Here is a 143,252-nt window from a genome sequence, read left to right as displayed (position 1 = left end):
TAAAATGTTAGCTTTGTTTGTAGTTGCTGTTTCCCAACCCCCCCGCCCAACACCAAACTGGTCTGTCTCTTAGGAATTAAAATATTACCAGTAAATACTAGCAAACATATCAGTAAATATGCCAGTAAACAGTAACACAAAGAAATGAAACATGCTCTTTGTAACTTGTGAGTATCTTCCTATCTTCTCCGCAACATACTGGAAGAACAGGGAAACAGGAACCGATCAATTCAAATGCCTGCAAGTATCTTTCGAATCAAGAAGTATATTCTAGAAGCCTGGTTTTCCACTGCGATGCTCTTTGCCACTCTCTTCTTTTCAAACTTCTTAATAAGCCCTTACACATCACTCCTTGATTCTTACTAGTTCCTCGGTGACTTCCCCTGGAGAGTAAACAGACTTGATCAGACAGAACTGGATAAAGCATGGTCTCTTCACATTACACACTTTGCCTTTAAGAAAAGCATTTCAGACACAGATTTTCTCAGAAGTGGGAAATAGTCTATTATTGTTTAATAAAACAACTTAGTTTAAATATTATCATAGAAATCTTTTGAAAGATAATGATCTTCAAAAATCATTTAGATTTTTTTTGTAGCATGCATTGCTACAAGAGTGCATGCCATTGTGAGCACCTCATCTGGTTCGCCCAGAACTGTCCTGATTTCAAAACAAAAAGTCCCAAGTTCCCTCAGGTCCGAACAATCGGAGACAATCAGTTACCCTACTACAAGTCATCTTTGAATGAAAATATCAGAAAAGTCAGACAGCTCCATTTAATTAAATTAGAAAGCCTTTTTAGTATTAAATAAAACAGCCGGTGGGAATGCCGCGGGGAGCTCAGCCTGGTGCTTGGTGACAACCTCGAGCCGTGGGCCGGGCTGCGGGTGGGAGGATGCTCGGGAGGGAGGGGATAGATGTATACCTGTGGCTGACTCGTGTTGACACGCAGGGCAGAACGCAACACAACATGGCAGAGCAATTATCCTCCAGTTAAAAATAAGTCAGTTTTTAAAAAGCCTTTTTGAATGTCCTGCTGTGTATAGGGCAGGGGGCTGAATCAGTCAAGGTTCGGTCAGAGTCCAGGCCAGAGACAGATGGCACAGCCAAGTGGGGTAATTTGAGAAGAATTTCATTAAAAAAAAAAAAAAAAAAGCAAAAACGACAAAAACCCTCCGGCAGAGCTGTGGGCGGAGCCAGGGAAACAGAGGATGCGTCTGGTATCCGGGCGGGCGGGAGCCACTAGCACCTGGAGAGGCAGGGGCGGGGATGGTCTGCAGAACCCGGAGACCCCTGGGGTCCCGTCCCCCTGCAGGCCGGGGCTCCCCGCCTCCCTGCCTCCCTGCGCCCACCCTGGGCAGGGCTTGGCCGGCAGGATCAGTGCCTCCCACTGGCTGGACCCCCTGGACGGCGGAGGAAGGGGTCCCGCGGACGGCAGTCCTCCACCCTCCGCGTCCAGGCCGCCGGGCAAAGTGGACAGTAAGCCTGGAGGGGCCCAGAGAGACGTGATTTTAAAACCGGGAGAAACTTTGGCGCATCCTTTTGTTGCTGTTGCTGAGTTCCTAAGTGGTGTTTGAGTCCCCGCGACCCCTGGACGGCAGTACGCCGGGCTTCCCTGACCTCCACCATCTCCCGGAGTGTGCTCACACTCGTGTGCGCTGAGTCGGTGACCATCACCGAGGAGCCATCCGCAGAGATGTGCGATGGGCTGCGGCAAACACGGCACCCTGACGCACACTCGGCCTGGGCCGCAGCAGAAGCGTCCGTGTTCACAGAGAGGAAAGCTCAGCGCTCCTCCCACGCTCAGCAGGAGGACCCCCCTGCCCGTAGTAGGGGGCTTCCCGGGGGCAGCCTTCTGCAGCCCAGCTGCTGTGGGGAGCGTGGATTGAGACACAACATTGGCGACAGCAAGCAGGTCGTCCCTCTTCACGCAATCTAACCCAGTGCTCTCTGCTTTTCAAAGCCCAGTTTTGTTGTTTTTCCCTCTTTGCCTCTCTCCATCCATCCTTATCCCTCAGCACTGCCAAAAGAAATTAAGATTTTCAAGTACCTCCTTTTGATACTGCATTTAATGGAAGCTCTGACTGGTCACGGATTCTCCTTCTTGAATTTTCACTGACAAACTGCTTCCAGCTGCCCTCTGGGGTGGGACGCCACCACAATAAAATGCAGTGTTAGCTGGGGATTTCAGCTGCCACCTGGGGGCTAGAGGTTCTCAATGGACGCTATTTAGCAAGGCCGGTGGTGAAATGGTGACGAATGGTATGTTGGCTTTTTTTTTTCTCGAGTCTGTGGTTTAGGACTGGTTGGTTTCAATCTTACTGGCTCTTTTTTTTTTCTTCTGTGTTACCAATCTTTTCCACATTTAAAATCCGTTACTGCCTCTCCTACAGGGATATGGCAGCAAGCTTGGTGCTGTCGACAGAAGCCATTTGTTGGTGAGAAGGTTCATGTGTTTAGACTCCGGGCAAGTACTGATTTTTAGAGTCAATCCACGCTACGGAATTTATGTTTATTTTCTTAAGTTTTTTTTTTTCCAACTCACAAAATAATTTTCCTTCAAATTGTTATCACTCCACTGACATGAAATGACCTAGACGGTTGCTGCGTTTATCTCTGCTCACAGCTGGTCAAATTAGGCTCTTGGCGTCTGATGAGCCAGAGACGGTCCGCATCTGAGCCCCTTTTATTCTGCAAATATCCCCGCCGGTTTCCCTGGCTGGTGAGCCGTGGCTTCAGGCTCTGCCTCCTAGCCGTCACCCTCCTCCTCCCCACCCAGAGCCACTTCTTTCATTTAATTTTTTTTCACACTTAAGCAATTCTTCATTAATACTGTAATTTCATATGTCAGCCTTGATGAAAATCCTCCAAACTGTCCCCATATGTCATTCAATGTTTTTCGTTACTGTTGTTTTTTAATCGGAGCGTAGTTGACTTGGGATGTTGTGTTAGTTCAGGTGTATAGCGCAGTGATTCAGTCATACACATTTCCTGGCCTCCCGCCTTGGCCAGAGCTCTGGAGGCTCCCTGGCACAGCCTTCCGCCTGCATCCTTCCTGGTTCTAGAATACTTCTAACCTGTGCTGATCACTGGCTGAGCTACAAAATGGAAAAAGGAGGGGAGCTGGGCAGAGAGGCCATTGAACTAAACTGTCTAAAGGTCGTGAGAAAGGATGGTCTCCCCTCCACGCCTGATGAGGGGCCCCGGACTCCTGCTTATTAAAGGAGAAGGAGATCAGAATCACTGGCGTTCCGGCGAGGCTGGCAGAAGACATCTGGTGCTGGGGTAGCTTTCTGCTTCTAGCAGCAGAGAAAGCTGAGACCATGGTTCCTTCAAAGAGACGTCATGGGCTCAGGGCCCCTCCTGTGCAGGTCATATCCTGCCCACCCCAGCCCATCAAGGGCAGGTGCCATTTGAAGTGGAGAAACCATTTTTCTACAGCCCAGAGCCACTTGGGGTATCATCAACAGGCAACTTAAACTATTTGCACCACGTCCATATTTCCAGACCATATATCCTCTTGTGCATCTAAAACCAAGACAGTGGCGATCACATTGCACTATATAAATGTATCAAAGCAACATGAGATACTCCTTGCACATGTGCGTGCATGCTCAGTCGTATCCAACGCTGTGACCCTGACCGTAACGCACCAGGCTCCTCTGTCCAAGGGAGTTTCCAGCCAAGAATAACGTCGTAGCTTTCCGTTTCCTCCTCCAGGGGTTCTTCCCGACCCAGGGATGGAACCCGCGTCTCTTGCTTTGGTAGGCGGATTCTTCACCACTGAGCCACCTGGGAAGCCCGTGATACACCTTAAACTTACACAATGTTGTAAGTCACATAGGTTCCAATTTAAAAATAAAAATAAAGCCCAGAGAGAGTAGGGTTGCCTCTAGGCTGTTCACTCTTTCAGAGGAGGGAATGGTTGTCACACCGAGACTGGTCTGACACAAGTGCTCTCTGACGTGTGTGCAGAGGGCTCGGTCCTTACAATGAGTGACCCCATCACTTTTAGACTGTAAGGGTCACAGGCTAGAGGCGGTGATGTAGCTGACCTGAAACATCCAAAGATCCCAAAGCTGCTTCTCTATTCCAAAGGCATCGGGTGACTGTCTTCCAGCAGGTGTATTTTTCTGATGATGTTTGATTGAGTCATTTTAGAGTAAACCTCGGGAGTCTGGGAAATGGTCAAGGTGACTTCTGGGTGGCAGAGGGAACCCAGCCTGAGATGATTAAAAGTGTCTGATCATGGAAACCTGCTTTTGTGTTTTTCTGAGGCTCTGTGACCGGATAATGTAACGTGTATGGTCCCAAGTGAGAGAAGGGAGGGCTTGGGGAGACAGAGCTTCGTGGTTTCAGTAGTGGCACCAAATGTCTTCCCGCTCAGCAAGTCAGCTTTGAGGTTCTCTTCATGAACTAAGCGGATGGAACTCACAGGGGCTGAAAGTGATGAGTCAGGGACACGGATAGCATTGGTTCCCTAGACACCGGCGAATCAGCCATCCTGCGTCTACACCACGTCTGTCCTGAGAGGGAGGGACAAAAAGACACAGGTTTTCTGACCTCAAGGATCTTAGTGTCTTGAGGACCTTGACGGATGGGGATGGAGAGAAGCTGGGAGTGAGGAGCCACTTCGGGAGCCGAACCCTGCAAAACCCAGTGGATGTCTGCACACACCTCCTTTCTGCATCAGCTCTGCAGGTCTGCCCCCAGCCCCCACCAGCCACGAGAGCCCGCGTGGTCCTCTCTGGAAGGACGCTGGAGCTGGGCTCTGTCCCTGCCGCTGCAGTTAAGCCCATCTCTCCCCGGCCCATCCTGGCCGCTTGCCTCCCTGCACAGGTTCACTGCCCTTCCTCCTTTCAGACTGTTTGGCAAATATACTGAAAGGACATTTCCAGAAAATGTGCTGCGGATGCTGGAACGGTGCAGTTACCCGGGACAGAGGCGTTTTCTCCTCACTGTGTGTTCACAGGGTGTGGGCGCGGGCCAAGTGTGACTCTGGTCGTCTGACCAGGACGTTCAGCTGTGAGCACAGCAGAGCTGGTGTCCCGTGTGTCTGGAATGCCACACTTCCAGTTCCACAGTCTGGACGGCGCTTGTCCTCTCCAAAACCACCTCACGCTTTTGGCTTCAGCAAATCCTGCAGTCCCCTAAAGCCCCCAGGTCCCTTGACACGAAGTGCCGCTAAATCACGCATCTCCCATCCTGTCTTCGTCCTTATGAGCAGTTAAGGCATAAATTCTTTCTGCGGAAGTAAAGGGCGCCAGTGCGTTAGACTCGTCTAACCACCAGCATGCCTTCAAGGGAGTCACCGTGGCCTAATTCAAATGGTGAGGATTCCAGGGAGCGGGCCAGGCCTGCCTCTAAGGCGCGCGCTTTGTGAGCAGAATGGGGTTTTGAGATTTCTTGTTTGCTCGTTGGTTGGTTTACTGAAACATAGTTGATTTAATAATATCGTGTTAGTTTCACATATACAGCAAAGTGATCCAGTTATATATTTTGTCTCAGATTCTTTTCCCTTATAGGCTTTTATATAAGATACTGGATATAGTTCCCTGGGCTGTATGGTAAATCCTTCTTGCTTACCTACTGTATAGATAGCAGCGTGTATGTTAACCCCATACTGCTCCTAACTTATCCTTCACCCCACCTGCCGCTCCCTTTTAATAACCACAAGTTTGTTTTTTTATGCCTGTGAGCCTGTTTCTGTTTTGTATGCATGTAGATTCGTTTCTGTTCTTTCAGATTCCATGTATACACCAGTGATAGAATATTTGTCTTTGTGTTACTTCCTTAGTCCCTATTCCCTAGGCCCATCCACGTCGCCACAAGCGGTAACATTCTGCTCTTTTTGATGGCCGAGTAGTACTCCATTGTGCGTCCGCACACCACGCTTTCTCAAGCCAGCCATCTGTTGATGGACACGTACGTTGCTTCTGTGTCTTGGCTACTACAAACAGTGCTGCTATGAACATTAGCAGTGTTAGTCATTCAGTCGTGTCTGACTCTGACCCCGTGGACTGTAGCCCGCCAGGTTCTTCTGTCCATGAATGAAATTCTCCAGGCAAGAATACTGGAGTGAGTTGCCATTTCCTTCTCCAGGGAACATTGGGTTGCTTGTATCTTTTTGAATTAGAGTTTTCCAGATGTATGCCCAGGAGTGGGATTGCTAGATCATACAGTAGCTCTATTTTTAGTTTTTTAAAGATCCTCCATACTGTTTTCCCTAGCAGCTGCACCAATTTGCATTCCCACCAGCAGTGTAGGAGGGTTCCCACAAGGAGAACTTTGACTACAGCTCCTTCTGCCCACCGTCCTTCCATCCCAGATTCACAAAACATTTCTTGGAATATTGCCTCCTGCAAAAGCTAGCATGTAAGAAATTCAGAGTTGTGATAAGCTGTGAAGGGGAGGAAGAGAGATGCTCATGGTTATTTCTATGGGGTATCAAACACAAGGGGACCATATTATTTTATATGCTCTAGTATGCGTGAAGTACTACATGATAAAAATGTTAAACATTTAATAATTTTTCAAGGAATATGTAAGTTTGATTTAAAGTGGAGAGAAAATGCTCAGTACCATTTTGAGTTAAAAGGTAACAGAAAAATGAGGAGAGAGAAAGCGTGAAATAAGCAAAAGGAAGGGGAAAAGATGGAAGACAGAGAAGGAAAATGAAAGAATGAAAGTAAGTGATCAGAAAGACACAGGCTGGGGTTGGATTGGGGGTTGGCAGCTGGGGAACACGGATGGAACAGGAGACAAGGCAGAGAAGGTGTGGAGGACCCGTGACCCTACAGGTGGGGAGACAGGGCCTTGGGGGCGTCCTCACACCCTCCCAAGCCTCGGCAGGTCTTCCTACCCTCCAGTCATCGGCCTCGGCCGTCTAAGAAAGCCACCCTCCTCCATGGTCCAGACCGGGGCCCGTAGCCAGGGGGTCCTGCCAGGCCTGCCTCGCAGCCCTGAAACCCACAACCCAGACTGAGACTCGAACCCACCGTCTTTTTTAAAGGATACTTTTATTATTTACGTATTTATGGCTGTGCTGGATCTTCCTTGCCGAGAGGCCTGCTCTCTAGTTGCAGCAGGCAGGGGCTGCGCTTTGCTGCGGTGCTCAGCCTCCTCATCGTGGTGGCTTCTCCTGCTGCGCAGAGGCTCTAGGGCACGCGGGCTTCCGGAGTTGCAGCAGGGTAGCTGTGGCTCCCGGGCCCCAGAGCACAGGCTCAGTAATTGTGCTGCACGGGCTTGGCTGCTCTTCAGCACCTGGGATCTTCCCGAGTCAGGGATCAAACCCGCGTCTCCTGCGTTAGCAGGCAGATTCTTTACCACTGATCCACAAGGGAAGTCCAGACTCACTGTCTTTCCACCCCCTCTTCCCCCGACTGTCTTTTAATTGATAACTCACGCCTGACCTCAGGATTTAATGAAACTCAGGTTCCTGGTATCTCATTGCAGGAAGAATTCAGTGAGAGGCAGTGACAGGTCGCAGGTGGATTTATTCAGAGAGAAACACTCCACAGACAGAGTGTGGGCCATCTCAGAAGGCGAGGGGCCCTGAAATATGGGGTGGGGGGTGGTTTTCATGGACTGAGTCATTTCTGAGGCTAATGAGTAGGAGAATCATTCCAGCTATTTTGGGGAAGGGGCAGGGATTTCCAGGGCTCAGCCCATTGCCCACTGCTTGTCCTTTTATGGTGGGCCTTGGCACCTGTGGGTGTGTGATTTAGCCCGTGTCCTACAGCGAGTGTATAATGAGGCCCAAGATGCACTGGAAGGTGAGTCTTCTGCCGTGTTGGACCTGCAGAGCAGCCAACAGCCACAGTGGAGGTGTCCTTCTTTTAAACGTTGCGCCCTGCCCCTCTCCTCCTAGTCCGACTCTGGTACAGATTCTGCATAAACAGTGGGTGTCCCCACCTGACCGGTTTGTCCATCCTTCTCTCCCCCAGGGCCTCAGCAGCAGCCGGGCGAGCTCCAGCCCACCAGAGCCCGACAAGCCTGGGAAGGAAGAGCCGCTCCCTCCCAGGGACGCCTGCAAGGTACGTGTGCGGGGCCTGCGTGGGCCTGCGTGGGCCTGCCTCGGTCACTCGGGGACACCTGACTTCAGGGAGAAGGCGCGCTACCCTCTCCCCACCCCCTCGTCCACAGTATGGCAAAATCCCACTGGCGTTAAAGAGTGACATTTTCAAAAAATGAAACTGCAAAAATACACTTGACTCAGAGAGGTAAGTAAAAAATGCTCAGTTCTGTTCAAAGGGGAAAAAAGGAAGAAAGGAATTCACAAGTACAGAATACCAGCACAGACGGGTGGTCTACACTGGCAGGGAGTATGAGAAAAGACGATGTTTTTTTCACCTGCTGCCTTCAAATCTTACTTCCTCGTCTTTTCTTGAACCCTCGGGCTGAGCACACAGCGCCTTAGTCTCTGGTTGTGAAAAAGCAGCCTCATTCTGGTCATTAGATTCTACTTCTGGTTTTTAAAAGTCAGGCCAGGCTAAGCTGAAGGTGAACTTCACGTCCTTTCAAGGAGTTTCCCCTGCGTCCATCTCGGGGACCTGTGGCCCGAGGGTCCTCTGGGGGAGATGGAGGCCGCTTCGGCCTGGCGCTCCTCTCCCCGACCCCTGCTGCTGCTTACCCCACAGGGCTTTGTGGACGGACGAGGCAAAAACGCAAAAACCAAGACAATGTATTAAAAAGCAGAGACATTACTTTGCCAACAAAGGTCCGTCCAGTCAAAGTTATAGTTTTTCCAGCAGTCACGTATGGATGCAAGAGATAGACCGTAAAGAAAGCTGAGCGCCAAAAAACTGATGCTTTTGAATTGTGGTGTTGGAAAAGACTCTTGAGAGTTCCTTGGACTTCAAGGAGATCCAACCAGTCCATCCTAAAGGAAATCAGTCCTGAATGTTCATTGGAGGGACTGATGCTGAAGCTGAAACTCCAGTCTTTTGGCTGCCACCTGATGCAAGAACTGACTCATTGGAAAAGCCCCTGATGCTGGGAAAAATTGAAGGCAGGAGGAGAAGGGGATGACAGAGGATGAGATGGTTGGATGGCATCTCTGACATGATGGACATGAGTTTGAGTAGACTCTGGGAGTTGGTGACGGACAGGGAAGCCTGGCTTGCTGCAGTCCATGGGGTCACAAAGAGTCAGACATGACTGAGCGACTGAACTGAGCTGATTTTTGCCATGCGTGTTCATGGACACCGTGAATTCCACCCACAAATCCCCGAGGACTCTGGATTAAGAACCCCACCCTGGAAGATTCCTTGTTCCAGGAACCCTCCCCCGGCAGCCTTCCTGCCTCTGCTTGTAGGTCAACAGGCTACATGGCCAGTGTGGTGGCCTCTTAGAGAAGCCTGCGGCTCCCTGCAGACTGGAGAAAAATTTGAAACCAATAGCCCTCAGCTTTGGAAACATGCAACTCTGAGACAACAGAAAAAGTGCCCTGAATGACCTGCTGCTGTGAATTCATTTTCTCTCCTACATTCATGAAAATACTCTGGAATCAATACCCAAGAAACTGTTAACATTGATTCGCTCTGAGGAGTGGAGATGGGAGGCTGGAAAGAGGGACGGGGAATTACTATTCTTGCTAAATTCTTTTGTTCTATCTGAAAAATAATAACAATAAAATATATTTTGTTTATATAATGGAAACAAATTTTAAAGAACACCTGAAAAGTTTTTCTGAAGGAAACTAGATGTGATCTTAACTGGTCCAAGGCTAGTGAGGGCTTTCTAAGCACAAAATTAATTTTTAAAAAAATGATGGGGAAGGTAGGTTTGATTATGCAAAACGGTTATGTCAAACATAGTGATATCACAGATGAAGCTAAAAGAGAAAAGTGGCAAACATGAATAAATATTTGCAATAAAAATTACCATAAAGGAACTAAGAGTCTTCTATTATGCAGCAACCTTATAAATCAATGAGAAAAACAATAACATGCTTCGTACAGCTGTTTTGGAGTTTTCAGTACCCCTCTTCCTTGTTTTTGTTCTTGATTCACCGTAACCACCTCCAGAAAACAACTGGGCAGCAAAAGGGAGAAGGAAAATCCTAAATATATAGATGAAATCCCAGGAATCAGTGATGGCTGAGGTCCCATCACTTCACTTTTACTCCCAGTCCAGGTGAGGTTAGGTTACTGACCATTGTTGCTTAAGGCCACATAAGGCTTGGAGGATCCTGCACCAAAGTGGACCAGAGCTTCCAAGACTTCCTTCCCCACTGGAAGAAAAATGAGTTAACCTCAGAATCTCCATTCAAGCATATCCTTAGAGATAAGTGACACCCTCACTAAGGATGCCGGAAATTTTCTTGAAAAATAAAGTATTATGTTCCTTTGCGCGTGGCCTTCTGTAACAGCATCGTGCCACATGGGAAGCAGCATGGACTTTGGAGATCACACAAACGTTTCACTCTCATAATATTAGAAAAAAATAAAAACGAGTAATACCAAGTGTTGGAGAGGATTGTGTGGAAAATAGGTTCTCTGCACTGCTCCTTGGAATATTAACTGATCCAATCACTTTGAGAACAATTTGGCAGCATCTAGTAAGGTTAAAAATAGGCACAGTTTCCGGTCCAATAATTCTATTTCTGAAGACACAATTGCATGTGGGTGCAAAGAGACATACAAAGATGCTTACTGAGGCATTACTTCACAACAGAAATTAACCAGAACCAGCCCACATGTCCACCTGTACAAGGATGGGTAAATAAAATCATAACCCATTTATACAGTAAAGACCACACACAAGTCAAACTAAATTAGCCAAATTTGTATGTCACAACATGCAGAAATCACAAAAAATACATAATTTTGAGTAAAAAAAATGTTACAGATGGTCTCATACAACATACCATTTATGTAAACATTCTTAAAAATACAGAGCAGCCCTAAGTGTTGTTTACAGGAAATCTTTGCAGTACAAGTATAAAAATGAAGGCCTGGATATATACCAAAGTTCAGATGGGAAGGAAATATTAGGAGAATTGCTATTAAATTTTCATATATGTTTTTTGAAGCACGTTAATCATTTTTTATTGAAATATAGTTGATTTACAATATTGTGTTAATTTTAGGTGTACAGCATAGCTATTCAGATATAAATAAATATAGATAGCTATACAGATAGAAATATGTATTGTGTTGCTATTTAGTTACTAAGTCATGACCCACTCTTTGTGACCCCATGGACTCTAGCCCGCCAGGCTCCTCTGTCCATAGGATTTCCCAGGCAAGAATACTGGAGTGGGTGGCCATTTCCTTCTCCAGGGGATCTTCCTGACCCAGGGATCGAACCCACACCTGCTGCTTGGCAGGTGGGTTCTTTCCCATTAAGCCCCCAGGGAAGCCCTGTGGCCTTTATTAGGTGCCTGTAACACTGCGGCTCTGGATACTTTCCACCCAGTACAGGTAACCAAAATGTACCCCTGTCCTGCCTCCTGATGACACCAGCTAGTAGCCCCTCCCCGCCTAGGACATCAGCTGGCAGCAGGCTCTGTTGTCTTCGCGCTAACGACATGAAGTTAGTGTGTTGAGCATCATTATCTGGCCAATGGTTCTCAACTAGGGACACTCTCCACCCCTGGGGGCACCTGGCAATGTCTGGGGACACTCTGGTTGTCACCACTGGGGTGGGGGCATTGTTCCGACGCAGAAGGCTGAGCCAGGGATGCTGCTGAGCATCCCGGGAGGCGCAGGGAAGCCTGCATGGCAGAGACCCGCCTGGTAGAGACTGTCGCGAGGGCGGAGCTTGAGAAGCACCGTGTAAAGCCCATCAAAGGCAGGTATCATTGAATTGAATTTAATAGAGTAAATTTGACTATTTTTCCAATGAGTCCTTCTAAATTACCAGACAATGACAAACCACCCGTTCTCGATAACAGTGGACATTGGGGCCGGATCAGAGAGAGTAGGTGACAGAGCTGCTCCCACTCAAACCCTGAGCCCTGATTCTTCCCTCTGTCTCCACGCCAGGCAGGATGCTGTCTGCCAGACAGGGTGTCCACTCTGTAATCACTCTAATTTGGCAAATCACTGTGGAATCTTTTCTGATCCTGAAAATGTTATCAGGCTTGCATCTTAATTCAGTCTAACCCTGAGAGTTTCCAGAGCTATCAGAAGAAACATATACTTCTTTCCAACCTCCCAAGCAACAGTTCAGCTTATCAGTGGACCAGACCTCCAATCCACATCGCTAATCAATTGCTCCTTATTCTGTAAGTTCAATTGGTCAGATCCCACAGAGACTATCAATCGTGATGAGATTCAGCTTCCTGCATTGGGGGAATTGAAAACCCCCAAATACAGTGGTTTAAATGAGATAGAGTTTTATTTAGTTCTCCGTTCAGTGACATCTAGAGATAGGCAATTCAGGGCTGGTTTGGTAGTGATGCCATCACGCTTCCTCAGCACTCTGCATCCTCAGAATACAAGATGGCTGCTGAAGTTCCTGCCAGAACACCCACGTTCAAATCAGCAGCGTGGAAGAAAACTCCCTTGCCCACTGTTCCCACAGCCTTTGGCCATGCCCTGTAGAAGGTTCTTCCATGTCTGTTTTCCTCCATGGCTGTCTCCGAGCCATGAGCACTGAGGATGTAGTCTTCTTTGAAGCTGTATGGTTTCCACGGCCAACTTCTTGCTTGTGCAGGTGCAGAGACCCAGGGGTCCTTTTGAGAGCTGAACAATCGTAGGCTTTTGCTGGCCAAGCTGAGGGCTTCTGTCCAAATATAGTAAGCCACCAACCCGTTTGCTTCCAGTGGGTTCCAAGTGTGAGTTACCTCAACGTAAAACTGTGTCTAGAAACAGTCTTTAAGCCCAAAGTCACTGATCGTTCATTTTATTTGGAGCTCCTAAGCCCTGCCCAGCCCCTTCCTCTCACGTCATCGTTGTCTGTCCTTGAGACTGTCAGAAACCAAGAAAGAAAGCTGGGTGGGATGCAAGCCCCACCTTCCGTCTGATCTTCTTGGCTGGGCTTGTTCCATTGTCTGGAAGTGAGTCCCAGGGAAGACACCTGAGAAGGGCCGGGGGCCACCTTCTCCTCTCCTGCCAAGGCTGGATGGGCTTGCAGCCACCGACTGCCGCTTCAGTCTGCATCAAGTGGTACTGTCAGCCCTGCATACCCACAGGTTCTGGGTCGTGGATTCAGTCAGTCTCGGAGGGAAAATATTTTTTTTATTGGAGTGTAATTGCTTTATAATGTTGTGTTAGTTGCGGCCGTACAACAAAGTGAATCAGCTATGTGTATAAATGTGCATAAGTGTATCTACATGTACGCCGCCCTCTTGAGCCTCCCTTCCACCCACCCCCATGCCACCCCTCTAGGGCATCACAGCGCTCGGGTGAAAAATTCCAGAAAGTAAAGCAAAACCGTGAGTTTGGCACACTCTGGCAACAATTTGCATAGAATTTACATGGGGCTATATGAGTTGTAATCTACAGTTGATTTGAAGTGCATGGGAGGGTAGGCACAGGTTACATGCAAACACTAGGCCATTTTATAGAAGAAAACTTGGGCATCGGCAGATTTTGGTATCTTTGGGGGGGAGTCCTGGAACCCATCCCCATGAGGAATTGAGGGACAATGTGTTGAATTTTTCACCTCTGTAAGACTCCCAGGTGTAAGACTCGGTCAGTTCTGACCACAGGCAGCAACATCACTTAGCAAAGGCGTTTCCCCACCCGTCTGCGCTGGCGGGAGGGAGAGCTCCAGCCCAAGTTCGTGTCTTGGCTAAAAGTCCCAAGAAGCAACCAGTACAAACCGACACTTCACAGGTGCTCCCAGCCCTGCTGCATGTTCCCCCTCAGCCTGCACGGCCTTTTTGGCTGCTTCAGCAGGCGATGGTCGGATCCAATGTTTTGCTAAGCATCACGGCATCACCAGGGCTTCCCTGGGGGCTCAGACGGTAAAAAATCTGCCTGCAGTGCAGGAGACGCGGGTACAGCCCCTGGGTCGGGAAGAGCCCCCGGAGAGGGAAATGGCAACCCACTCCAGTATTCTCACTTGGGAAACCCCATGGACAGAGGAGCCTGGCGGGCTACAGTCCACGGGGTCGCAGAGAGTCAGACACGACTGAGCAACTAACACTTTCACAGCATCACAGGGGTCACTAACTTCCCAACTAATGAGCTCTGTTTCATGACTATTCAAGTCCTGGCTTTCTCCACAAAGCCAATGCCACTCTTGGATTTTATTATATCACCCAACTCCCAGGGGTCACATTTTCTATTGATTAGGACGAGGTTTAGCTGCGTCAGGGGCTTCCGTTGTGGCTCAGCTGGTAAAGAATCCGCTTGCAATGCGGGAGACCTGGATTCGATCCCTGGGTTGGGAAGATCCCCTGGAGAAGGAAACGGCAACCCACTCCAGTATTCCGACCTGGAGAATTCCAAGGACTTGTATAGTCCATGGGGTCGCAAAGAGTCAGAGACGGCTGAGCAACTTTCACGCTCACTTTAGCTGCATCAAATATGAAGATGCAGAATAATAGAGGTTTAAACATAGAACAAGGTCTGATACCCAAAGATGTGACTAGTCAGGTGATAGAATAGGTAGAATAGATGATAAGAAACACATACATGTTTATTAATTATGGCAGTTCTAGTACTGAGCATTTATGATTAGATGAAAGACCCATGAGTGAGTGTGATAACAGTGCCTTTCCCAAGTTGGAACAGGATTTGAAATGATGTTTCTCACAAGAAGATTTACACAGATGTCATGATTGTATTCATTAAATCCTGACTCAGAAGAATTTTGGAACTAAATTCTTTACATACCTTAGTATATACCATTTTATAGATAAGAAAACTAAGACCCAAACCCAAGGTTACAGCAAATGGCAGACAGAGACCTGAACTCAGATGTCTCAGAAACTAAATTGTTAGTTGCTAACTCTCATCTAAGACTTCCCTCGTGGCTCAGACGGTAAAACATCTGCCTACAATGCGGAAGACCTGGGTTCGATCCCTGGGTCAGGAAGATCCCCTGGAGAAGGAAATGGCAACCCACTCCAGTGCTGTTGCCTGGAAAATCCCATGGACAGAGGAGCCTGGTAGGCTACAGTCCATGGGGTCGCAAAGCATCGAACACGACTGAGTGACCTCACATTCACTCTCATCTGATTCTTTGTGACCCCATGGACTGTAGCCCACCAGGCTCCTCTGTCTGGGAAGAAATTCTCCAGGCAAGAATGCTGGAGTGGGTAGCCACTCCCTTTTCCAGGGGACCTTCCCAACCCATGGATCAAACCCAGGTCTCCGACATTGCAGGCAGATTCTTCACCATCTGAGCCCCCAGGAAAGCCCTTTAAGTACTGTGGTATATTGTTCACAGTGACTGATTTCTGGTTTTGGTTTTTTCCCTTCAAAGGAGTAACTCTATCATGTTAAGTATTCAGTCCTAGATAATCATTCATTACCTGCACAATCAATCTGGTCTTATCAGGAGGAAGTTCACTCCAGCTCTAGATTACTAATCGATATTTTTAAACCACATATTACAGTGTTAATGAGCAGAAGGGGGGTGGAGAGGAAGAAGACGTTCGCTTTTAAGAAAAGAAGTAAAGACCAGGAACAGTGCGAAGCGCTTTCATCCCAGTCTTTTCCTTTCCTTCCCTCGCGCGTTCCTTCCTTTTTTCATCGAGTCGGCGCATCCGCTCTGTATCAGCTCCCAGGAGCATCGCCGGGCTCAAAGCCAGCTCTGGGCTCACGGGTCAGGACGGCGGTGCCGGCGGGCTGAGGTGGGGGCTCCCTGGGCACATACGGGCAGTGCCAACATCCCATCTGGTGGGGAGTAGGGGGAAGGAAGGGCTTCCTTCAGGGCGATGATGCCTAGCAGAGACCTAGAAGGATAAGCACGAGTTAGCCGAGCTCACGCAGTTGGGGGGCCGCTTGTGCAAAGGCCCAGGAGAGAGAGCAAGCGTGGGTTCTGGGTGCTGTTGGCAACGGCTGGGGGCATGGCAGGGGAGTGACGAGGGCCAGCCCGATGGCTGCATTCAGGTCCTGACGGTTCTAGTGAGCCGCTCCCCAGTTTGGAGTTTATCCTGAGGGTGACATGAGAGCGACTCCTCAGACATGGCTGGGAGAGCTCACTGCAGCTCCAGGGCCCCACGACGGTGGCCGGAAAGATGACGTTCAGTGCAGGACCCGGTGAACCGTCTTCCTCGTTAAAGCAGTCTTGAGATGATTTGGCTGGAATGGTACAGTCAATAGGAACGGACAGAACTGGACAGAGTGGGATGCCTGCTTAAGGATGGCAGATGAGGGAGACCCAGACGCCAAGCCCAGGACCCTGGTTTCCGGGTTGGGAAACTCAGTGGCGGGGCGGAGGGAGCCGGGGGAAGGAAGCGGGTGTGGGCCGGGTCCTGGGAGTCTCGAGGTCCCTGGAGGGACCTGGCGTGGGACGGAAGCTGTGCTGCGCTGGGTGTCCAAAGCCACTGGAGCCAGGGAAGGGCTGAGCGTGTCCGCGGGCAGAGGTGGAGCTTCTCCCCCGCGCGGAGTCCCGGGCCCCCTCGCCTGTGCTGGCCCCAGGGGCCGCGTCCTCCCCCAGGGGGCCCCTACGCAGGCTGCTCTCTGGGGGCTTACCCCCTTCTTGGACAGTTGCCCTGATGCCCATGCAGAATTACCTCCTTGCTCTCGCAGTTTCCCTCCTACTCAGATGAATGATTTACTGCTAAAAACCCATAGACATTAACGGATTATGACCTAACACACTTCTGAATGTTGATTGAAGAGAGTCAATAGGATTTAAATCCATCGCAACCTCAGATTTTCCTCTCTTGCTCCTTCCTTCTTTCTCCTTTTCTCCCTTCCTCCCCCACCTCTCTTCCTCCCATCCTCCTTCCTTCCTTCCTTCATGCTGGGCAGGTAATCTGTCCTGAGCGCCCTGCCCCTAAAGACCCCACCCTGGCCACTGTAACGCCCATTTCCCCAAAATTGAGTATGGGGTTTTTCGCTTTTGAAAGCATAGGTCTAAACTGCCTTTCTGTATCCTGATCCTTTTTTGTCTAAAGAATATGTACCCACGCTCGGTACATTTATTTGCAACGTGGAAACCTCAGATCGCGGTGATTCTGGCACAGACGAAACAGGATTGGCCCATGTGTCTGACACAAAGCCCCTGGGTCAGGAACACGGGCAGGGGGTGGCGGAGAAGAAACCACGTGTGTGAGATCCCCCGGATTCATCAGGAGTTCCCACGGCTCTAGGGCGTTTCTCACACTGCATCCTAATTCATTTGCTTACAAGTCTATCTTTTCCCCTTTATCTTAAGTTCTAAGAAGAGAAATACACCTTACCCTTCTTTGGATTCCCTGTCCCTGGGCCTTGACACAGTGCTGTGTATAGCAGTGTTTAATCCGTATCTGTCAGGCCAATGAATGAATGAGTCTGCCGTTCACAGGATGGGGCAGGCAGCTTCCTGACACAAGTCACAGGGGCAGCTTTTCCAAGAGGCGGGAGGTTCCTGCTGCTCCATCTGCCCGAGAAAAAGCGTAAAGCATGTGTATCAATAGCACAGGTGACGTGGCGCAGGTCTACTTTGCGGTGGTGTGTGAGGAAGAATTCTGAGTCCACAGACGTGGAAACTGATAGCGAAAACAGACAAGAGCAAAACTGAGGCCTGATGGCATCGGGAGGAAAGGACGCCAGGAGGACGGACAGACAGGACACGGGACTAGGAAAGGGAAAACTGTGTGGCTGGGCAGAGAGACTGATGGCAAAGAAATTGAGAATAAAAAAAGGAAATATTGATAAACTGTAAACTTGGTAAATCTTGGTAAACTGATGATAGAGTTGAGAAAGATTGAAAAAAGGAAGCGTACAAAAGCTAAGTGACCATCCCAAAGACACTACCATCTTATTCCCCTCTGCTGTTCAAAGCTTTTCTTTTAAAAAATTTTTTATTTACTTATGTACTTATTTATTCTGTCGTATTTACTTTTGGCTGTGCTGGGTCTTCGTTGCTGCATGGGCTTTTCTCTGTTTGCGGCGAGCAGGGCCCACCCCCTGGTTGCCGGGTGCAGGCTTCTCAGGGCGATGCCTTCTCGTGGTGCGGGGCCCCAGCTGTAGGCGCGGGGCCCGGTGGAGGTAGCTGTGGCCTCACTGCCCCGAGGCATGTGGAATCCTCTCGGACCAGGGATAGAACCTGTGTCCCCTGCACTGCAAGGGAACGTAGACCACCAGGGAAATCCTGTTCAAAGCTTTTCCAAAATCCTCCTCCTAGAAATCTTCAGCAGCAGCAAAGAAAGCATCTTAACTCCTGTAAGGGAATTGTAAGAGTAGAAGGAACCCCAACAGTTTTCAAGTGCCTTTATTTCACACACGAGGCAACTGAGGCCCAGGGGACGGAGGGACGTCCGTGTCGGCAAAATCAGGGTCTCTGTGCTTCCAGACCTGTGTTCATTTGCAGTAGATATTCACTTACTGTTCCCATTTCTCCAAACAGAATTGAAAAAAAAATGTTTGTTTTAAAAAATAAGTCAATAAACATCTCTGTCTGGAGGAACAAGAGGCCTCGGAGGCAGAGGCTGTGTTTTGATTGCTGTTGTATTCCTAGGGCCTGGCCCAATGCTTGGCACAGAATGGCTCTCAGTAAGGTTTTGTTTGGATAGATGGATAGATGGGAGGGTGGATGGGTGGGTGGATGAGTGTGGGTTGATGGCAGGGTGAATGGATGGATGAGTGGATGGAAGTGTAGGCGGGTGGATGGAGGGGTGGGTGGATGGATGGACAGACACAAGAACGGACAGCTTGGGCGGGTGGGTGGATGGATGGACAGACACAAGAACGGACAGCTTGGGCGGGTGGGTGGATGGATGGATACATGTGCTCTACCAGGGCTACCAGTATGACCCAGATATTCGTGAACAGGAGTGTTTTCTGACATTAAGCGCTCTCCGACTCCAGCTTGTAATTGCATATGGACCATGCCTTCAGGTTGTTTTGAAGAATGCTCCATACGCATTGAGCAAGTGAGTGAATGTGATTATTGATAACCTAAAGGAGACTACAGTTTCACTGGAAACCTGAGACACGGACACAGCAGAAATAGTCAGCAGTACAGGACAGCAGGGTGCTGCATGTCGGGTGACTCTACCAGCACTACGGGCTATATGGAGAGTGAGTCTCTGGTTTACTTTACTTTTGAAACTGGGATGCTTTTGAGAGTGAAAGGAGTCCTTATTAATAAATAAACCAAGAGAGTAGGAAGCAACTAGACCATATGGTCAAGGCAGATATAAGGGTGTTCGTTTGTGAGAACAGATTCTCCAGGGGGAGCCTCTGGGCATTTGCATCTACCATTCCTACATTTGGAACACCTGCCATCTCATTCCTAATTAGGAAACTACCACTTAATCTGAAATTAATAAGTATGATCGTGCTGTATGTACTCCGTCAGTCACTCGTGTCTGACTCTTCACGATGCTGTGGACTGTAGCCCGCCAGGCTCCTCTGTCCATGGGATTCTCCAGGCAAGAAGGCTGGACTGGGTTGCCATGCCCTCTTCCAAGGGATCTTCCCAGACCAGAGATTGAACCTGAGCCTCCTGCAATGCAGACAGATTCTTTAACTCACCAGGGAAGCCCCTAATAAGTTAATAAGTATTAAATGGGAACGAAAACTGCGTGTGAATGATAAAGACTAGAGGAATAATTTTTAAAAGATTCTGTACATGCCTCAAGTTTGTAGTAATGAGTTGGCTGTCTTAAACACACACAAAATCAGACACGTCTTCCTAGAGTTTTTAATTACAGACATTTGGCTTTGAGCAAAATGCCTCTTTTAATGATCTAATGAAGGTAATCCAGAATTTTTTTTTTAAAAGAGCTGGAAATGTTCCTAATAAGGGAAGGTTTATGCCCTTCCTATATAACATGTAGGGCTTTCCCTGGTGGCTTAGTGATAAAGAATCCACCTTTGATGCAGCAGTCGCGGGTTCAATCCCTGGGTTGGGACAATCCTCTGGAGAAGGAAATGGCAACCCACCCCAGTATTCTTGCCTAGATAATTCCATGGACAGAGGGGCCTGGCAAGCTGCAGTCCACAGGGCCGCAAAAGAGTCAGACACGACTGAAGTGACTAAATAACAGCAACGATATCCAAGGTGTAGTCCATGGACCTCAGTGTCAGCATCACCTGGGGATATGCTAGAAATGCAGGCTCTCAGGCCCCATTCCAGACCTGCAGAGTCAGAATCCGCCTTGAATGAGGTCCATGGGCGGTTTGTAGGCACATCAGTGTTTGGGAAGCACTGTTCTATACCACATTAATTCTGCAAAAAGAATGACGTTTATTTAAACACTTAAATATACTTCTATTTTGCTGCTGCTCTCCTGTATAAAATATATCCAGAGTAAGTTTCCTTTTGCTTGTAAGCCATTTCAGCGTTTAGAACTTTAATGATGATAAGGAGGATGACCATTGTTTACCAAGAGATCCGTCAAAATGGGGCTGAGACACCTGATATTCCCACAAATTGCATTCTCCACTCGGGGGTAAGGATAGAAAATAAACTCAGATTTACGCAGTAAGCAACTCCTTTCTGGCAGAGACCGGCTTTTAGCTCTAGTCAACCAATTTTGGTGTAAAAACTTCTCCCATTGGGAGGAATAACATCAAAATGACAGAAGAAACCTTCCTTGGAAATGCAAACTAATCCAGGAAGTCTCCACATTCATTCATTGTAAATGTTGAACGAAAGGTTTTATTTGGTACGAGTTGAAGGATTGTGAGCGTGCTCTGGGGGTCCCTCGCCCAGCTCTCCTGCCAGCGTTGCTGGCTTGGCCGCCAGGACTTTGCTAATCCCCGGCAAGGCCACAGCTGCACCCCGGCGTGATTCTGCGGCCAGAAAATAGCTTCTCCAGGCCCCAGCCCAGGGTGCTGCGCATGCGACCCTGCAAACCCCTGCAGGACGAAGACAGTCACGTGGGGGGCAATGCGACGGGACGCCAGGCTTCCTGGCAGCCTCTCCCCGGTTACCATCTGCAGCGTGTCCCGGGCTGGGAAGCGTGGGGGGTCCTGAGAATTTCTCTAATGCCCAATGACTGTCCCCCAGGCTGGGCACCAGGAGGGACATGGCCACGTGAGGGCCCGAAGCGCCTCCGAACACAGATCTGCACGGCTCTTGAAAGCTCACAGTCTCTTTCGCCTGCTGGCATGACAACCTGAAACATTCACACGTCCCAACAACAGGCGTTCGTCCAACGAGGGGGAGGAGGAATCAGAGGTCGGGATAATACTCACAAAGCACCTGCGTGCTGCCCTCCTGACAAACGCCCTGGCTCTGCCTCCTAGGGGTGCCTGTTCCAAGAAGCATGGGCAGATGCTGCAAGAATTGAGGCCGTGGTCCCAGAAGGACAGAGAGGCGCGAGGTCTCACGGTGACGATCGTGGAATCGTAGCCCTCAAAGAGACCTTTGTCCCCCTCCCTTTCTCAGCCACTGTCTATCAAATGAGGATTAATCCTGCCCTGGCTCATCTTATGGCAGAAAGGACCAAGTCAGACCAAATGAGAGACTGTCTGAAAACCCTTATGTGTCTGGTTTACATACATGTCAACCAAAAGAATATGTTTTTAAAGATCAGCATTCTTTGAAAAAGCAGGCTCAAGGGAGTCAGCTGGCGACTTGCCCACAGTCACTAGACCATGTGCTGTCCGTTTGCGAGCCAAGCTGGACCAGGTTGCCTTCCCGAGAGACCCCGGTCCCCACCCGTGGTCTGCAGTGGTCCAGGCGCGCCTGCCTGCCCTCCATCGGACAGGACGCTCGTGCTCCAGCCGTGCACTAGAAAATCCAAGCCTGAGCTCTCTACTGGCCAGTCCTCTAGCAAAGAGTGATTTTTTGAAAAATGACGTTTGAGAATTCCCTGAAGGGTATGCAAATTATCCATCCTGCTGCATACCCTCAAATTTAACTTCGGATCAAGTCTGGGCATCTGAGCAGTGTGTGCTTAGATCGGAGGCACTTGCCTCCTTGTAGAACGGACTTGACCAAGCTGTGCGCCCAGAGAGGGGTGCTCTCAGACCCAGCCCAGGAATGTGTCCTCACTTCCAGCCTAGGGGTTTTATTGATAGCCCAACCAGATTCCTCTTCATGAGGACCCACAGGAGAGCTCCCCCTGGGAATGCAGGGGAACCGTGGATTTTCCTAAACAACCTTTTAACCTTTCGCCCAGCAGTGCGCACTCACTTCCTAACTGGGACTTTTCCTCTTTCCTCTTTGCTCTGGCCACTGGGAGACTTGGGCCAAATTTGCTTAGCAAATGGAACATATTACTCTGTAATAATTTTATCCTTGTCGCACGCTGCAATTTTCTGATCCCCTTTTCCCTCTGAAAATTTCTTCTGTCTTTGTATCGCCTGTGTTTTGTAAACCAACTCATTTTTATAAATCAACTGTATCAACTTCACAAATTTCATCTGAATGGAACATAGTCCCTGGCCTCATTTGCTGGCGAAGCCTTTACTCAAAGCCTTTATGCCAAGTACTCGTAGCAGTTGGGCCTTGGCGACCATGCTCAGCTATGATTTTTCTGGGACCTATGGAAATCATAATGCAACTTAAATCCACAAAGTTGACAGATCTTCATTGCAGAAGTTGTGTTTACCTCCGTAAGATCTCTTAAACCTACAGACAGGTACTGAAGGGCAGACAAGGCACTTGGTCTTTGAAGTTTGGTTCCTGAACTCACCCACATGCTAAACAGTAAAATCCCAATCAGATTGTATCATTTGGAATTTGTGAAAATTTGGACCAAGAATGGTTGAAGTTGACTCTTTGTTCTCTGGCTTTATTAAACAAATGAAGAATGTAATTTGTAAGAAGGAGTAAATGAATATTAAAGAGTTATTTCCCAACAATTTTTATTCTTATGTGTATATTAAAATGTCATTAGATTATCTTCATAAACAACACTGCTCTGGCTAGTACTTTAATATGCTGATTACAAAGTCTTCCTCTCTCTTAAATTAATATTTGATTACTCTAATTAGAAAGTCTATCCTTGAAGGTGATAAATATGTACTCTTGAAAAATATCCTAGTAGTGAAATCATTTGTAACGTATATGATCTTTTTTTAAAATTCTATTTGCCATCGTTTTTACTTGCCTCCACTTTTTCCATCTTCCGTTAGATTTGATCTTTGTCCTCTTTTTATTCATCACTGAGTTAGAATTAGTAGTGATAGTCGCTCAATCCTGTCTGACTCTGCAACCCCATGGACTGTAGCCCACCAGGTTCCTCTGACTATGGGATTCTCCAGGCAAGAAACCTGGAGTGGGTTGCCATTTCCTTCTTCACGGGATCTTCCTGACCCAGGGATCGAACCCAGGTATCCTGCATCGCAGGCAAATTTTTAGAAATAATGTATTCTATTTCCACTATATGAGTGGTTATCCCTAAAATTTAACACAAACATTTATTTCACTTTTTAATTTAACTTTTATTTTATATTATAGTTGATTTACAATGTTGTATTAGGTTCAAGTGTACAAGGTGATTCAATTATTCCTCTCTCTTTCCTTCTCTCTCTATATATACACACGCACACACATATACATATATATATATATATCCATTCATCTTCTGATTCTTTTCCCATATATAACACGAATGATCTTGATAGTCATGCCAATTCTTGATATCGCTGAAGAATTTAAGTAATAGCTACCTTTCTGACAACACTTGGAAGCGTTCACTACTTCTTTGTTGAGATCACCCCCCTCTTTTTTTCTGTTGGCTGCATGTGGTCTTACTTGTGGCATGTGACCCCATGTACAGAGGGGGGATCTGGTTCCCCAACCAGGGATTGAACCCCAGGTCCTGCATCGGGAGCGTGGAGTCTTAGCCGCTGGGCCAGCCGGGGATTCCCTCACCCTTGTCCTGAACTCCGAAATACTGCCTCCTGTTTCTCCTCTCTCCCTAGATGGTTAAGCCTCTTTCTTGAGGAAGCTTTCCTCTTCCTCCTCGCAGCTCCCGCTTTGGGTGTCCCCTAAGTTCTGAGTGCAGAACTTCTTCTCCTTTCGTGTTTGCTAAACAACGAATCCTCCTTCAAGCATCAACTATCACTTTGAGCAGACGACTCTCCCGTCTGAACACTCATTTAGTTCCAATCTCTGCTCTCAGATTACCCACTGGATACGTCCACTGACACATCAAATTCATTGTGTCAGCCATTAATAATGAGTGTCGGCGTTATTCATTAGTGCCATAATAAGGCTTGGCAAAAGCAAAAATAAAAGTCATTTTATTGATCATATACACCACAGGCTACCGCTGGTGCTTTGGAATGAAATGTCATTTTTTAACCCTCTGAACCATCCTAGAGGTGGGTTTTACCACCTTCACTTTACCTAGCAGGAAACTGGGAAAGAGGGAGGTTTCAGCAGGTTTTCTCAACATTACAAAAATAAAATGTGAACTCATGTCATGTTAAGCTGCCTCCCCAAATTTATACCTAAAATTAAATTTCTGTGTTTTATCCTAAACTTTTGCTCTGTCCCTATTTTAGCCTATGGTACCATAATTTTAGTAAATATGAAAGCTTAAAATTCTGGGTACTTGATTGGTCCTCCCTCCTCATCACCCTTCATGTTGAATCCATCACCAGGTTCTGTAATTGTGCTTCTTCCTATTTTTCCTTCCTTCCTTCCTCGTGTTCACACACTCACCCATTAGTGTCTCCAGTAAGCTGCTGCCCACTCCCTCTGCCTGACTCCTCTGCACACCCTCCTTCCCCGGATCACCACCGATGAACCTTCCAAGGGCACCACTCGCCCGTCCTTTTATCTGATCAGAAGCCTTCAGCCGACCACACTGCTTCAGGTCCTGAGCCTGACAGGCTAGGCTTCCACGATGGGACCTAAGCTGTTTCTGTGATTTTATCAGCTCCTGCAGCCCAGCACTCCTCTGCTTCCTGGAACGGGCATTTGATTTTCCTTCTGAGCTTTTGTTTATGGTGTTTCCTCACTTGAAATAAATATTCTTATTCCACCTCTTGCCCATGAAAGGCCTAACTCAAGCCTTTGATTTGGTTCTGTGGTTTTTACCTTCCTCTAAAGTTCAACTACTTTATTTATTTATTGTCTGCTCCACCCGGCTTGCAGGATCTCAGTTCCCCAACCAGGGACCAAACCCAGGCCCAGGAGTGGGAGCAGTGAGCGCTAACCACTGGGTCGCCAAGGGAGTCCTGCAACTACTGGGTTTATTATTCGCATTACTCATTCAGCTCAACCACATGTTGCCTTGGTCGTAAGGGGTGTGTGTGTGTGTGTGTGTATGTGTATCTTGCATCCCTGGTCAGATTTTAAATTCCTTAGAGGGCAAGGATTGATCTCAGACATCTTTTATGTCCCTCAGAGGTTTGAAATGAGTTATTATGTAAATCATCTAGGAACAATATAATATTCAAAGGAAGCAAATAAATTTGATAGAGAAAATGAACAGAACATGGATTCTAGAGTTAAGAATACCTGATTTCCAGTCCAGTCAACCATGTGAATTCCCTTTCAGAGTCTTTGAGAGAAAGTGGAGTTGCTTTTGCCAACCTCATGGCTTATGATCTTTTCAGTGAAGGATCATGTGTGTAGGCCAATTCCTGGCATGTGTGTGCTGAAAAATGAAACTGCGATGCCTGTCTGCTGACTGAAGAGACCCTTGGCTTTGTGAGCTCTATGTGAGCGTCAGTGATTGCTTTTGAACACCACTGTAGCCATGATTCATTGACAAGAATAAATGTATAGATTACAGGCTCAGACTTAAGTTTGCTCCCTATTTCTGTATTTAGAATTAGATAATTTTAGAGTTGAAACTGTAGAACGAACACCCCAAAAAACTAACACTCTTCTAGAACTAACAACCAGAAAAGATGTTCCTTTCATTATAGGGGACTGGAATGCAAAGGTAGGAAGTCAAGAAATAACTGAAGTAACAGGCAGGTTTGGCCTTGGAGTACAGAAGGAATCAGGGCAAGGGCTAATAGAGTTCTGCCAAGAAAACGCACTGGTCATAACAAATACCCTCTTCCAACAACACCGGAGAAGACTCTATACGTGGACATCACCAAATGGTCAATACCAAAATCAGATGATTGATTATATTCTTTGCAGCCAAAGATGGAAAAGCTCTATACAGTCAGCAAAAACAAGACTGGGAGCTGACTGTGACTCAGATCATGAACTCCATATTGCCAAATTCAGACTTAAATTGAAGAAAGTAGGGAAAACCACTAGACCATTCAGGTATGACCTAAATCAAATCCCTTATGATTATACTATGGAAGTGACAAGTAGATTCAAGGAATTAGATCTGATAGAGTGCCTGAAGAACTATGGACGGAGGTTTCGTGACATTGTACAGGAGGCAGTGATCAAGACCATCCCCAAGAAAAAGAAATGCAAAAAAAGGCAAAATGGTTGTCTGAGGAGGCCTTACACATAGCTGAGAAAAGAAGAGAACCTAAGTCAAAGGAGAAAAGGAAAGATATATTCATTTTGAAAGCAGAGTTCAAAATTAGAGTTACCAAGGGAACATTTCATGTGAAGATGGGCACAATAAAGGACAGAAATGGTATGGACCTAACAGAAGCAGAAGATGTTAAGAAGAGGTGGCAAGAATACACAGAAGAACTGTACAAAAAATATCTTCATGACCCAGATAACCACGATGGTGTGATCACTCACCTAGAGCCAGACATCCTGGAATGTGAATCCAAGTGGGCCTTAGGAAGCATCACTATGGACAAAGCTATGGAGGTGATGGAATTCCAGTTGAGCTATTTCAAATCCTGAAAGATGATGCTGTGAAAGTGCTGCACTCAATATGCCAGCAAATTTGGAAAACTCAGCAGTGGCCACAGGACTGGAAAAGGTCAGTTTTCATTCCAGTCCCAAAGAAAGGCAATGCCAAAGAATGCTCAAACTACTGCACAATTGCACTCATTTCACACGCTAGTAAAGTAATGCTCAAAAGTCTCCAAGCCAGGCTTCAACAGTACATGAACCATGAACTTCCTGATGTTCAAGCTGGATTTAGAGAAAACAGAGGAACCAGAGATCAGATTTCCAACATCTGTTGGACCATCGAAAAAGCAAGAGAGTTCCAGAAAAACATCTACTTCTACTTTATTGACTACGCCAAAGCCTTTGACTGTGTGGATTACAACAAAGTGTGGAAAATTCTTAAAGAGATGGGAATACCAGGCCACCTGACCTGTCTCCTGAGAAATCTGTATGCAGGTCAGGAAGCAACAGTTAGAACTGGACATGGAACAGACTGGTTCCAAATGGGGAAAGGAATATGTCAAGGCTGCATATTGTCACCCTGCTTATTTAACTTATATGCAGAGTACATCATGCGAAATGCTGGGCTGGATGAAGCACAAGCTGGAATCAAGATTGCCGGGAGAAATATAAGTAACCTCAGATATGCAGATGACACCACCCTTATGGCAGACAGCGAAAAATTAAAGAGCCTCTTGATGAAAGTGAAAGAGGAGAGTGAAAAAGTTGGCTTAAAACTCAACATTTAGAAAACTAAGATCATGGCATCCAGTCCCATCACTTCATGGCAAATAGACGGGGAAACAGTGGAAGCAGTGAAAGACTTTATTTTGGGGGGCTCTAAAATCACTGCAGATGGTGACTGCAGCCATGAAATTAAAAGACGCTTGCTCCTTGGAAGAAAAGTTATGACCAACCTAGACAGCATATTAAAAAGCAGAGATGTTACTTTGCCGACAAAAGTCTATTTAGTCAAAGTTATGGTTTTTCTAGTAGTCATGTGTGAGAGTTGGACTATAAAGAAAGCTGAGTGCCGAAGAATTGATGCTTTTGAACTGTGGTGTTGGAGAAGACTCTTGAGAGTTCCTTGGACTGCAAGGAGATCCAACCAGTCCATCCTAAAGGAAATCAGTCCTGAATGTTCATTGGAAGGACTGATGTTGAAGCTGAAACTCCAATACTTTGGCCACCTGATGTGAAGAGCTGACTCCTTGGAAAAGACCCTGATGCTGGGAAAGACTGAAGGCAGGAGGAGAAGGGATGACAGAGGATGAGACGGTTGGATGGCATCCCTGAGTTTGAGTAGACTCTGGGAGTTGGTGACGGACAGGGAGGCCTGGTGGGCTGCAGTCCATGGGGTCGCAGAGTCAGACACAACTGAGCGAATGACCTGAACTAAGAGTTGAAATGGTCTTCATCTAAATTAATGATTCCCAAACACAACATTGCAAGGAAATGGGAAAACATTTTTATAACAATTTTTTGTAAAACTAAATAATACAATTTACAGAATTACCCAAAGAACTTCCCTGGAGGTCCAGTGGTTAAGACTTTGGACTTAATCGTGCTTCCACTGCAGTGGCGGGGGTGGGGGGTGGTGGCGCAGGTCGACCCCTGGTCAGGAAACTAAGGTCCCGCAGGCCGTGCACCACGACTGGGAAAAAAAAATCCCACAAGGAGCCCAGTACAGCCAAAACTAATTAATTAATTTAAAAAACCCAGATTTACCCTGTACTTTGTAGTTATCACTCTCCTACTTTGTGTAAGTTAAACATAAGTTAAAAGTCTTTTGTTTTATGAAACTATGGTGGTGATACGTGGTGGAGGGTGGCAGTTGTGGGTTTTGCTGTGACTAGTGACTTTTCATATTCAAACAGAGAAGTGGCAAACTGATATTGATTTCCACGGTATATCTGAAAGTGTTACAGGACCATGTTACCCCAAATGCTTGGAAACCCTAACCTAGCCCCAGGTCTTTGTTTCAGAATTGAAAATTATTTGACTTTCAGAAGTTAAATTGCTTGTCCAAGGACACATGACTACTGCACATCCACCATGAGAACTCAGCTCTCTTAGCTCTCACAATATGCCTCCTTCTTTAGGTGCAAAACTATCTTTCTACTGATGGAAAGAGGAACCTATTTTCCATAAAAGTTTTGAAGAAAAAGTGAAAGTGAAGTTGCTCAGTTGTGTCCAACTCTTTGTGACCCCATGGACTGTAGCCTACCAGGTTCCTCTGTCCATAGAATTTTCCAGGCAAGAATATTGTATAAATTTTATTCATTTATAAAAAACATATTAAAATCCTCCCAAATGATGACTTTATCTCTATGGAAAAACTTGATTATAGATCTTTGAAAGATTTTAAATATAGGTTTCCTACATTTAAACATTTCATATTTTCCACTTACTTTCAAATAAATTTGTTTTCATTAAAAATAATATTGTTTGCAAAAAACTCTGGAAAATACAGACATAAAAGCCCTGTAATTCCAGAGAGAATCGTATTGCTACTTTAGTATAGTTCCTGCTAGATATTTTTCTGTGTCCATTTTGCACAGTTGAAGTTATATTGCATATTTCCTCTTTCTTCATTTTACTTATTTAAATTTTTAAGAAGTAGTACATTCACATAATTTAAAGCTCAGTGATGAGTCTTTTCTGACCTCTGCCCCTCTATCATCCAGTTCTCCTCCCTAACAAAAATTAATATTTCCAGTTTTTAAAATTTTTGATATGTGCATCCTTGTAGAGATATTTTATGCATTGTGCTCAGGTTCTTTTGCTTAGTATTAAGACATATGCATTTCCCAATCTTTTGTAAAAATCATTCTTTAGGGGCACGTAATACTTTATTATGTAAATATACCACAATTTATTTAGTCATGGTTACATATTAGACCTTAAAATTATTCTCAGCTTTTTTTTTTCATAACTTTGCATATCCTAGTGCTTAAGCTAAAAGAATGCATTGACCTTTTCCTTTTAGAAATTTTAGGACTTTGGCAATAACTTTCCTTGAACCAATTGAGTTCATTTTACCTCTATTTCCAAAAGTAAATCTATTGCTTCTTCTGCTGAAGTTAGTCAGTCAACCTGGGGTTGAAACAATCTTTTACCCAAATGAACTGGCCTCAGGTGGATACATCACAACCTCTATACTCAAAGAAAAACATCCCCTGTTCAGTGTTCCATGAAAGCTAAGCACCGATAGAAAAAAACTTTCCAGGGTAAGATGGATAAGGTCTGAGGATGTAATGTAAAACATAGTAATCGCAGTTGCTGACTATAGTTGAGCTTCCCAGGTGGTAAAGAACATTCTCCTGGCAATGCAGGAGAAACGAGTTCCATCCCTGGTCAGGAAGACCCTCTGGAGATAGAAACGGCAGCCCACTCCGATATTCTTGCCTGGGAAATCCCATGGACAGAGGAGCCTGGTGGGCTGCAGTCTGTTGGGGTCACAAAGAGTTGGAACGGACTGAGCACACACACACACACATAACAATGTCAGACCAGTTCACATGTTTGTACACTCTTAATACTGAATGCACATAAATTAAGAGTCACTAGGCTTATACATGCCTAATACGTATGATTTATGAACCTCAGATACTGATTAACGGTCACGTGCTTATACTCAAACTGAGACCTCACCAGAACCAATTAATCCTAACGATTTCAACTTCCAGTTAAAAAAGGAATGAGTTCAGGGGCTCTAACATAGAGTAAGGTCACTATATTTAGTAACAGTGTAACATATACCTTAAAGTTGTAAGATTAGATCTTAAATGCTGTAACCACACACACAAAAACGTACCTACGAGAGGTGACAGAGGGGTCAACTAACTTTATAGTGTTAGTCACTTTGCCATATATATATGTATATATAATCATCATGTTGTACACCTTGAGTCTACACAATTTGTTGTTATTCAGTTGCTAAGTCATGTCCGACTCTTTGACCCCTTGGACTGCAGCATACCAGGCTCCTCTTCCTCCACGATCTCCCAGAGTTTGCTCAGATTCATCTTCTTTGAGTTGATGATGCTATCTAATCATCTCATCCTCTGCCCTTCTCCTCCTGCCTTCAATCTCTCCCAGCATCAGGGTCTTTTCCAATGAGTTGACTCTTCATCTCAGGAGGCCAAATTGTTGGAGCTTTAGCTTCAGTCCTTCCAATGAATATTCAGGGTTTATTTCCTTTAGCATTGACTAGTTTGATCTCCTTGCTGTCAAACGGACTCTCAAGAGTCTTCTTCAACACCACAGTCTGAAACACGGTATTATACAACAATAATATCTTAATAATGCTGAGGGGAAAGCTTGAGGGTTTAAAAGATATTTGTTTTATTTATTATTTATTGTTGGCTGTCCCGGGTCTTGGTCGTGACACGTGGGATCTAGTTCCCTAACCAGGGATCAAATCCAGACCCCCAGGGAACTCCACTGGACCACCAGGGGGACATCCCTTGATGATTTAATTATAAAAAAAAACGAAAAAGAAAATTGCCAACCTTGAATTCTATACTAAGTGACATAGTCTTCCATAAACATAAAATAGATATGCTCAGAGAAACAAATATGAGAGAATTCATCAGCAGCAATCTTCAACAAATAAAATATTAGTTATTCTTCAAGCAGAAGAAAAATGATTTCAGACAGTAAATTAGAAATGAGTAAAAAATGAGGGGCAATTAAAAAGGTTAAATATGTTGGGCAAATCTAAATAAATGTTGGCTATATAAAAGAGTAATATTACTATTACACTTATTTAAGAGAAAGATACATATTGTAAGTTCCAGGGTTACCACTATGGAATTTGTAAAAGAACATATGACTTGTGAGGTAAGAAGAAGAAAAAAGATAGAATAATTATTTTTAAAGTTCTCAATCTGAAACACGTCAATGAAGGGGAAATGAAAAGAAACATAGAACAGGAAGGATAAACAAAAACCTACATAATATTGTAGAATCAAAACTACACACATTAGTGATTATCTTAAATGTAAATGGGCTAAACTCCCCAATTAAAAAGACTTAAAGGTTGTCATATGGAATTTAAAGATAAAATTGCTACTTACAAGAGACATACATCTAAAGCATAAGGATACAGAAAGTTTAAAAATGCAAAGATGGAGAAAGATTTATCTACCATAAAACATCAATTTTAAAAAGTTGGTTATAGGTATCTTAATATAAGCCAAAATAGACATAAAGTCAAAAGCATAATTAGTATCTTTATAATAATAAAATGCTTCATTTAGTAGCTAGATATAACAGTTTACACTTGTATGTACCTAATAAATAGCTTCAAAACATGTAAAACAAAAAAGTACTGGGCTAAAAAAACATAAAAACAGATTCATAATCATATTAGGAAATTTTAACACACCTATCCTGATAGATGATTTGAATAACATAAATACTAAACCTGAATATATATTCATATATAAAATTAATTATAACATATATCCAAATTCAAAGGATTGAAATTCTACGGATTATGTTCTTTGACTACAATACCATTGAAACTGGAAATCAAATAGCAATTAAAACCTAGAAAATTTCTATATTTTAAGATTAAAAGCATACTTCTAATAACCCATAAGTCAAAGAAGAAACATAGCGGAAGTAGAAATCAATTTTGAACTTAATGAAAATGTAAAATATCAAGACTTTTGGGATGCAGAGGAATTTATAGGTTTAAAGACATGCATTTAGGAAGACTAAAAGTCAACAAACAAAAGCATTTAAAGAAGTTAGAAAAATAATGGCCAAAAAAAGGAGATGATAATGAAAAGGAGATAATAATGGAAAGAGCATAATGAAATAAAACAGAGAATAGATTCTCTGATATAGAAACAGAGAACGAAGTCCAAAGTTGGTATTTTCAAAAGACTAATAAATTTACACAGCCCTGGCAAGACTAATAAAAGGAGAGAAGTCACACAAAATGTGAAAAATGAAAAATAGACTGACCCTAACCATATTAAAATCTTCTGAACAATTTTATGCCATTAAATTTGAAAATTTCGATAAATAGATAAATTGACATAGGAAGAAATAGAAAACCTGAATATTTCTTCATTAATAAATTTGAATCTATACCATAAAGGCTTTCAACAAGAATGCTCCAGGACAGATGACTTTACAAGCACATGCATACAGATGATAAAAGAAGAAATAATGGCATTTATACAGAAACTAAACACTGGAAAGGAGGAAGTGCATGTCAGCTCCTCTTATGAGATATGTATAACCTTGCTTTCAAAATCTGACAAGAACATATGAAAGGACAATTTCAGGCCAACCTTTCTCATGAACATGGATTCATAATCCACATTATTAGCATAACAAAATTAGCAATTTATAAAAGCATAATGCATCCAATCCAAAGTTTTGGTTTATTCCAGAAAGAGAAAATTGATTTAAAATTAAGAATAATTAGTGCAAGTCAACATGTTTATAAAATGAAGGGATGAAATCATATGATCATTTCAACAGATGATAAAATTCAGCATCCATTCACAATTTTTAAAGTTTAGAAAATTAGTATTAGAAAGGAGTTTCCTTAATCTGATGAAAGATGCCTATAATATTTCTTTAACAAATATCATTCTTAATAGTGAAAACTTTCCCCCAGTTATTAAAATCAAGAAAAGATGTCCACTCCGGCCACTTCTATGCAGTGTTGCACTGGAGGTCCTAAAGGCACTGTTCGTCACCTCAGATCAGGCCGGGCATGCGCTTGGGGTCAGCAAAGCATTCACCAAAATTTATTTGGAAATAATCTGATACCTAGAAAATAAGCGTTAAAGTTAAGGTAATAGGGTGGTCATTCCCGAACTACTTTACCCCAGCCACCTGTCCTTCACAGAGCCAAGCTTTTCGAAAATGTGGATCAGATCTTTGCTCAAGACACCCAGGGCATTTTCATGACCCCCCAGACTTGCCTGACTGCTGATTCCATTCTATGTTCCTCTTCCGGTTCTCTGCATTCCAGCCCAAGGAGCTCTTTTCAGGTTCTCAAAGACCTGCCCCTTCCACATCTTGATCTCTGCACATATTCTTCCCTCAGCCTGGGGCCTTCTCCACCACCTTCTTACCTAGTTCATCCTTTAGATTCTAGCTTCGTTAGCTTTGTTACCACCTAATCAAAACCCAAAAGTCCCAGTAGTAATGCGCGTACCTGGCACCCAGACCTTGCTTGCTATTAATGATTCTTCAGTAAGAGGAACCATGGCTACTTGGAGAAACAGCTGGTTCTAGAACTGGGGCGGAACATATACACGTTGAACCAGGAGCATCTAACGATGTCAGGAAGCAAAGAAGGACACGCGCTCACCCACGCACACACACCCATCCCACAGTGGTCCGGCACAAGAGCCAAAAAGAGCTCCAAGTGGCCCAAGTTGCAACAATCGGAATAACACTACGAGTGAGGATGTGTGTATTACAACGCTGAGTACAAAATAAATACCTGGGAATTCATGATCAAAGAAATGACTGAAGAAATCAGTCAGTGTGGGAGGACTCTGTGCAGAAGAATTCCAGGTAAGTTTTGCAGACATCCTGCCTTCGAGGAGGAGGATGGGTTCTTGCTTCTTGCGTCTGTGTTGCCTGTCATAGCTCCTTCCCAAACGGGCAGATCTGAGAGGGCGGGGTGGGGGAAGTACCTTTCCTGGGGAAGCCTGCCAAGCCCTGTGTTACCCAGATGATCAAGGTCAACATGAGCAGTGAGAAGCTGTGGATAGTCTGTACTTTGGGTATGATGAGAAAGGCATTTTACCTCTGTGGCCTCCTCTTCAAAACACATAACCCAGTCTAATTGTCAGGAAAACATCAGACAAATTTCATTTGAGGGCCATTTTACACACTATCCAACCAAGACTCTTCAAAAATGGCAAGATCATCACAAACAAGGAAAAAAATCTGTGAAACTGTCACAGCCTAAGGGGATACAATCACTAAAATGTATACAGGGACTTGAATGAGATCCTGGAACAGAAAATGGACATTAGGAAAAACTAGGGAAATCGAAATAAAGACCTTAGTTAACAAAAATGTATCAGTGTTGGCTCATTAATTGTGAGAGGTGTGCCATGCTAATATGAGGTAGTAATAATAGGGGAGGAACTTCCCCGGCAGTCCAGTGGTTAAGGCTCCGGGCTCCCAGTGCGTGGGACACAGGTTCAATCTCCAGTTGGGGAACTAAGATCCCGCATGCCACAAGGTGTGGCCAAGAAATAAAATAATAACAGAGGAAATCCTGTGGAGAATATGTGGGAATCACCATACTATCTTTGCAATTTTTCTAAATCTAAATTCATGATAAAACAAAAAAAAACTTTATAAAAAACAGCTGCATGCGTGCTAAGTCGCTACACTCATGCCTGACTCTTTGCGACCCCATGCACTGCAGCCCACCAGGCTCCTTTGTCCATGGGATTCTCCAGGCAAGAATATTGGACAGGGTTGCTGTGCCCACCTCCAGGGGATCTTCCCAACCCAGGAATTGAACCCAGGTCTCTTACGCCTAACGGGTTCCTTGCCACTAGCGCCACCTGGGAAGTCCTAAACAAGTCCTGAATACTAACAAAATATGGTATACTCCCCACCTTCCATAAATTATTCCAGTGTCTTCAAGTATTGGCTAGAATAAGGAAATATTCTCAAGCTGGGGAGTGGGTACACAGGTTTTTTAAAATGATTTTTTAAGTCAGTTCAGTTCAGTCGCTCAGTCGTGTCCGACTCTTTGCGACCCCATGAACCGCAGCACACCAGGCCTCCCTGTCCATCACCAACTCCCAGAGTTTATTCAAACCCATGTCCATTGTGTTGGTGATGCCATTCAACCATCTCATCCTCTGTCGTCCCCTTCTCCTCCCGCCCTCAATCTTTCCCAGCATCAGGGTCTTTTCCAATGAGTCAGCTCTTCGCATTAGGTGGCCAAAAAAGTATTGCAGTTTCAGCTTCAACATCAGTCCCTTCAATGAACACCCAGGACTGATCTCCTTTAGGATGGACTAGTTGAATCTCCTTGCAGTCCAAGGGACTCTCAAGAGTCTTCAACACTACAGTTCAAAAGCATCAGTGCTCAGCTTTCTTTTTTTTTTTTTCTTCAGCTTTCTTTATAGTCCAACTCTCACATCTATACATGACTACTGGAAAAATCATATCCTTGACTAGACAGACCTTTGTTGGCAAAGTAATGTCTCTGCTTTTTAATATGCTGTCTAGGTTGGTCATAACTTTCCTTCCAAGGAGCAAGCGTCTTTTAATTTCATGGCTCCAATCACTATCCGCAGTGATTTTGGAGCCCAGAAAAATAAACTCAGCCACTGTTTCCACCCTTTCCCCATCTATTTGCCATGAAGTGATGGGACCGGATGCCATGATCTTTGTTTTCTGAATGTTGAACTTTAAGCCAATTTTTTCACTCTTCTCTTTCACTTTCATCAAGAGGCTCTTTAGTTCCTCTTCACTTTCTGCCATAAGGGTGGTGTCGTCTGCATATCTGAGGTTCTTGATATTTCTCCCGGCAATCTTGATTCCAGCTTGTGCTTCCTCCAGCCCAGCGTTTCTCATGATGTACTCTGCATATAAGTTAAATAAGCAGGGTGACAATATATAGCCTTGACATGCTCCTTTCCTATTTGGAACCAGTCTGTTGTTCCATGTCCAGTTCTAACTGTTGGTTCCTGACCTGCATACAGATTTCTCAAGAGGCAAGTCAGGTGGCCTGGTATTCCCATCTCTTTAAGAATTTTCCACACTTTGTTGTGATCCACACAGTCAAAGGCTTTGGCATAGTCAATAAAGCAGAAGTAGATGTTTTTCTGGAACTCTCTTGCTTTTTCGATGATCTAGAAGATAATGGCAATTTGATCTCTGGTTCCTCTGCCTTTTCTAAAACCAGCTTGAACATCTGGAAGTTCACGGTTCATATATTGCTGAAGCTTGGCTTGGAGAATTTTGAGCATTACTTTACTAGCATGTGAGATGAGTGCAATTGTGCAGTAGTTTGAGCATTCTTTGGCATTGCCTTTCTTTGGGATTGGAATGAAAACTGACCTTTTCCAGTCCTGTGGCCACTGCTGAGTTTTCAAATTTGCTGAATTAATTGCAGCACTCTCACAACATCATCTTTTAGGATTTGAAATAGCTCAACTGGAATTCCATCGCCTCCATTAGTTTTGTTCGTAGTGATGCTTCCTAAGGCCCACCTGACTTCACATTCCAGGATGTCTGGCTCTAGGTGAGTGGGAGTGATCACACCTTCATGATTATCTGGGTCATGAAGATCTTTTTTGTACAGTTCTTCCGTGTATTCTTGCAGTCTCTTCTTAATATCTTCTGCTTCTGTTAGGGCCATATCATTTCTGACCTTTATTGAGCCTATCTTTGCATGAAATGATCCCTTGGTAACTCTAATTTTCTTGACGAGAGCTCTAGTCTTTCCCATTCTACTGTTTTCCTCTATTTCTTTGCATTGATCACTGAGGAAGGCTTTCTTATCTCTCCTTGCTATTCTTTGGAACTCTGCATTCAAATGGGTATATCTTTCCTTTTCTCTTTTGCCTTTTGCCTCTCCTGTTTTCAGCTATTTGTAAGGCCTCCTCAGACAGCCATTTTGCTTTTTTACATTTCTTTTTCTTGGGGATGGTCTTGTTCCCTGTCTCCTGTACAATGTCAGGAACCTTTGTCCACAGTTCATCAGGCACTCTGTCTATCAGATCTTGTCCCTTACATCTATTTCTCACTTACACTGTGTAGTCATAAGGGATTTGATTTAGGTCATAACTAAATGGTCTAGTGGTTTTCCCCACTTTCTTCAATTTAAGTCTGAATTTGGTAAAAAGGAGTTCATGATCTGAGCCACAGTCAGCTCCCGGTTTTGTTTTTGCTGACTGTATAGTGCTTCTCCATCTTTGGCTGCAAAGGATATAATCAATCTGATTTCAGTGTTGACCACCTGGTGATATCCATGTGTAGAGTCTTCTCTTGTGTTGTTGGAAGAGGGTGTTTGCTATGACCAGTGCGTTAAGTCATTTAGAATGTCTAATATTTCATTTTTAAATGCTAAACTATAAAGCAACTGTGTGCAAGTCAAAATGTTGATTCTTCCCATGATGGCTACTTCGATGTGTTTTTTTGGTGGGTATCAAATTGTATGAAAATAACTTTTCCATGATCCTGCTCTTCTGGTGTCTGAGCATGTCTGGAGTGTCCACGGGGTGAGGGACGCTGTCTTTGGGGAAGCAGTAGAGCAGACTCATGGCTAGCTTATGTGCGCTCACAGTTCCCTGCAGCCTTCCTTGATGTTATAACCATAGTTTTTCCTGACAACTTAATGCTTATCCTTTGCAATAGATGATTAGCTGCTTGAGAGTAGGGATGATTGTGTATACACTGATTAGCAAGGAGCCTGGCACACAACACGTGCTCAGTCGCTCAGTTGTGTCCAACTCTTGGCGACCCCGTGGACTTCGGTCCACCAGGCTCCTCTGTCCATGGGATTCTCCAAGCAAGGAAACTGGAGTGGGTTGCCATTCCCTTCTCCAGGGGCTCTTTCCAACTCAAGGAATGAACTCTGCATTGCAGGCAGATTCTTTCCCATCTGAGCCACCAGGAAGCCCCCTGGCGCACAATAAGTGTTCAATAAATATTTGCTGAATGAATGAATGAAGGAAGGACGGTAACTTGAGGATTCTGAGCTCAGACAGCAGAGTTACCCAGTTGTTGTTATGCTCAGTCGTGTCCGACTCTTTGCGGCCCCATGGACTGTAACCCGCCAGGCTCCTCTGTTCACAGGATTCTCCATTCAAGAACCCTGGAGTTGTCGCCATGTCTTCCTCCAAGGGATCTTCCTGACCCACGGATCGGACCTCAGTCTCTTGGGTCTCCTCCACTGGTAGGCAGATTCTTTACCGCTGCCACACTCTGGGAAGCAGAGTTACCTGGACCTGAGTGTAAATTCTAGTGTCCCCACTTGCCAGGACTGGAGACAACCATTGTGCCTATTCCAAAAGGTGATTTATGGAAACATGTGCTTCCTGAGGCTTCTTTGTAAATGTTAGCTATAATTTTTATTAGGTGCTATTGAATGAAAGAGGTTAATATTTGCAAAGGGCTTGTAACAGTTTCTGGCACAGGGCAAGTCCTTTTTGTTTGTATTTATTCATTTTTTTAATATTGCTGTTTACCAAATTAAACTATATTCACTTTGCACAGTCTGCTAGGGATATTCTTTGGAAATGCTTTAACATTCTTTGGAAAGAGAAGGCCTAAATCCTCATTAGTTCAAAATATATTACTCTAGAATACATGTTAATTCAGAAAGGAGCCTGGTCTGAACACCTTTGTAGCATTTATGGGGAAATAATTTGTTCTGCAAAAAGGGGATCATTAAGAAAATGGTTTTAGAGTACTTTGGCTACACCATTCATATATAATTAACAATCCAACTTTGCAGGGGTTTGTTATTCATCTGCCAAACAGTGGTTTTCAAATTTTTTGGTCCTGATAAAGTGTAAGAAATGTCTTTTACATTATGACCTAATGTTTAATAATATACAGATATATGAATGTGGGAGTATATATACCCATATGTGTGCATATACATATATATAAACATATATGTATTTATCTATATTTTTAAAATATGTGTATATTTAATGGAAACAATAGTCCCCTGGAAGATCCCCTGGAGAAAGAAATGGCAACCCACTCCAGAATTCCTGCCTGGGAAATCCCATGCACAGAGGAGTTGGACATGACTTAGTGATTAAACAACATAGTCCCCTAGTGAAGTATGGATGCACTCTTATTCCTTTTCCAAGTCCATTCCATTCTTTCCATTCCATCTTGTCTCACTTCAAAATGCTAATCAAGATCTACTAAAATAATCTAAAGATCCACTACTGGTTTGACATCTGTAGCTTGATTAAAAAAAAAATAAAAAACCACCACCACCCCAAAGAAAACTGTCCTGAACCAGTTCTTCTCAAACTTCAGTGTGCATCAGAATCGCCTGGAGAACTTGTTAAACAGATTGCTAGGTGCCAGTAGGCAGCTGGTGGTAGAGAATTTGTCCTTCTAGGAAGATTCAAGGTGAATCTGTTGCTACTGGTCAGGAGACCACAATTTGCAAACCTCTGCACCGCAATACTAGTGATTGAGAAAAATCAAGCCCCAGTACATGCTTCTGTTTGCGGGTGTGGTCTGAGCTTTATTTTCAGATTCATTTACTCTTTGCTTCGTTTCAGCCCCCACTTGCTCTGCTCCTTAGCTTATTCTGAGTTCCACGGCTTCTTTTGTACCTGGTGTTACCAGTCAGACTCTATGTACTCATCTCTGCCTACTTGCTCTTACTGATAACGTCTTTCTCTTTAGAAAAGGCCAGAAGGTAATAAGATTACTGGGATGGTCTCCGGTGAATGACAAATATAATGACCCAGCCATCACAATAATTCGGGGAACATTTACATTTGATGCTTTTTTCAGGAATCTAAAATGAATTAGTTACTGCCCTGTAATAAAGTCAACCGAACGTCAAGGCAGTGTCTTGAGGCTGTTTACTCGTTATGAATTTTAGTTCTGTTCTCCTTCTGGAAGGTGGAACAATGTATAAAGTTACAAATGAGAAATTTTATTAGTCTTGATCAATTGCTTCCATCAAAGAAAGATACCAAAGACATATAACAAGGATTCTTCTGGTAGAATCAGCTTTGGCTTAAAGATAGAAAGGAATTGTGGTTAAACACTAAATCTAGTTGAGGAAGAAAATAACCCTTGACTGTAAATTGATGAGGTTTGACCAATGGTGGAACCTCAGCCTAAGAGGAAACTGGTGAAATCAAATGTGAAGTCTCAGAATTACTATCGCTAGGGCAAAGAGATCGAATAGACATAGCATTTGGCCAGGAAACAGCAACGTGGCAGCCGGATTAGGCACTTGTTCCCACACAAAAGAGAAAATAAAACCTGGAACTAAGATGGACGTAGGCAGGGAGAAGATGCTGGTTGAAATGGGGAAACTGACGATTTGGCAGAGAGGGAAACAGCAGCTGAAATCAGGAATCAGAGGTTGCTGGTTGTCTAGAAAAGTAGGGGCCGCTGGTATCCAGTTCAGGCTTTCAGGGGAGACTTCGTTGGCTGTAAATTCAGAGAAGGGCCTAGCACCTGAATTCATTTTATGAGTTTCCTGTGTTTCTCTCTTTTGCTTTGTAAGGCCTGAAATTTTCTTACTTTCTTTTGAGTGATTGAGAGAGGAATTTCCTCAAGTTTTATGGATGAATACTCTATAACAAGAATGACATTTAACTTCTCCTTGGTCTCAGTGTGCACAAACCAACCAACTTAGGTCACTTCTCGATAAAAACTTCAGTTAAATTTTAGGTTTTGGTGGAGGTAGCCAAGATAGATTTTGCTTTGGGGGTGCATAATGAAGGGGATCATTATCGGCCCTTTTCCAAGCCACCCAACCTTAAAATGCCTCCAACTCTGAGAGCAGTGGTTGCTAGAGCTTGGCTTCTTTTGTCTTTCCTGTCCCATCCCCCATCTCCTTTCGGGAGACTTGGGATTCAAATGTAGATGAAATGCAGATTCTTGGGAGAATGGAAGAAGTGATTGGTTGGGATGTCGAGTGGGGAAAGGAAAGAACTTCTAATTTAAGATGTTAGCCATTGTTCTGCCAAGATGCGGAGTGGCTTTAACTCCTGATCTTGAGAGTCCTGAGTGGAGCCGACTGTCGATTACCCATTGTCCGTATAAATTTGGAAAAGGAGTTAGCTGGTATCTGCTGGTCTCCATCACACACTCACCTCAGGTAAGAATTGAAGCTTTGAACCGGTAGATGTGTATTTTAATCACATGTGTCCATCTTCTTCCTTCTCGACGTTTCGGTAATCTTTGAGATTTGTGTATTTCACTAGTACAAACCGTTGTGCCGCATGTATTTTTGGCACAATGCGGATATCTTCCTTGATGTGTTTAAGGGATGTGATTGCACTTTTATTCTCAATTCACCGAGAAAGTACTTTCACAGCACCCACACACGTGGTCATGGTAACTACTGCAAAACTTCACTTTTTGATAAAAGGTGGTATAAATTCAAAGCCATTACATGATCTTGGACATATTTGCTTCTGTTATGAGCACCGCTAAGATGTTTATATTTAAAAAGTGAGGGGAGAGAGTAGAATTTGCTTGAAAGTAAGACAGATTGAACTAAGGAGGTGAAATACATAAAGAAAACCGTATTAAACAAACCAGGGGTGTTTTAGGTGAATGAGGGGAACAAAGTGGACAGCTGGCCTCAATTTCTCAGTCACTAGTTGGGTACTTCAGTACAGGTCTCCTCTGCTTTGTTCTTAAATTAAGATGGAAACCAGCTAATCACGGGAGGAGAGAGAGAGATGAGCTTAGGGGAATGGCTTGGTTACTCCTGGTTTGTTACCGAGGTGACTTCTACCTAGTGGTTACTCTTAATATTTATGCTGGTCACAGCAGCATAAATAACCCAGGTCATCAGGATTGAAGGTCCGTATACATCGGATTTTGGAGTTACTTTTTTTTTTTTTTTAATGCTGTAATCCCCTCTTCCTTCTTAATATTTATGCTGGTCACAGCAGCATAAATAACCCAGGTCATCAGGATTGAAGGTCCGTATACCTCGGATTTTGGAGTTACCTTTTTTTTTTAATGCTGTAATCCCCTCTTCCTTTTTCCCCCCAGTGAGCGAAGTCTCCTTGTGTTAGGGTTGCTGTGTGTCAAATGAACTAGCTCCAAATCTGAGAATAGTAGTTGTGGATGTCTTCACAGCCTCCTGTCTTCCTCCCCTCTCCTCGGTAACAGTGGGGGCTTTATATTTATTTCGGTCTGTGACTGTATAGAGGTTTCTAGTTAAGATGTGTGTGTTCATTTTATACTGAGGGTCCCTCTTTTTTTTTTTTTTTTTTTGGGTCCCTCTTTTTTGTTCGTGTATTTATTGGGCTTGTGTGACTCTGAACCACCTCCCGCAAGTCTTTGAGCACCAGCATAGGTGGGCGACCACCGTTTTGAGACTTGGAGGCTACAGGGTGCTAGTCCTTGCCTTCAAGGAGCTTACAACTATGGTTGATGAATTTGTGTGCCAGAGAGGCGATAAGCAGATGTAGCAAATAATACGTTCAGTGAAAGGCAAAGAGGAGCTCGTGTTTGGGAGGGAGAGAGAATTGCCTGGACGGGTTGAGAAGGTGGGAACTTTGCGATGCTGTTGTCAAGATGTAAGATAATGGAATCAGAATTGTATTAGGTGTCAGGGGTTTGCTGTGGACGCCGGGATTCCAATTCACAGAATAAAAACCCTGCTTTGTAGGTATAGTGTGGGGGCTGGAGAGTCAAACTTGAAGATGCGATCTGTAAGAAGGTCCTAGTCTAGAAACCGGGGTGGGAGGGAAGAGTGGACAAAACAGAGTCCGCAAAGGTGAGCTCCGAGTGGCTGCGGTGACTCATTCGGTCCTGGAAGTCAGGAGGCTTTGCTTTTGGGGTGACGTCGGAGCAGGAGTTCACGGTTGAATGGGGGGGCATTCCAGGCAGAGGGGGTTGCAGGCGGCGTGGAGACAATGGTGATTCGACTTGAAGTGACTTAAGGGCAGGCGCTGCGCTCGTTTGTGGGCGTGGGGACGCTGGAATTCCAATTCACCGGGGTGGGGGGAGCTTCTTTTGTAGGTAGAGGACGGTGTGGCAGGAAGGCCAGCGGGGTCCGTGAGAAGCCTTTTGGTCATTAAACTGCGTACGGGGCACCATCGAATGGGGTTTGAAGAAGGAAACTGGTGGGAGGAGCCTTGTTTTTCGGAGGTCGGTTTCTAGTTCCCTGGAGCCGGGGGCACCGGGATCGGGGCGGCCGGGGAAGATGCCCCGGGGACGGCGAGGGCTGGGTTTGATGGGGCCACGTGAAGCGGCCTGTCCGCAGGGCCCCGCGAGGTCCCCTTCTCCTCGCAAGGAGGCTGCCGGCGGCCGGCTGTTTGGGGCAGTCGAGCCACGCAGCTCCTTCCTCGTTTCGCAGCGATGGGGTGACGTCCAGGGTCCCGGCAGGTGTGCCCAGGGGGCCGGCCTACGACGCCCCTCTCCCGCGGCGAGTGCAGGGGGAGCTTGCCCATCGCCGGTCACCGAGCTGTCCCCGCCCCGCCCAGGAGAACCACGACTGACAGCCCCGTTCCCTGGGAACCCAGACTTTTCCCCGGAGCCCGGCCCCTCCTCCCAGCTCCTGTTCGGGGGAGGCGGGCGCTCAAGAGGAACAGGGAGGCCCGGCGCGGGGGAAGCTGCGGGCCGGGCGCAGGCGGCCGCGCCCTCGCGCCGCCCCGGCCCCCGCCCCCCGGCCTGCCGCCGAGCGGGTGCGCGCTCCGGCTCCGGGACTTGGCAGCGGCCGCGGGGGAGGCGGGCACGTGGCTGGGCGGGGGCTCCACCTGGCCACGCCGCCAGCCCTCGGCGGGCTGGCCCGGCCCGGACGGGCTCCGCGCGCCACTGCCGTCGGGGTGGCGGGCTACGGGCGCCGGGCGGCGAGGCCCCGAGCCCAACCTCTGGCCCGCCGGTGCCCGCCCCCGTGCGCGCCGCCGCCCTCTGCCCCCAACGTCGAGGCGGGCGCGCGGCCCGGTCCGACCTCTGGAGATCCCCGGGGCGAGCAGGCCCCGCCCCTCAGGCCACGCCCGCCATCAGGCCACGCCCCTGCGCCCCGCGGCAACGCCCCCCACGTCGAGGCGGGCGCGCGGCCCGGCCCGACCTCCGGAGGTCCCTGGGGCGAGCTCGCCCCGCCCTCGCCCCGCCCCCGCGCGCCGCGACCACGCCCCCCACGTCGAGGCGGGCGCTCGACCCGGCCAGACCTCCGGAGGGCCCTGGGGCGAGTAGGCCCCGCCCCCGCGCGCCGCGGCCACGCCCCCCACGTCGAGGCGGGCGCGCGGCCCGGCCCGACCTCCGGAGGGCCCTGGGGCGAGCAAGCCCCACCCCCGCCCGCGGCCCCGCCCCCGAGTCAGACCCCGCCCCTTCCTGCCCGCCTTGCCGGCCGCCGGGCCCCAGCGCGGCCCGCCACTCCCCGCGCCGCCCCGGCCGCCGGCCGCCCCGCCCCGTCCCCCCCCGCCCCCCCGCGCGGGCGGCCCGAAAACCCGGAGCGTGGCTCGGCCGAGCCGGGCGGCCGCACTGGGCATGCTCAGTAGCCGGGGCAGGTTTTTCGGCCGCAAGTAGGAAGCTTTCTGCACTACCGCGGAGAGGGGGAGCCGCGGAGCCCGCGCGCCGCCGTGCACCGCCGCCGCGCCCGCCCCAGCCCGGCCCGGCCCCGCGGCGGCGCGATGAGCCCGAGCCCCAGCCGGCCCGCCGCGGAGTGAGCGCGGCGCGGAGGGCGCGTTGCGCAGCTGCTCCTGCGCACCGACCCGGCCGGCGGCCCGCAGCGGCAGGAGTGAGCGCCCACCCGCCCGGCGCCTCGCGGAGCAGGAAGCGCAGGCCACGCAGGGACCCGACTGGAACAAAGTGTGGGCCGCCGGCGGCGCGGCGCCTCGCCGGCCCTGCCCCGCGCCGCGCGCCCCGCCGCCCGCCATGGCCTCCGAGGAGCTGTACGAGGTAGCTCCCCTCCCCCGGCCCCCGCCCCGGTCGCGGGTTGCTGGACGGAAGCGCGCGCGCCCGAGTTTGCGGGCCGGAGCGCGGACGGGGCCGGAGTGCCGGCGGCGGGGCGCGGGGGCGCGGGGCGGAGCGCTGCGGGGCGGGGGGGCTTTCGCCTGCGGGGTTGGGGGGCGGGGGGTGCGGGGACGAGTGCGACTGTCTCCCGACTCTGTCGCCGGCCCGAGCGCTGCCCGACACCGCGCCGAGAGGGCCGAGCGTTGACCGCATGCTCTAATTAGGTTTGGCATTGTGGCCGGAGCCAGGAAATTTAAACCTAACGCGGATCCAACCGTCATTCATTTTTGCGCCGCGGCGGTGCGAGCTTCGAGAAGGGGGCCCCCGTCGGAACCGCGAGTTCTGGGCCACGGGTTTGCCAGCGTCGACTTGGAGCGGTGCGGTTGTCGGCTTGGATCTCCAGGCGTGTCTTGTGCGCCCCGATGTAACTTCTTGACGCGTTGCAAAGTCGACTTCCTGGGGAGTGCCGACGCTTGGAGAGCACTCTGTGCTTTCGGGTGCGTGTTTGTAAATACAGCTTCGTAAGAGACTGCACTTGTGGCTACTCGGTGGGGTCACCTCCGGTGCGTTTAGGGACCTGGGTGTTTAGGGACGTAGGGAAGCGTCTGTAACGCGTAGAGCCCCTCTGGCCCCCCGCGATCCCTTAATAAGAACCGGCCGAGCCTTCCGAGGTGTCCTCTCCTGCCGCTGCGTTACCGCCCTTGGCACAGCGTGCGGCTGTGGGGTGCCATCCGTGGTGGCCTTCTAGCAACTTTTTGTGCGAAAGTTCCCAGGAGGAGGCTGCCTTCCGTAGAATCCGTGGTCTGCCCGACATTGTACGTGGTCAGTGTACCTTAGCTGGCACTGAAGGTGTGCCATTCTGCTCAAGTTCTTTACACATTGGCTGTCCCCTCGTGTATTCAAGATAACTAACTGTCTTGGGTCATTTGGGTGTGCGTGCCTACTCAGTCGTGTCCCACTTTTTGCGACCCCTTGGACAGGAGCCAGACCAGGCTCCTCAGTCCATGGGATTCTCCAGGCCAGAATAGTGGAGTGGGTGGCCATTTCCTCAATCTCCAGGGGACCTTCCCAACCTAGGAACTGAACTAGAGTCTCCTGCACTCCCAGGAGGAGTCTTTACCCCGAGCCACTTGGGAAGCCCCATTTAGGGTACTAAAGGGGAAAAAAGAAAAAAGTCTCCTGTTCTCAAGCTTTCATTCTTTCTAAGAAAGAAAGTGGTGTTTGGGAAAGACCAGGAATTAGAGGCTGAGACATACAGTTGGGAAAGTACATAGCACAAGGACAGGAGGGATTTTGGTTTCTACATTAGACTGTTGGTGAAGATTTTAGGCCTGAGTGTTCACGCTTTCTTCATTTGTGAGGTTATAAATATGCAGTCGGGTCCCTTGTCCCCTTAGTGTTTGGGTGAGGGTAGCACCTTGTACGTGAGTTGTATCTCGTGTCACAAATTATTCTGAAGACAGCACTTTGAGCACTAGTGCATTATGAACCAGGTTTAGTTCTTCGCTTATTCTGTATCTTCAGGTTTTCTGCTCTGGTGGCAGCGTTCATTTATAAGTCACCTTCTGTGCAGAGCTTGCGTTCATAGAGCATGTCGTTGAATGCCTGCCCCGTGGAGGTTCCATGGGGAGCCAGGGAGGGATGGGGATGGGGATGGTTTGTACCTCCCAAGAGCTTCTCTCGGGAGAACGAAGAACATCGCAGAGGAACAACCCACCTGCACAGCGGAGCTGGTCATTCGGAGTTCTGATTTTAGGGAAAAGTGTTGCAGGGGGTCCAGTTGAGGTGACAGTCGATCCTGTGGTCAGCGTCTTTCCAAGTGAGTTTTCTCACTTCTCCTTTACTTGTAGGCAGCACCGTGTCTATATTAGGATTGCAAGTTTATCTGAAAGTCCTGCGTAGCGATTGAGAGCCTGGATTTGGAGTCAGAAAACCTAGTTTTTGACATCACCTTGAGCAAATTAACCTTGAAAGCTCAGTGTCCTCATCTGTAAAATTGGAATCAAAGCTTCCCTCATAGAGATGTGAAGTTTAAATGAAAAAAAAACATGTAAAGCAGACCCACGGTTTCCAGAGAGAGCGCTCAGAAGAAGATGGTTGTTATTGTGTTTTAACTGATCTAAGGTGCCTCTCTGAGGTCTGGTTTTGTTTCCAAAGGTATAGAGTTGTCCTGGTTTAATCAAGGCGATATTCCTTGTGAGGCAGTTGTGTGAAGTAAACACTGCATCTGCCTGGCTGCTTGTCAGGTGGGGAGGGGAATGGAGTGGGAAGCGCCAGGCTACGTTAGTAACCAGTTCCTAGGGCACCAGTTGCCTGGTCTTGTCCAGTTCTGCTTAAATCGAAGTAGAAGTTTCTTGTTTGGGCTCCCCCTCCACAATTCCACAGGGATATGTTGGCAAAGAAGTTCAGAGTCTTGCATTTTGAAGTAACTTGGGGTGGTAAGAACAAGGCCTCTTGAACTTGGGTGAGTTCCTTAACTTTTGTTTTCTCACCTGAAAAGAAATGAGATCTCTGATGCTTAGCACGGTTTCTGGTCTGAAGTGATAGGTCCTTGGTCAGTGGTGAAGGGGTGATGGTAGCTGTGCCTCGGGAATACAAAAGAGAGAGAGCCTAGAAAGATGGAAGCAGCATCAGCCTTTCTGAGCATTGAAGAGCTGTTGTTGGTTGAGGGACAGATCTATTTACCTCCTGCGTCTCCAGCAGCTAGGATCAGGGGAGACAGATTTTTCTACATTTACCCATCCTACGGTGTTTATAGTGTACATAAGAACTTAAGTGTCCTTTAGGTCAGGGATCCACACACTTTCAGAGAAGGCAGTGGTGCCCCCTCCAGTCCTCCTGCCTGGAAAATCCCATGGACGGAGGAGCCTGGTGGGCTGCAGTCCATGGGGTCTCTGAGAGTCGGACACCACTGAGCCACTCACTGTCACTTTTCACTTTAATGTGTTGGAGAAGGAAATGGCAACCCACTCCAGTGTTCTTGCCTGGAGAACCCCAGGGACAGCAGAGCCTGATGGACTGTCGTCTGTGGCTTTGCACAGACTGAAGCGACTTAGCAGCCGCAGCCACACACTTTGCTTCGAGGACCACAGTTGTTAATACTGGAGACCTTGCAGGCCGGGGCTGGTTGTTACCACCGCTCAGCCCTGGTGCTGTTGCTCAGAAGCATCCACAGGCCAGGCTCCAGGAAAGCTTTTCCTGGGTGGTAGAACTCAAATTTCATATAATTTTTACATGTTGTGTAATTGTCTTCCTTTTAAAAAAAAAGAATCACTTGGAAATGTGAAAAAAAATATAATCTTAGCCTATGGATTCTACAAAACAGGCAGTGGGCTCGATCAGTCCTGTGGGTCTTAGTTTGCTGACCTCAGTTTTCGATGGTTAGCTGTTCTGGAGGCGAGGTTTGCACGGGGCTGGGGAGCATGGAGCGTGGGGCGTGGAGCAGTTAAAGGGCTTCTAACCCCAATCCCAGCACTAGGCTTAGAGCCAGAGTGTGGGTTCCAGTCTTCCCTTCTGGGTCAGGAAGGGAAGAGCTGTATATCTTAAGTAGCCGAATCTCCCCCAAATGCCCTCATCTGTGAAATGGGAATGAGACCACGGCTCCCGAGAAGAGTGAAGCCTGAGTCACGGTAGCATCTCAGAGCAGTTGGTAACGCTACTCCATGAAACATCTTTATCTTCTTCCATTCTTTAAAAAAAGAACCATCGCACGCTCAACACCCTGAAAGCAGACTTTCTTTGCTTTGAGATTTCAAAGTGTCAAGTGAATTGATTTTATCACCAAAGAAAACTGTGAACTCGAGGATCTTAATATATCTAGTGGTCAAATAACCATCAGATTGAGTTCTTGTGGGCTGAGCGAAGAATCGAAAACAATGGAAACAGTATTCTTTTATCTTGATCATTCTTTGTCTCATTGGGTGTGGCTTTTTTCCCCCTGAGAACTAGTGTAATAGCTAATTTAAATTTCAGAAAGACTTCAGTTATCTGGTCTTGGCCTTCTGAGAAAACATTTATCCAACACACACGTGTTTCAGGCAGTCAAAAATGGAAGTAAACTTTTAAGAATGAAATTACATCTGCTTATAAAACATATTTTCAGGTTAATTAGTTTGGAATGATAATCAGGATTTGGGGGAGAGTTTAAAGTGATTGGAGTCTTTCTCCTCCCTTTGGGAGAAGATTGTAACCTCTCTCCTGTGCATTGCAAGACTTTTCCATACATGGACTAGAAGCACAGTTATCAATCAGATTGTCTGTGTAGGTCGGATGGAAGTCACAAACGTCAAGAGACCTTCCATGAATGTTGGTCAAGATGAGCCAGCATCTGTAGTGTGTGGTTTGTTGACTCTTATGATTGAGATCCCCTGAAATAAGGAGAGAACCTAGAGCCTGTTTTGCACAGTGAAGTAAGTTAGAGAAAAACAGGTGTCATATATTAAACATACATACACGAAGTTTAGGGAAACGGTACTGAGGGGGCTCTCTGCAGGGCAGAGCAGAGACGCAGACAGAACACACTTGTGGACACAGTGGGGGCAAGAGGGGGTGGGATGAACTGAGAGTAGCTTGGAAACATACACACCACCGTATGTAAAACAGCTCGTGGGAATTTGCTCTGCAACACGGGGAACTCGGCCCTTGGTCCGTGTCAGCCTAGAGAGGTGGGATGGCGTGAGGGGTGGGATGGGGTTAGAGGTGGGAGAGAAGGGACATGCTGCATCACGTTGTTGTAGGGCAGAAGCCAGCATGACATTGTAAATCAATTATCCTCCAACTGAAAAACAATAAAATAGAGTTATTTGCTGGAATTGATTGTGTGATAGTCGAGTCACGTGTGTGTTTTGAAAATTAATGCAGTCTGTTAAACGTGAATTGGCTGAGGGTATTTCTGCATTTACCTGGTCAGGAGGATGGAGACATCTATGCGTTTCCTTTGAATTTGCTTCCAGCTCCTGTGTACTTAAATTTTTCTGTTCTTGCTGTGATACCAAAGATGTCTCGTGCTCTATGATGATTTTAACCCCCAAACATATTTTCATGATATGTAGGAAATGCTTCATGAAGTTTTAAGTGTCTGAGCTACATAAAGCCGGGTCTGAGTTGAGTTTTTGTAAGGGGTCTTCATTTGTATATTGCATGTGTGTAGGCACACAGCATTGTTGTGGGTCCTATTAAAATGCAGATTCTGGGTCCCAAACCCTAGGTTTGTAATTTGCTGCGTTTGGATGGAGACCAGAATCGCTGCTTTACACACCTTGTTTCTTAAGGGTGGATTTGGGAACTTCCGGACTGCACCGGCCTGTTTTGACAACACGGAGGGGTCGGGATATGCCTTTGCATATCCAGGCTCTTTGACTGTTGCTGCCCCTGGTTAACCGAGTCATTCCTGGAAGAGAGCATTAAAAACACTCAGTCGTGAGGTTAAGGACTGTTTCTGGAAGGTCTTGTTTTTCTGTCTTTGTCATTTGGTGTACTTGTCCACCAGGTTGTAAGATTGGTGTGGACTGTCTTTAAGGATTCTTTTCTGGTCATTATTTCCCACAGTTCAGATTTTGCAGTAGTTACACTGATTGTTGGATTATGTTTAAGGATAGAGTGAATTAAAGGAGTGACTTAGCTCCGGATTCTTCCTCCCCAGACTTGATGCCCAGCCCCTCATTGGCATATATGGTTTTAAGTCTGGGATGGGGAGAACGTCTAACTTTACTGTTTCCCACACAGACTTAGCTCTCTCCAGCTTTTTAAGCTGGTCAAGGCCTGGGAGGACCCATGTCTTTTGCTTTGGTGTGAAAATTTGTTCAAGTCCTAAGTGTTTTTCTGGGGAAGAGGATCAGCAACTTTTTTCTGTTTCTCAGAGGGATCTCGGACTCCCCAAAAAGAGTCAAACTTGTTCTTGAGACCTTTGAGCCAAAACTGGGGTTTCACACCACTTACTGACCACTTTGACATCATTTGTTTTGCCTGACTCTGCTCTGCTTCAGCCAGAGCCTGTGGTGCAGCGACGCTCAGACCTCATGACCAGGTGTGAGGTTGCATACTGTTGGTAGTCTGTACGTGACTCTTCTTGGGATTTCCACGAGGCCTGCGGTTGGTATCTTAGCTCCACTTCTGATGGTGCACGGCCTCAGGTGCTGTAGCGCTGATCCAGCCCGGCACTCATGCTGTTCCCTGCAGTGCTCAGCGCCCTGTGTGCACAGAACCTCGCCGGGCAGAGCCTTGCTGCGCCGTGCAGACAGCGTTTCTTTAGCTTCACCCGAATCTTTGCCAGTTTCTCTGATTATCAGTCTTATCTCAGGACATTCACTTGGGTTTTTTTTTTTTTTCCTGCCCCCTTTCTCAAGTATATCCTTCAGAGATTTCTCAAGTGAGGGGTTGTTGGTGGGAAAGTCTCTGGTTTTCTGATTACCTGGAAACGTCTTTATTTTGCCCTCATTTTTATTCAGAAAAAAAATGAGCTCCTTGAGTATTCCTTAAGCATCTTGAAGCTGTTACTCCCGTGTCCTCTGGCTTCCGCGTTACTGTTGAGGAGGTGGTCGTCGGTCTGGAGGAGGTCTGCTTTCTGCCTCTGGTGGCCCCGGGGTCCTCTGCTTGTCTTTGGTGTTCTCTCGTCTTAATGGTGTATCTCTCTGTAACTTCATGGGCGGTCTTGATGGATTTCTGCCTTGCCGGTTCTGAAAGACGGTTGGCCATCTTATCATCTGATCCCACTGGGCTTCTAAAGTCCCCCCAGAATCCCAAGGGGGCACTCACTGGCTCTCTCCATGTCTTACTCTCTTGTAGGCATCTCCTTGCTTCTGTTTTGTTTGCATTCTGGGTATGTCCTTGGATCTCACTTCTGGTTCACTAATGAGCTGTGTCTAATCACCCATTAACTCATCCACCGAGTCTTTCATTTTAGCGGTTGTAGTTTTTGGTTCTAAATATTCTGGTCCTCCCCTTCCCCATCAGTCTGGCTGGCTTTCTTCCTCTTTGGGGTTTGTCTGCTTTTATGACTGACTTACTCATTACGGTTGGGTTGGCTTAGAGGAAGTTCCTGGGGCTCATGGATATTTTCCTTGCTTACCGCAAGCCCAGTGAGGTGTTAAGAGTTGTATTTTATTGATGATCTAGTTATTTTGCAGTGAGAGGTCCTTTCTGAAACTTGTTTGCTTTTTTTTTTTCTTTTTGCCAGACTCTGAAGAAATGGTTCTGATTTGGAATTTGTGGTATCACAAGTAGGGATCAAGAACTAGAGCCAACACTTAAGGTTTACTTAAAGATAGAATGCAAAGAAAGTGTGAGCTGGATTTCAAGGGTAACTCTTTATGCAAATGGACGAAAGAGTTACAGCATGGTGCCTCTGAAACAGAATGTGCAGCACCTTCGCTCTGCCTTCCCACTGCCACGTGCGATTCTCGTCTGACTTCCCTTTGCCTGAGGTCAGCCCGTGGACTTGGCCGGAGCCGGTGAAGATGCAGCGGTTGGCCTGCTGGGTCCACCTCTGCCCCCGTCCCTCCCCTCCCTCTGCCAGTACAGCGTGGCTTCACCTGCTGGGCAGCCCCAGCGCCCGTCCTCCTTCAGAACCTTATCAGAGGTCACCGTCAGCAGGAAACCTCCCTCCCCTTCAGACGCTGTGTGACTCATCTCGTTTTTGTTTTGCACTACTAATAATTTGTATTGTTTAAGCATTGCTTATAAGTAAGTAATGAGTAAGTAAAGTAAGTAAAGTAGGCATTACTTCCCTGGTGGCTCAGACGGTAAAGAAGCCACCTGCCAACGCAGGAGACGTTGGTTCGATCCCTGGGTCAGGAAGATCCCCTGGAGAAGAGGAGTGGCAGCCCACTCTAGTGTTCTTGCTTGGAAAATGCCATGTAGTCCAAGGAGCCCGGCGGGCTACAGTCCATGGGGTCTCACAGAGTCAGACACGATTTAGCAGCTAACAACACCGACAGTGCATTACTTTCTCTAGGTATTAAGTATGATGAATATTTTCTCTTGGAAAGATTGGCTATTTGGGGGGTTTATTTTAGTGCCTCATCTGAGGGTGTGAATGTGGCGAGTCGTTAATAATTGCTGACTTTGAGCTGAAATACAAAAGTTATAGTGACTGGAGTTGCATTATTTGAAATTATACCATATATGTGAGAACTGTGCCTTTAGGTATCTTGTTTGAAAAGCCATATGGTGTTTTGGAGGAAAGTTATTTCTAAACTTGATACAAATAATTTCAAGGAGAAGTGTGTTCCTGGAAGGAGCATTTATGTTTACCCCTTGGGTGGAAAGTGTGTGGGTGGGAGGGTGGGGTCTAAGCGACGGTGTTCTCTAGTTGGAGAAGTTAGCAGGTGTATTTGGAACGTCTCTGCCACCCGAGGCTTTCCGGAGGCTGTAGTTTGCAGCCTGTGTTGGTTGACACCCCCGCTGCCCCTCCCCAGGTTGGTTGCAGGTCAGAGGACCTTTGGTTACAGCGGTAACGTTTTTCATCAGTAGATGACTTGGGAGTTCAGAGCCGCGCCGATGAGGTCGGATTGTCTTAGCATGTAGCTGACCCGGAAGCCTCAGCTGCTCAGAAAACCAGGAACCAAGGCAGAAGACTGCTCCTGACTGTAACAGGTTGTCACGCCCCAGACGCACCGAACGCCCCGGGTCTGTCTTGGAGGCCGGTCGCCTGTATTTTCGGCACGACGCGCTTGGACTCCCCGGCTTCCTTAGCGAGTGAGGAGCAGAGAGCTGGAAGGGAGGGAGCCACTGAGGGCAGGCCAGCCGACCTGAGGACGTGTGCTCCCGAGACAGGCTGCAGAGGGACGCTGGCGGTGGCATCCGCGTCCGCAGATCACAGGGACCCCTGAGCCCCTCCAGCTGCTGAAGAGCCTGTTTACCGAGAGAAAAGCCCTGGGTTGAAAAGAGCGATCAAAAATGACTTGTAAGAAGTTTGGGGGTGTAAGCGACAGAGCTCAGTTTAATCCTGTGGTTCCTTCTCCAAACTGTCCCACTCAGAGGAGAGAGAGCGAACCTCGTCGTCAGGCGGGGAGGGAAGGGGGTTGCAGGCCCCACCTGGCTTTGAATCCTCTCACCCTCTGGAAACTTCTGTGGAGCCAACAGTGTGTTGCACGGAATGATCTTTGGCTTGACAAGAAGTGCTTTAAGAGTAATTGCCAGTTAATGCTGCTCCATAAATCTTTGGGCCGGGTTGATGCTCCAGGAAGACGAACCAGGTGACTTTGTTCAGCTCCTCACCACCCCTGCGCCCCGGGGTAACGGCAGGGACCAGCCCCGTCCCCTTCCATAACGGCGCTGGGTGGCGGAAGGATTAGCTGATTTTGGTGAAATGTGAATGAGAATATTTGAACTGAATTACCGATAAACATTTTAAGAAATCTTGTTTCAGCCCTTCTTTTTACCCTTGACGTTTGAAAGACATTTAGCTTCTATCTGAGGTCGTCTGGATGTTGAAGGAAGGAGCAGGGACTGCTTCTGCCTCCCCTGCTTCTCCGAGGGGCGGGGTGCTGGGCCTGGCCTGCCTGCCGCACGCCTCCCGACCCGGGCTGGCCAGAGCCCCCAGGAAACGTCCTGTGTCCGGGCTCCATCCTTCTTCCCTCCACCCCGCATCTCCCGTCCCTCCAGCCTGATGTCCGTCCTCCGCAAAGAGCCCTTGAAGGCTCCTGACCCAGACAAGCTCTGGCTTGTTGCTCTGCAAGTGGGCGTCCGGCTGCCCCCGTGGCGCACCTCACTTCTCATCCGTGCGGTTCAGAGGGAGCCCCCGACCTCCCTGACGCCTCGGAGTCCCGAGGAGGCGGCCCTGGCTCTCCGGTCCCCCCGCCCCCGGACTTGGTCCTCTGACCTCCCTCCTCTGGTGAGTGTGCCTTTGCACTCAGAGCAACAGGTGAGTGACTGTCGTGCGATCACTTAAGGCAGGAGCGGCGTGTGCGGTGGGGGGGCGCTGCCTCGAGCAGGACTCGTGCCTCCCCTCTCGGTGTATACAGGTGTGTGCAGGTGGTGGGCGTGCAGACACGCCTCACCCGACCCCGCTGGCCTCCGCTCATCAGTGAGAAGGTGGCGTCCCGGCCGCTGTGTGCAGGTGTGTACACACACGCCTCACCCGACCCCGCTGGCCTCCGCTCATCAGTGAGCTTTCTGAGAAAGTAGAATTCCCGGCTGGGGGAAATGCCGGGGCGACCAGCGCCCCCTTTCTCGCCGGCCCGGCTGTATGTGACCTGAGGGGCCTCCCCCAAAGGCTCCTCTGAGTCCGCCCGGGGACAGGAGCCCCGGAGAGTGACCCTGAAGCGCCCGCCGCCCGAGGAGAAAGGGGCTTGGGCGCCTCGTGTGGGGGCAGGTGGGGCTCCGGGGCCGGGCGCACTGCGGGCTGGTGGCCCCCGGGGGCGAGGGGTGCCGCAGGGCCTGTCCTGAAGCGGAGCTCTCGCCTCATCCCTCTGTCTCCCCGGGTCAGGGGATGGGAGCCGAGCTCGTCTCCGCCTCCCGCTGCTCTGCTGCGCTCTCCCCCGCCTGCCGCGTCAGGCGATGCGGTGTTGAACTGTTCACAGAAGTTTAGTGAGAAAACCAAGCGAACAGTAGCACCCCTCTGTCCTTCCAACCCACCTTCTGAACTAAATCCAGCTTCGCTTCCCGCGTATCTGTCCTCCCTCCCCTTTCCCAGAAGGTTCTGTCCCAGGTGGGAGGCGGATCTCTCACTCCGGTTGGACGTCATTATCAGTCTAGGACGGGTCATCGGTCAGGTTTCTGCTTGTCTGTTAGTGTAAGAGGTTAGTAATGATACAAAAATGCGGCCAACGTGTGGGGAGGTTTACCTTTCTCCCTCTGGGTTCCATGTACCTTACCGGGGGCTAGCAAAGAGCCATTCGGTTAAATGATTTATGGGTTTGTTAAAAGTGGCATTTGAAAAATTTCTTCAAGAGAGTTTATAATGATACCCTTTAAATGTGAACCTTGCTTAAATCTTGAAAAACCTTTTAAGTTTGGATGAGCAGTTAGCCATGACGTGGCAGTGCTGTCTATGTATGTGTAGGTGGTGCCTGTGATAAAGAATCCTCCTGCTGGTGCAAGAGACATAAGAGATGCGGGTTCGATCCCTGGGTCGGGAAGATCCCCTGGAGGAGGGAATAGCAACCCACTCCAGTACTCTTGCCTGGAGAATCCCATGCACAGAGGAGCCTGGCGGGCTACAGTCCAGGGGGTCACACTGAGTCAGACACGCCTGAAGCGTCTTGGCACACATGCAGAGCTTCTGCAAGCCTTATGAAAGTTTCTCGGTCTGGGAGGCATGACCCTGGGTGGGTTAGGGTTTATGTTAAGGTGTTGGAGATGAAGACACATGCTAGCTAACACCTTAAAAAAAGAATCCAGTAACTGTTCTTGCCATGAGGACTGGAGTTTTAAGGGTTTCTTATTTCTTAAACTCTTTATAGTATAAGTTAACAGACGATGGTGGTTCAGTTATTAAAAAAAAAACGAGCAGGATCCTAAGCAGCATCCTCCCTTGGTCTCCATCCTTGGGATCACTAAGCAGATGCAGAGAAGACGTGACTGAAGCAGCAGCATTTTCTCAGGTGGCTCCTGGGAGCTCCGGGTAATTACTGGTCGGGTTCCTGTGCCAGCAGCGAGAAAGTCTTCGTATGGACCTAAAACTAGTGACTAATTATAGAGAATGAACCGGCTTTGTATGAGATGAAGTGAATTTGCCAGGAGCATGAACTTAGTGCATCAGCACAGATAACAGTTTTTGAATATCACCAAGGATTTTAGGTTGAACAGGTGGCTATAATGAATCACAAAACATTGATGAAAAGAAAGAGGTTCCACTTGTCCAGAATTTTGTCCAAAAGAGAATTTGAAAGTGTGCGGGAAACCACTTTTGATTTACAGCATATCACCAACTTAACTCACTAAAACTTTACGGTTTTGAGTTACTCTGGTTCTTTCTCAGATTAATTTTTGTGAATTTTTGGCACCATGGGGGATATTCAAAAGACTGTCTGAGGGCAGTCCTGAAAGAGGAAAAAGTCTCAAGAATGTTTTGTGTTGTCAGCAGCTTCTCTGAAATAGTTTGGTCTCTTAAGGTCACTTCTGCTTGAACGAGCTGACACTCGTTTGCCAGGCAGATGCTTTGAATTTCGTGGTCTCATCACCTTACTCATGGTTTGTACATAAAGGCTCTGTGTATGTCTAAGGAGAAAAGAAGGTGGAAGTCAAAGGGGAGAAAAGGCATCCCCTGCTGTAACACCCAGGTTATCCACCACAGGCGGTAGAGGCCCATCATTAGGGACAGCTCTGTGCATAAATGCAGATAGAAGGGTGCATTTACAAGTCACAGTTATTTCATAAAAACAGAATTATATCCGAACTGTTCAGAAGACACATAGACGTTAACACTGAAGGAATCGTGTAGTGTGCTGTAAAAACCTTTTTATGTTAATCAGTCCATTTTTCTTCTGCATTTTTCTTGACTTGTTGAGGTTCTTTGTAATTAAGCCTACTCTTTATTATTCGTCTTGTAAATATCTGTGTGTGTCCTCACTCTTAAAAGATTTTAAAATCCATAACATAATCACATATTTCACCCACAAAGTTAATGAAAATTCACATTTTAATGTAATCCAGTTTTTCTTCCTCATTTCATTTCTCGTTTAGGAAATGCTTCCTATCCCCAGGTCACTGTGGTCTTCTCATCCAAAAGTCCTGCCCCTCACGGTGAGAAAGCCCTGCGCTTTGTGTTGCTGGTGTGAGCGGGGATCTGGTGTGTCTGAGCTGTGGATCGTCTGCTGTCTGCGTTTGTTGACGCGGTCACTCCCCCCGTCTGCCCCTCTGCCGTGTGTGAAGTGTGTGTGTGTGTGTGTGCACGCGTGTGCCAGTTTCTTCTGCTCACCAGATGTTTGTCTCGTCCTGGTCACACCTGACTGTTGGGCTCGGTCCGACTTTACAGCAAGTCTGGGGAACTTGCCCCGCCGGACACGGCGACCTCGCTCTCCTTCCTGAAGGATGGCTCAGTGGTGGGCGGTGGCGCATTCTTCGCCTCCCCGCCGGGCTGGGGGTGCCTGCGGGGGTCCCTCGTGGCACTGGAGCTGCAGCAGTGGGCCCGACAGTCGGGTCCCGCCCGGTGCTCAGCCTCTCGCAGGGCAGCCAGGGGCTCGGGCTGTGGGCTCAGTTCGTGTTCGCTGTCAGAGAAGGCCCCACTGATAGGGTGAGTTGGAACTTGGAGAGGAAGGAATGCCCCTGGAGGCTGGTGTGTCTGGAGCTGGAGAGGCGGCTGGTACGTGAGGTCGGGGTCTGGGGTCCAGGCGGTAGATGTGCCCAGTACTCCGAGTTTGGTCTTTACTGAGGCGGGGAGCCACGGGAGGGGTGACATACTCAAATTCACATTTTTAAAGGGTTGTGTCGGATGCTGTGATACACGGAGAACCAGCTGGGGCGGGCACAGTTGCTCAGGCAGAAGATGCTGGCGTTTGAGACCCAGGGGCCGCGCGGTGGAGTAGTGAGGAGTGATTGCCCCCGAGGATCGGGTGTCGGGTGTGACAGGAGGAGGAGAAACGGAAAGAACCCGGGAGTTTCGGGCTTGCGTCACTAGAAGAATGGGGTCGGCCAGTTGTTGAGACTGGCGGGACGCTCAGGGCCCGCCTTTTGTTTTATCGCTGGCGAGATCTAAGCAAGTGGATAAGGGAGTTGGGTTTTGGACGCGTTAAGTTTGAGATGATGCCTTTCAGACATCCAGGCGTGGGTGGGCAGCAGCGGCCGGCGCTACAAGCCTGGCGTGTAGGGCACGAGCTTCGGCGGGAGATGCTTTTGGGGGATGTCTGCCTCTGGAGAGCTGGGACGATTCCCCTCAGTGACCTGGACTTGGAGTTAGGACGTCTTCATTGGATAAACCTGGGGCTTCTCAGTGGTAACAGAACTCACCTGCCGGTGCAGGAGACACAAGAGACTCGGGTTCGACCCCTGGGTCAGGAAGATCCCCTGGAGGAGGGCATGGCAGCCCACTCCAGTATTCCTGCCTGGGGGATCCCATGGACAGAGGAGCCTGGCGGGCTGCAGTCCACAGGGCCGCAAAGAGTCGGACACGACTGAAGTGAGTCAGCCCCCACGGCATACGACCGTGGTCTTAAAAGCCGGGGAAGGATGGTACCCGGGGGTGTAGGTAGAGAAGAGACATGGAAGTGGACGTCCGGTACATTCTCCTGTAGAGCTGGCGGGGCGGGCGGGATGAAGATGCAGTGAAGGGGCCTGAGACGCGGTGTGGGCAGGAAGGCAGGAGAGACAGCGGTGCGCTGGGAGCAGGGGTGTGTGCGCCGCTGGGGCGACCTAGGACTGACCTTTAGGTTTGGCAGCGGCTGGTGGGGGGTCCAGGGGCTACACCCGGCGCGGGCTCCTGAGAGCGTGGGAAAAGAGAGACGGAGGCAGTTCTCAGGACCAGTTTTTCCAAAAGGGAGCCAGGAGGGCCAGGTAGGCTCCAGAGTTTGTTTGCTTTTAAGATAGAGATTATAGAGTGTTGTATGATGCTGGGGAGGAGCTAATGGTAAGAGAGATGAATGAATCAGGAAGGCGGGGGAGGGTGGAAGCTGCCTCTCTCTCACCCCTCCCCACTTTTTGGTTCTTAACTAATGTTTTATTACCCACATTTAAAAGTTCTTCACAGCCTTTCTTAGATTTATTCAAAGTTGTATTTTCTAACTAGTTAATAATTTGTGCATAGGAAGGCCAATCACTGTGTCTAGCCACCTTGTTGAACTCATTTGAAAATGTAGTAGATGCTTTTGGATTTATATGTAGATAATCATCTTGTGGAAATAGGGGTGATCATATATTTTTTTCTTTTCAAATTTATACCTGCTAGTTGTTAACCTTGTTACTTTGGCTGGGGCCATCAGTACAGTGTTGAGTATCAGTTATAAAAACAAGCATTCTTACTTTAAATTCCGAGAGTTCTATAAAATTTTATTATTAAGGAAAAGCTGTAGATAGTTGCTAAGATACCTTTTTTAAAAAAGAACCTGATTGAAGTTCTCTTATTATTAACATGTGAGGAATTCTTAATCCTGAGTGGTTAATGAATCGTATGGGATGTGCTTTCTGCATTTATTAGAGATTGTCATTTCACCCCCTCATTCCTTTGACTATTTTAATGTATATTAATATACTATCTGATGCTAAGCCATCCTTGCATTTCTGGGATAAATGCTAATCACACTGTATTATTTTATGTGTTGTAATAGTCCCTTGAAAGAAAGGTAACCAACTTATTGTTTTTTTAAATTATGAAACACTTGCTGAATCTTTGGATTTTCTGTTTTGATTTCCTGTTTCTGAAACTTTTACCTGTCCATAAAATCATCTGAACTTCAGTTTCCTTTCAAGATGGAAGAGCTATTTGACTTTGCATTTGAGAATTACTTTGTATTGATTTATTGGTGCTTTCTATTAAGTCAGTTGCAGCCTAAAGTTTTTTATATTAGAGTATTTTAGGATATTTAAAAACCTATAGATACTGGATCTATGATTATATACCTTGAACATGCTTTTATTTTTTTGTGCTTTTTTCTTACAGATATTTTATCTTATTTGATTCTTTTAAAAGAATCAGTTTTTTATTTTATTGATTCTTATATCTTTGCTTTCTACTTTATTTCTTGTTCTTGCTTTCCTTCTGCCTTCTTTTGTTCTCTGGTTCTTTTCCTAGCTTACTGAGTTGAACTTTTAGATCATGCTGTTCTTTAATGAAGGCTATAAAATTACCTTGTGAGTGCAGCTTTAGCCACATCAATACAAAGTTTTATTTTTTAAATCTTAAGTCTCTTTAGATTTTTCTATCTATTTAAAGTAAATTAACTTACTTGTTTGATTAGGATATTTTTTTGATGTTTTAAAGTCCAAAAAGAATTTTAAAAAAATTATAGCCCCAAGGATTTTGTCTATTTTTTGAGTACTTAAATGTACGTAAAGTAAGATATTCTTAAAGTGAAAATATTTCTTTACTGTGTGTTTTCTAATTGAATTACCCTGTGGCCAGAGAATGGTCTTTATGAAATTTTAATTCTGGAGTTTCCTTCTGTGATCTTATAAAAGGGATTAAGTTCAAGATTTGTTTGGTTCAGAGTTCTGTGTGTGTGTTTGTATGTAATGTGTGTGTGTATGCATACACACACACAACACACACACATGGACGTGTAAAAGGTTAGGTATTTATCAAGCGTTGACTCTAACCCTGCAGTGTGTGGTGCGCCTTTTAATGACTTTTTCCCTTCAAATTAGTTTTCATATATTGCTACACCAACGTGTTTTGAGTAGTATTTTCTAGTCATATCTTTTTAATTTAAAAAAGTTTGGTTTTATTTAGACGTGTCTCTTGATAGCAACATGTAGTAAGATTTTTAAAACTTCAGTGTGGTGTCTTTTATGAGCTTAGTGTTAAGTTTTCTGAACCATTTGGGCTTGTTAAAATGTTTGCTCTTTTATCCTTTTTTTTTTTTTCTTTTTTTTCCCCAGTCATTTGTTGGTTTGAGAGGTTTTTCTGTATGGATTGGATATTTATTCATTCTTCTGATTGGAAGATACAGATTGTTTGTTTGACTCTGTGGTTGCCATTAATTTCTTTAGAATCTGCTTAACTGTTAATCCGAATGATCAAGTCATTCACTGATTTCTTCTGAAATGTGACAGGGACGTTGTATTCTTTACCTTTTGAGTATATCTATTCACTGCATCTTATGCTCACTGAGAATGTTTCTGTTCTTTTTAATGTGCCAGAAATGGGATGTGCATGCAATAGTTAAGTTTATCTGTCTTCCTTGAGAATATAAAGGACACATAGCTCACTATTCTTCATTGAGATCTCCAACCTCACCTCCACTTGATCAAGATTATTGTCTAGTATTTGTTCTCTTTTAAAAATAAACCAACAATTCTTAAAAAAAAAAAAATCACAAGTTTGAATGTTTGTCTCACTTACCTCTTCCCTTGTATGTGGACTGACCCTGGTGGCTCAGACGGTAAAGTGTCTGTCGACAGTGCGGGAGACCTGGGTTCAATCCCTGGGTCGGGAAGATTCCCTGGAGAAGGAAATGGCAACCCACTCCAGTATTCTTGCCTAGAAAATCCCATGGATGGAGGAGCTTGGTGCAGGCTACTGTCCATGGGGTTGCAAAGAGTCGGGCACTGAGCGACTTCCCTTTTCTCTCCCTTTTCTTTCTCTTTCTTTCTCTTTTTTGAGATATAATTTGGATACCATAGAATTCCTCCTTTTAAACAGATCCATGGTTTTTAGTATATTCACACAATTGTACTCATGTTTAGTCAGTTCAATCCAGTTGTGTCTGACTCTGCGACCCCATGGACTTCAGCAAGCCTGGCCTCCCTGTCCATCACCAGCTCCTGGAGTTTACTCAAGCTCATGTCCATCAGGTCGGTGATGCTATCCAACTATCTCATCCTCTGTCATCCCCTTCTCCTGTCTTCAATCTTTCCCAGCATCAGGGTCTTTTCCAGTGAGTCAGTTGTTCACATCAGGTGGCCAAAGTATTGGAGTTTAACCTTCAGCATCAGTCCTTCCAATGAATATTCAGGACTGATTTCCTTTAGGATGGACTGGTTGGATCTCCTTGCAGTCCAAGAGACTTTCAAGAGTCTTCTCCACACCACAATTCAAAAGCATCAGTCCTTTGGCACTCAGCTTTCTTTATAGTCCAACTCTCACATCCATACATGACTACTGGAAAAACCATAGCCTTGACTAGACGGACCTTTGTTGGCAAAGTAATGTCTCTGCTTTTTAATATGCTGTGAGGTTGGTCATAACTTTTCTTCCAAGGAGCAAGCATCTTTTAATTTCATGACTGTAGTCAACATCTGCAGTGATTTTTGGAGCCCCCCCAAAATAAAGTCTGTCACTGTTTCCACTGTTTTCCCATCTATTTCCCATAAAGTGATGGAACTAGATGCCATGATCTTCATTTTCTGAATGTTGAGCTTTAAGCCAACTTTTTCACTCTCCTCTTTCACTTTGATAAAGATGCTCTTTAGTTCTTCTTCACTTTCTGCCATAAGGGTGGTGTCATCTGCATATCTGAGGTTATTGATATTTCCCCTGGCAACCTTGATTCCAGCTTGTGCTTCATCCAGCCCAGCGTTTCTCATGATGGACTCTGCATATAAGTTAAAAAAACAGGGTGACAGTATGCAGCCTTGACATACTCCTTTCCCAATTTGGAACCGTCTGTTGTTCCATGTCCAGTTCTAACTGTTCCTTCCTGACCTGCGTACAGGTTTCTCAGGAGGCAGGTCAGGTGGTCTGGTATTCCCATCTCTTTCAGAATTTTCCAGTCTGTTGTGATCCACACAGTCAAAGACTTTCGAATAGTCAATAAAGTAGAAGTATATGTTTTTCTGGAACTTTTGCTTTTTCGATGATCCAGCGGATGTTGGCAGTTTGATCTCTGGTTCCTCTGCCTCTTCTAAATCCAGCTTGAACATCAGGAAGTTCACGGTTCATGTACTGTTGAAGCTTGGCTTGGAGAATTTTGAGCATTACTTTGCTAGTGTGTGAGATGAATGCAATTGTGTGGTGGTGTGAGCATTCTTTGGCATTGCCTTTCTTTGGGATTGGAGTGAAAACTGACCTTTTCCAGTCCTGTGGCCACTGCTGAGTTTTCCAAATTTGCTAGCATATTAAGTGCAGCACTTTCACAGCATCATCTTTTAGGATTTGAAATAGCTCAACTGGAATTCCATCACCTGCACTAACTTTGTTCATAGTGATGCTTCCTAAGGCCCACTTGGCTTCACATCCCAGGATGTGTGGCTCTAAGTGAGTGATCACACCATCGTAGTTATCTGGGTCGTGATAACTTCTGTACAGTTCTTCTGTGTATTCTTGCCCCCTCTTGTTAATATCTTCTGCTTCTGTTCGGTCAGTACCATTTCTGTACTCATGTGACCGTTACCTAATTTCAGAACATTTCCACACCCCAGAAAGAAGCTCCGTACACGTTGGCTGTCAGTCCCCACCCTTGGACCCCTGGGAAGCACTAATCTAATTTCTCCATCAGTCTGTCTATACTGGACATTTCAGGTAAATGGGATCGTAGTACAATATGTGGTTTCTCTACTTGGTTTTCTTTTCTAATATGCTTATGATTTAGCATAATGTTTTCATGTGTCAGTATATTGTTTCTTTTATGACTGAATAATATGCCATTTTGTGACTAAACCACGTTTTGATCATTCATCATTGATGGATATTTGAGTTATTTCTATTTGTGTGTGTGTTAGGAGTAATCCTGCAGTGAACATTTATGTAGAAGCTTTTATGTAAATATATACTGTCAGTTCTCTTGAATATGTATTTAGGGATAGATTGTATTACATCTTTTAATTATTTTAGCTAGGATTTGAGGTAGTAAATTCTTGACATTTGTACATCTAAAGATAATCTTACTATTGTCATTGTTAATGACTTTTTAGCTGGGAATAGATGTTATTGGTTGACAGTTAAAATTCATTAGCTTTGCAGCTGATGAAAAATCTGCTTCTCTTTTCTTTATAAGTCATCTGAGTTTCTGGTGGTTTAAGATTTCTTACCCATGATAGTTCCATAGTTTTATTACTGAGTCTAAGAGTGGATATGCTATACTTTTGATCTGAGTGTGTGAATGATCTGAGGATGTTTGGTCCTTTTAATCTTTGTTACTGCCTTGAGGAATTGTGTACCTATGTTCATACAGTAACATAGGTCTGTAGTTTCCTCTCCTTGTTTCATGTCAGAGTTATGTTGGTATCATAAAAAGAGTTATGAAGCATTCCCTTCTCACTTTCTGAAGTTGGTTTTGATTCTTTATGAATGTTTACTAGAATTTATCAATGGAACCATCTGAAATTTTCTTTGTGTTGAGTTAGATTATGAATTCACTATCTTTTTTGGTTTTTGTGTTTGTCAAACTTTAAATTTTTCATTTTAATTTTTCTGTTGGTTTTCTAGCTATATTTCATTGCTTTTTTTTTTTTTTTTTTTTTTTGAGGAGTATGTAGTGGCTGCTCTCTGGGGATTGCAAAATGCATTTTGGCTTTATCCCAGTTTAGTTAGTATTGGTATTGAACCACCTTGGGTGAAACCCAGAATTTCTTCAGTAGTATATTTCAGTTTTCTCTCTCTTACGTGTAGTAGGAGCATCATATGTATTTCGTCTAAATAGTTTTTCCTGTCGTGTATTTCCATTTCCTCCTCTAATCCTCAGTGTTGCCGTATGTTACATTTATATACTTTGTAAACTCATTGGTAGTACTGTAATTTTTGCTTTAAGTTGTCATCTTCTATAGAAGCTAAGAAATTATGTATTTTATATATATCTAGTCATCCCTTAGTGTCCATAGGGAATTGGTTGTAAGACACCCATGCATACCAAGTCTGCAAATACTCATTTCTTATATAAACTGGTGTAGTACTTTCATATAATCTGTGCACATCCTCCCGTATACTTTAAATCATCTCTAGGTGACTTACAATATCCAGTGTGTAAGTGCTATGTAAATGGTGGCCAGTGTGTTACAAATTCAAGTTTTGCGTTTTGGGACTGTCTGGAAGTTTTTTTCCCTGAATATTTTCAACCCACTCTTGGTTGAATAAGTGGCTGTGGAACGTGTGAACACTGCTCACACAGTGACTGTTTCCAGCTTTATTTCTTCATGTACATGTAAGTGACCGTCTAGTGAGACTGCCATTCAGACAAGAGAACTTATTTTTTAGCATTTCTTATAGTCACATCTGCTCATGATAAATTGTTTAGTTAGAAAATGTTCTTGTTTCACCCACAACTTTAAAGAATAGTTTTGCTGGATACTAGAATTCTTGGTTGACAGGTTTTTTTGTTTTTGCTTTTGCTTCCCCCCGCCTCCCCTTCTTTGGCAGTTTGAATATTTGGTTCCAGTGTCTTCAGACTCCTATAGTTTCTTAATGAGAAGTCAGTGTATGTTCTTATCTTTATTGTCTTTGTTTCCCTATATATAATATGTCGTTTTTCTTTGGCTGATTTCAAGATTTTATCTTTGGTTTTTAGCAGTATGACCAATGCATGTCTTAGTAGTTTTGTCTTTATTCTGTTCAAGGTATGTTGCACTTTTGGCAGATATTTCAGACATCTTCAGAAATGGTTTTCGTTTCTCTTCTGGGATTCCAGTTAGCATGCTGCTTCCTGCTGTCGCACGTCTCTGAAGATTCTACTCATCTTTCAACCCTCTCTTGCCTTCAGATTCTTCTGTATTCAGGGTCACTATAGATGTTAGAAGAAAGCGTCCGTTTGCTCAGTCCATCTGCTGAGTTCGTTGTACTGGTTGTCTTGTTCATTGGTTTCTCTGCTGACATCACCTTTATACGTTTACTCACTGGTTTCGTATTTTCCTTCAGTCCTTTGAGCTTATTTTCCAAGTCTTTTGAACTGTTTGTTGGCAGCCTTAAATCCGAAATCGACTCACTTGCAGCCAGCTTCTATTGACTGTCTTATCTGCACATGGGTCACTCTTTGCTGTGGTTTTGCTTGTCTAGTTGAAAACTGGACATGTTGTAGTGACCCTGGACTCTGGAATTCTTCTGAGGATTATTGGAGTTTTATTAGGTTGGTGCAAACATAATATGGCTTCAGACCATGAATTTTAAATCATTATAACTAGGACAAGAGTGTGAGTAAACTCTGGGAGATAGTGAAGGATGGGGAGGCCTGGCGTGCTGCAATCCATAATGTCAAAAAGAGTTGGACACGACTGAGTGACTAAACAACAAGGCTCAAACACATCGTTATTAATCAAAATAAGAACCATTACAATCAACTAACACGTTTGCCAATTAGAAATAAGTTTGCTTATGCCATAGGAATAAAGTGAAAAATCCATGCTTTGGGATTCATTGAACTCTTGGAAAGCATTTTCTGCATCCTGCTGGTTGTAGAAGCGTTTTCCTTGCAAAAAGTTGTCAGGATCCTTGAAGAGGTGGTTGTTGGTTGGTGAGAGGTCAAGTGAGTATGGTGGATGGCAAAACTTTGTAACCCAATTCATTCAACTTTTGAAGCATTGGTTATATGAAGTGCAGTCAGGTTGTTGTGGAAAAGAAATGGGCCATTTCTGTTGACCAGTGCCAGCTGCAGGCTTTGCAGTTTCGGGTGCATCTCATCAGTTTGCTGAGTGTCCTTCTCCTGTGTAATGGTTTTGCAGGGATTCAGAAATCCTGTCGTGGATCAGACTGGCAGCAGACCAGCAGACAGTGCCCAGGACCCTTTTTGGTGTGAGTTTGGGAAGCACTTTGCAGCTGCCTCTTTGTCCAGCTGCTAAAGCTGGTTGTTGCCAGTTATCACATACAGTCTACTTTGCATCGCATGTCACGATCCGATCAATTTGTTGACCGGTTTGTTGCACAGAATGAGAGAAGATGACACTTCAGAACGATGTGTTTTAATTTCTGGTCAGCTCATGAGGCACTGTGGAGAAGGAGATGGCAACCCACTCTGGTATTGCCTGGAGAATTCCATGGACAGAGAAGCCCGCAGCCTACAGTCCATGGGGTCGCAATGGAGCAACTTAACACACACGAGACTCTGCCTTATCAAGCTTCTTCACCTTTCTGATCTGCTTCAAATGCCCAGCGACCATAGAATTGTTGACGTTGAGTTCTTGAGCATCTTCCCGTGTAGTTGTAAGAAGATCAGCTTCAACATTCTCTCAGTTGGTAATTGTCAACTTCCAGTGTCCGGCCACTACGCTCCTCATCTTCAAGGCTCTCATCTCCTTGCAAAACTTCTTGAACCATCACCGCATTGTATATTTATTAGCAGTTCCTGGGTCAAATGTGTTGATGTTGCGAGTCCACTGCTTTAAACCTATTTTGAACTCAAATAAGAAAATTGTGTGAATTTTGCTTTTTGTGTAGCGTAGTTTCCGTAGTCTAAAGTAAATATAAAATAAACAGCCAAGTTAGAAATCATTAGCAAAAAAACATAAAGCAAGAAATGTGCATTAAAATGATGTATAATATAATCACATTTAAGAATGTATCCCAGTATCAAATGGGAAATTTCAACAAGCAAAAGCCACGATTACTTTTGCACCAGCCTAATATTACAGCAGTTATTAATAAATGCTTGGAGTCAAACTCTAAACTTCATTTTTCTTGTGATAGGCATCTTACATCTCTGATCTGTTCTTGTCTTTTTGATGTTTCTTCATGCTGGCACCCCGGGCCTGTAAGATTTGGAAGTTGGCTTAGCATCCGGGTAGAAAGGGCCTTGCTCTCTACATGGTCTTTCTTCTGGGGTTTCCCTGGGTTCTAGTTGCCCTGTAAGCTTTGGGCTTTGTACTTTGCCGCCTCAAGCCTTCTGCAACCCCAGCTGAGCACAGCTGGGACAGAGCATCGCATTCACAGATTTGGCTCCATGCTACTCTTTAAAATGAAATGATTTCATACTGCTCTCTTGACTGCTTTTTCCCCAGGCCACTGGTGGTTTCCTTTGAGCATATGTAGTTCAGCTGTCAGCCAGAGATTTCAGCATTTTATGCTCCAGATTTGAGTGTTGCTCCTTGTACGATCCTGGTGCTGCCTAAAAGCCCTGAATTTCTAGTTGCGTCCCCAACTCTGAACTCATACCCGGCACCTTCAGCTGTTAAGGCTCTGGTCTTTTCCCACCACCATTTTTGCAGCCATAACTTTGTGGATTAGGCAGTGTCCTGAAGCTAGGGAAACACATACTTACCTTTCCTAGACCTTAGGGTTGTCATTTTTGAGATTGAACCCTTCCCCTGGCTTCTGGATGAGATGGCATCACCGACTCGATGGACATGAGTTTGACCAAGCTCCAGGAACACAGGGAGGCCTGGCATGCTGCAGTCCATGGGGTCGCAAAGAGTCGGACTCGACTGAGCGACTGAACTGAAGTGGCTTCTGTAAGCACTGTCTTTAGGTGGTTTGTTTTTTTTTTGTTTTTTTTTTTTTCAGTTCATGTTTCATAAATGTTATCAGTGTTCTCATGACTGCCTCAGTCTTTCTGCCATTACAGAGAACTGACTTTGGGTTTCTTTGGAACTCTTAGGGAACATTTGTCTGTTTCAAGAGCATGTCTTCCTGTGTGCGTTCATTACTTTGTAGGGTTATTCCTTTTTTTTTTTCCTTTGTAATATATTTGTGTGAGATTCAAGCACCATACTTTTTCTGTTCGTTTTTATTTTAAAAGTGGCCTCTGCGCTTCCGGACGGAGGGCACGGGTCAGGAGGTTTCTCTGCGCAGCCCTGCCCGCGCTCCAGTTGGCTCCCGGCCTGGTCCTCCTGAGACCCGGCTGCGCCCGCATCCTCGCCCTCAGCGCTCCCCGGGACCAGCTCTGGCCCCTGCCCCAGCTGTCCGCGTCTGCTCGGGGTTAGCCGGTCCCCGGCGGAAGCATCTCTGCCCGCTCGGCCTCGGGAACGCCGAGGGCCTAGCCGGCCGCAGGCCCCGAGCCCGGCCCGGACTCCGCGCTCTCCGTGGGTGGGCGCGCGGGGCCCCGCCTCGCACCCGTCCCGCCCCGTGGCTTCCCGCCTGCGCGGGCGGCGGCCCGTAGGCGTCTCGTGGCTCTTCGCAATTTCCCTTCGCCGCAGTACTTGTGCGGTCTGGGGTCTTCCGGCTGCTCCTGAAGAGTGTGGTAGCCTCTTTAGGGCCTTGGGGAGCTGACGCCTCTCCTTTCCCGTCCCCCGAGCCCCTCCTGTCTTGAGAGGAGACGCGGCCTTTGCCCTGCGTGAGGCCGGCGCGGGTCGGATTCCGGCCGGGCTCACGCCAGCTCCCTCCTGCGGCCAGGGCTGTCGGCGGGCGTTCGCCGCCGTGCCTCTGCTGCAGGGGGCGCCTGGCCTCTCGTCATTGCCCGTGGGCCTCTGGCCTCGTGTCCCGCCGCGCAGGCTCGCCCTCCGGGCCTCCGGATCACCGGGCGTCGTGGGAGCTTTCAGGGAGGCATCGGACTGCAGCTTGTGTTTATCCTGCTGCTTCTTGGATTTTCATGTTTATGTCCTTAGAGGTTTTCCTACTTGCCCGCTTACGAGTGGTGCATTTTAAAATAACTCAGCTTTGTGTTTCTTTTCTTGTTAAACTAGGACTAGTTAAGGCATTTTGTCCACCGTAGTGGCAAAAATGAAAATTTTAATTTCTATTTCCGTGGCGTGACTGTCTCGTTACTTCGCATGCCTTCTCTGCTCTGTTAACCTTGCTGATTTTTGAAATACCTTTGTTCTCTGTGCGTGTTCTCAGTTTGCCATCTTCCCCTTAGGAAGCCAGTGTGCGTGCACTAACTTTTGTGAAGCTTGGGTTTTCAGTCACTTAGAGGCATAGCTGGTGTAGGCAAAAGGCAGAGGAAGCAGTGTGGTTAGACCACTTGCCACATTGCAGAGACTCAGACTGTCAGTGAGAAAGGCCTTTGGCTGTCACCTTGCCCGATCCACCTTCTTCCAGTTCTCCCCACAAGGATGCAGTGACCGAGACTCAGAGAAGCTCTTGTTGAATTGCTGTTGACGTGCAAGACTCCAGGGCCTCCCCTCAGACATCCTCACATCCCTGCCAGGCGGGTGGTTCTCACCCGCTCGGAGAACAGTTCATGTTGCAGAACAGAGGCCTCAGTTACCCCATCGGGTCAGACCCGGCCCTGGTCCCGGACGCTTGCCTTCCTCTCTCCCAGGAAGAAAGGCTAGCTCAAGCTCTGGGGTCTGCTTGGGGTTTTGTGTTTTCTTCTTAGCATTGCTCTCTCTCCACCCGGTGGACAGCAGAATGGCCTTCGCTCTGCTCTCTTCCGAGCGTGTTTCTCGGACTTAGTAGCATACACCCGCTGTTACGGGGCGGGAGCTCTGACGCCCGCCCAGAACGCAGTCTCCCTGCCATGCCAGTTGTAGGCATGCGTTCCCTGTGTCTTTCACTGGCAGAATAACCCTTAAGAGTAATTCAGCTTAATGATCGGCAGTCTCCCTGCCATGCCAGTTGTAGGCATGCGTTCCCTGTGTCTTTCACTGGCAGAATAACCCTTAAGAGTAATTCAGCTTAATGATCGAGCTGGTTTTTGTTAGTTCGTCATTTAAATGAAAACACACAGTTAGAAAATTTTGTAGAACTCTCGGCCCGTTTAGCTTGACTATTTACTGCATCTCTTCTCTGCCCCGTGTGTCCCGGGTTTCTCTCCGCATGGTTCTTCCTCTACGTTCCCCGTGTGTCTCCTTGATGGACAATAGAGGGAACACAAATCTCCTCGACTCCGTCCTGCAGTCAGTTTCTGCATACCTGAGATTGTTTGCACATTGAGTTCAGCTGTATTTGTTTTGAATCTGATAAAAGAGGGAGGAATTGTCTCTTGAAGCTCCATGGTTAACAATGGCTTTAGCTAGAATAAAGGTTTGAATTATATTTTCACACTAGACAAAAAATTAGGCTCAACTAGACGGTGCTTTTGAATGGGAATAATGCTTATATAAACCAGTGTCTACTTCAAGACACGAAGACCTATTAAAAATATGCTAATCAGAGAGTAAATTAGCTACCCCCCCCACCACCACCACCCAACCTGATGAGTAAATTTTGCTTTTACTTTTAGAAATTTCTGAAATCGAGCTTGATAACTCATGTTCATCCAGCGCTCTTGGCGGTGAGGGTACCTGGTTGGTTAAAGGGGGCAGGAACGTGGTTGCTGTGAACGGCCGAGAAGGCCAGGCCAGGACTTAACCCGAAGCAGGCGGAACTTCGGGGTCAGGTCCCTCCCTTTTCAGGTCCAGGCCTGGAGACTTTTTCCTAGCTGTCACCATAGAAGGGGGCTGTCTGTGCATTTGTTAATTCTTCCGTAGTTAAGAATGATTTCCTCTGGAAAGATTAATTAGCAGGAATATTTGATAGAGATGAAGCACACAGTAAGCCACGTGAAAAACTTCTCAATTATGTTGCGTAGATACGACTTCAGATAAAAATAGCAGTTGTTTATTTTTAATAAACTTACTTAAAAATTTTCAGCAGAGATAGAATACTTGATTTAAAATAGTGTTTGTAAGAGTGCCTCTGCAGTGGGGACGGGCTGTCACCCCCCAGCTTAAGTTCCTTCCAAGGGGGCTCTTCTGACCAGTTACCCAGCATCTTCTGAGGGTAGAGCAACCCTCACTGGACCCCACCCCCACTGTGATCTGACCCCCCCCCCCCCCCGGGAGGGCCCTAGCATCCAGCAACTAGACACTCAGGAGTGGCCTATAGTGGTTTTTTAAAACTAGCTTTTAATGACACTGCACTTAGCCACGTTGTTCTTAAACAGTAAATGTGAACCTTACCAGTAAGGCAGGCGCCCTCTTTCACCAGCGACCCCTGGATCAGTCTCCTCGGGAGCTTTCAGAGCATCTCTGCGCCCTCGCTCCGCTCAGCCGTCAGCATCTCGTGGAGCTGGTCAGAGACGTAGAAGTTTCGAACCTGGGCTCGAAGCCTGCCTTCTAAGACTCCTGGGTTTTTGTACGGTGTGATTTTGTGTGCATACGATGAGCGTAAGACACCGCCAGTGCATTTAGAATTTACGCCAGTGGTCTACTGTTGTAACTTTCTCCATCCCCAAAATGCCCCTGGAAGCTTCTAACGGTCTCTGTCTTGGTGTCCGGTGGGTCTGTCTCTTGACTTCCTTGTGCATCATCAGGTGACCCGTCACTTCCCCACTGGAGGACCTGAGCCTGTCTGCAAGCCCGTTGTTTTTCTGAGATGCCCAGCGCCGCAGTGAACCCTCCGGGGCGCTGTGTCTCATGTACACGTGCCGAGGAAATAGCTGGATGGAAGGGCGTGAGCATTTTTAATTTAAAATTGCCCTCCAGAGCGGCTGTGTCGGTTTGACTCTGACTTTGTTTTGGTGGTCGATTTGCATATTCTTTATTCATAACATTGTTTTAATGACTGCAGCTTTGTATGTTCGTATCAAGTTTCGGATCAAGTCCTGCCTTTCTTGGGATTCGAAATTATAATGACTTAAATTTCACATTTGTCTTGTATAGGAAATTTAAAATCAGCCTGTCAAGTTTTGTGAAAAGTTCTTTTGGAGTTTCCATGGCAGGAGATTGTATTGAATTTCTAGATTCATATGGATTGGAAGTTGGAGCCTTCTGCTCCTCATGCCTGAGCATGGTATTTCTCTTTATTTTAGCTGTAATTCCTTCAGCTAAAGCTTTATAGTTGGTTGTATGTGTGTCTACGCATTTATGTACATGGGGGTTGCGTATGGTAGTTTTGTTTATTTTCTATTAGGTTTATTCTTAGGTAATTTTTCTAGCTGTTATGAATGAGAGTTCTTAAAAGATTGACTTTTCATTGATTGCCAGCCTGGAGGAAAATCACCAGGGTCCTTTTGTGTGTTGATCTTGTGCCTGGTTCTCTTGCTCGACGCTAATCGTTTTAATCATCAGTTAGACCGCCAGGATTTTCTGAGTAATTACGGTTTTATACATGCGTCCCCCTTAGTATTTACACGTGGATTTCACTTTCTCACCCAAAGTGGGCCGAGGGCTCCTCGGCAGCGTTGACAGAGGTGGCAGGACAGGGGGCACCAGCCGTCACTCTCATCACTCACCAGGAGCACGTCTAGCACACCACCGTCAGAGTGCGGCCGTTTCTGAAAACGTCTTACAGTAGCTCTTCTATCCAGGTTTTCTTTTTTTATAATTTGGCTAAGAAGTCTTTCTTAATCGTTTGAACCCATGCGAGCTTTTCCAGCCTCTGGTGATAATATTCTGCTTTACCCATACCTGAGAGCTTCCTTGTGGCTCAGAAGTGAAGAATCTGCCTGCAATTCAGGAGACCAGTGTTCAGTTCTTGGGTCAGGAAGACCCCCTGGAGGAGGGCATGGCCACCCACTCCAGGGTTCTTGCCTGGAGAATCCCGTGGACAGTGGAGCCTGGCGGGCTACAGTCCGTGGGGTCGCAGAGAGTCGGACCCGACCGAGCGACCAACACACACAGTCCTGTACCTGAGGGCAGGGATGGGTGTCCTCAGGTGAGTCCCCGCCGCTCCTGGGACCGCCCCCCCCACCCCCGTCACTGTTATTCTGCCCCTGATGGCCTTCAGTTTGCTCACTTGCATGTTTAGATCTCTGTTCACTTGCAAGTTTAGATCTCTGCTCTGAAATTGACCCATGCTGTTTTTTTCACTTTGGGCTATTCTGATTTGGTTTGGGTATCGATTGTCGTCAGAATGAAATTGTTTTGGTGGAATTCATCTTAAGATCTCCATCTCAGACTCGTGAACAGAAGCTTTGGTGCTGTGACATTCATGTTTTTTATTTCTAATAACAATGAGCATTAACTTTGGTGGGTCTGTACTGCATTCACAGTATTTTCATTTCCACTTTTAGTTAAAATTATTCTTAGCAAACTTTTGGGAACAACACACGTTTTCCGAAAATGTCAGGAGTAATAAGTTCTCTTAAACTTTGTGTGTAAGCAGCTGTTTTTATACTTAGCGAATTATTTTAGAGTTGAAATCATGAGGGAAGAAACAACCTTTAAGAAAATTAAAGCTGAGCCTCTTGGAAAAGGAAGCTGAGCAGCGGCTCAGCCGTCCACAGCAAGCCCGAGAAGTCAGAGGCCTTGGGGCTCTCGGAAGCTCTGTTGTGGGTCGCCGAGGCTTTAGGGTTACAGGAGCAGAGCTGACAGACCCTCTCGGGGGCGAGGTCCCTGTGGGCTTCTGTCGGCATGCACCGTTGGCACACAGGCGTTGGGAGAAGGGGTCCCCTGAGATGATGGGACGTCACAGGGCCAGCTCTCAGCCCCACGCGTCACGGAGGATCCTGGCTTTCTCTCTGAGACTCGGTGCCCCCCGCCCCTCCATCTCAGAGTCCGCTTTGTCACCCGTGAGTCAGGACCCAGCAGTGCCTGCTGTGATCTCAGTAACAGTCGCAGATGGAAAGGGGACCTCTGTTTCCTCAGCCTCCCGCCTGCCCTTTCAGAGTGCGCGTGAACCCCTGTGTGTGTGTGTGTGTGTGTGTGTAGCTGTGTGTATTGGAGAGACAGGACTTGTACCCAGATGTTCCTATGAATAGGCTGTGTTGCTTTTTCTTGTAGAATTGAAGTAGGTTTCTGTGTGGTTGCTGGTCACGGTACGTGTCCACCTGCCCTACCTCTATTGAGAGCCTCCTGGTTTTTATTCCTAAGTATGGATATACTATGTAATTTTTCTTTGTTGATATTTAGGTTATTTACCAGCTCTTCAAATAGACTGCCGGGCCCAAAGGTACACACATTTAAAAGTCCTGTGTGCCTCTAGACTGCTTGTTCACGTTCCCATCGAACGTCTGTTTCCCTGTGTCTGTACCGACATTGCTTGTTCCCAGCCGGTGTCTCATGGCCCGGGGTTGGTGTCCAGCTGCCTTGACGGTGAGACCGGGCCTCCTCTCCTCTGGCCACTGTCGCTGCTCTTCTTTTCCAAGGCGTGCTCGTGTCCTCCGCCATCGATTCTTCACGCCGCAGGTAACTCTGCTTTGTCCTTGCCTCCCACCAGCTGTAACTTTTAAAAACACGTATCTTTTGCTCTACAGAATGTACAATATTATAAATCAACTGTACTTCAGTTCTTAAATTTTGATATCTCACTTTTAAAAATTTGATTTTTTATTACAGTTGATTTACAACATTGTGATAGTTTTAGGAGTATAGCAGACTGATTCCGTTTTATATATGTGTGTGTGTATACTTTTTCAGATTCTTCACCGTTACAGGTTATTACAAGATGCAGAGTATACTTCCCTGTATGATTTGGTAGGTCCTCGTTGTCTGGCTATTTTATATATAGTAGTGTGTGCGCGTCAACATGAAGCTCCTAATTTACCCCTCTCCTACCCCTTCCACGAGTCTTGTGTTTTGTAAACAAGTTCATTTCTTCTTACATCACGTTTGGTTGTACGATCTCATGAATGATGCCATGTAGATTCTCACTGACGTTGCGGCTGTTCGCCTCTTTCTCACCTCCTCATCCGGGCAGCTCTGGTTCCTTCATGAGGCGAGTGCAGCGAGTGAAGGTTCAGAAGTCCAGCACACCCAGCAGGGGGCTGGCGATCTTTGTCACAGAGGGATTCTTGGTGTAAAAGTGTCTTTGGGGATCTGTGTGTTCTTAAAAAACTGTAGATTAAAATATGCATCTACCTTTTCCATTAGGTAGTTGCTGCCGTACCGTAAATCCCCAAGCTGAAGTTCTTGATGTTTGCAGTATGAGTATCACCCATACTGTTCGCTTTTTCTCTAAATTAGCTTACCTTCTCTTTTAAAAGTAAACTATTACTGCCGTAAATGGAATCTCCTTTAGCTTGAACAGTATATAAAAAAATAAAGGAAGAATACTAGTTTGGGGAGGGAAATGCAGTAACTGTAGCAAACTGATTTACAAGAACGTATGCCTGAATGTCTGTCGGTGGGAGCATCGCCGTTCCTCATCAGGCAGTAATGAAGGGACTGCTTCCTGTTCCTTGGTGAGCGGAAATGAGTTCCTGCGCCAGTGACACTACTGATTGATTGATGATTGGTTGGTTAATAGTCTATAATTTTGTGTGAACCAAGGAGGGTCAGTTCACACGTTGAGAGCTGAAGGCGGAAGAGGTGTATGTAACCGTCTCACCCGATAGGGCTGAAGGTCAGGAGCTCCTAGTTCAGGTGATGAAAGCGACCTCGGTTTCACGGAGCCAGCAGAAGCCGCCTCTCCACAAACCATGGTGAGCGCGTCTGCTTCTTCGGCTGCCTTTTCAGACCGTGGCTGGGGCGAGGGTTCCCCTCGCCACTTACCAATGCCGTCCAGCATGGAGAATGAAACCCTTGTTTCGTGGCCTTGAAGTTCTCATAATCATGTGCAAGACATTTTCATCTTTCAGATGATAACCAGGTCATACAGAGAGCAGATCTGTGGCCCCGGAGCTCCACTTCTGTGCTCTCGGGTTGGGGGGCTCCGTTGACCTCGCCGTGGGATCCTGCGGTGTAAGGATGAACCTGGGGGGCATGATGGAGCCAGAGTCCCTGCAGAGCGGGATGGGCCTCAGAGCTGCGCCTCACCCTGCCTGAGACCCCGTGGGCGTCTCTGCTCACACGTGCGAGGCTCTTTCTGCCGTGAGGATGGCAGCGTCAGCTTGGGAGCGTCAGGCTGAAGTGGCAGTCGGAGTCCTTCCCCATCTGTGGAAAGCAGAGGCAGGAGGATCCAGCGTCTCTCCTTGATAAATGTTAGCATTGAGTTTGCGCCTCTGTATAAACAGGGGGATAGCTTTCCTCAGTTCCCACTAGTATTCATATTTCAATGATGACCTTTACCTTTAAGATTCTTAATCTTACCCGTGATGAGTTTAACAGAAAGAATAAATATTCAGAGAACAGTCTCATTTCCCAATTATGTATACTCGTATGGCTCTTTGTGACCCCATGGACCATACAGTCCATGGGATTCTCCAGGTCAGAGTACTGGACTGGGCAGCCGTTCCCTTCTCCAGGGGATCTTCCCAACCCAGGGGCAGAACCCAGGTCTTCCGTACTGCAGGTGGATTCTTTACCAGCTGAGCCACCAGAGAAGCCCGCAGATCCGGGAGTGGGTAGCCTAGCCCTTCACCAGTGGATCTTTCCAATGCAGGAATTGAACCAGGGAAGCCCCATACTTGTACACAACACTTTTATTTTATTTTTTATTTATTTATTTTTTTTACACAGCACTTTTAATAAAACACTGCCAACTCCCGGGAGCAGCTGTCGGTCTGTCTCTGCTAAGAACGCCTTTTTTGTCAGTGGAGATTCCAGGCTCGGGAGTCGTGATCAGGTGCTGGGTGTTGTATCTAATCTGTCTGCACCTTCGTTGTTTGCAGTGATAAAATACACATAAATTTGCAGTTACAGCCATTTAAAGTGTGAGACTCGGTGGCAGTGGGCAGCAGCGTTCAGGGTCACCACTGTCTGTTACCAAAACCTTTCCATCCGCCCAAACAGAAACTCTGTAACTCAAGTAGAAGCACCTCATTCTCTTTCCCCAGTCCCTGAGAGAACCAGACTGCGCTGCTTTTTGTCTCCGTGAGCTGCGCATATTCTGGGTGTTTTATGTAAGTGGACTCATGTAACACTTTTCCTCTCGTGTCTGACTTCCTTCTTTTAACATATGGTTTCCAAGGTTTATCCTTGTTGTAGCGTGCATAAGAACTGCGTTTCTTTTCATGGTTGAAAATAGTCCAGGGTGTGTTTTATTCCTCCATTCATCTGTCGGTGGACATGTGGGAGATGTCCGCATTTTGGCTGTTGTATGTAATGCCGCAGTGAAAATTAACATAAGTTTATGGGTGTCTCTTTTCAATTACTTTGGGTATACAGGCCCCCCACCCCATTTTGTTTAAAAGTTTGCTTTACGCCTGTTAACTTTTACAGAAGACCTCCCTTAGTATCTGCTTTCAGTAACTGAAAGGCGTTGGGAGAGAGTTTTACTTTTCCGGAAAAAGGTGAAAAGCAAAGTGTTGAGCATGTGTCTTGCAGCGAGCTGCCGTGCAGGTAGTGGGCACCCCGGCAGTGAGAGAGGCCGCCCCGCCGGCTCCCCGCCGCCAGAGCTGCACCCAGCGTCTGACCATCGGGCCGCCGAGGCCTGGAACTGTGTCTGAACGTCTGGGCTTGATCTCTGTTTATTTTGTGCATCTGAGAGCAGGACGTGTCCCAAGTTCATCAGTTGTTCATCTTGCAGCATTTCAGTTTATGAAAGCTTTCCTAGGAACACTACTTCAGGATAGTAAGAGAACTCTGTATCTAGGAGCGGGTCATACGGCTTGTATGGTGGGTCACAGTTTGGTCATATGGTATTATAATTCTGTGTTTAACTGTGTTTAACCACCAAACTATTATGTAGCAGTTAACTCCCGTTTTACATTGCAACCAGCAACACCACCAACACTTATGTTCTCTCTCTTTTTATTTTTTGTTTAAAGCATAGCCATCCTAGTAGGTGCGAGGTGTATCTCATAGTAATGATGGTCTCCATCTTTTCACATATTTATTAGACATTTGTATATTTTTGGAGAAAAATCTAGTCCTTTGCCCATTTTTTTTTTGCATTGAGTTGTTTGTGGTTGAGTTGTAGGAGTTCTTTATGTGTTCTAAATATTAAACCCTTACCACAGACATGATTTGCAGATCTTTTCTCCTGTTTGTTGGCTATGGTTTCATTCTCTTGATAATGTCCTTTGAAACACAGAGTTGTAAAATGGAAGACCAGTTTGTCTATTTTTTTTTTCTTGTGCTTTGGGTGTTAAGAATCCACTGCTAACTTCATTGTCATGAAGATTTATCCCCGGTTTTCTTCCAAGCATTTTGTGGGTTTTGTTCTCACATTAAGATGTTGATCCATTTTGAGTTGTTTCGCATGTGGTGTAAGGTGTGGGGTTCCACCTTCATTCTTTCGCTGGTGGCTCTCCAGCTGTCCCAGAAGCCTTTGTCAAAGAGACTGTTCTTTCCCCACTGAACAGGCATCGTTGTCAACAATCAGTGGGCCATGGGTGTATACATCTGGAGTCTCAGTTCAGTTCCTGTGTGTTTACCATTATGCTAGTACCACAGTGTTTTGATTCTGATAGCATTGGGTTGAATTTTGAAATTGGGAAGCGTGAACCTCCTGTTAATAGCTGTGTTCTACTTGAAGGTTGCTGTAGATCCCTTCCATATGAATCTGAGGATCAGCTTTTCCATTTCTGCAAAAAAAAAAAAAAAAATTGCCGTTGGAATTTTGATAGCAATCCCATTGAATCTGTAGATCTCTTTGAGTATTATCCATCACCAGGTGTATAGAAACACACTGACATTTGTGTGTTTATCTTGTGTCCTGAAACTTTCTTGATTTGCTTTTGTAGCTTTCATGTGAATGCTTTACATATATTTTCTATATACAAGATCCTGTCATCTGTTAATAGTGATAGCTTTACTAAAGCTTTTTAAGTTTAGATGCTTTTTATGTATTTTTCTTATCTGATTGCTCTGGCTAGAACTTCATTACAATGTTGAATAGCAGTGGTGAAAGTGGGGCATCCTTGTCTCACCATTGAGTGAGATGTTAACTGGGTTTTTCATAAATGCCTTTCATCATGTTGAGGTTCTCTACGATTCCTAGTTGAATGTTTTCATCATGAAAGGGTTGGATATTATTAGAGCGTTTTCTCATTGATTGAAGTGATCTTGTGGTTTTTTTTTTCTTTGTTTTATTAATGTGATATATTAAATTGATTTTCTTGTGTTGAACTACCCTTGTTTCTGGGATAAATCACATTTGGTCATAGTCCCTTTAATATGGATTCAGCTTGGTGATACAGTTGACCCTCATTTGTGTATTCCATGTTTGTGAATTCTCCTACATTGCTAAAATTTATTTGTAACCCCAAAATGAGCATCATGGTGCCTTCCTGGTTATTCATGACACTCTGAAAGTGGTGGGACGTTCGAGTCACCTGACGTGCACCCTTAGCTGAAATCAACCAAGGAGCCACACTGCCGTCTCGTTTCAGCGTAGCTGCTGTGAATGTGGAGAGCCTGTTGTATTTTTTTTTTTTTTTTTAGCCTGCTGTATTTTGTTGAGGGTTTTTGCTTCTGTGTAGTCCAAGGTATGCAGGTCAGGAAGCAACAGTTAGAACTGCACATGGAACAACAGACTGGTGCCAAATAGGAAAAGGAGTACGTCAAGGCTGTATATTGTCACCCTGCTTATTTAATTTATATGCAGAGTTCAGCATGAGAAATGCTGGGCTGGAGGAAGCACAAGCTGGAATCAAGATTGCTGGGAGAAATATCAACAACCTCAGATATGCAGATGACACCACCCTTATGGCAGAAAGTGAAGAACTAAAGAGCCTCTTGATGAAAGTGAAAGAGAAGAGTGAAAAAGTTGGCTTAAAGTTCAACATTCAGAAAACTAAGATCATGGCATCCATTCCTATCACTTCATGGCAAATAGATGGGAAACAGTGGCAGACTTTATTTTGGGGGGCTCCAAAATCACTGCAGATGGTGACTGCAACCATGAAATTAAAAGACACTTACTCCTTGGAAGAAAAGCTATGACCAACCTAGACAGCATATTAAAAAGCAGTGACATTACTTTGCCAACAAAGGTCCATCTAGTCAAGGCTATGGTTTTTCCAGTAGTCATGTATGAATGTGAGCATAAAGAAAAAGAAAGCTGAGCGCCGAAGAATGGATGCTTTTGAATTGTGGTGTTGGAGAAGACTCTTGGGAGGCCTTTGGACTGCAAGGAGATCCAACCAGTCCATCCTAAAGGAGATCAGTCCTGAATATTCATTGGAAGGACTGATGCTGAAGGTGAAACTCCAATACTTTGGCCACCTGATGTGAAGAGCTGACTCATTTGAAAAGACCCTGGTGCTGGGAAAGATTGAGGGCAGGAGGAGAAGGGGACCACAGAGGATGAGATGGTTGCGTGGCATCACTGACTCGATGGACATGAGTTTGAATAAACTCTGGGAGTTGGTGATGGACAGGGAGGCCTGGCATGCTGCAGTCCATGAGGTCGTAAAGAGTTGGACACGACTGAGTGACTCAACTGAACTGAAGTGATAGTCTGGGGTTGCAAAGGGTCAAACATGACAATGACTTTCACTTTTGCTTCTGTATTTGTAAGAGATGCAGATGTGTAGCTTTATTGTGACATCTTTCTGGCTTTGTTATCTAGATATGCCCCACAGGATGAATTAGGAAGTATTCCTTCTTCTTTTTGGGGGAAGAATTTGAGAAGGTTTGGAGCTAATTCTCCAAGGGTTTGAGAGCATTCACCGGCGAGAAGGGCCTGGAAAATTGGTGGTTTATTGCTGGTTGACTTTCAGATGTAACCATGTGTTTAAACGAGAACTCTGTTCACTGCACATGTGTCTTGCACATGACCAGTGAGATCGTGGCAGAAGCAAGGTATATATAGTGGAGGTTTATCAAAACAAAAACTTAGGTTAATGGTGGTGAACTACAATACTTAGTTAAAAATGAAAAAAGGAGACCAGATTGGAGATGGAGACAGCAGATGTGAGTCAAGACTGTCTTAGGCAAACCGGCACATACACATATCCTCTAGAATCTATAAAATTAAGCTTCTCCGTAACTTCTCTTTCTGTTTCCCAGTTGGGGCAGCAAGTAGTTTCCTAATAGGTTTCAGCTACAGTCTCAGGCCCACACTCTACTTGTACACAGCCACCCCGCAAGCTGATAATTCCCAAGTTAGGTCAGGCGATCCTGCGCTTGAAACCCAAGCTTGACTTAACCTAGGAGTCACTAGTGGTCCTGCCGGGGCCGTGTGCACATGCAGTGTCTGGGTGTGAGGGCGGCTGCAGGTCTGGGTCCTGTCCCAGGCATGGAGAGTCAGGAGGCCTGGGGAAGACACTGGCACGTGAAAATACCCATCTCCTTCGTTCATGAGGTACCATGATGCCACCCAGCTCTTGGAGGTCCCCAGCGTCCTGTTGGGTGGACTGGAATGCCTCTTTTCCACCTTCTTCCGTCAACCAAGAGGCTGTTATAGGTTGAGCATCCTGTGCTACTTGGGTCCAGGTCTCAAATCACTTTTGTGTCCTAAACCTGACGTTCAGTGGTGACAGTTGATTTATAGGTAGAAAATTCAAAGTATAGGGGTCTTTGTAGTTTCTTCTTGTCATGAGCTGAACAAGTTAAGAGTGAAGTAGGATTTGTCCAGTCACTATGTGAAGCTCATGATAGACATCAAGTTCTGACTTTTAACACTTTTTCCCCCCCAAGGTTAATATGGTGATTTTTAAATTCAGATTTGTAATATTGTGCTTTAGAGCAGACAGAAAACAAACCACCCCTTAAACATTCAGAACCACTGTTTTATTTTACTAGCAACAGTCCCTGGAAGATGCAGGAAGCCTCCAGCACTCTGGGGACGGAACCGGGAACTATCTGCAGGAGTTTTGGGGTTTTACCTGCAGGTTGGGATTGCCATAAGAATGTTTAGGAAAATCAATGAATATAGTAAAGTTGCAGGATATAAAATAAACACACAGAAATCCCTTGCATTCCTATATACTAACAATGAAAAAACAGAAAGAGAAATTAAGGAAACAATACCATTCACCATTGCAACAAAAAGAATAAAATACTTAGGAGTATATCTACCTAAAGAAACAAAAGACCTATACACAGAAAACTATAAAACATTGATGAAAGAAATCAAAGAGGATACAAACAGATGGAGAAACATACCGTGTTCATGGATTGGAAGAATCAATATTGTCAAAATGGCTATTCTACCGAAAGCAATCTATAGATTCAATGCAATCCCTATCAAGCTACCAACGGTATTTTTCACAGAACTAGAACAAATAATTTCACAATTTGTATGGAAATACAAAAAACCTTGAATAGCCAAAGTAATCTTGAGAAAGAAGAATGGAACTGGAGGAATCAACCTGCCTGACTTCAGACTCTACTACAAAGCCACAGTCATCAAGACAGTATGGTACTGGCACAAAGACAGAAATATAGATCAATGGAACAGAATAGAAAGCCCAGAGATAAATCCACGAACCTATGGACAGCTTATCTTTGACAAAGGAGGCAAGGATATACAATGGAAAAAAGACAATCTCTTTAACAAGTGGTGCTGGGAAAACTGGTCAACCACTTGTAAAAGAATGAAACTAGAACACTTTCTAACACCATACACAAAAATAAACTCAAAATGGATTAAAGATCTAAATGTAAGACCAGAAACTATAAAACTCCTAGAGGAGAACATAGGCAAAACACTCTCCAACATAAATCACAGCAAGATCTTCTATGACCCACCTCCCAGAATATTGGAAATAAAAGCAAAAATAAACAAATGGGACCTAATGAAACTTAAAAGCTTTTGCACAATAAAGGAAACTATAAGTAAGGTGAAAAGACAGCCCTCAGATTGGGAGAAAATAATAGCAAATGAGGAAACAGACAAAGGATTAATCTCAGAAATATACAAGCAACTCCTGAAGCTCAATTCCAGAAAAATAAATGACCCAATCAAAACATGGGCCAAAGAACTAAACAGACATTTCTCCAAAGAAGACATACAGATGGCTAACAAACACATGAAAAGATGCTCAACATCACTCATTATCAGAGAAATGCAAATCAAAACCACAATGAGGTACCATTACACGCCAGTCAGGATGGCTGCTATCCAAAAGTCTACAAGCAATAAATGCTGGAGAGGGTGTGGAGAAAAGGGAACCCTCTTACACTGTTGGTGGGAATGCAAACTAGTACAGCCACTATGGAAAACAGTGTGGAGATTTCTTAAAAAACTGGAAATAGAACTGCCATATGACCCAGCAATCCCACTTCTGGGCATACACACTGAGGAATCCAGATCTGAAAGAGACACGTGCACCCAATGTTCATTGCAGCACTGTTTATAATAGCCAGGACATGGAAGCAGCCTAGATGCCCATCAGCAGATGAATGGATAAGGAAGCTGTGGTACATATACACCATGGAATATTACTCAGCCATTAAAAAGAATTCATTTGAATCAGTTCTAATGAGATGGATGAAACTGGAGCCCATTATACAGAGTGAGGTGAGCCAGAGGGATAAAGAACATTACAGCATACTAACACATATATACGGAATTTAGATAGATGGTAACGATGGCCCTATATGCAGGGCAGAAGAAGAGACGCAGAAGTACAGAACAGACTTTTGAACTCTGTGGGAGAAGGGGAGGGTGGGATGTTTCGAGAGAACAGCATGTGTATTATCTGTGGTGAAACAGACCACCAGCCCAGGTGGGAGGCATGAGTCAAGTGCTCGGGCCTGTTGGGCTGGGAAGATCCAGAGGAATCGGGTGGAGAGGGAGGTGGGATGGGAGACTGGGATGGGGAATTCATGTAACTCTATGGCTGATTCACATCAATGTATGACAAAACCCACTGAAAAATAAAAAAAAAAGAAAAAGAAAAAAAATAAATAAATAAAAATTAAAAAAAAAAAAAAAGAAGAATGTTTAGGAAGATCTGCTAAAGCTTTTCTGAGCATCTCACACTTAGAGACCTGGAGAAGTCTGGTTAAAATTTCCGTTACTTGTTCTTTCACTTATACATAATGAAGTTCAGTGAAATTCAATCATAATCACCTATTCTTTGAAATTTGGCAGGCTTTTTCCAGAAATAAAGTAACTTCTGTAAGGCAGGATTTTGGGGGTGGGGGCAGAGGAATCCACATGTAATATCCAAGGTCTCAAACAAATAGTGGCACTCAATATTTGTTTCATAAATGAATGAATTTAGGGTAAAGCTCAAGGATAGCAGATTGATTTTTTGCTTAAAACTTTTTCCTATAGCATATTTTTATACAGTTGGGACAGTTCTGTGAAGACTTTTAGACAGAATTACATTTGACATCCTTTACCAAACATTACCAAACAGTCAATTTCACATCAGTTGCTAGTACCCAGGACCAGATTTATGCCTCTTGTTAGGACTTTGAAAATGTTCTGTTTTTGACAAATGAGTAAATGAGCAGGATATAAGAACAAATCGCAACTTTCTTGTTGAAATTGATGACAGCAAAGGTCTCACAGGCAGGCAGGAAGCTGCATCATGAGTGGCTGACCTGAATTTTTCTTTCCGTTGAGTGAAACGCCAGATATTTTGACCAGGAGAAGAAGAATTCTTGGAGAAGTGATAGACTAGGACGGTTTCGATGTGTGGCTGTGTACAGCGTTCTGATGGTGCGTCTCAGCCTTGATTTGACTTTTTAGGGGGTATTCAGTGTTGGGGGTCTGAGGCCTTAACTGCATGGATGGCGATCTGAGATGGTCTGTTTAAGGCCTCCCTGTGAAGCCCCTTATGACACTGGTGCAGGTCAGTCTATTTGTCATTTAATTTTTCTAAATCTTACTGATTTACAATGTTGTGTTAATTCCCGCTGCACAGCAGAATGATTTATTTATACATATAAGTTCTTTTTCACATTCCTTTCCGGTGATGGCTTATTTTAGGGCGTTGACCATAGTTCCTCTGCTCTACGTAGGACCTTGTTTGGCTCTCCATCTAATATGGGATAGTTTGCATCTGTGAACCCCAAACTTCCAATCCATCCTTCCCCCACCCCTTACCCTTGGCAGACACAAGTGTGTTTCCTGTCCGTGAATTTCTGTTTCATAGGTAAATTCGTTTGTGTCATTATTTTAGATTCCACACATAGTGATATCATATGGTATTTTGTCTTTGACTTACCATGACTTAATCATATTGATTATCTCTAGGCCCATCCATGTTGCTGGAAGTGACATGATATCATCCTTTTCTACAGTTGAGTAATATTCCATTGTATGTATGTATGTGTGTGTGTACACACACACACACACACACACACACGCTCCACATCTTTACTCATCTGGGAAGGGACGTTTAGGTTGTCTCCGTGTCTAGACTATGGTGTAGAGTATTGCTGTGAACATAGGGGCGCATGTAATTCTTTGAGTTATAGTTTTTGTCCGGATACATGCCTAGGAGTCGGTGGGATGGTCTTTTGTTTTTGAAGGTGATAGAGGCAAGAGACAGATTACTATAGTGACTGAGTTGGACTATAAAGAGAGCTGAGCGCAGAAGAATTGATGCTTTTGAACTGTGGTGCTGGAGAAAACTCTTGAGAGCCCCTTGGACTGCAAGGAGATCCCACCAGTGCATCCTGAAAGAAATCAGTCCTGAATATTCATTGGAAAGACTGATGCTGAAGCTGAAACTCTCATACTTTGGCCACCTGACGCAAAGAACTGACTCATTGGAAAAGACCTGATGCTGGGAAAGATTGAGGGCAGGAGGAGGAAGGGGACGACAGAGGATGAGATGGTTGGATGGCATCACCGACTTGATGGACATGAGTTTGCATAAACTCCGGGAGTTGGTGATGGACAGGGAGGCCTGGCGTGCTGCAGTCCATGGGGTCGCAAAGAGTCGGACACGACTGAGCGACTGAACTGAGCCAATTACTGAAACAGATGACACTAATTTTTGGCAAAATGAGTCTCTATGGAAGCATGTGTGCCCAGTCACTCAGTGATCTGTCTGACTCTCTGTGGCCTCATGAACTGCATGTGGCCTGTCAGGCTCCTCTGTGCATCGGATTTCCCAGGCAAGAACACTGGAGTGGGTTGCCATTTCCTTCTCGGGATCTTCCCGACCCAGGAATCGAACCCAGAGTCTCTTGTGCCTCCTGCTTTGGCAGCTGGATTCTCTGCACCAGCACCACCTGGGAAGCCCTTATGAAAGCATACATGAGTGGTTACCTGCCTAGTGCTTTTTGAGGTTAACAGAATTATAAGCAGAAGTTACAGAAAGTAAGGCCAACACTGAACATTGTGATACTTGCATAGTATGTTTTTTTCCAAAGATTCTTAATTTTAAGTTCTCTGTGCTGGGTATGTTACTTATTATTAATCGTTTATTTGGGAGCAATCATTTAAGTATATGTTTTTTATTCTTTCTCACTTCAGTGCTCCTGAATATAAACTTATTATTCAAAGGACTTTGTTCGTTTTTTATTTTTAACATAAAATATCCCCTAAATGGTCATACCAGAACAGAGTGCCTCCCCCACAAGTTTAAGCTGTTACATCATTCCTTCTGAGACTTCCCTGGTCCAGGGATTAAGACTCTGCCTTTCAATGCAGCCGGTGCAGGTTCGATCCCTGGTCAGGAAGCTAAGATCCCACATGCCTCTTTGTCAAAAAAAGAAAACAGAAGCAATGTTGTAACAAATTCAGTTGTTCAGTTTCTAAGTCATGTCCAGCTCTCTGCAGCCCTGTGGACTGGAGCACCCCAGGCTCCTCTGTTCTCCACTGTCACCTGGAGCTTGCTCAAACTCATGTCCGTTGAGTTGGTGATGCCATCCAGCCATCTCATCCTCTGTCACCCGCTTCTCCTACCTTCAGTCTTTCCCAGCATCGGGGTCTTTTCCACCGAGTCGAATCTTTGCATCAGGTGGCCAAAGTGTTGGAGTTTCAGCTTCAGCATCAGTCCTTCCAATGAATATTCAGGACTGATTTTCTTTAGGATGGACTGCTTGGATCTCCTTGCAGTCCAAGGGGCTTTCAAGAGTCTTCTCCAACACCACAGTTCAAAAGCATCAATTCTTTGGTGCTCAGCCTTCTTTATGGTCCAGCTCTCAGGTCCACACATAGCCACTGGGAAAACCATAGCTGTGACTAGACGGATGTTTGTCAGCATAGTGATGTCTCTGCTTTTTTATACACTGACTTGTTTTGGCAACTCACACACACATCAAAAAAAAAAAATCTGAAAAGAGAATTCCTGTTTATTTTGCACCTGCTGTGTGCCAGGCACTTAACAGTTGAAGGGATGCAGCTGGAAACAAAACCTATGAGCTCCGCGCCCCAGTGGCGCTCAGGTGCAGACTTGGCAAGATGGAGCAGTGAAACTCGCCAGGGCAGACGGGCCAGGGCGGGTGTGGGCGAAGGTGCCTCGGCCTCGGGGGGAACAGGAGCAGGGTGCGGGCGCGGCACCGGGCAGCAGGGACCCGAGGGCCAGTCCCAGCTCCGCCGCGCAGAGGGCGTGCTGGCCGGGGACCTCGGCTTTCCCTCCAGAGCTGTGTCCTCACGGGTAAGCTGGTAAAGGTAACACGTGTTCACCCTACTTCATAGGGTCGTGTGGGTAAAAAGGAATATTATTAGTAAAAAGGCCTTATAGATAGTGCAGGCGATAACTATTAACTATTAACTAATTGAATCTTAGTCACGGTGCAGCCAAATGCCATCATCGCGTGTCTTTCCTTGATTAACTAAAGAGATATTTACTGACTGTCTATGTGCCAGGCACTGGGGAGGTAACTGGCTTTTAAACAGACAAAAGCAGCTCTGCCCTCCTCCTCGTTGAGGTATAATTGAGGATGTAGCGTTCAGTAGCTCTTAAAATTGCTGCGTGTTTTATTAAAAAGTTGGCTTTGGTGACCTTTGGTTAGATCACCAGTAAAGTTTGTATTTTAGTGAGAAAGTCTGTATTTTAATAAAGGTGGTGATGGGAAACTCAATGTGGTTTTATTTTCCCATTAATGATTTTGAGACCACTTAAAATACAGTAGTCATTGTTCTGTAAAAATCCGTTTTTAAAGTGTTCGTGGAATTCCTTCCCTTATAGAAATTCTATACCTCTAGATGTATAACGGTGTTCAAGGAGACCACTGAATATAATGCATTTTGTGATGACACGGTAGGAAATAGAAATATGTTATTTGATAACTAAGAGCAGTTTGGTTATGAAAACTGCACTCTGGAATCTAGTTGCGTTGGTGAAGTGCTGACTGGTGAATGGGGCGACTGGTCCTCCATTTGGGAGTGTGGAGCAGGAAGGGTGCAGATACTTGGATACTTAATAAAGATTTTCAGCAGTTAAAGTATTATTTGGGAAAAATGCATTAATGAGTAATGCAGAGTTCTTAATTAAACGAGTGAATAGACAGTCCTGCAGATTATTTTTAAAAGCTTTTGATTACTGGGGGGAAATAGCACATCTCAAGCATCATCACTATGACTGTTTAGACTGAGTCGGGTTTGTCGCCGCTGTGCTGGTCCAGGTCTGCTCAGCGCAGAGCGCCTGCCGGAGCTGAATTGTCCCCACTTGACTCCCCCGCTTACAAACCTTTTAGCCCCTGCGCTGCACGGCTGCTTGAATCTGGTTATCCTGACCATCTCCGTGGAATCCATCAGCCAGCATAAAGTATATATTCCCCGTTAAATTCCAGCAAGCCTTCTTAGGTATTTCAAAGCACTAGTAGTAAACAAGAAAGGAACCAGAAGCAAAAAACCATCCGAGTCCTGGTCTCGAGTTACCAAGCGGGTCTCCGTGTGTCTGGCCTTCTGTTGTTGTTTTCGTGTTATGTTAAACAAACAAAACACTATAGGGTGAAAAGTGGAAAGCCTCCCTTCCCTGTAATTATATATGATCCCCTGATACAGTCCGTATGTCCTAGCTTTGAAAGAAATGTTCAGTGCTTGTGCGTTGAGGCTTTTGTGGATGCATTGACTGATGTTGATTTAAGCCTATAAAGCAACCCTAAACCCATTCATAAATAAGACGCCAGCTCGGCCTGGCAGCAGCTTACCCTGATTGTTTTACTCCAGCCATACAAACACAAAACCCGCAGTAAATAATGAGTGTTGTATCCGTTAAAACGGTATTCCCTGCAATGAAGTCAGCTCAGAGCTGCAAGCGTGGCCTAATAAGCTAGGGTTCCCAAAGCCACCTTCCTCTGGGGCAGAACACTAGCAACGTTTGAGTATCTGTCGTCCGGCGGCGCCCTCCGATGCAGAGTTCTCCCTTCAGGACAGCTCTTTAATTTTTCTCATCCTTAGTTTATAATTCCTAGATCATGTCCTCATTTACAGCTTCAAAGAGAGTTTTGCAGCAGTAATTTCTGAGATTATCTGTGGTGGCTCTCGGGTTTGACTTGGTGCTAACGACCTGACAGCTCCTCCCAGCTCATCAGCTCTGATGGTTTGAGCACGAAATCTTTTCAGATAGACCGCGTTATTGAGAACATCTTCTTGGCAAAGACAGGAAAAGCAGAGTCGAGCGCTTCCTTGTCCTTTTCGGGTTAGCAAACGTCAGCCTCACGTTGACCAGGATGAGCCCTATTTATTTAGATCTTCAGTTTCTCCCAGTAACATTTTGAAGTTTTCAGTGTTAAATTTTTGAACTTTGGTCATTAAATGGATCATTGATTCCCAAGTAGGTTATTCTTTTTGATATGTTGGATGGGATTGCTCTTGGATTATCCATTGCTCTTACATAGAAATACAGTCTATTTTTATATGTTGGACTTGTACCCTTCAAGCTGGCCAGACCCACTTATTAGTTCTCATGGTTATTTTGTAGATTCCGTAGTGTTCCTCAGCGTACTGAATCATATCATTTGCAGAGAGACAGTTTTACTTTCTTGACCCATGTGTGTTTACCTTTTTGTGCTATGTGGAACCTATAGTCTGATGGTCAGTAGGGATGCTCAGAACTTACATCTTGCTTGTATAGTTTCCAGGGTATTTAGGGGAATGTTTTCAGCCTTTCACATTAAGTGTTACAGTAGCTGTAAGGCTTTTGTAGATTTCCTTACCCAGCTGAGAAAGTTTCTAGTTTAAGTTTGGTCATAAATTTATATTTGTCAAATGGTTTTTGATGGTTCAAGATTTGTCAAATGGTTCTCAGATAGCTTCACTTACGAACTGTACAAAATACATAATGAAGAAAAGAGCAATACTATACAAGCATGTCTGGGCATCAAGGTGATCCTGTAGCTTTTATCCTCTATCTGTTAATAAGGTATTACATTAGTTGATTTTCAGATGTGAAACCATCCTTGCATTTTTGGAAATGATCCCACTTGGACAAGGTGTTTAATCCTGTTTATATGTTGGTGAATATGGCTTGGGATTTCCATGTCTATGCTTACTGGAAGTACTGTCCTGCAGGGTTTTGTTTGTTTGTTTGATTGCCTTTATTTAGCTTTGTTTTTATGATGTCCTTGTCTGGCTTTTCTGGTCCGAGTATAAGTGGCCTCACAGAATGAGTAGGGAAGTGGTCTTTCCTGTTCTGACAGTGCTTGTATAGCGTTGCGTTTTCTTCATTACGTATTTATATATTTGTACAGTCCATAAGTGAAGCTATTATCCGAGCCTGTGCTTTTCTTTGTTGGGAAGACTTTAAATTGCTAAGTAATTTATTGACTTGTATGTCTGTATAGATTGTTTGTTCATTCTCAGGTCCGTTGTGATAATTTATATTTTCCTAGGCATGTCTCCATTTCATCAGAGTTGCCTAGTTTGTTGGCATAGAGTTGTTCTTGTTATATACTAATTCACTGTAGTCCTTAAAATTTCTGTGGCATAGTGGTTTCCCTGTTTCATTTCTGTTATTGATAAATTGTGTGCTCTCTTCCTCTCCCCCCACCCCCTGCCCCGGTCAGTCTAGCTAATGGTATATTAGTTTGTTGATCTCTTGAAAGAACCAACTTTTTATCCATAGTTGTGTTGTTCCACTGTTGCATTGATTTCTACTCAGGTCTTTATTGTTTACTACCATCTGCTTGTTTGGGGCTTAATTTACTCTTCTGTTCTTGTTTTCCAACATGGAAAGCTTAGATTATTGATTTTTTTTTTTTTTTAACTTCTTGTTTTCTGAATAGGTATGTAAAACTATGAAATTTACTCTTAAGCCCTGCTTTGACTGCATCCCATAAATTCTGATGCATTTTCATTTTCATTTACTTCCAAATGCCTTCTAATTTCCCTTGTGCTTTTTTTCTTTGACCAGTGGGACATATTTAGAAGTGTGTTGTTTAATGTCAATTTTGGGAAATTTTCCAGAATTGAAATTTAATTCACTGTGGTCAGTGAACAAGTTTTCTCTCTGTCTTTAGCTTTTGATAGTTGAGTATGATGTGTCTAGGTCAGGATATCTTTGTATGTCTCGAGCCCTTTCAGATTTTCTGAAGATTGTTTTGGGGCCTAGGATATGGTCTGTGGTAGTACATGTTTTGTGTATACTTGAAAAGAATGAGTATTCTGTTACAAGATGGCATGTTCTGTAAATGCTGGGTGGGGCAAGTTGGATGACAGCATCCAGTTTTCTATATTATTTCTCATTTTTTATTTTATTTTTTCAATTATCGATAGTAGGATATTGAAATCTTCACCTATAAACACAGGCTTGTCTATTTAACCTTTGGTTTCCGTCAGGTTTTGCTTCATATATTGGGACTCTTAGGTGTATGCATACATTTATAGTCATCATGTCTTCCTGATCTGCTGACCTTTTATCATCACGAAGCGTTCCTCTTTATCTCTAACATTTCTTGACTGAAAGTCTGTTTTGTCTAATATGAATATAATCACTCTCAAATGCTTACTCTGGACATGGCACCTGTTTCCATGTTTTTTTACCTTATTTTTTAACTTTGAGACTAAAGTTGAATCTCTTTACAGCAGACAGCTGCTTTGTTAAATCTGTTCTGCCGCGCTCTGCTCTTTGTTGGAGTGCTTGGTTCTATGATATTTCGTGTCATTATTGAAGTGGTTTTCATTTGTCAGTTTCCCAGTTGCTTTCTGTTTATCTCATGGTTTTTGTTCCTTCTATACTGCCTTTTTTTTTTCTTTTTTAAGAAACTTTAAAAATTTTATTTTTTGACTGTGTTGGGTCTTTGTTGCCGCATGAGCTTTTCTCCAGTTGCAGGGAGCGGGGACTGCTCTGGCAGCAATGCACCGGCTTCTCACTGCAGTGGTTTCTAGTTGCAGAGCGTGGGCTCCAGGGCAGGCAGGCTTCAGTCCTTGTGGTGCGTGGACTCCGTAGTTGTGGGGCTTGGGTTTGGTTGCCCCATAGCACATGGGCTCTTCCTGGATCAGAGATCCAAACCATTTCTGCTGGTTTGGCAGACAGACTCTACCACTGAGCCACCAGGGAAGGTCCCTGTTTTCTTTTATGTTAAACATTTTTTGCCTTTATCATATTAATTTCTGTGAGTTTTAAAATGTCTTTATTTTCTTAGTGATTGCTCATAGGGTTATAATACGCATTTTCACTTATCACAGTCTACTTCTGGTTAATATTACCTTGAAAGTCAAAGTTGCTTAGCCATGTCTGACTCTTTGCAACCCATGGAATTCTTCTGGCCAGATTACTGGAGTGGATAGTTTGTTCCCTCCGCCAGGGGATCTTCCCAACCCAGCGATCAAACCCAGGTCTCCCTCATTGCGGGTGGATGCTTCACCAGCTGAGCCACCAGGGAAGCCCAATAATACTGCAGTGGGCAGCCTATCCCTTCTCCAGCAGATCTTCCTGACCCAGAATCAAACCAAGGTCTCCTGCCTTGCAGGCGGATTCTTCACCAACTGAGCCACCAGGGAAGCTCCTCTGTCTCCCCCTTCCTTTGTGCTATTTCAGTTACACACCATTATATCTAACATGTGAGGTGTGTACAGTGTTGCAGTGTTGGCTTCATATAATCTTGTTTGATTTAGTGAGTTGAGTAGGGAAAAGAAGCCATTATCCAACTAGCTTTTATATTTACTGTTTCCAGTGCGCTCCTTTCTTCTGCTGCTTTTGCATCAGTGTCTGGAATCTCTTTCTTTTAACCTGTGAAACTTTCCCTGGTGATTCTGGTCAGGCAGCTCTGCTGGCAGTATATTTTCTCAGTATCGTTATTTGGAATGTTTTTATTTTGCCTTCATTTTTGAAGGATAGTTTAGCTGGATACAGAATTGTTGCTTTTCTTCTGGTGCTTTGACTAAGTCTTTCTTCTGCTTTCCACTTTCCATGGTTTCTGATGAAAAGCCAACTATTGTTGTTTCCCTAAACATGTTAGCTTCTTATTTTCCTGCTGGTTTCAAGATTTTTCTGGACTTAGCTTCCAAAAGTTTTAACAGCTGATTCTCTAACTTAAGGATTTCCTTTTATTTATATCGATTGGGCTTCATTGGGCTTCTTGAATCTCTAAACAATCACTTGCATATTTGAAACGTTTTCAGCCATTATTTCCTAAAGTATCTTTTTTCTGTTTTTCCTCTTTTTTAATGTCCTCTGTATTATGTGCGGCCTTTTAATATTTTTCCCTCCCTGTTCTTCACTTTGGGCAAAGTCTGTCAGTCTCTCAGGCTCACTGATTCTTCTCCTTCTCATCTGCTGTTCAGTCCATCTAGAGAATTTATTTCACTTACTGTATTTTTCATCTCTGGAATTTTTCTTCTATTTTGGTAGGGTCTATTTTTTACTTCCTATTCGAATCATTGTCATGTTTTCCTTGAGTTCTTTAAATATTGTTCTTTTTGGAGGTGGTTGGTGTGTGTGTGTGTTTTCAGGTTTTAAAATATATATATAAAAGAATTGATCTGAGCTCTTTTTCTGCTAAACTCAAATGTTGGTTAAACTGAGAGATGGTTTTTATTGTTTTATTTTCTGAGTATGACTCATACTTTACTGGTGTTTTATGTGTATTTCAGAATTTTAATTTTTTTTCTGAGTTTCTTGTTTTTATTTTGCAGGGGTGTGTGTGTGTGTGTTTTAAGTCCACTGTGAATGTAATCTGAGGAATCCTGTAGCCTTGTGTTGCGTGGCCATGCATTTCTTTGCTCAGCTCCTTCCAACCCAGCTCTTACCTGGATTTTCCTCTTGACTTTGCAGAGGTCACTCCTGTGTCTGTGTACTTTGTGGTCAAGTTGTGGTCAGAGGCTGTGGTCAGACCCCTTTAGCCCAGAAGTCTTTACCTCTGCGTTGGGTTTGTGTTTGGGTCGGGAGTGCAGTCAAAATCCAGACGACTTGCAGGGCTGCCCTGGGTTTGCTCTGCGCTCGCCGCCTGGAGCGTCCACTGTGTGCAGAGCATGTGGTCTGTTCATCACACCCCTCAGGGCCCCTCTCGTTTCCAGGCTCTGCCTTTAAATTTCCGCCTGTTCCTCCACTGTCAGCCACCACCTCTGGGACCTCAGCCTTTGGCCAGGAGACCTGCAGCCTTTTCCTGGCGTGGGTTTTCTAACCTCTGCTCCCAGTCCCGTCAGTCCCGTCAGTCCCCTTGACAGCTAAGCTGCAGACTTTGCAGGCCAGCCCACAGCGGCAGAGTCACTGATGTGTCGGAGCTGGCACCAAGGTCCCCGCCCTCCACTCTTCTCACAGACTTCAGTCGATGTTCATGAGTGTATGCTCGTCAATCTGTTGGTTGCCTTTGTTGGATTTCTAGGCCCAGAAGTAGTTGTTTTTCAACTTTGTCAAGTTCTGTAGTTTTTTCCATGGAAAGGATTTGTCAACCTCTTCTTTGCTCTCTCTGGGTCTGACTGGATCTGCTAAGACCACGAGCCGTGATGGGCTGACCTTTAAGACACCTGTTCTGGGCTCCACTTCCTGGCTCCCCTCCAGCGTCGCTCCTTCCTCCCGCTCTTCTGCAGTCTCTGCTGGACTCCCCTGTTCCATTTCGTAAATGTTTGAATGTCTCAGGGCCCAGTCCTCAAACTTTTTTTTTCCCCTCTCGATACGTAACTCCCTTTGTGATCTTGTAGATTTAATGACTTTTAATTCCTACAAATTCCAGATTTCTATCTTTAGCACACATTCCAGATGTGTGTCTCATGACCTTCCACATTTCCTTTTAATGTGTTTAAAGCTGAATTCTTGTATCTTCTTGCATCCCAGTAAATGTCAGCTTCATCTTCCAGTTACTCAGGACAGATATCCTGGTTAGCCTTTTTTCTTCGTTTTTCTCTCCTTCTCTTGTGTTTCGCCCATTAGGAAATCTTCCCAGTGCTCCATTAAAACAGAGCCCAAATCCAGCCACTTCTCACCATTTCTCCCACATCACCAGCCGAGTCCAGGTCACACCTCCTCGCACTGGGATTAGCACAGCTGCCTTGCCATTCTTCTTAATTCCACAGAGTAGCTGCAGTTGTAGCTCTGCAGTGCAAGCAGACATCATTCTTCTGCCCGGAACCTTCCATGGCTTCCGTTGTATTGATAGCGAGCCCTGAATAAAGCTTGGCTGTAAGGCACTAACTTAGCTCTGTCCGCACCCCAGCCTTCCTGACCTGGTCCTCCCCTCCTCCCCTCCTCCCCCTGCTCCCTCCGCTCAAGTCCGCCAGCCTGCCTTCTGCTGCCCTCACACTGCGGGTTCTCGCCCACCCCTCGGGGTCTGTGTCAGCCGTTCCCTCTGGCTGACCGTTCTTCTAGGTGTCCACAGATCACCTCCTCCTCATCAGCCTCTCTGCCGTTACCCTGTCATCCTCTGATTTTTCTCTTCTTCACAATTATGTGTATTTAATACATTTCACATTTATTAATTTGTCTGACTCCATCCACTTGACTTTAACTTCCGATGGAGAAACAAATACTCTTTTTGTTTCCTCCTGTACCCTCAGAAAAAGCAGAAACCCAACACGTTGCAGGGATTTCATACGTCTTGGTGGAATGGACGGGTGGGTTGACGCTGGTTAGCAGGACTGGATTTTAGAATCCTTGTGCTTCAAGGGCCTGCAGCCAGACTGTCAGGGTCTCACGATCAGAACCTCTACTTGGCAGATTGCAGAGCTGGTTTGTCAGGCTCAGAGTCTGCAAACGTTGACTCCGCTTACCCCTTCCATGATCATCCAAAGGCTGTTGGGGTTCTGCATAGAAATGCTATTTGTTAGTGCCCCTCTGCCCTAAACAGTCTCCCCTAGATGGGGTTCGGAGGAAACAGAAGGGGGTGGGACGTCCCTGGCGGTCCAGTGGTTAAGATTCCATGCTTCCAGTGCGAGGGATATGGGTTCAATTCCTGGTCAGGGAACTATGATCTGACATGCCCTTTGGTGCAGCCAGAAAAGAGAGAAATTTTTGAAAGGGGCACGTGCTTACAAACACCTGCCTGCACCCCTGGTTCAGCTTGCATGTTCTCTCGCTCACGTTACGGTGGGAGAGGTGAGCACGGTCCCGCTTCTGCACCGCAGGGGCCGTGCAGCCTGGCTTCCATGGCATCTCCATGCAGGAGCTGAGGTTTGGGTTTCCGGCCAAAGCAGTTACATTCTGGCTCCTAAACGGTTTGTCTGCCATTGGTCCGGGTCTGTGTGCGCATGTGTGTTGGTGCAGAGTTTCACAGTCTTTTGTGGGCTGTAGAGCAGTTGCATTTCCTCCAGAGAGGGTGGTGGTATTTCTCTGGTGGGTGTACTCCTTCCTGTTAGCGGAGCACGCGGGGGGTTTTCTACACAAAGGTGTCCTCTCCGTGACTCAGCTTACCATTTATGAGAAAGATTTTCATCAGAGGGCATCAGTGAAGTCTGTCACAGATGTTACGTTTACTGAGTGCTTCGTGGGCACCTGGTATATCCTTATTTAACTTAATTTTGGCAAGTCTTGGCATTTAGGCTTGGCTTTCTTTGTGGAACATGTAGGTTTAGAAGTGAATACTTTGGGAGAGTTCTTAAAATTGAGGATACATGGAGGCTTGCCTGTAGGACTGTAGTTTCTAACTTTGCTACTTTGTTAGGAAAAGGAACATTCTCAAAGTCAGAAATCCTAGTTTATCTGTTCTCACTTCCTGAACAATTTCATCTTTGTCTCCATCCATTTAATAAAACCAGACAGTAAAACATTCTGATTCAGAACAGGAATTTCTTTATTATTTCTTCAGTCTCTCTATTTTGCATCTTTGGTCTGTGTTGTCAATGAAAAATAAGAAATGCTTTTTTTTTTATTTTGAGGTATCTGAATACCTCAAAGACTAATACAGATGTTATGAAATATGTTTTTATAGTTTTCCAGTTGTAGCAGCTGTGCGGGAATAGTTCTGATTCACTCTTGTTTATACAACACACATATATAGATTGGGTTCAATTTGTGGTTTGTTTGTCAAGATGCAAGAAGCAAGTGGTTTCATTGGTGCCAGATACCATCCTACTCTTATTCAGAACAGAAGGCCAGAAATGTGACTTAACTGGTGAAATTTCTAAGTGGGTTAGTCTTTAAAAAATTTGAATCTGTTTTCACTTGGAGAAAAAGTGGATGGCTGGGGTGAGTGTTGACTTTCAGCAAACAGGGTCCATGTAATGTGTGTGCATATTGAGTTCCTGATCACTTGCTGAGGAGGGAGACAGTAACAATGTCTACAGTTTCACCTCCAGTATCTGGTCTTCTCGCTGGGAGGGAAGGTGAGAGTAAGGATGGGACGTTCTGTGCATTTTTCATGGGGCAGATGGAAATCCACATTTGCTGATAACCTAAATCATAACATGTTTGTTTTTGTTAGAAAGTTAACTTAGCATTTAGCACTTTGTAAAACATGGCCATCAAAAATTTTTATCCATCAAAATTTTTATCCTTACATTCTACCAGCCTGCTTCAAGAATAAGTTAATGGATAGACGTAGCAGAGCAGAATTCAGTCAGTCACTGCTGAAGGAGTCAGGACTGACTCTGTGTGTGTGGTTAGCGTGTGGCAGCGTGAGTGGCAGCGTGAGTGGCAGTGTGTTGTGTAAACAAGGGGCTCCCGGCCTGGCTCTGAGAGGTGGGGCATGTGCCTCCTACAGGCGCCTGGATCTCCCCCCGCCTGCGCACTGTTTGCCCCGCCACCATCTTTGGGCGTCTGCTCTGTTATTTCTTGGAGTTTACCTCTCCGCTGACACCGCTGCGCTCATCTCTCACCACGTGCTGCTTTCGCCTCCCTTGGGCCCTTGTGCAAACAGTGTCACGTAGCGTGCTGGAAATGATGACGTTTAGACTCACTTGTGTCTCACAAGTCGGTGCTCGTGCTGTTTTGTTGTGGGCAGCAGTTCAAGCGTGGACATACCTTGTTTCGTTCAAGCGCTTTCCTGTTGATGGACACTTGCATCAGCTGTTTCTGTTAGGATGAAGCTGCTGTGTCCTTTCTCCTACAGGTCTGTCCATGGACATATGTTCCTGTTTCTCTTGGGTAGATGTGTAGGAGAATTGCTGAGGGAGGTATGTATTTAAGGCCGTCGCACAATTTTCCACACTTGCTGATGTTGACCTGAAGCAAATAGCCAGGTATTTCTCTAGCAAAGATGGATTTATCCAGGATCAGCAGAGAATTACAATTCAGGATCTCATCTGTGGCAGCCACTTGCAAGTCTGGACCTCAAGGGAAGGAGCAGCTTTTATAGAGGGAACCAGTGAGGGGGCGGGCCTGGTAAACAGAGCCTTGGCTTCTCATTGGCTGATTCCTGGTCTGAAGAAGGGGAGTCTTCTCCTCCCCTGCTCTGCTATGGATGCAGGGGTGAGAGCTCCCCCTGCTGGTCGGTCGGCTCTGTTTAAGTGGATTTTCTGTGCAGTAGCATTAAACACCAGCATGTGTGAAAGTTCCAGTTGTCTTGATCCTCATTGGCATTTACTTTTGTTGTCTTAATTTTAGCCCCTATGGTAACTCTTAAGTTTAGCTAATATAAGCCCTCGAACTTTGTGCTTCTGTTTCAAGGATGTTTTGGCTATTCTAGATTCTTAAGTTTGACATACAAAATTTTAATTTGTCAATTTATATAAAAGAGCTTTGGGATTTTTGATTGGGATTCTGTTGTATCTGTGTGTCAATTCAGGAGAAATTGACAAATGCCGAGTGCTGATTTATAAACATGGTGTATCTTTCTTTCCATTTATAGGTATTTGATTTCTCTCAGTCATGTTTTGTCATTTTTAGCATAGATATTTTAGATGTTTTATTAAATGTATTTCTGATATTTTGCTTTCTGGTCATATTGTAAATGGAGATTTAAAATTATCAGTTTTATTTAATACCACTACATAAAAATACCTAATTTAAAAACATTTTTGACCTTCATTGATTTTAATTCTGTGACTACTGAACTTCCTTGCTTTTTCCTAACAGTTATTGTAGATTCCTTCATTTTTTCATTTTTAAAATCAAGAATGAATATTGACTTTTTTTTTTACTCAGCATGTTTTAATGACAGAAATTTTAAACATCTGAGCTGAAAAGATTTTATAGTGAGCATTCATAGGCCCGCTGCAGACCGTTCCCTGCGCACCTACTTGTCATCCTGCCATCTGTCCGTCAGGACACTCCCCAATAACAGCCTTCATTTAGCACGCAGTTGATTGACTTGAATTCCATATTTGTTTATGGCTTTTTTTCTATTGATGTAAATTTTTCTAACAGTCTTAAATACTATAAACACTTAAATAGTACTGTTGCTGTTCGGTTGCCCAGTCGTGTCTGACTCTGCGATCCCATGGACTGCAGCATTACAGGCCTCTCTGTCCCTCACCATCTTCCGAAGTTTGCCTAAGTTCATGTTCAGTGCATTAGTGATACCATCCACCCATCTCATCCTCTGACTCCCTTTTCTCCATCTGCCCTCAAACTTTTCCCAGCATTAGGGACTTTTCCAGTGAGTCAGCTATTCACATCAGATGATGAAAACACTGGAATTTGAACTTCAGCATCAGTCCTTCCATTGAGTAGTCAGGGTTGACTTCCCATAAGATTGACTGGTTCGATCTCTTTTCTGTCCAAGGGACTCTCAGGAGTCTTCTCCAGCACCACAGTTCAAAGGCATCAATTCCTTGGCGCTCTGCTTTCTTTTATGGTCCAGCTTTCACCATCTGTACCATAGCCTTCACTATACGGACTCTACTTTTCAACACACTGTCTAGGTTTGTCATAACTTTCCTGCCAAGAAGCAAACGTCTTCTGATCTCATGGCTGCAGTCACTATCCTTACTGATTTTAAAGCCCAAGAAGAGGAAATATATCACTACTTCCACCTTTTCCCCCTCTATTTGCATGAAGTAATGCGGCTGGATGCCATGATCTTAGTTTTTTAAATATTTAGCTTAAGCTGGCTCTTTCACTGTCCTCCTTCACCCTCATCAAGAGGCTCTTTAGTTCCTTTTCACTTTCTGCCATTAGAGTGACTGTCATAGTCTAGTATAGTAAACTGTAGTCAGAGTATATTGTCCTAAATACTATACAGCTGACCTCAGCAAAGGCATATACCTCAACAAAGTGCAGCCCAAAGTCTCACTGAGCTAGAAAATATCACCCCAGGCAGGAGGCTAGCTGATGCTCCTCCCCAGTCAGTTCCCTAAGAACATTTGTTTTGTTCAGTAATAGGGGCGGGGAGTGGCGGTGGGATGGGGGGGGGGCGGGGGGTGGCTTGTTCAAGAATTTTCATTTAAATAGAATCATACAATGAGCAGTCTTTTAAGGAAGGTTTTTTCATTCAGTATAAGGTTTTCAGACTCACCCATATGTGTGTATCACTAGTTGATTTCTTTTTGCTGAGCTTATTGTACATACTCATTTGTCCAATGACTTGCAAACATGGACTATTTCTAGTTTGGGTCCATTATGAACATAGTTTCTATAAATAGTGTTGTTCATGTCTTTTTGTAGATGTATGTTTTCATTCCTTTTGACTAAGTAATGATTGAAATTGCTGCGTCATAGGGTGGGTATTTGTTTAGTTTTATAAAATGCTGACAGACCTTTTACCAAAATGGGTGTGCCATTTTAAAATCCTGCCGACAATGTGTGTATGAATCTTCCAGTTGTACCTTCTTGGTGTTTTTTTCTTTTTAGCCATTTTAATGGGTATGTAGTGGTATGGCATTGTCTGTTTGCATTTCCTCATGAACCATGAGGGTTCATCCCTTCTTAATGTATTTTACTAGCCATTCAGGTATCTTCTTTTGGGAATGTATGCTTAAATCTTTTGTCCACTTTTAAATTACATTTTGGTCTTTTCATTATTGAACTCAAAGGATTCTTTTAGTAGTCTTAGGGACCAGTCTTTGGAGGTATTTTTTCTGGATATTATCTCCCAATCTGTGGCTTGTTTATACATTTTCTCAACATTGTTTTCTGATGAAGTCTGCCTTACCAATTTTCTAACATGGTTATTGCTTTTTATGACTTAAAACACCTTTGCCTGCCTCCAGGCACAAAGATGATGTCTTATTTTGCTACGAAAGCTTCATATAGAGATTTCCCTGGTGGACCAGTGGTTAAGACTTCTGTACTTCCAATGCAGGGGGTGTAGGTTCCATCCCTGGTCTGGGAACTAAGATTCCACATGCCGTCCGAGAACCTTTGTTTTCTTTCTGTCTTGTGCAACCCTCAGCCCATCCCAGCTCATTCCTGGGCCCTGATTACTGTGTGCTCTGAGGTCCGTGAAAGTGGGCTGGGTTTTGGAATGACCCTTTTTGATTAATTCTACTGCTCTGTAAACTGTCAGAGGATTTTGCTGTGTTAAGGAAGGTTTGGCTTTACTTCTTTCACATTTTGATTTTGCAGATTGAGTTTTAGAAGGAAATCCTAACAAGAAGAACCTTTGTCTGCAGTTTTGTGCTTTTATGAAGAATTTGTTTTATAAAAAATTTTTGTGTTGAAATTCTATAACTGGAAGTAGATACTTGGTATATATTAACGCCTTAGGAAAGACAGTGCGTCAATACTAGCTGTCAGAACCAGTTATGAGGTGGATTTCAAGAGGAAGGGACTGAAAACCCAAAGAAAGATTTCTTCATGCGTTGTCTTGTGATCAGGTATTCCTCACCACAGAAGTGCTCTGAAATAGCTTCGGGCTTCTAGTAAAATATTGTTGAATCCAGGTGATGTGCCTTCTTGTGGGAGATGATTTCGGCCAGAGAAGGAATGAAAACGCTTTGCCTTCAAGCTTTCATGAGGGGGGAGGACGTTTGTCCTTGAAGAGGGGGCATGCCGGTTTGGTGTGAAGTTGGTGTGAGGGGGCCCCGAGCGGCAGTGGCCTGACTGGCCCGCCCTGTGTCTCACACCCAGCGCGACCCGCCCCTGTACCCGCCTCAGCCGCACGCGCCACGCCCACGCGAGAGTTGGTGGAGTCGCGTGAGACTGCGCCCTGAGCGCCGCGTCCCCGCGAGAGTTAGAACTGCACATGCGCACTCGGGGTCCTCGCGCTTTCCTGTTTGCTGCAGGGTCGCGTGCTGGCGCCCTTCCGGGTTTTAAATAGCTTAAGGAAACCCAGTGCGTCATCTTTTAGGGAACGCGTGAAAATGATAAATCCCAGCTCTAGTGTCCATGAGTGGAGTCGTGTTCGGAGCGCCGTGGTTGGAGGCCCGCGCGGCCTCTCACAAGCTCTGGTCTCCTGGCTGCGCCTTTTGCCGCCGCCTGTCGGTGTCCGAGCAGCGCCTGACCGCCGCGCTCACCCACAGCGCTGCCCGGTCCTGGGGACCAGCTGGGGGGATCCTATGGATCTTGATCGTCCCGGAAGGAGGGCCCGCCCTTCCTGGCGAGACCCCGCGGCAGCTTGAGGGGAACGGGCGGGAGGGAAACCGGCTCCGCTGGGTCAGCCTCCCTCATGCTTCTGGGGTAGAAATTGACACAGAACGGAAATATTAAACATAGTTCGCTTTTACAAGATAATCTCTTTAGTCCCTTGTATTTAAAACTTTTAAGTTACCTCTGCCATGAAATTGATTTGCGTGGAGTTTTCCAGAAATACATGTTTTGAATGAAAATATTTACGCCTTTAAACACAACTCTTCACAAGCAAAGGAGTGAGAGAAAAGCCACTTTGAAAGCTCCACGCCCTGCCGTGCGTACCCTGTGGGCCCACCGAGCGGTCATGAGGCTGGTGTGATATGGGGGGTCATCTGCTGGGCCTGAAACAGGGCCTTTCTTCACCCTTCATCCTTGTCGCACAGAAGCAGTAACGTGTATTTAACTTCAGGCTTTTCTGTAGTTGTTATCCAGCTGCTCGGTCATGTCTGAGTCTTTGCGACCCCCTAGAGTGGAGCTCGCCAGGCTCCCCTGTCCACCGCCAACTCCCAGAGCTTGCTCAAACTCATGTCCATCCAGTCAGTGATGCCGTCCCACCGCCTCATCCTCTGCCGTCCCCTTCTCCTCCTGTCCTCAGTCTTTCCCAGCATCAGGGTCTCTTGCAGTGAGTCAGCTTTTTGTGTCAGGTGGCTAAAGTTTCTGTAGTTTTTGGGCTTTGATTCTCTGTGCCCCAGGTAGATACACTGGAGGGTTTGGGGGGCATCTTGACAACAGCGGAGTTGCTGGGGGAGCTGTCCCCGGCGGCACTCAGCGTTTGCTCTTTGGGAATTTTGGAGAACCAGGTACAGCGCTGTCATCTGGCCTAACCTGTGTCTTTGCCGAAGACCTTGATGGTGGCTCAGATCTATGTCCGTAATTATAGTTGGCCAACTGTGTGGCTGAGGCCTCTGCCTACAAGGGATGAAGTGCCTGCTGCCACTGGGGAAGTGGGCTGGTGGTTTCTGTGTTGACCGGAGAGATAACAGCAGATTCTAAGTATTTCCGCAGTAACTTGGGAAACATTTATGTTAAATATATTTTGTTCACATGAGTCATAGGCAGTCCCCTACTAACATGTAGGACATTAATTAAGGTGGTGGAATTTGTCACAGTAATGGTAATAGCAATATGTTTCATGGCAAGGGTGCATGAATTGTTGTGGGATGTGTTGATCATGAAATGCAAAGATTAACAGCATCTTCCTTTAAAGATGTTGGTGTTAAAACTAGTTAAAACCCAGTTTGAAAGGTAAATAACCCAATTACCAAGAAAGCATTAGGTCCTCTGTTGACCTTTTTGGTTTTAACCGAGTGTTTCTGAGGATACTTGCAGTACAGACCCTGTTTCCTCAGTGGGCTGGTGCAGACCACCTGGCATAGACCACAGCTGTGCTGTGTCTGGCGCGCCTGCTGCTGGCGCCACGATGACCATGCAGAGGGCTGGTGATGCCCGGGCCTGGCCAGTTGTGACTATGAAAACTGGCTCAGCCAGTCAGGGTTCATTGTAAAAAGTGAAGAGAGAGCCCCCTTTGAATCACACCCAAAAAATGACCGACGTAACGCACGTTCATACATCCTGAGCCTAAGATTTTAGTACTTTGACTTCATCTTAGGAAAACCATTAAAACCTTGAGTGTTGTGTTACTGTTCTGTTTCTAGGCGGGTTGGCTCCAGAGGGGTCAGCCATTTACATCACCTGTTAACAATTTTTATCGTTTTTGATGTTCCATTTCTCCTTTGAAGAAAAGTTATGACCAACCTAGACAGCTTATTTAAAAAGCAGAGACATTACTTTGTCAACAATGGTCTGTCTAGTCAAGGCTGTGGTTTTTCCAGTAGTCATGTATGGATGTGAGAGTTGGACTATAAAGAAAGCTGAGTGCTGAAGAATTGATGCTTTTGAACTGTGGTGTTGGAGAAGACTCTTGAGAGTCCCTTGGACTGCAAGGAGATCCAACCAGTCCATCCTAAAGGAGATCAGTCCTGGGTGTTCATTGGAAGGACTGATGTTGAAGTTGAAACAAATACTTTGGCCACTTGATGGGAAGAACTGACTCATTTGAAAAGACCCTGATGCTGGGAAAGATTGAAGGTGGGAGGAGAAGGGGACGACAGAGGATGAGATGGTTGGATGGCATCACTGACCCAATGGACATGAGTTTGAGTAAGCTCCCGGAGTTGGCGATGGACAGGGAGGCCTGGCGTGCTGCAGTCCGTGGGGTTGCTAAGAGTCGAACAGGACTGAGCAACTGGACTGAACTGATGTTTCATTATTATGAGTTACCCTCACAGTTTATTTTTCAGATGATGCGTTCGTAATTTTCTCTTTTCCTCTCTAAACAGGTTGAAAGGATCGTTGACAAGAGGAAAAACAAGAAAGGGAAGACAGAGTACCTGGTTCGGTGGAAAGGCTACGACAGTGAGGACGACACCTGGGAGCCCGAGCAGCACCTGGTGAACTGCGAGGAGTACATCCATGACTTCAACCGGCGCCACAGCGAGAAGCAGAAGGAGGGCAGCTTCTCCAGAGCCAGCCGGAGCTCCCCGAACAACGCCCGGAAGCAGATCTCCAGGTCCACCAACAGCAGCTTCTCCAAGGCCGCCCCCAAGGCCCTCGTGGTGGGCAAGGAGCACGAGGCCAAGAGCAGCCCGCTGTTCGCCGCCAGCCAGAAGTTCCGGAAGAGCCCCGCGCCGGGCCTGGCCACCCGCAAGAACATGGACCTGGCCCGGTCGGGCATCAAGATCCTTGTGCCCAAGAGCCCCATCAAGAGCAGGACCGCGGTGGACGGCTTTCAGGACGAGAGCCCCGAGAAGCCGGACCCCGTGGAGCAGGGGCCGGAGGACACGGCGGCCCCGGAGGCGGCGGCCGAGAAGCCGGTCGGGGCCCTGCTGGGCCCGGGGGCGGAGCGGGCGCGGATGGGGAGCCGGCCCCGGATACACCCGCTGGTGCCGCAGGCGTCGGGCCCCGTGACGGCAGCCATGGCCACGGGGCTGGCGGTGAATGGGAAAGGTGAGTGATGCGCGGGCGCGGGGGAGCGGAAGGGGGCGCCCCCTCACCGCCTCGGTTCTGCGCCGGAAGGCGGGCTGGCCGGTCTGAGCCCGGGGGCTTCCGCGGGCCCTGCTCCCAACAGAGCAGGCGTGAGTCCGGGAGCCCTGGAGAGAGCTCCGCAGCCCCTCATCTGTTTACTGGAAGCCGGAGCGTCAGCCTCTGAAGCCTGCTGCCCACGGGCTGGCCCACTGCGTTTAGACAGCGCCCCCTCTAGGTAGGTCGTGGCTGGCATTTCTTTGCTTTCTACCTTTATGCATCTTAACACACGGGGTCTCGTGCTAGGAATCCATCTGAAATTTCAGAGTGTGAGCAGTATTGATTAGAAGTCACGGTTCTTACTGTCCTCAGCCATCGAGACAACCAGAAACGGTTTTCAGTGAGGGTATCAACGACTAATAAATAAGAGACTTCAGGGGTTTCTCTGAAGCAGTCAGCTTTGGGATCTTCATTTCAGAGTGGGGTCCGTTCAGCGTGGGCGCTGCTCTCTGTTGCGTTTTTACGCCGTTCTTGCCCGTGCAGCTCAGCTGGTCACCCTGCGGCCTGCCCGACCCCTGGGTCGCACACCTGGGCGTCAGCAGGCGGCTTCCTTCCCAGTGCTTCCCGGGCCTGGTGAGCCGCCACTTCGGAGATTCTGCTGCGTCTTCTCTGGTGTAAGCCTTGCCTCTCCGTGGGTCCTGGTGCCTTCCCCCCTGCCCTGGCTGTCTTACTGGCCCCCTCGCTCCCTGCCCTCCGACAGCTCCCATCCGCTTCCTGTTCGTTCTTGAACGGGACAGGCATCCGCAGTCGCCAGGCCGGTTGCTCCACCATCGCCTCAGTCAGCCGCTGCCTGCCCGCTGCCTCCGGGGCACCCGCCCTTCTCTGCCGGGAGCTGCCCCGGCCCTCCCCGCGCCTCTTGGACTCCAGTCCCCTCTGGTCTGGGACCCACTGCTCCCCCACCCCGTCCGTGGGCAGGACGGGGGCCGCCTCTGTCCTGTGCGTGTTCTCAGCCCACGCTCAGTGGACTCATGCGGAACGAGATGCAGGGGTGGCGTGGGGAGCTCTGTTCCCCTGAGATACTGCTTGGCCCGCTTGCTGTGGTGGGCCCCGCCAGCTTGGTCTCAGGCCCTGGATCCCAGGGAGGAGGACAGGCTGAAGTTGGGGTCCCCTTTGCACAGCAGCGGTCCCTTGCCGGTATTTGTCCGACACGTACTTCCCCTGGGTGCTCTGCCCCTCCCTGCCCTCAGCCTCCCCCGGAGCTTGTGTGAGCGCGTTTGCAGAGCTGACCTCTCAGACACGGGCCTTGAGCTCGGTGTCAGGAAGGACTGTAGAGGTTCAGGGGTAGACGAGACCTGGTGGTGGCCGATAGAAGGCTCCACTTCACAGGGAAGTCGAGTCCGGAGAGCTTGTGGGGTTCAGGCAGAGCGGGAATCAGTGCCGTTCTCAGTTCCTCCCAGTTTGTTCTCCTCCCCACTGCTGGTTGCCTCCGCCAGGCAGGCAGGCAGACTCGTCCTCCTGCGTGGCGGACACTGGGTCCTGCTCTGCGCCCGTCTCTGCTGCTGCAGACGGGGACCTGGGCCCACGGGCCAGACCCTGTGTGGCCTGTGCGACGTGGCCTGTCAACTGAGAGTGGTTTTCACATCTTCCGATGTTGGGAAAATCAAGAGGAATAATACTTCATGAGCCATGAAAATATAAGAAACTCTGATTTCTGTTTCATAAAGTTTTATTGGAACGTGGCTGTGTTTGTTCACGCAGATGGCCTGTGCCTGCTTTCCAGCTGTGGGGACAGACTTGAGTCACTGTGACAGAGCCCACGTAGCCCGCGGGGTGAAGGAGGTACATGCTCACACACACCCCGCTCTGGGTTACACACACACGCAGCACACACGCTCTAAGAACTTGAGTCATCGTGACAGAGCCCGTGTAGCCTGCGGGCTGGAGGTACACACACACATACTCGCTCTAGATTATACACACGCGCACACACAGAATCATTGCGACAGAGACCACATAGCCTTTGAACTGAAGAAGGTGTGTACACACACTCACACTCAGTCACTCTACTGGTCTAGGAAGCCACGGTCCCGGTGGGCAGACTCGGGTCCTGTGGCTGATCCTCACAGACCGCCCCGGGGGAGGGCCCCTTCTGTCTGCACACCCCGGCGTTGGCGCAGCGCCGCAGGGTTGGCTGCCCTCAGCAGAAGCCTTCAATTCCGTGCATGAGGTGTGCGTGCCTTCTGTTTGAAGTTAAAGTTGGTAACTTCTTTTTTCAGTATTCTGACCATTTCAAAAATTTTTTCAGTATCTGTAAGGGTGACTGTGGTTAAAACCACAAGGGGCATGTGAGCGTGAAATCTCAGACGCCTTTCATCTTGTTCTGTGGGGGTGGGTGGATTGGGGTGGAGTGACGTACTCCCCAGGGCCCCCGGGAGCGCCCTCCGCTCCTGCTCCCCCGAGGGTTGAGAACCTCCCCCCACGCAGATGGCGGGAAGGCCGGCAGCCCCCCCGGGAGTGTCTGCAGGGCCGCGGTGGGCCCGTCTTGCAGGGGCGTCGGGGTCGGGGCGCCTCTTCTCCCGCGGGGCTGAGCGCCCCACGCCCTTGGCCAGAGCCGGGCCTGCGTGTGGCGGGCGTGAGTCCGGCGGGGCAGTGCTCGCTGCGGAAGAGCTGGAGCACCTCCTTTGCGGCTCCGTCCCTGGATCGTGCTCAACAGGAGAGGGTGCTGTTGCGGAGACAGGTCCATGGGCCAGAGCGCAGAACCTTCCAGAAAAGCCTGTCCTCGCCCTTGGCGTGTCTTTTTCACAGCAAGCTGGGCTGAGGCCCTTCTGAGGAGTTAGTCCATGTTCGCACTTTGTTAACAGAGTTAATTTTAGAGCTGCATCAGAACCCTGATTTGTTTTTCTGAAACTAATTGAAGCGCTGCTTGTGGAGTCATTGGGAGACGAACCATCTCCTATTCAAAACATTAATTGTGTGGGGGGATATTTTTGCTACCAAGCACAACAGATATTTAAATGTCTGTTACCCAAAAGAGTAAATGTTTCTGGAGCATTTTAACATACACACAGTGACTCTTACAGACTAACCGTATGTGTGTTTAGTTTTTTGATGATTTTAAGTATGAAACAGAGGTTTAAAAGATGAATATGTTGCTTTACTCAGAAATAGAAAAAGTTTTAAATTTAGGCAGTGCAGCTATCTTTCCAGTCTATTTTATTAATAAGTTAATGATTCTGTTTTTATGCTCTTTTAATTGCCTGGTGAATTAATCCTACAAAAGCAATTGCTTTTAAAAACTATATTATCATTACTTTGTTCTTTTGTGAATTCAAATATATTGTTGATCACCATTCCACAAGTATGACATTTGAGAAAAGGTTATTAGCAAACTGTTTTTTCTAATGACGTCTAAACCTTATCAGTGTTACAGTGTAGGGTTGTCAGCTGGATTTTAAGTCCAAACTAACAGTGGCTCATCATTAAAGAACCCGCCTGCCAGTGCAGGAGATGAAGGGTTCAGTCCCTGGGTCAGGACGATCCCCTAAAGGAAGGCATGGCAACCCACTCCAGTATTCCTGCCTGGAGAATCCCATGGACAGAGGAGCCTGGCGGGCTACAGTCCAGAGGGTCGCAGAGTCAGCTACTAACAACAGATTCAGGAGGAAAATGACTGAGGAAACACAACAGACCACATGTTTTCCATTTCATGAGCATTTTCAGTCAAAGCAAGGACCTGGGAGGAAGCGTGCTTCTTGCAAAGAGGTGCATTTAAAGTCCTCCGATAAGAAAGTGAGACAGGTGGTGGGTCCTCGCCCCTGTGCGTGTCAGGGAAGCCCAGACCTGCTTTGTCAGAGGCGGCCTGGGGCCGCTTACTGCATAAGTGCCGAAAGTGCTGAAAGTGGAGCCTGAGTCCAGGGAGGTTAGGAAACCAGGAGAGTGGGGCGCAGAGTCCTGGCAGGGCCGCCGCAGGAAGTGCCAGCAGGACAGGGGATGTTTGAAGCCCCGCGGTAGCAGACAATTAAACGTGCGCCCGAGGGCGAGACACGGAGGGTTTCTCTTTGAAACCAGCAGATGTCGGTTGGCATCTCCTGTCTGACGGGCCCCGGCGTCCTGGATGAGCCTGGGTCCCCTTGGGAGGAGCCCCCCCCACCAACCTCCGCGCTCTGTCCTCTGCTCCTGGGGGACGCCCCTCCTCGCTGCCCCGCGAGGATTTTTAGGGACACTCAGGGATACCTGGCACTCCGGGCAGCGTTGACGCAGTGAGCCCACTTTGGGGTCCCAGTGACGGTGTGGTTTCTCTCTCCTTCCCACACACTGTGGTGTCTCGTCCCGTGCCCGTGGTTCTCGGGGTCGTGGTCCCCAGAGCAGCAGCAGCACCCGGGCACCTGCCCAGGCCCTGTCCCGCCTCCCGAACTGGACTCTTGGGGGCCAGGGCGCCCGCCAGGGGGTTCCGGTGCCATCCTGTGCTGTTTCCCTGTGACTTTGTGGTTTTGTGGAGCAGGATGGGAAGTAACTGTCCGCTAACACTAAATTCATCTGTCTGTCTGCTACTTTATTTTAGGTTCTTATAGTTAGATTTAGTTCCTATTCGGTCTTGATTTAAAATTGTCTTCAGGTGTCTGTAATTGCTTTTTAGTAAGTATTTTAACAGTAAATTTTTAAGTAACAGGAAGACATAAAATATTGGGTTGTCAAAAAAGTTCTGTCTGGTTTTTCTGTAACATCTTAAGACATCCCAAAGGGGAAAAAAGGTTAAAGTCCCGCCTCCCCCATCCCACCACCACCTCCTCCCATGAGAACTGCTCCTAACCGTTCTCTCCTTCCAGAACTTGTACAGACATGCATGTCTTTTAAATACGTCAGTGGGCTCCTGCTTGTCTTATGGTTCTGCCGCTGAGGTTCCGTTTTTATTTTTATGATCCGTCTTGGATGTGTTTTGCCACTCACGTGACCGGCCCTCGTTCTTTAAAGGGCTTGTGGTTATTTGTGGCCTGAACGTCTCCTGCAACGCCTGCCGTCGGAGCTGCAGTGTCGAGCTTCTCAGCAGGGGGCGCTGTGGCCTTGGGCCCGGGCGCTCCCCGCTCAGCGTCCCGGCTCTGCCTTTAGATGCTCGCGTGACCTCAGGCACCGGGACACGTGGCAGTGTGTCCTGCTCCCGTCTGCTGCACACCCACCTTCCCAGGGGCCTGTGTCTGGGTGCGTCCTCTAGGGGAGAACCGCATTATATTAAGTTTTTTCTCTCTAGGTAAATGTATTTTATTGATGTTACCACTGCAGAAAAGGTAAGGTAAACTCCCCCCCACCCCCCCGTCTTAAACACAAGTAATCCGTGAATGCTGTGAATTTGACAAGTACTCTGAGCAAAAACAGGAGAGTGTGCCATCACCTGCTCCCTCAGAATCCCGTGTCCTTCCGCAGAGGGAACGCTCACGATTTGCCGTGTGTCATTCCAGATGTTTTTCTGTCTGCTTGGACTTGTCAGCGTGGAGTCATCCTCCGTCAACGTTCCTGGGTTTGTCTTTCTCACTTGATGTCACGTCTTGGAGAGCTTTCTGTGTTAAGACTCACATCTCTGCCTCTCTTCTTTTTAAGTTGTAAACATGATTTTTTTTTTAAATATGATTTCAGACGTACGGGGATGTTGGGAGACAGCGGAAGGAAAGCACATCTACCCTTTGTCCCTATGTTCACCATTTTCCGTGTTTCGCCTCATTTACTCCCTCCCCGCCCCTGCCCCACATGTGTGTGTTCACACCCACATGGATGTACGTGCAGAGATGCTGTCATTTGAGGCTGTGCGCTTGCTGTTGTGAACAAGGGTGAATGCAAGGGCTACAGCAGACCTAAGGTTTTGACAGATGGGAACAGATTCATCTCTAAACAAACCTGAAGACCAGGTGTCCATTCACCTGTTCTTAATCAACCGTTAATAAATCTGCCTGATGAGAAGGTAGAAAATGGAATCGTTTTTATTTTATAACATGATAACTGTTTCACAAGCTACATTTGCCTGTTTGCATTCATTTTTGTGTTGATTTTCTTAATGTATCCCTTACTTGTTGGGAGGGGGTGGGGGCAGAGTGGTGGGTGGTTTAACTTTCTCAAAATGTGAAGTCTTCGCGTCCATGTCAGCCTTACCCGGAGGCCACACTCATCTCCTGTCTGAGCCCGTGTGTGCGCGCCCGCCTGGCCCCACGCAGGACAGGGGCTCCCACCCCAGGGGGTAGCGTGGACGGCCTGTCTGGTGTCTGCCTTAAGGGTTTACAGCGCCTTTTCTCCCGGGACAGGCTTCATCCTGGGGTGGGGGTGATCAGGAGCCATAAAGTCTGCTTTTGAAAATTAAACATTTGGCTCCGTTTGGGTCAGGGGTGAAGGCCGTGGAGCCTGAAACGTGTCCTGTGTCTGGAATCCCCTCGCTTCCCCCGGGCTGGCAGCTTGAGTGGGGGTCCGCTTTCAGCAGCGACCTTCTCTCTCCAGCCTGCAGGACTGATTCTGCTGATAGCTGTCATCGTGGCAATTTCTGGGAGTCTACAGGGATCAGAGCCTTAACAGGGACAATCTCTGGTTGTAATTAAACCCTCAAGTCAAGTAGTTCACAAGACATGGTATGTTAGGAGGCATGCCCACGATTTTGATTGTCTCATGTTGGTAACAGGGTAAGGGTTTTGTATCTCATCCCATGAGTGAGTCCACCTGTCACATGTCAGACGGGGGCAGCAGGACTGAGACACCAGCGCGGTGTTTGCACAGATGGAGGTACCACGAGAGGTGGGAGAGCGCACGATGGCTGGACGCCCCCTGACCTCGGCCTCCACGGGAGCCTGCGGGGTTGTGAGAGGGGAGGTGTGGCGGGAGCGAGGCTCCTCTTGCTCCCTATTTCCAGGCTCTTGGCATTGAGCCTAATCGCTGTCACCACTGAGAATGACAGGTTAGCTGCTCTGCTGCTCTGTTTTATGAATGAGAAGTTGCTTTAACTGCCAAGTATTCCCTTTTAGTACAGGACTTGGAGTTTTCGAAACCATGAGATAGAAACGGTATATAACCCTTTCTGTATATAACGTGGATATATGACGTGGCTTGGCATACACCCCAGAGGAGAATCAACATGGTGGTTGGGGTTTGAAATCAAGAAACCAGTGCTGCGTGGCTGCTTCTCAGCCTGAAGGTATCTGGTTTTTGAAGTATTGTTAGCTCATGTGAAAATTGAAGCCAGCTTTTCAAGTCCAGCAGTGACACGGGCACATTTGTATCTCAAGGTGATTGACACCTGTTCACAGTTGACCCTCGGGGAACAGCGCGGGGGTGTTGGGGGTGCCAACCCTGCACACGGGTGAACGCCCCCGGGGAACTCACGGCAGCCTCTGTGTCCACAGCTCCTCATGCACAACGCTTCCGTGTCCGTGGTAAATTCTGCGGTGGTGTGTGTGTGTACACTCCACATCTCTAGCCGTTTACCCACGGACACTTAGATGGTTTCCCTGTCTTGCCTATTGTAAGTAATGCTGCTGTGAGCAAAAGAGTGTGTGTATCTTTTTGAATTAGTGTTTTTATTCTCTTCAGATAAATACCTAGAAATGGGAATTGCTGGATCATATGGTAATTGTATGTTTTAAATTTTTGAAGAGCCTCTGAAATGTATTTCCATAGCAGCTGCACCTGCTTATCAAAGTTGTTGATTTTAGAACTTTGATCGAAGGATCCAGTCATAGTGGGCTTTAAAGCCCTCATTAATAATCAGTGTGAGAGTGCCTCTTCTAAGTGTTGAATAGACTCTCGGTTTCAATTCTGAGATGGTGGTTTTGTGTCTTGAAAGATGACATGGCTGTTAATGTCAAGAAGGCAGCAGCTAACTGACTTGATTTGCCTTGCTTCCCCGTGTGCACAGAGGAAGCCTGCCTGTTGCAGGCGTGTTTTGGAAAGGTACAGCAGATCACAAGATGGTTGGAAGGGACAGCCAGGCGGTGAGGACTCTGAAGTTATGAGTAAAAAGTTGAGATACAAGAAGAAGCTTTTGAGATGTCTAGGTGTATCAAGGAGTATGAGTTCTCATCATTTGAGAGCATAGAAGTTATTCCCTTCCCCAGAAACATCAGGCTCTTGCTGGGGGTGGGTGAGGAGCAGCAAAACCATGTGTGATTCTGGGGATGTCCTCCCTAAGGCTGTCCTGTGAGCCAGGGTTGCTTGTTTTATTTTTGTTTTCTCTGAGTTTGTGGAAAATAAGCAGATCCAGTATTGACACTGATATCATATGATCAAGGTCAAAATTATATGGTTTCAAGATGAAATTTTTTTCTCCTAAAACTACCATTGCTTTCATTTGTTTTCAATCATAATACTCATTTTGAAGTTTCAAATACAATTAAGGAGAAGACAGCTCAGAGGGGAGCCTGGGTTATTGTTTGTTCGTTTGTTTTCAGAGCAGGAGAAATAGCGGTGGAGTCGGTCAGAAGGAATGACTTCCCTAGTGAGGGGCTGTGGAGGGGGCTGGGTCTCGCTTTTCACAGGGATGTTACACCTGCCCTCAGGTGTGCGTGGAGTGCAGGCAGCGTGGTGTCAGGATGCACACTCGGTTGCCTGCCGAGCTGCGGGTACTTCATCCCTCGGCGTTACTGGCACCTGACACTGTCTGCTCTGCTCCGATCAGAGAGAGAGACCACTTACAGGCGTCTGTTTTGGAGCAAACGTGGTTTCTTTCAGGCAGCCCAGAATCACTTTTTTTAAGTGAAGAGTTTCTAAGCACAGGCCATGATTCTCGTCTTAAGCAGTTCACTTTGGTGATTCTGTGACTTTGCCATACTTCTTGCTTTTCGCCGAGGACACAAAGTCCGGTTGCACAAAGCAGATTTAGACTTTAAAAAAGTAATTCTCGGCTCAGAAACAGTCCTGGTGCTGAATGGTGATCCCCTTCAGGCCTTGCGGGGGATTCCCTCTCCAGGGCCTCGCGCGGTGAATAGTTTGGACCAAAGAGGGCAGTCTAGCCTGGGGGTCCGCACGCTTGCGGTAAAGAGCCAGATGGGAGGTGTTGCAGGCTTTGGGGCCAGACGGGCTCCGACACAACACTCAGCCCTGCTGTTGAGTGTGAAGGTGGCTCTGGCAGCGATCAGACAGGCAGCCGGGCCACGCCCTGGTCTGGCCTGAGGGCGCTGTTGGCAGGCCCCTGGTCACCCATCCGCCATCGCCAGGTTCTTCCTCCTCGCCCTCCGCAGCCCTTCCCCTCGGGGAGCAGTCTGCTCTCGTGGAACCAGGGCCCTCACCTCTGAGGATCCTGAAAGTACCTCGACCCTTCTCACTTCTCCGCGTGAGCAGGGCGTGGCGTGGCATCCCAGTGGCTGATAGTGATTGAGAAGCCCTGTGTGTGCTGTGTACACGGCGCCTGAGACAGGCCTCGGGGAGCTGCGATGCGGGCCTTTCCCAACCTGCCGATCAGTTCTTCAGTTCTCTGATGGTGTTTTGATGAACAAGAGTTCTTTATGTCATGTACTGCAGCTTATCCATTTTATCTGTTGCTTTCTGTGCTGTTAAGTCTGTTCCTCATCTCCAGACCCGTTCTCCTCCGTTGTCTTCTAGAAGCTTTCGTGTTCAGGTTTCTTTGCCTTGGAGGACGTGTAGCTGTCACGCTCTGTACACGGTCATCCCTGCCACCTCTGGCCTACACCCAGAGACTGCCTCTGCAGGTCCGTCTCAGGCTGCGGTCTGTCCTCTCGTCCTGCAAACGGTCCCACGTTGTCTTAACTGCAGTGTCTTGAAGTCTTGGCGTCTGGTAGAGGAAGTCCTCCCCCATGTGCTTGTTCAGGAGTGCCCCGGTCACTCTTGGCCCTGTCCACGTCCAGGGTAGGGTCAGCTTTTAAGTTTCCACTCCCCAGGAGAACAGAGCCCTCCTGGGGTCTGAACTGAGGTTGTGGTCACTCGGGTCATTTAGGGAGATTGGCACATTTACAGTTAGCACTTGTGTTTTTTAGCCTTGTGAGTAGAGACCTTACATGTAAGGTCTTTCATTAGCTGATTCCGTTGGATTCTGTTCTAATACTTCTGGATATTATAAATGGCATCATTTAAGGTTTTGTTTTCATGTTCTGTTTGTTCTGATTCAAGGTTTCCTCATTAAGGTTGTTTGCTGTAGAGTTATGTCGGGCATGTCACTTAGCCGTACGTGCGATCTGAGGACCTCCGTGTGCACAGCATTTATTAGTTACACGTCGGGGTGGCTGGGTGGGCATCTCTGATCTTGACGGGGCTCCCTCCAGGTCTGTGTTCAGCTGCTTGTCTAAGAGCCACAAGACAGGGACGTGCTGAACATTTCCACGGGACCTCTTCTCTTAGACCCAACTTATTTTTATACAGGAACGTATCAGTGTTGAATTTGACCCTTATTTTTAAAGGTGTAGACCAAGGATAAAAATAGTGATACATGAAGCGATGTTCTAACATCACTAATTACTAGGGAAGTGCCGATCAGAACCACAGAGAGAGCACCTCATCCCCATTAGAAAGGCTGTTACCAGAACGGTGAGAAATAGCAAGTGTGGGGAGGGGGGAGGAAAGGGAACCTCCTGCACTTCTGGTGGGAATGTAAACCGGTGCAGCCGCTGCAGAGGACAGTGTGGGGGCTGCTCAGGAAACAAAAACAGAGCTACGATCTGTCTGTTCCACTTCTGGGTATTTACCCAAAGAATGTGAAGGCGCTCATTCAGAGACAGGCACTGCTGTGTTCACCGCGGTGTTTACAGTAAGCGAGGTGTGGAGGCGGCCTAAGTGCCCATCAGCAGATGAATGGACGAAGGAGATGTGAGGCATAAACACGCACTCGCACACACTCACACACTCACTCACATACTCACAAAGCAATACTAAGCCATTAAAAATCTGATCTTGCCGTTTGAGACAGCATGAACTTAGAAGGTATCATGCTAAATGAGGTAGATGAAGAGAGACAGATACTGTATGTCACTCACACGTGATATTTCTGTGCGTGTGTACAAGTGAACGGAGAACAGAGTGGTGGTTCCCGGAGAGGAAGGGAGGTGGAGGAGGGCACGATGGGCGGACGGGTCAGCGGTGTGGGGCAGACGGCCGACAGACGGACGCTGCGGACCCCGCGGGTGAGCACGCTGCAGTGTGCAGAGTCGAATGACAATACTCTGCACGTGAAACTTACACAATGTTATAAGCCAGTGTTGCCTCAGTTTATAAGCTACAGGCACAGTCTTTAAAATCACTCTCCTCTCATTCTCGGCTTGTACAAGATGGACATGTTTGCTACTGAAGCACAGTTGAGGTGATGAGGAACAGCACAGTTAGGTCCGAAGGCGGTTTGCAAGGGGCAGACTGCACTGCCGTGTGTGCGGTAAGCGTCGCGTGTTCCCCGCGTGTGCAGGACGCTTGTCAGGGCCTGGGCAGGTGCTTTACGCCTGTCAGTCACTGGATCCCAGGGCAGCCACGTGGGGCGGCTGCCGGTGCGCGGGGCAGCCAGGGAGGACCCAAGGCGGTCTGACTCGGGAGCCCAGCCTCAGCCGGAACCGCCCGCGGGCAGCAGCTTGGCCTCTCTTCCTCCGGCTGATCTGGTCTCATCCTCCACAGAGAGACCCCTCCTGCCTCTGTTCAGCTTCAGGGCTGCAAGAGTCCGCCAGTCCACAGCGGGACACTCAGAGATAGCAGAGGGTGTGGGCACAGAGGAGTTCAGAACCAGGGCTGAAGTTAGTTAAGAGTTTCGCTCTATTTCCAGCAGAGTGTTTTATCACAAGTTAACATTGCATTGCCTATATCTGTTGAGATTTTTCTTTCCCATTTGTTCCTTTAAATGGGTCAGCCACTCTGGGTTCTGCTCTGTCCTCATGCCCTCCCCCTGAACACCAAGTCAGCCTTGACTCAGCTTGGCTGTGATACTTTATGCTGCTTATACATGGTTGCGTTTGCTTTACTACGTAGTATTATAGATGTAAGATCCTAACTTACTACTGACATTGACCTGTAATGTTCCCTTCTTGGAATAATAATCTGACTGCAAATTTCACTGTTTTTAATCTTAGAGTACCTTATATAATTTGAATGCAAACATATGTATTACATCAACAACTACCTTACTGAGCTTCTGTTATTTGAGTAGGTACTTTTTTTGCATTTAGAAAAATGAGACAGATATCACATACCATAAAATGCATGCTTTGAAAGTGTTATACAATTCAGATTTTATTAAGTACATTCTCATGGTTATGCAGCCATAGCCACCGTTTAGTTCCTCAACATTGTCTTCACTTCAGAAGGAAACCTTGTACCTGTTGGAATCACTCCCCTTTCCACCTTCCTCACAGCTCCTGGGAACTAATAACTTACTCTCTGCTTCTGTGGGTTTTCTGTCTGTATTCTTTTACTTGGCGTGTTTCCAGAGTTCATGCGTGTCACAGTGATAAGTGGATGCTTCATCCTTTTTATGGCTGGACCATACTCCGTAGTGTGAATATTCCACACTGCTGATGGCGTCTGGGTCACCCCACGTTTCACTCCTGTGCGTAACGCAGCTGTAAACACGTGTGTCCGTGCGTGTCCGTGCCCTTGCGTGGACATGTTTCCAGTGTTTTTGGTTAAATCCCTGGAGTGGGGTCACTGAGTTGGTTACTGTGTTTTTAATAGACAACATACTTCACCCTTCTCCCAGGAGGTGATTCTTTACACCAGATGTTCTGAACTTTCTTCTATGTTCCCGTGAGTAAATTTCCTCTTGGTCATCATGAGATAAATCTTGACTAAAAAGAAGCTGAATTCTGAGTGAGCGTCACAGGTACTTAGAACGGCTTCTCAAAGTTCCCTGTGGGTTGAGCTTTGACCTCGTTCTCATGGTCTGAAAGCTCCCTGAACGTGCAATTAGAGCTTGTCCAGAAGGGCAGGTGAGGAGCCCGAGGTGGCCATCTCTGGCCCCGGGCCTGCCCTGTGGCCCGTCTGACCCTCCCCTTCCCCCGAAGGGAAGAAGAGGAGCGGTCGCTCCAGCCCAGCAGCGAAGCTCTGAGGACGGGCAGCAAGTCCGCACCGCCCGTTTCCTTTTAAAGTAAAACCACACCTTCTCATTTTCTCACAGAGCGCCCCAAGTCCAGGGACGCTTGGTGTTTCTCCCAGGGAGGTCCAGCCCCACATCCATGCTGGGCGGGTCTGGGGGCCGACGAGGAGCTGGCACATCCACCTCCCCTCCCCTCTGCTTGGATCAGCTCTGTGTCTGAGGCTGTGTTAGAGTCTGTTCAAGGAGGAAAACCCCGTGTGTGGGAACGCTGGGAAAGCCGCTGCCTTGGTGCACTCCGGGGACCCGCTGAGCGTGCGGTCCACTCTGTTGGTGCTCAGTCATGTCCGACTCCCTGTGACCCCGTGGACTTGGCTTCCCTCATGGCTCAGCTGGTAGAATCTGCCTGCAATGCAGGAGACCCCGGTTCGACTACTGGGTAGGGAAGATCCGCTGGAGAAGGGTTAGACTACCCACTGCGGTATTCTTGGGCTTCCCTTGTGGCTCAGCTGGTAAAGAATCTGCCTGCAATGCAGGAGACCTGGGTTGGGAAGATCCCCTGGAGAAGGGAAAGGCGACCCACCCCAGCATTCTGGCCCGGAGAATCCCGTGGACTGCACAGTCCATGGAGCCTCAGAGTCGGGCACGGCTGAGCGGCTCTCACTCCCTCCCGCTGTGTGCTGTGCCTTCGCCGCGTCTTGGGGAGGCTGAGCGTGTGTGTCTTGTCTCTTGATCTTTCAGAGACCCTCAGGAGTGACTTCTGTTGGGTCTTAGAAGTACCAGGTCGTCGTCTTAGGCAGTGCATTTCTCATTTAGGATCGTCCTTCAGTGGGGTTTCCAGCCTTGCCCTGGCCTCCAGGAAGCCCAGAGCGATCTGTGTTCTGCTCTTGGGGCCAGGTACAGCACCTCAGCTTCCCGCGGCCCTGTCTCCCGGCTTCATCTTGTTGAGGGCGAGTTGTGTGGTCAGCAGCTTTGCCTTTGTGGCTTTCCTGATCTCTCCTGCCCATCGAGGTCTAGAACCCTCACTGAGCTGCGACCCTCGAGTCGTGGTAGCGTTTGAGAACGCAGTTGAAGTTAACGCAGGTGCTTTTCTGATTTAAGCTGTTGCTCATTTAGAGATGAAGTGAGGGTTAGGGAGGGAGGCTGCTTTAGGAAGTCAGTTCACACAAAGAACCCAGGAATCCACCTGCAATGCGGAAGAGCTGGGTTCGATCCCTGGGTCAGGAAGATACCCTGGAGAAGGGAAAGGCTACCCACTCCAGTATTCTGGCCTGGAGAATTCCATGAACTGTACAGTCCATGGGGTCACAGAGAGTCGGACACGACTGAGCCACTTCACTTTACACGAAGAAGTTGTACTGTCCTCTGCTGTCCTCTGATGTGTGAATACGCAAGACCCAGAATGCGATGGGAGCACGTGGAAAAGACGGAAAGGCCAGATGACAGGTGGTCATCCCCGGTCCCTTGCTGTTGACTTTGCAGCTGGAAGGCTGAAGTAGGCCTCGCTGTGCATATCGGCAAACACCTTGACCTTAGCGTTACTATGGGTGATAGTGTGTGATCCAAGAAGGGGTTTTCGGAGTCTTGGCCTCCGTGAGGCGCCCCTGTACCAGCGCTAGGACACAGCACTTGAACATTTCCGCCAGGAATGTACTGGAGGCAGTCCATGTAGACTGAACTAGTGTTATCTGGAGTAGAACTTGGTTGTAGTCTACATGTATCTGACCACGAGTGTGTCTTCCTTTAATATGTAGAATTTAAAATTACTGGGCAGACACTCTTAAAATTAAACAGGGAAATCAGATTATAATCGATTACTTACTTCTCTTACTGAAACAATAGTTGCAAAAGCTGGTTCTAAAAGTCAAGGCAAATTTTGTAAAGGAAAGTGTTGAGTGGATTCAGTCCTGTGTCAAATAAAGTAGAATCATTTTTGCAAGAAATAAAATTTTTGTAGGTAAGATGGATAGTAAGATTCCTCTGCTGAAGACTCATGCCATGTAGGTTGTTATCCTTCTCATAGATTTGTTTTTCTGGTGACTCCTTTATTTCAGGACTAAAGAAGAATGTGGGTCTGATCATTTTCTGTTCCGTTTTTGAAACTTTAAAGTGACACAGCATGAAGATTTTTGCTCAGTTTTCTTCTCTCCAGTGTATGACTTACACTGGAAGCTGTTAATGAGGAACTAGAGTGCATTGCGTTTAAAGCATCACCAGTCTTACTGGATTCACCGTAGGAACTTATCCTGATACGTGTATTTAGAATGATAGAATTTATATTGGTAGTAGTTTTTCCTTTTTATTTTACTTTTTCATAAGTAAAACTACACTAAGTAGCTTGAGTTTGCATCTGTAATTAAAATTTGACTCCCTGCTTGGAAGTTTTCCATCAGCCTCTTCAAAGAACACAGTTCACTTGTGAGGGTTTCCAGCTCCTCAGGCTGAGATGCTGCTGCTGACAGCTGTGGGATGTGTTACTGCCATTTCTGCTGAACTGAGTAAAAATGATGCTCAGGTTTCCTCTGATCACTGAGGGCTCCCTGCTTCTCTGGATCCAGGAACCCAAGTCCCCTGCGGGATGAGTGCCCTCCGGGGAACTCAGCTGAACCGCTGGGGAGGATCGGAGCCGGCAGCAGGCTCTTCTGCACAAGACAGGCTGCAGAGGACTGACCTTTGTGCCAGGAAACCTCCGAACACAGCACGGACTCTCCGTGTCCCCGGTTGTGACCGGAACTGGTCAGAGACGTCTGCAGACTTTATGGTGACACTGCTGACCAGAGTGTTTTATTCCAGAGAACAAAAGTCTTCAGGTTCGTTTTACTCTCCTCCTGTCCGAGTGTCATCAGCAGACTCAGTCTCTGACGGCAAGGCTAGCACTCAGGACCGGAGGCGCAGGCTGGTGAGGCCCAGATCCCACCCTCAGGGAGGCAGGCGGCCTCACGTCTACCTGCAGACTGCAGGGCTGGCTGGGAGAAAGTGAGTCCTGGCCGTAGAGAAACAAATAACGCGTTTTATGAGGATTTTGCCTCTAGATCAAGAGCTCAGAACCGGCGACAGATGCTGGTACAGTTTGTGTTTGATTGTACTAACTCTTCCAGCGTTACTCTCCTCCGCTTCCCTATCCCAGGAAAACCAGAGAAAATTAGCGAGAAAGTGGAGGTCGTCACAGTCTAGTCCATGACTCGGATCTTCTCCAAGGTCTGGTTATAATTGCTAATTAAACATAGTAGCTAATTTAGGAAAAGGCTAAATATAACTTAGTAAGATTAACGATGGAATTACCGTATGGTCTGTTTTTCTGTCAGCAGATGCAGATTTGTATATAATCCATGGAATTACCAGTTCTACTTCTAGGTTAGTATCCAAAGAATTGGAAGGAGGGTCAGGTATTTATCCACTCGTGAATATGAATGTCCCTACAGCATTATTCACAACAGCCAGGAAGTGGAAGCAACCAGATCACCATTGGGGAATGAAAGTGAAGTCGCTCAGGCGTGTCCGACTCTTTGCGACCCTCTGGACTATAGTCCGCCAGACTTCTCCTCTGTCCGTGGGATTTTCCAGGCAAGAATACTGGAGTGGGTTGCCATTTTCTTCTCCAGGAGATTTTCCCAACCCAGGAATCAAACTCGGGTCTCCCACATTGCAGGCAGACTCTCCTCTGAGCCACCAGGGACTCCTTGAACAAACAAAATGTGCTGGGTTGTTTTTTTTTTTTTTTTTTTTTTTAATATTGGAATGGAGTATTATGCATCCTTAGGAAAGAATGATGTTCTTACACAAGCTCCAGCGTGGATGCACCTCAGAGATATGCTAAGTGAAATAGGTCAGATACAGAACAAATAGCAAACGATTGCACTCACGTGAGGTGTCTAGAGTCGTCATGTTCGTGTACGCAGGAAGTAGGAGGATGGTTGCCTGGAGAAGGAGGGGTGAGCGTTGAGTGGTCCACAGGCTCGCCGTGGGGAGTGGAGGGTTCCTAGGTGGGCCGTGGTGGTTGTCCAGCAGTCTGGGCCTACTTAATGCCACCGAACTGTACACTCAAAAGTGATTAAAATGGTAAATGCCGGGTGCTTTTGCCATAATAAAAAATTAGGTTCCAAATTATGTTTGCTAATGTTATTTAGGACAAAAAAACCTAACTGTGTATGTGTGAAAGCTAAGCTGAAGCTGTTTCTCTGAGGGCGTAGACCGCCCCTTCCCCATGCCTCGCCTGGCAGCAGGAGTTCCAGGTGACGGACAGCCCCGAGGTTTTCCACAGGACAGGCAGATCCGGGGCGGGAGGGTTGCAGGCACCCTCTGCCCTTCTGGATGGGGACTCCGTGACCTCAGGAGGGCGGATGAACGCTGGACCTCGGTTTTCATCTTGGGAAACCGATTCAGTGAGACACCCGGGACCCCGAGTGCTGACGGGCCGTGTCGTCTGTCATCGCCCTCCGCCTCCCCATCGTGACTTCCTAAGAAGTTCCATTGATTACTGGTGTTTCCCCTCTTGCTTTCTGGGAAGAATGGGGGAAAGTGAGGAGGCCATCTGACGGGAGGTGTGGACATCTTCCAGACGTGGAGGTGTTTTCGCTCCTCTGTGACATCAACTGCGAACAATCTCAGAATTATAACTGTTTGGCTACTGAGCCGTGAACGTGCAGATGCAGCTCACATCCAGAGCGGTGAAGTCGTCGTTCTTTCGACACCAGACTCCCCACTGGTCCCCCGACCCCGAGACGTGACTGTCACCTGTGAGTCCCTCGTTGCCTTGGCTGATGGAGAGCAGCACGCGCGCTCGTGTGGACTGTTCTCTGCGTCCCTGACGCCCCGACTGACACTTCAGCATTTCCCGTCTCCCTGCGGTCTTCTGGTCCCCATCCTTCACTGCTCAGTCTGTGTCACCTGGTCTTTCCCTTCTTTTGACCCCCCTGTTTCCCTGTTCCATCACTGGGCATTAATGACCCTCCTCTGATGGGGGGGAAACATTCCTGCTGACTGGTCTCCGTCATCCGACCGAGGCTGTTCCCTCTGGGGACCCTGAGAGTCCTGTTAGGACGGAACTTGTGCTGGTCAGACAGTGGGCATCAGAGCCATGCACGGGGATTGCTTCTCCGCCAGAAACCCCAGGTGGTGGGGAATGGCCCCAGGAGCATGGTTTTTCAAGCTGCGCCCTGATGCTGCTGTGAATCAGTTTGAGAATCTGTGGACCGAGGTATGTTGCACTTCTCACGTCAAGTGTCGCACGACTGTGAAACTCGTAGTTCACAATCTTTGGTTTAATCAGGCTGATCTTATGTAGGTTTTGGAAATTTAATTAGCTAACATGTATTTAAAATTGCATAGTCTTCATTAATTGCCGCTTTTTGTTGCAAAGCTATTTATTTTTTTAAGCCTCCTCATTGGTTTTTCATACTTAACATTCCTAGATTGATACCCTCCAGAAACAAAATAATATCAACTGAAGAAATCATAGCTTGTGTTGTTTTTGCTCTCGGTTTTCAGATTTCTTAATTTTGGTACTTGTAGATTTTTAACTAATTCACTTCACTGTTTTCTATTTACCTGCCTTCATATGTCTCTGGCATTCATGAGCTATTTAGTCATTTCAAGGAATTCTGTGTGTGCTTCGTGCACTGGAGCCGCTTTTTTGCACCCTCCATCCTTTGGTGTTATTTCACTCTTTAAAGATAACGAGTTAATTGCGTACAGATGCTGTGCGCCTGGCTCCTCAGTACGAAGTCTCAGAGCTCCCTGGCTCGGGCTCAGTATGGCTCCAGCGCGTCTCAGGAAGCTGGGATGCAGGTGGTCCTGCCTGGATCCTGGAGCATGTGGTGGTATCTGATTGATTCCCAGGAGAGAGACCCAGCTTACAGAAAAACCAGATTATTCACCAGAGGCATTTTTATTTAAGTTGAAGTTTTAAAGTTTCTTGTCTTGCAGGAGAAGCACTTTGATAAAGGTTGGAGCGCACTGTTGTGGCCTTGGAGTTGGAGACAGGCAGTGAGTGTGTGAGTGACTGCAGTAGAGCGGACTCAGCTAGTCATCCAGAGTAGAAGGCAGAGAGGCAGCGAGGCTGACGGAGGCGAAGCAAGAGGAGAAGGACTGCGAGCGGGGCAGATGGGGCGGGGGCACCGGACGTGGTGTGAGCGTGCGGGGAAGCCGAGACCCCACGGTCACTAGCCGAGGCTCGGGACAGGCGTCCTTCCCTCCCCTCCAGCCGCCCGCCTCCCAGGGCGGTACCAGCCCGGGGGAGGGAGAGCCTGGGGATGCTGTTGAGGAGGCGGGAGGCGTGCGGACGCGGTGCTGGGCGCTCAGCGCATTCATCTGTGACGTGTGTCCCCAGCGCGCTGGGTGCCCTCCTGCTCCGAGGAGTCAGCTCTCAGGGCCCAGAGCTGGTGAGGGCCTGGGGGGCCCGGGGGGTCACACTGAGTCGGGACCGGCGAGCGCGGCCCAGGCTTCCTCGCGATGGGCGTTGGGTGCACAGGCGCTCAGACTGCCCTGATGTGCCAGCCGCGCCGCAGCAGACCTTAGAGCAGCACCTGCTCATGGCCGTGTCCCTGTGAGGGGAGCCCAGGGCAGCCTGTAAACCGTGAACCCGGAGGCCCCCGTGGGCCGGGGACGGAACGGAAGGAGCCGGAGGAGAGCCGTGTACAGTGACTGACTGATAAGGGGCTCCTGATTGATGTATTTATATATAAAGAGCTCCTTGCACGTGTAGTGGAAGCAAGGGCTGAGAAGGTTTAAAGCCTGTCTACCTTTCGTTCCATGTTCACTTGAAAAGTTTTTTCTCAATGAATTCAGCTTGTAGATTACATAATCTGAATAAAATGACAGGCTTTTGTATCGTTAAATAGGACTAGGTTCGGCGAGTGTGGATAACGGTATTTTGAAATGTCAGACTCCGTAGAGGAGGGCTGAGGATGCTGTCGGCTCTGTTGCTGGCTCTTTGGCTTCAGACTGCAGAGGGGGGTGGCCACGGCTGTCCGAGACGCCCGGGTCCTCCTCCTCTTCCAGCCTCCCGGGCCACCTCGCCTCCAGTCTGCGTGCCCGGGTTAGCCTTTGCCTGTAGCGTGGACGCAGCCTCCAGGCCGATGGCTGGTGAGTCGGCGGGCTCGCTGTGTCCGCCTCCTTTGCTCTGGCAAACACGGTCCTTGCTGCCCGCCGTCCGCTGTCTGAACCGGTTGTGTGATGGGTTTTGTTCTGTTTTCTGGGTCTCGTGGGCCAGTGAGGAAATCCAGACTGACTCTCTCATGGTTGGAAGCACATTTCATTTTAGAAATATGCTTTTTGAGGCAGTGAATTTTAACAGGTCAGCAGTACCTGCTTGAGGGTATCTCTTTTGCTCTTAGGATGTTTTAAAATAAAACTTTTCTTCAGGGCGACACTGAAACATGGTTTTTCCTGGCTGGATTTCAGGCCAGTGCCCCCTAGGAGAGCAGCTGGTGGTCTCGGACCCGGCCCCTCGCAGACAGCTTTGCTCCCCTGTTTCCATCAGTGAGAGCTCGGGCCTGAGTCGGACCACGTGTCCCGTGGCTTCTGCGGTGGAAGCAGCTTTGCCCTGGATCTCGGCGTTTGCCTCTTCGCTGAGTCCTGAGCCGTGGCTTCTGCTCTGCAGTGTGGCTTCCTGGTCCCCGCTTGTCTGAGGCTGGGTGGCCCTCTGGCCTTCTCGGCGCGGAGGGGGCTGGGCTGAGGGGTGTCAGGTTCCCTCCCCTCGTTTGATCGGTCAGCAGTGACCACGTGTTCTGAGCTCGATAGAGGGGACTCTGCCCTCAGGAGCTTGGCAGCGTCCAGCCACGGTCTGTCAGTAGAAGTCAGATGAGACAGACAGGGCTGGGGTGAGGACAGAAAACCAGAATGGGCCGGCACGTGGGTGGTGCCAGGAGGGGCCGTGGACGTGGGTCCAAGAAGGGGCGGTATTGCAGCTCCGTTGAGATGAGCAGAAGAAAGCAGCTGTTCAGAGCTCCAGGCCCAGAACATTCCAGGCAGAGGGAAGAGCGAGTCCAGAGGCCTCAGGGGAGCGCGGGCCGGGCACAGACGTCAGGAGGGAGGTAGCCTGTGTGCCCAAGGTCAGTCCGGCCATGAGCACTTCTCCACCCAAATAGGGCACAGTCAGGAGGCCCCAGGGGCGGGCAGCAGAGGGTCCCTGGGCTGGGCGTGGGGCTCGAGCCCCTGGCGAGATCGCAGGGCCTGTGGTGTCCCCAGAGAGCCAGCAGAGTGTCAACAGGGAGATGAAGGCCAGTTGAGCAGGGCTGGTCACACGAGCCAGCAGGAGTCCACGTCTGAACGTGCAGAACCACGGAGAGCTCCGCGGGACCTGCTGCCTCAGAGGTGCAGAGCTTGCCGCCAGGCTACGGGACACAGCCGTCCAGGCTGGTGGACCCGTAGCCTGGGAACCCCGCCTCTGTGGACAGGGGTCTCCGGGGGACACTCGGAGACGTGAGGAGCAGGGCAGGGGCGGGAGGGCCGGCCCCGCGCCAGGTAACCGCCCAGGCCCTGACGGCCTGCTGCCGCCCGCACCGCTGCTCGGCGAGCCACGGGCGCCGGCCCCGCCGTCCACTCAGCTCCCTTCCGTCCCCTCGCCCCCAGCGCTCACTGTGACGCGCGCAGGATAGGCTGGGTTCACAGAGACAGGAAGGGCGCCTGAGGGCTGCCTCAGGAAGACCCCGCCGTGCCCCCGCGCTGGGGACCGCTGCTCGAACGCTCTCCCGTAAGAAGGACTCAGGTTCCGAGTCCGTCAGCCGCTGACCCTGCCGGTTCGCCGGCACGTTGGAAGGAACAGCAGGCCCGGCGTGCGCTGCGGCTCCCTTGGCCGCATCAGAGGGTCGCTGGTGAGCAGCATTACAGGCCGTCCGGTCAGGGCCCCGCTGAGCAGCCTGAGAGAAGCGCAGGGAGACCGCGCTGACGGGCGCCAGCGCCTGAGGTCCTCGCTGCTGCAGGCGAGCGCGGCAGGACGCCGGGTCCCCTCCGTCACTGTCGCGTCTGTTACCGGCAGGGAGAGGGCGGCGTTTGTGTGGTGTTGCTGCCGTGTGCAGAGCCTGCCTCTGAGGAGAATCCAGACCCGGCGACTGGGGTGGTGGGGGACGTGGACTGACGGGGAGGCCTCCTGCCACGCGGTTTCATTCTCGCACCTTACGTGTGTGAGCGCTCCCAGACCGTCCCCAGAGTGAATCTGTTTTTAACGTCAGAGATCTCCAGTTCCGCAGACTGAACGAAAGTGCGCCTGTTTTAGTGGGGAGATGATCTGACTTCTGAACGGCCAGTCAGTCTTCTTTCCCGTTACAGGAAATACTTGACTCATAATTCATCATGTTCTTCTCAGAGAACTTCTCACTCATTGAATTAGTAACGCCTCATCCAGTTTTCTTAGGTTTCTTTCCCTTCCTTCCTCCACCCAAAGGCCCTGAACATTTATTACCAGGTTAGATGATATTTAGACAAGTCACACCAATAGGAGGATAACTATTTGCCTTAACATTTGAACTCTTTTTTCAAAAATTACTCCTCTGGCTGCGCTGGGTCTTGGTTGCAGTAGGTGGGATCTTGTTCCCTGACCAGGGATCGAACCCGGGCCCCCTGCATTGGGAGCGAGGAGTCTCAGCGGGACGGACCTGCTGGGTGACGGGAGGGGACGCTGTCTCCAGCCATCTAGGAGGCTCTTTGAAAACGTAGCAGAGCCGGGACTGTGGACAGAGGTTCAGACCCCCGTGGAGGAGCCCTGGGGGGCTGCTTCACGCGTCTGTCTGAGTGGACCCTCACCCGGAAGCAGTCTCGGCTCAGTGCCAGGCAGCCGTGGCTCTAGTAATACTTCTTTGAGTCCGTTTCCTTTTTTCTTTCAACTTCTCGTGCCCGGGATGTGTCCTCTTCACAAGAGCTGTTCTCGTTGAGTTTCGTTCTTCGAAAGTCTCAAGTCCTGCAGCTTCCCTCCAGCTTGTTCCTTCCCATCTTTCTTTGTTAGGAGGGGAGGGTGAGGGCAAACTCCTGTCAGACAGGTGAGGACAGCAGATGCCTTTGAAAGCAGACTCTGCAGAGGCTCTCCTCTCCCACGCTGGATTATCAGCCCTGGGTCTGTCACGGGCGTTTCTCGCCACTCCAGGGCAGGCTGGTGGTGGGTGCTCACCGCTGTGCTCCTGGGCCCCCGCAGGCACCTCCCCGTTCATGGACGCGCTGACGGCCAACGGGACGACCACCCTGCAGACGTCAGTCACGGGCGTGACGGCCGGGAAGAGGAAGTTCATCGAGGACAGGCGAGACCAGCCCTTTGACAAGCGGCTGCGCTTCAGCGTGCGGCAGACGGAGAGTGCCTACAGGTACCGGGACATCGTGGTCCGGAAGCAGGACGGCTTCACCCACATCCTGCTGTCCACCAAGTCGTCTGAGAACAACTCGCTGAACCCGGAGGTGAGCGCCGTCTCCGGGCCCACAGCCGAGCCCCTGCTCCCCTGGGCCCTTCTCACCTGCCCGCCCCGGGCCAGGTCTGGCTGTGAGCAGGGAAGTGCAGGGTGCCCTGAGCCCCCACCTCCTGGTCGAGAGCCCCTCGTCTGCCCAGGTCGGGGAGATGGGCCTCCCTGAAATCACGTGTGAGGTGTGTGCTCACGCCCTCCCAGAGCTCTCGGTTCAGGCGAGATTAAGGCCCCCCGGGGTCCAGCCCTCCAAAAGCTCACCCCACCTTCCTTCCCATCAGCCTCCAGCTCCACCAGGAGCGGAGCTTTAGCTGCAGTGATTCCTACACGGTTATTGCTGGTCATTAAGTAGCTTCCGCGGGGTGAGGGAAACGGGTGCTCCCAGAGGCTCAGAAGCTTAGTTCTGTGATGTATTTAACATCGGGGCACCCGAGCTGTTTCATGCTTAACAACGTAAGCTCGAGCAGTTGTTCGTTTCCCACTTGTGGGCGGTAGGTCAGGCTTTTTCCAGGTGAGAAGACTGAACCACAGAAAGCTAGAGTGTCTGCCCAGTGGTCAGGGGGCACCTCGTTAGAGCGTTGCTATTAAACCTTTTTAAATGGTTTGTGCCCACTGAAAACGCCTGCGTGCTGTGCCTGCTCTCACTGCCCTTGTGCACCAAACTTGAGGCTTCCGTCCCAAGAGTGGGAGCCCAACGTCAAAAGCAAAGCGGCACCAAACCAGCAGCTTCTCTGAGCTGGCTGCCTGTGCCACCTGCTGTCCAAGCTCTAGAAATGCCAAGAGGAGGGAACAGAACTCGCCCGCCGGGAGCCACGGGGACAGCAGCGCGTAGCGACTCAGAGCCACACGTCTCCCTGGTTACACTCCATTCCTCACGGGCTCTGTGATGACACTGTCCCCACCGTTCCCCACCCCTGGCTTCAGAAAAGAAGGAAACTGAGTCACTCAGTAGACGCGGGCTGCAGGGTCAGGCCATGAACCCGCTTCCGGGGAGTCGGGCGGGAGGGCGCAGTGAGGAGACGCTCTTGGGTGCCTTTCAGGTGATGAAGGAGCTGCAGAGCGCGCTGAGCACAGCCGCGGCCGACGACAGCAAGCTGGTGCTGCTCAGCGCCGTGGGCAGCGTCTTCTGCTGCGGCCTGGACTTCATTTACTTCATCCGGCGCCTGACGGACGACCGCAAGAGGGAGAGCGCCAGGATGGCCGAGGCCATCAGGTACGCACCACGGTCCATGGGAGGGTCTCCTCCCTGCACCGCCGGACCCTGCTGGGGAGGGTCTCCTGCCCCGAGATGAGTGTTGAGACGAGTGAGGGGTCTCCTCCCCGGAAGATGGCTGAGGCCGTCAGGTACGCAGCCCAGTCCGCCAAGATCACTGGCGTGAGCCGGATCCCAAGATGGGTCTCCTCCCCTGAAACCCACTGCTAGCAAGAGTTAATACATCTTCTATTCTGTGGGCCCTTTGCCTCAAGCAGGTAACCGCTGTCAATGCTGGCTCGACCCCCGCGCGTGTTGTGGGGGGTGGGGTCCAGGGCGAGCGCCCAGGGTGCCACATGGCTGGGCTGTCCACCCTGCGTGCTCACGGCCTGCAGCCCTGGAGCACGGATGCCCTCTCCATGTGGTCACTTACCATTTGCTCAACTCCAGAATAAATCAACTAAGCTTTATGACACGCTAGTTCTATGACGTCACACAAGAAGGGTCCAACTCAACGGACATGAGTTTGAGTAAACTCCAGGAGTTGGTGATGGACAGGAAGGCCAGGTGTGCTGCAGTCCATGGGGTCACAAAGAGTCAGACACGACGGAGCGACTGAATGTTCTTTTTAAAATACAAACACTTATGCCTCAGGTCGTGACTTTGCATGTTTTCTGTAAGATCACACTGAATTTCCACCTGATGGTGTGATTTGGGAGCTGGTTTGTCCACCTCAGTTCTGGCCACCCACCCCACCCCAGGCGGGGTTGCCCTTGACTGTGGCTTAGGCTTATATTGTTGGGATGAGACAGACCTGCGGAAGAAGAATCAGCAGCCATCTCGCATGCTGAACTCCAGGTGCTTTAAATGCTTGTTTTCTTCGGCAGCCCACTCCATTTCTGAGACTCCAGCACGCCCCACAAAAGCTGGGTTGGTCTTCTAGGGAAATGCCAAATCTTGCTTTAGGAAAATCCACTCAGTTCTTTCCTAAATGATGTGTTTTGTCATTGTGAAGTTCTGTTAATGCAGGATCCAAAAAACAGTCACACCAGATCTACTTAACCTTTACCTTGGCTCATTTGCACTGAAATTCCTGTTGTGTGTGTAAAGTTGGCTTATACACGCAAAGCTATTCCTGTGTATATTTTTTGTTTCTGTGGTGTCCTGTCTCAAATTCCTCAAATCTTTGGACAGAGAACATCACCGCCATGAGTCAGGCACAGACTGTGAGCTTCTCATATGTCTGTGGGGCTAACTCTGGCTGGGATTATTGGCAGTAACCAATTTGCCGATGAACTGTGATAAAAATACTCAGCACTTGAGTGATAAAGTTATTAGGGATCGGTTTATAGCATTAGGCTCTTGGAGTCCGTGGGACCAGGAGGAGCCGAGGCTTGAAGGAGCAGAGCCCGTGAGGAAACGCACGCTGCACCCTGACCTTGCTGCGTTCCGGCCCGGCCCAGACCCGCTGGTGCAGGGGAGCTCGGCTGAGAGAGGGCGGCAAACCGGCCGTAGACAGCTCAGTTCCTGTTTCCCCAAAGCGTTTCTGAGACTGATCGTTCGTAGGTGGTCTTCTACCTTTTTGGTGAGGTCTGCGGGATGGTAAATATTCTCCAAAAGAGTGGATAGAATCTCGATTTTGTTGAATGGTCTTTTTGAGCTTTAAAGATCTTCCCTGTAGCTGCAATGCAGGAGACCCAGGCTCAGTCTCTGGGTCGGGAAGATTCTCTGGAGAAGGGAATGGCAATCCACACAGCATTCATCCCTGGAATATCCCATGGACTGAGGAGCCTGGTGTAGGCTACAGTCCATGGGGACGCAAAGAGTTGGACACGACTGAGCGACTTCACTTTGACTTTTTAAGCTAACGTTGTGGCAAATATAATGTTTCCTTCCCACTGTTCCCAGCATAGCCTCTCACTCAATTCAGAGGAAACTGAAGTTTAAATTCATTGTGTAGTATGGGGCACATCTGAATGCTCATGCATTTTGATTTTAAGGTTTAAAATACACTTGCTTTTCGCCCCCCAAAGCAGCAGACAGACGGTCCTGAGCGTCCAGGGCCCAGAGGCGCCTCCTGCCTCCGGCAGCCGTGGGACTGAACCCTCGTGTTTCTACTAAACAGAAAAGCCGTTGTGTGAACTTCTGTCTGGCAGGTTTTGTTTCTCACATAAAGGGATTTCTCTGTGGACCGTGCTCGCTCTGGCATCGCAGAGTCCTCCCCGTGGCTCGGTCGAGTCCTCTGAGACGGGACGATGGTGTCCACTCCAGAGCGAGCTGGCTGATTCCTGCTGCTCCCAGGAGGAGCCCCGGGTTTAGAGCAGGTCATCATTCCAAGCAAAAATAAAAGTCATCTTAGGGGGAGAAATTCAGCTCCAGACATTTCTCCAAACATACAACATGAGAAGGATTAGTGCTACACGGAGTAATCCATTCCCTTTACCTTTTCTCTGTCAGTCACTTCGGTCGCTCAGTCGTGTCCCACTCTTTGTGACCCCATGGACTGGAGCATGCTAGGCTCCCCTGTCCACCACCAGCTCCCAGAGTTTGCTCAAACTCATGTCCATCAAGTTGGTGATGCCATCCAACAATCTCATCCTGTCTCGCCCCTCCTCCTGCCTTCAATCTTTCCCAGCATCAGGGTCTTTTCAAATGAGTCAGTTCTTCGCATCAGGTAGCCAAAGTATTGGAGCTTTAGCTTCAGCATCAGTCCTTCCAGTGGATATTCAGGACTGATTTCCTTTAGGGTGGACTGGTTGGATCTCCTTGCAGTCCAAGATTCTACCGTTACTCTGTAGAATCTCTTTATTGTTATACTGATTTGATCCCCTCTTTCTTGTGAAGCTACCCTCCCTGTCTGTGGTTTCCAGTTGTCAGCATTGGAACCGTCTCCACTTTGCCCCCGTTCACAGGAGCAGCTGAATTCGGGGCCACTCAGGGAAAACATCTGCTTTAAGTCAGGGAGACAGTTTGGCAGTTACTTTGTCGACAGTCGTCTGTAACTGAGCATAGATGATGTGTTTCTGTCATGGGTCATTGATCTGGAATCCTCAGAAGGTGGCAGAACTGAATAACTTCATGGAGATGGTCTGGGATTATTTCAAGGACCTATTTTAGAGGTTATCTGGCTCTTTTTGTGTCCTTGAAACCCAGGCTGAGGACTGACTGCAGAGGCCTTGGAGAACAGTCCCCCGAGTGAGGCGTGCCACTGCTGAACTCTGAGGCCCCTCTCCCCTCTATATATACACACACACCCGTCTCATCCTGCCCTCCCAGAAATCTGTGGCCCCTCATGTCTGTGTCTGTGGAAGAGGGGAGACTGCATGCGAAGTCGTGACTTTCAGAGCCCACCTGAACAGCTTAAATTGCTGAATTGTAGGGAGCAGCACCCAGACTATTAACCTTTGGTACTGCAGCTGGGGGCTGTAGGGTTTAGAATCTGGAATTCTGCCCTTCTGATCTCAAGCTCAGACGGCCTTGAAGGAATTATCTTGTATTCATTTTGGGTGTGTATGTCCTTCTCTTGTGTTCAGTCTTGACAAGACAGCCTCTGAACGTAGTTAGATTCCAGTGTGGGGAGGAGGCTGCACCAGCTGGCCCTAAACTGAAGAGCAGCCCAGCTTTCCAGCCTGATCCTAAAACACCCCAGCGGCGTTGTCTGGGCTGTGAGACCCCACGCCCCCTGTGTGGGGGAACCCCGGCCCCCTGGGAGACCTGCGTGACGGTTGTCGCAAGTGGCGGGCTCGGGGATGCTCTGTTGGATCTTGGGTCTTACACCAGCCTCTGAGCGTCTCGTCTCTGCATCTGAGTCACTCCGTGCAGTTCCACATAAACTCAGGGAAACTCGTGTTTCCAGTTTATCAGCGAGCTGTCTGAAGGCACAGACCACGTCCAGACCCAGACGCTGAGGCTCCTGCCCCACCCCAGGCCGTCGCTGTGGCCCCGGGTCCAGTTTCATCCAAGAGAGTTGCTGGACTGGTCATCTGGAGCCCAAGGGAGGGAATTCACTGGGGTCTGTAGGGATAGCCGCCTCCCCCGCCCCACGGCACAGGGGTACACGCCAGGGCCTTTTGCAGCCAGGAGGCCATCGGAACAGCCAGTTACGGTCAGGCGCATGGCCTTAACATCTTGATGTACTGAATTCCATCGAAGTGGATTTCTTTCTGTTGCTCAAACGTGCAGTGTTTTGAGTAATCGCCCATTTGTTTTCTGTTTTAGAAACTTCGTGAACACCTTCATCCAGTTCAAGAAGCCCATTATCGTGGCCGTGAATGGCCCGGCCATCGGGCTAGGAGCATCCATCCTGCCTCTATGTGATGTGGTCTGGGCCAACGAAAAGGCGTGGTTCCAGACGCCCTATACCACCTTCGGGCAGAGTCCAGACGGCTGTTCCACCGTCATGTTCCCCAAGATTATGGGAGGAGCATCTGTGAGTACCTCTTCTCAACATGTCCTGGGAACCGTCCCCGGCTAACTGTATACAAGGCGTCGCTCTGGGCAGTTCACATCAAATGCACACGTCATTCAGCTCTTGTCCTTATGTCGTGAAGTCATATTCCTCATTCATGAACCCATGGGAAGTTTTCATGTTTTGGCATCATTCCCCAGAGGCCCTCCTTCCACGAGGCGCCTCCGTGTCTGCATAATTAACGCGGATCCCCCCAAGGAGTGAATACCTGTCTGTAACCCAAACCAACCAGAGTTCGCAGTGGAAAGGGTCTTGACCTGATAGCCTAGTAGCTGCACTTCTGAGGGAACGCCTGACGGAGCAGGGTTGTTCTGCTGCGTGATCCGCCCGCACCAGGAGTCGGAGATGTATCCTGAGGTGACATCTGGTGGTCCTCGCTCCTGGGACCAGGGCAGGAGGTGGAGTCAGGGGCGGGGGCCTACAGAGGCAGACCCTGCGGCAGAGGTGGGGGGGGGGGGGAAGAAGCTGAGCTTGGAGGCAGCCCCTCAAACCGTCCTGCACCCCCCCCCAGGAAGATTCGGGGCACCCGCGCCCAGCATGGACTGTAGCGGCTGGCGGCTTTGTGTCTCACTGCTGAGCACGGCCTCCGGGGTTGCCCTTTGACAGTCCCTGGGGGTCCGGGCGTCTGTCCTGATGGCCTCCAGCAGCTGGGCATCCAGGTACAGGGCAGCCCCTCGGGGTGCAGAACTCGCCTCCCCTCGCCTGGGAAAGACACCAAGGAAGACTCCACGGGATGCCTGCCTCAGGCAGGAAGCACCGCCAGACGTTAAAATTAGGTGATAAAAGTGGCAGAAAAAGGACGATCCATCTTCCCCCCACCTGGCTGCCCCCCTGCGGGCCTCAGGGCCGTCCTGGGGACACTGGTTGCTGCCCTTGGCCGGGGGCAGCTCGGTTGGGCAGAGAGGACTGCAGGGCCCCGGGCTTCCCGGGCAGTGGGCGTGTTTCTGAGGCCCGTGGGACCCGCCACGCCCAGAGCTGCGAGGAGAGACATGTCCTTGGGAGGGGCGGTCACACCTGCCCCCATCACCCTCTCAGGGCTACAGGTAGGCCCGCACCCACAGAGGGCCTCTCTGCCCGGTGCCACCCGAGGCCCCGCCCAGCCGTCCAGCTGGCGGCCCCGCTGCATCCGCCGCTCGCTTGCGTGGTGGGCGCACCCTGCCGACGCGATCGGCTCCCCGCCCCCGGAGCCGTGTGTCGCTGCAGCTTGATCTAGAGCAGATGGACCTTAGATTTCTTGGTTCGTCCGCGTGATTCTGCTCTACGTGAGCCTCTTAGATTCCGTAAGACTCCCCGGCAGGTGGGCCAGTCCCCATGGTGCTTGCCTCACCCTCGGGCACCGTCTGACCTCGGAGCGGAGAGTTTCCGGGCTGGGTCTCCCCGCAGCTCACATGGCCTCTGCTCTTCTTCCTTTCAGGCGAACGAGATGCTGCTCAGCGGACGGAAGCTAACGGCGCAGGAGGCGTGCGGCAAAGGGCTGGTGTCCCAGGTGTTCTGGCCTGGGACCTTCACCCAGGAAGTCATGGTCCGCATCAAGGAGCTCGCCTCCTGCAACCCCGTCGTACGTCCAGCTCCTCTCCCGCCCTTTCTCTGCAGGGTCACGCAGAGCCAGGCCGAGGCTGGGCCTTTGCACCCAGCGGGAGCCAAGGGAGCGCAGTTAGACAGACTAGTCACTGAGAAACGTCCTGTGGAGGTGTACAAAAAGCACTGTTTCTAAATTCCTCACCGTTTCCAAAGCCTTGCATCTCTCCACGCGTTTTCTCCCCGCAGTGAATGCAGGTTTGCGTTTAGTAAGTGCTGGATACTTGCTGACAGAAGTACATTCAGCAAACGGCAGGGTGAACCGTTATTTCCTGTTGACTGGCACAGCTCCCATATAAGCTGTCCCAGACATCTGAACAACTCATTACAGGGAGCAAGTTGCGGTTTGAGGTCCCCTCGGAAGGCTTCCTCAGCGAGCCTCCCAGGAGCGGGCGTCACTGGTGGGGTTCCTGCAGAGCTAGCGCAGGCCCGAGGCTGGGCAGAGCATGGCTGTCGAGAAATAGCTCAACAGCCCTTTGAAGTCGAGTTTGCCCCCCGTCCACAGCGAGTGAAGTGCGTGGTACACGCTCGTCAGGCCTGGCACGTGTAGGAGGAGGCGTTTGGTCCTCCTCTTGCCGGGTGGCTCCTCGGGTCTGGCATCTGCTTCCAGAAGCGCAGGGGCCGTGAGGCACCAGCGCTGGCGGCCACAGTCCCCGCTCACCCCCTGCTTGTTGTCTGGCGCAGGTGCTGGAGGAATCCAAGGCCCTTGTGCGCTGCAACATGAGGCTGGAGCTGGAGCAGGCCAACGAGCGCGAGTGCGAGGTGCTGAAGAAGATCTGGGGCTCGGCGCAGGGCATGGACTCCATGCTCAAGTACCTGCAGAGGAAGATCGACGAGTTCTGACGGCTGGGCCGCCCGACCCCATCGGGGCCGCGCCACGCCAGACCTCACGGCCCGGGCCAGGCTCTCCCGGAGCTCCCGCTGGGAAGCAGGACTTGAGACAGCCAAGCTATTTATTGCCAAGGAGTTTTTAAGTACTGTAACTTTAAAATAAATAACTACAAAACTCCTGTGTCCAAACGTCATTATTTTATACTTAATACACACACAAGTGTAAAAGTATAAAGGTGAGCTCTGGGCTGCTCTTTGAGGCTCTAATTTTTGTTATCTTTGGCTAGTACTGTATAAAAAAGTGTGTTTTCTTGGTTTGGGTGTCAGAAAAGTCTGAAATAATGTTTGTTTTTCCTTGTTTTTTCCTTCTAGAAGAAAAGAAAGAGGTGTTAGCCAGCCTCACCATCCCAGCCCCAAATAGAAATATGGAAAGATCTGAGATGTGCCCTTATCTCTAAGAGGTCCAAAGCCTCAGAGATAGAAAATTCTAAATCAAATGAAAGACTTATCTTTTAGGATAAGTATTTCTGGTTAAACACCCACTGATGGAAATACCCCCAAAGTAAAGTACGCCTAGGATTCATGCTATCAGTTGATTGTTCCCGCTTTTTTAAATGTCTGATTCTTACCCAGTTAACAGGAAGAAACCACTCTCTCTAGGGGAAAGCTTGTTTTGCAGTATTAGTGAATCACTGACTAGCTTCAGTATGGTATCTTAAGTTATAAGTTAATCTTAGCAGGTTTATAATTAGTTTTTCTGACCCTTTTGAAAAATAACTACATAAGTGCTTCTTGTTGCTGGGTGAGAACTACTTTATATACAGTTTTGGTTTTCTATTTGCAGATATGATTGATGTATTACACCAAAAATAAAAAGTATTTTTATGTTTATAAAGTGTAATTTTTAGGTTCACTTAGAATATATTTTATTTAATAAGTTAAAATTCTTTTGGCACACTATTAAATGCAGAAACTCCTTTTTAAGAGAACTACCTTATTATATCGACGTTTCATGTTCTTGGTCTCTGCTTTCACGTCTACACAATATACCAAGTACAGGATGCTGTCCGAGAGTGCCCTGTGTAAATAGACGTCCGCATTCCTGCCAGGGGCGGACGATTCCAGAAGCCTATCCGCCGGTAGGCTTCTGAGCTTGCAATCATATTGAATGTATGAAGAGTGAAATAAAATCAAAACCTTATTTTTGTACAGTTTTGAAGTTTCTACTTAGAACCGACCACCTCCCGGCCTCGCGGAGAGCTTACAGAGTGTAAATCTGCCTTTACTTGGATTGGTTGGTGCAGTATTTTTGCATCTGTGGGACCTACTTTTTTCGTTCTGTAGTTTGAACTATATATAAACTGTACAATCTGTAAAGTTTTTATAGAATAAATATTCAGCTGTGAAAACTGGTTAAATAAAACTAATATTTCTTAACACATTTAAAATGTTTCTCTTAATTCTTTCTTCACTTGTGAAGTTTCTCCTGTTTACTTTTTGTGTGAGATACAGGCATGGGCAGGTACATCACATTTAAAGGAGGTGCGCCCACCACCAAGCGACCTCGGCACCGACACGTTTAGTGATAATGAACGTCCTCAGGGAGATCAGCCGTCACGTGCACGCCAAAAACGAAAACTGTGCACTGCTACCATCCCTGAAAAAGCCCAGGACCTTCCAGAAAACATCTACAACTGCAGGTAAGAACGTCAGCGTGTGTAGGAGGCACAGCCGCAGCGTCGCCAGGTCCTCTGCCCCGGTGGGCAGCCCGCACACCGCAGGGCCATCAGATCCGCCCGCAGGAGCAGAGGCGGCCCCGCAGGCCGGGTGTCCGTGCAGCAGTCACCGGCAAGGCGCCGGGCTCAGGCCTACCTGCTGATCCTGCAGAGGCGGGCAGTGGCAGTCAGCGCTCACCCTGGGCACGAACACCGCGGTGGTGGTTTGGACCCTGGCGCCGGCAGTGCCATTCGGATCCCCCTCCAGCTCACTGGCCTCAGAGCCCAGCCCCCCCCCCACCAGCCTGTGGGCACCAGGACAGATGCCACTGGCCACACGCCCTCCCACCCCCCAAGCCAGCACACACACGGAGCCCACAGCCGCCTCTGGACAGCGCCCTGCCCGCCCGAGGGCCCAGCGCCTGGCCGCGTGCACCAGAGCACAGGCGTTCACCCGGGACCCCCGGGGCCCTGCAGCCAGAGGGGCCGAGACCCGTCCCCACCCGTCAGAGGCCCAGCCCCCGTGCGCAGCAAGCCTGCTTCAGCCTCAGGACCAGCCTCACCCAGCAGCAGGCAGACGCCAGCCCTGGGTACCCACAGCCCTACAGACTGGCCAGCAGGCCGGCACCTGTCCTGGGACCAGCTGGGCCCAGAGTTCTGTCCACTCACAAATGAAAACAACAAACAATGATCGCAAAACCTATAGGACACAGCAGGAACAGCTGGGGGAAGTTTATAGCAATACAAGCTTCAGGAACAAAACAATCCCAACCTAACTACACCTACGAGAACTAGAAAAACAACAAAACCTTAGGTTAACAGAAAGATTAGACCAAAAAACCAGAAAAGACCAATGAAACAAAACTAGTTCTTGGAAAAGATACACAAGGTTCCTAAACCTTTAACCAGACTCATTAAGGGGAAAAAAGCCCAAATCAATAAAACCACAAACAGAACAAGTTAACTGACACTGTAGATAAGCAAGAGAGAAAAGAATACTACAAACTATATAGCCATATACTATACCATATAGCTATAGACTAATAAAATGAACAACCTAGAAGAAATTGATAACTCCCAATGTGTAAACTTCCAAGACTGAACCAGGAAAAAAAGAAAAAATGTGAGGAGACCAGTTAACAATAAAAGTCCAAGTCTAAATGGGTTCACAGGTCAATTTGCCCAAACATTTAAAGAACAGTTAATATCTGTCCTTCGCCAAACTTTTCCCCAAAAATTGCAGAAGGAACACTTTTGAACTTATGAGTCCAATATCACCCTGATACCAAAACCAGATAGCACAAAAATTATAGGCCAGTATCACTGATTAACATAGATGCAAAATCCTAAATAAAATACTACCAAACCAAGTCCAATAGTAAACTGAAAGAATAATACACCATGATCAAATGGGATTTATCTCAAGGATGCAAGCATTTTTCAATGTCTGCAGATCAGTATTAAGCAGCACATTAACAAACTGAAGAATAAAAACTATGATCATCCCAAGAGGTGTAGAGAAATCAGCTGACAAAACTCAACATCCACTCCCTGATAAAAACTCCAGAAACTGGTTATAGAGGGAACATCCCTCAGCATAAAAAAGGCCATAGGTGACAAGCCCAGAGCTAACATCACACTCAGGGTTAAAGAACTGTAAGCTTTCCTCTAACATCAGGAAGATATTATTATTCAACACAACATTGGAAGTCTGTCTTGCAAGTCCTTGACAGACTTAGAAATAGGAGTTTTATGGGGACCTAATTAAACTTAAAAGCTTCCACACAGCAAAGAAAACCACTGCCAAAAAAGACAACCCAAAGGAGTGGGAGAAACTATTTGCAAACGATATGATCAATAAGGGGTTAATACCTAAGCTATATAGAAAGTTCATACAACTCAATATCAAAAATACAACCAACCAGGTTTTTTTAAAAATGTGTGCAGAAGAGCTGAATAGACACTTGGCCAAAGAAGACACACTGGCACATAGATGTTCAACACTGTTAATCAGAAAACGCAAATCAAAACCACAATGCGGGATCAGTTCACACCCATCAGAATGTGCCTCCTTGGGACTTCCTGGTGGTTCAGTGGCTGAGACTGTGCTCCCAATGCAGGGGGCGTGGGTTCGAGCCCTGGTCGGGGATCTAGATCCCACATGCCACAGCTAAGAGTTCACAGGCCACAACTAACTTAAGTTCATCATCCTTATGGCAGAAAGTAAAGAGGAACTAAAGAACCACTTGAAAGAAGAGAGTGAAAAAGTTGGCTTAAATCTCAACATTCAGAAAGCTAAGATCATGGCATCTGGTCCCATCACCTCATGGCAAATAGATGGGGAAACAGTGGCTGACTTTATTTTTCTGGGCTCCAAAATCACTGCAGATGGTGATTGCAGCCATGAAATTAAAAGACGCTTGCTCCTTGGAAGGAAAGTTATAACCAACCTAGACAGCATATTAAAAAGCAGAGACATTACTTTGCCAACAAAGGTCCTTCTAGTCAAGGCTATGGTTTTTCCAGTAGTCATGTATGGATGTGAGAGTTGGACTGTGAAGAAAGCTGAGCACTGAAGAATTGATGCTTTTGAACTGTGGTGTTGGAGAAGGCTCTTGAGAGTTCCTTGGACTGCAAGGAGATCCAACCAGTCCATCTTAAAGGAGATCAGTCCTGGGTGTTCATTGGAAGGACTGATGCTGAAGCTGAAACTCCAATACTTTGGCCACCTGTTGCGAAGAGCTGACTCATTGGAAAAGACCCTGATGCTGGGAGGGATCGTGGGCAGGAGGAGAAGGGGACGACAGAGGATGAGATGGCTGGATGGCATCACTGACTCAGTGGACATGAGTTTGAGTAAGCTCCAGGACTTGGTGATGGAC

At 47.5% G+C, this 143,252-nt stretch overlaps 1 protein-coding gene across 2 annotated transcripts; it reads left to right on the top strand.

The window, feature by feature from the left end:
* The first annotated feature begins 45,003 nt into the window (after positions 1 to 45,003).
* On the top strand, positions 45,004 to 140,103 carry CDYL (chromodomain Y like). 2 transcript variants are annotated; one of them, XM_065912856.1, is made up of 7 exons: positions 45,004 to 45,384; positions 106,535 to 107,201; positions 130,328 to 130,584; positions 131,627 to 131,799; positions 135,997 to 136,207; positions 137,661 to 137,804; positions 138,509 to 140,103. In XM_065912856.1, the coding sequence occupies exons 1-7, from the start codon at positions 45,361 to 45,363 to the stop codon at positions 138,665 to 138,667; spliced, it is 1,635 nt and encodes a 544-aa protein (XP_065768928.1). In that variant the 5' UTR covers positions 45,004 to 45,360; the 3' UTR covers positions 138,668 to 140,103. The 2 variants fall into 2 exon arrangements, with proteins under 2 accessions (XP_065768928.1, XP_065768930.1); XM_065912858.1 differs by lacking the exon at positions 106,535 to 107,201 and having other exon boundaries at positions 45,005 to 45,384.
* Positions 140,104 to 143,252: the final 3,149 nt, after the last annotated feature.

Source organism: Muntiacus reevesi, chromosome 20 (assembly GCF_963930625.1).
Source record: "Muntiacus reevesi chromosome 20, mMunRee1.1, whole genome shotgun sequence".
Taxonomy (NCBI): Eukaryota; Metazoa; Chordata; class Mammalia; order Artiodactyla; family Cervidae; genus Muntiacus; species Muntiacus reevesi.
Note: the sequence above shows the minus strand (reverse complement) of the source record. Positions and strands in the feature narration are given on the sequence as shown.

What these genes read in the sequence shown, in the direction of transcription:
- CDYL (XM_065912856.1), top strand. Translation starts at nt 45,361, where the DNA reads ATGGCCTCCGAGGAGCTGTACGAG. An exon ending in AGATTATGGGAGGAGCATCT is followed by an intron (nt 136,208 to 137,660) that starts GTGAGTACCTCT and finishes TCTTCCTTTCAG; the next exon opens with GCGAACGAGATGCTGCTCAG. An exon ending in TCGCCTCCTGCAACCCCGTC is followed by an intron (nt 137,805 to 138,508) that starts GTACGTCCAGCT and finishes TGTCTGGCGCAG; the next exon opens with GTGCTGGAGGAATCCAAGGC.